A 140,005-nucleotide genomic window follows, 5' to 3' on the forward strand; every position below is an offset into this window, starting at 1 on the left:
CAGTACAATAACTAAGCTCTTATGTCATTTTTCCCAGTGAGTGGTGGAGAGCTTCTCCATCCTTCTGGGAAATAGAAAAAAGCACTAGGGCTGTTAGTATTCACTTGATTAGGACTGTATGGGCCACAGGATGGGTTATCAATGAATAAAAGTATTGCTTAGGTTTGATTGACAGTTCTGACAGTTCCATTTTAAGCCACTAGTGAACCTGAGGGAGAGATTTCAATAATGATAGCAGGATAATTAGGAGCAATATTAGAGTGAAAGTGTCAAGTTAACTCTACAGTAAGCACATGCATTTAGGTTATGTTGAGCCTGCCTGGTGGTTTGTGTGGAACAGGCTGGTTGTTCTTATTCTGCTATGTTCTCCAGCCATTTTTTGCACATTTTGCTTCTCAGTCTGCTTTTGATGCTGCAAAGGACAATGTATTCAGTAGACGGTAAAGTTCTTTTGAGTAAGCCTGAACTGTAGTTTAAACCTTATAAATAAAAGTCATAACCTGAAGGTCTCAAAAGGACATGCAAGAAAGTCTAGGGAAACAGCACAGATATTGGTTGGGTGCGTGCCAAATAAAGAGTACAACGGAGAAATAAAAATTGTTCTTACTTGCATTTTAACTATTCTAGCAATAACGATGTACTTAGAAGATTTAGCGTATAAAGTTAGATGGGCCAGCAAGTAAGCAGAAGGTTACCAGAAATACTGCTGAATAGCGATATTTAAATGCACACATGCCTTGTTATGCAACAGGGTAAGGGACAAGAAATATTTTTTTAAAAGGAGAGTCTCAGACTAAGAAATACAGATTTACTTTGAATTGCTACAAGAAGGGAGGAACTGCATGAACCAGAACCAACAAAATGTTAATTAATCAACAAAGGTAAGAGTCACCACAATTTTTGCTATGAAAAGCTCATTTATGCTTTGTCAGATAACTTCTCTGCTTTACCAGCCAGCTTAGAGCCTGGCATCTCTTAAATCTAGGCATCCAGCTACAGCTTTCTCCTCCCATCTTATCAATGACTGTCCCTTTTCTTACCTAGCAACCACAAGCAACATCTGTGATGTCCGATTCAAAGGAGCTTTGAATCTGTCCCAAGAGCTTTAATCTGTCAGTCTTTTTGAGCAACATTCTCATCACAGGTAACAGCCAAAATATGGCAATTTTATCACTAAACTGCCAATTGCTCAGATGTTCTTGAGTAAGGCAACAACACTCTAAACTGTTATGAATTCTTTAAAGTATTCTTTATGATGTTGAGAAAATTTGTGGAATTGTGAAGTCTGTGGAAACTGTGACTGTTTAGCCAGAGAATCATAAAGCTACATTAGTAAATAGGAAGTGATTTAAAAGATAGTCTCGCCAAAGACAATGTATCACTGTTGATTCAGCTGCTGTTTTCAATGGCAAAGACTGGGATTTTCAAACTCAAGCCTTAAATCAAAGAGAATAAAGTCTTTTAAAAATAGTGACCATGGAAGTTAACATGAACATATCTTGAATATTCCTCATACTGGTTAATTCAGGGTTATTTTGCCAACAATCACAGTCACGATTATTGGAAGAGTTTATTTTATAGGCAGTAAGAAACCCAAACAGCAAATTACAGTTTCATTCAACACTACTCAGAGAATTGAAAAAGTCCGAAATAGGGTATCTGCCCTTTTACTGTGCAGGTGGTTCCCAAGATGAGGTAAGCTCAGAAAGGTAACAGGGCTCACAGCATAAACAGATCACTACAGCTGTCAGGGCGCTGATTGGATATGGTGTCTTCTAACAACCTTAAGATTTCACCTTGGAGTCTTAAAAAAAATATATAATAAATAAAATAAAATAAAAATCAGTGACAATGTTAAAGTAATCCTCTCCAGTCTGCAAAACTGGACACTTGAAACTGGCTGCGATTGCTTAATAACAACACATTTGGCGTAAGGGATAACCACACAACAGTCTTCTGAAATACAGCCCGCACACCGGATCACCTAACACTCATCCTTCCACATCAGGGCACAGATCACAGGAGAACTCTCACATCAGGGTGCTGAATGTTTCTTAAGCTCTGATGCAGCATTGTCCCTCTTCTCCCCAGCTCCAGGAGGCGACATCTGGTGGTGCAGCTTGTGAGCAGATCATAGGTGTAGGTCTATCTACCACAAGGGCCCACAGAGCCTCAGAAGGGCAGTGGCACCAGGCCACTTGTTGGTGAGCTCCAAGAGTTTGGCAATAGCCAAGATGAGGACAGAAGGCAAGTACGTGAGAGGCTGGTTTGTTTCCACTCCTTTCACCTCAATTTGTTGAGGATGGTGCCCCAGCCTAAAGGGTCCAAGTCCTCCAAGGTGGAGGCAAAGACCAAGGCACTGACAGCCAAGAAGGCTCTTGAAAACATCCAGTTTCAAGAAGGTCTGCACATTCCCACTTGCAGGAGGCCTAAGACTCAACCCAGAGGCTGCAAAGGCCACTGCAAAAGCCCTGAGAAGGACTTGGTGTTGGTAGATGAGAAGCTTAACATGAGCCAGCTGGCAATGTGTGCTCACAGCCCAGAAAGCCAACCACATCCTGGGCTGCATCACAAGATGCATAGCCACCAGGTTGAGGGAGGCAATTCTGCCCCTCTACTCTGCTCTGGCAAGACCCCACCTGGGTACTGCATCCAGCTCTGGGGCCCCCAACATAAGAAGGACGTGGACCTGTTGGAGCAAGTCCAGAGGAGGGCCACAAAGACCATCAAAGGGCTGGAGCACCTCTCCTGTGAAGACAGGCTGAGAGAGTTGGGGTTGTTCAGCCTGGAGAAGGCTCTGGGGAGACCTTATAGCAGCCCTCCAGTACCTAAAGGGAGCCTATAGGAAATATAGGGAAGAGACTCTTTATCAGAGAGTGTAGTGATAGGATGAGGGGTAATGGTTTTAAACTGAAAGAGGGGAGATTCAGATTAGATACTAGAAATTCTTTACTGTGAGGGTGGTGAGACATTGGAACAGGTTGCCCAGGGAAGCTGTGGATGCCCCATCCCTGGAGGTGTTCAAGATCAGGCTGGATGGGGCTTTGAGCAACCTGGTCTAGTGGGAGGTGCCCCTGCCCATGGCAGGGGGGTTGGAACCAGGTGATCTTTAAGGTCCCTTCCAACTCTAACCATTCTATGATGAAATCTATGAATGATTTAGTGATCTGCTCAAAACACTTTTTCATGGCATAGAATTCTTCCAAGTACAGTAAGCATCAAATTCCAGATTATTGGATACAACTGTTCAAGGGCTAAGTTGTAAAAAAATAAAAAAAAAAAATCAGGAGTTATGACCATAACATTAGATCTTAATTCCGATACAGAACTTTAAAAGCTATTCCCACTGTGGCACTCACATTCCTCTCCAGAGACTACTAACCTTCTCCCTACTAACCTTTGGAGGCTATGAGGATATCATTGAAGGCCTAGAAATGTGCAGAAGCAGAATTCTCTGGTTTGAAGATTATCTATAGAAAGGAGCTTTTATGAGGCCTTTTGCATAGTTATACACTGGTCATTGATCTTAGCTCCTATAATCCAGACCCAGATTCTTCCCTGTGTACTATAAAATAATGAAACATGAATCATTGCACTAGGCAGAATATTTTTAAGAGGAAGGGAAGTTATGGGATGTTAGCAAACATATTATGCTCTTATTCAAATTAGTCGCCCTTATTAAAAGGCCGTAACATCCTTCAGTTTGGGTGACCTGGAGCTATAAAGCCACCAGTTTAGAGAGAAACGTGTGCCATCACAAGACATGAATTGGTCATGAAAATAATAACTGACTTCTCGAGGGAAATCTGAAAAGCTCGCTCTGTATCCTGCTCTCCTATCAAAAGTTCTTTCCTTTCCTCTTAACACTATCCTGCTAAAAATATATGATTCACAAACCTCACACTATTTATGACAGAAGGAATGTTTTCTCTAATTTGACCTGTATTCTTTTCAGCCTTCTGGGGAAAAAAAAAGAAATCCCCTATTTTGTAATTGTGCCAAAGAGATTGTTCCACATTGTGAAAAATAGTTCATTGAATATTTGAGGAATAGTTAGACTTCCCCTTTTTGGCACCGGCACTGTAGTGGGTGCTAAGGAACAGACAGGCACTCTCAAGGCACTCTCAAGGCACTCCTGGGACGAGATTTTTTCACTGCATTGAACCTAATTTTGAATGGAGGAATTTGACTAGAGGTATGATTCTTAGTGCTTTAGCTCCCACAATTCCCAGAGTTATTTCTCCACTGTTATTACTTACAAGAATGAAAGAAAAAATACATGACTAAGAAACAGGAAAAAATGCATTTCCTGTTTTGTTCCTTTTTAATATATTTCTAGTCCAAAACACTCGGGGTATACATTTCATTCCTGTAGCAACAGCTCTCACAAAGGCATCTATTTCAGTTAGTCCTTACCTTTGTAAAATTGTACCTGCAGTAGCTGCTGGGTGTTTCGGTCCTTGCTCAGCTTTCTGGCTGAGACAATCCTGCTGGCTGTTCAGCTTAATCCAGAGTAAATTGCACAGCTTGAGGCAGGCAGCATGCTTCAGTTATAGCGCAAAACAGAGCAATCCACACTGCATTTTAGTTACCATCATAAAACCAGGTTATCACAGAAGCTACACATGATGAATACTCTCAGGAACAACACACAAAAATCTTCAAAGCTACTTGACAACAAAAACCATGTTTTGACTTTGCATATAGCATAGCTCACTAATATTTTGACTAAAGACTTCTCATTTTTTACTTCGTCTCAACCTTTCAGAATCAGTTTTCTATGCAAGGCAAAAAAAAAATTCATAAGCTGAACATAACAGAGTATTAAGGGAAGGTGAATGAAGCCATCATAACTTCAGCACGGGCCTTCCATCAGGAATTCATTAAAAAAAAAAAAGCAAATTATGCAAATGGTTCTATTTGAGACAAAACCAGTTAGACCTAATTGCCTTCCAGTGCAAAACACAAAAACTTCGCAAAATTACTGTTTGTGAGAAATTAATTTCAGATAGAAAAGGAAGTCAAGTTTACCTACATGTTCTGAAATAAAGGGAGAAACAGAATGAATCTCATATACAGATGTCATCAGCTGTTGAATTATTTATGAGTCAGTAAAAATACCATTTAAGAACTCATCCCTTCTAAACAGGTTAATAAAAAAATTCAGCTTAGTTGCAAGTTCAGCATGCTTCATTGCACTCAAAAAAACGTTTCATGTTTTATATAATAGCTTTATTATCAAATGGCAAGAGACATTTAGTAATGATGTCATGCAGGTATCACAAAAAATTCCAAAAGATAAACATAGTCTAACAGCTCAAAATTCTTTGCAATTAAAAAACAAAGCTACGTCTTCCCAATTTCCCCGTTCGTTTCATGGTAGCCACCATTTTCCTGTCAAAAATGTTATGGCTATCACTTGGATCACAGGAAAATGTAGGCTAGTGCAGTATTCTACAGCACAGTGCTTTTTTGCCTTTTTCACAAGGCCTTTCTCACTCTTCACAACCCTCAGTAGTCCTCATGGGGTAGGAAATGGCCTGAGGCCGTTAGCAGCTGAAGATAAACCCAGAAGGTTAAAGAAACATTAAGGTTTTGCAAAAGGAATGAACCTTATTTTCAACCTTTTTAAGGTCTTAAGGCTTTTAGCCACTGCTATGGGAACAGAGTTTATGGCTGAAACAACAGGTTTTTCAGTACCATAGCCTGATCCCATCTACACAGCGAAATACAACTCAGGGAAAATGTCAAGTGACAGCATGATTCACATTAAATTAAAACATAGCTCAGTTCCTTCTTTAGTGTCAAGGTACTAACAAAATATTGGCTTTATATAGGGATTTTATATAGAAGGGATTTTACAACAGCATCTGTTTATTGACCAGAAATGGAGACAAATTTTGAGAAAAGCCACTAGACAATAAGTAGTAGGTAATTTATTCTGAGAGTTCATCTGCATGAAAAATTAACTATGCAGAAAAGTAGGCTGTAAATCTACAGCAACTTCACACTCAATATCCAGGGGACACTTGCTCACGACAGCTAAATTCACACTCAAGTTTACTATGGAATAAATCCCCTGGGTAGATGACCTCTGAGATTAGAGCTACAGCAATGAAAGTAATCACTGTTCAGTTTTAGATGCCAATAAAGTACACTTTTAAAGTAAATTCTAAATAACAAAACAATTGCTGAAGCTAAATGATCTTACAATAAACTTGCAAACAGAAATGATATGAATTCCTGTATCTACCTATGTAAAAAATACCATTTACTGTGCAGCCCAGATTTAAATAAAGACAAATAGTGTACCAATAATATTTACTATATTTACATGTAATACTGTGGTGAAATGAAGGAGTCAATTAACATACGTATGTTACAAAAAGAACAAAACTCTTTAAAGGTACCAGTACCTTTCAACATTATCACATTTATGGAACTGTTCTCTTCCATCTCAATGATCTATTATTATATGATGAGTTAACATGAGGATACAGACAAATAAACCCTTCAATTGGAGCATACGTTAATGTGTCAACTCCATTTTCAGCAAGACACTTCAGGGGCACCAACTTAAAGCATATGAGCAGCACTGGTTTCAGTAGGGTAAAACTTCAATGCACACCCCAGTTCCTTGCTGATCAGGGCCTCATTTTATGGGATTCCACCGACAATACAACGAACAACAACAGTTATAAGCACACAAAGGGAGGTATCATATACCTTAAGTGAATATATGTCCTTCTGCCTAAAGGTGAATCATAGCTGGTTGCCCATTGCCAGTTACTGACTTGCCAGACATTGGAGTAATTAATTCAATTGTATACACAATGACATAAAAGACTTCTGTTACGTGATGCTTTGAACGCTACTTGGAATCAGCTCTTTAATAAGAACTGCACCAATTTGTGCACCTGATGTTTCTAGTGAATTGCGCTGCAATGGAAAATTTTATACTCTTTACATATTGCTTGAGAAACGGTAGTATTACACTGCTTAAACATTTTTAAATCACTTGAGAACTGAAAGTTTTATATAATCATACAATCATTTTCTTAAATTGGCAGGATAAATCTGTACAAATGAAACACTGGCAAAACAATTAACATTTAAAAAATTAAAATTAGAACTTCAAAATCATCAGCCACCCATGATAAAAATTCTAATCTGCTCTCTCCCTACCTATGTCCTCTCCCAGAATAAAATTATACAGAGGACAAAAGGGAATGATGTGAAACTTTGCCTTTGTTAATCCAGTTAGTAAAGCAGATGTAGGTTCAAGTATTTAAATCCACACAGCACTAATAAATAGAAGTAAACAATCAGGATGAGAATATCATTGTAGTTAAAGTACTGCAAAAAACCTTTGCTTCTGAGTGAGCACCGTTATTATATTACGCTATTATTTTGGAACTCCCAAAGGCAAAAAAATGAGAGAAATATTGTGGATGAGAAATGTACTCAGACCGGATCACATGGAAGCCTACAGAAAATGTTACAAAATTGGGCTGAATAATTAAGTTTTTTCCGCAAGTTTTAGAAAGCATTATCTGTAGTTTATGTCTACATTACAATTTTTGCTCTGCATGTAATCAGAGCAAAATGTTACATTTGTGTTTTCGCTTCCCTCATCCTGAGGGCCACACACCCACCTTCCCCAAGTAAAACACTCATGGTTTGGTTACAAAACTATATGCAGTACACTTCTGAACACAGTTCCTTCAATTTTAGGCCACGTGTTCATTTAAAGACATTCTTATCAACTACAAGCCTCCCTTTTCATTGCTTAAGATCCAATAGAAAAGCAAATATACAAATATCAGAAGTGCTGATCCTGAGATGAAGTATGGGAAATTCCGGTCCAGTTTGATCCTTATTCAAACTTCTGTTTCAGTTTCTTCTGGAAAAGAGCTGGTAGGATGGAGAGGGTTGCTAGAATCATGAGAACAAAAACAGAGTTCCAGGAAACAGCTTCCCCTGCTGTTGTAAGCTGGTACAGCGTTGTTCCTGCCTTAATGGCTACAAAAGACGGTGGTGCCACACCTGGAGCAGGGAATTAGAAGGGTAGGAGGGCAAAGGAAGAAAAAACCCCAGCTTGTTAGGGTAAAAAAACAAAATCAGTCATCCAACTTTTAACACCAAAAATTTCAGACTTTGTTGCCTTGTACTTTTTTTTTTTTTTAAAGAGGGGTTTAAATAAAAAATTCAAAGACAAAAAACCCGTATTAAAAGAACTGGGTTTATGCCACTTTAAATGTTTTTAACACCAACTCAAACACAGAAGACTAAGAAAATAATCTCTACTCTTTAGACTCTGCAGAGAGACAACTTGAAATCTGCAAACGGATTTTTATTAAAGTTCATAAAGGAAAAATATATATTATTCCTAACCAGGTTAAGAATTTATTATGATAAATAAAATGGAGTGGGAAAGAGAGAAACAATCCTTCAGATCCAAGTCACATACATCCTCCCACAATTATGCTGAGCTCAAAATAGGAGCTTACAGAAGTTCACAAAATTACTATAGTCATAGAGTGGAACAAAATGTTACTCAAGTGTTCATATAATGTATGTTTCCTTAAGCAAGTTATTAGCCTGTGCCCATTACCTCTGATCTAGCGTATCAGAATAGTCCTGACTAGTAAAATTTTTCGATGCTATAAACTCCAATACTCTTGAGCAGTCTTTCAACCATCCAGTAGGTGGTGATCTCTGCTGAACAATGCATACAGAGAGAAGCAAATAATATCCCTTCTTCTGGCTACCCCCAAACCGCAGTTCACTAGCCAGAACTCTTACCTAGAAAAGTGCCAATGAAAAATACTTTCAATGGCACATTAATCACAGGAGATGTTATATTGATAAACCAATTGGGAAGAAAAGGTGTTATTCTCAAAAATATTATGTAGTTAATGAGGTGATCTCTGTGTCTTTCAACCTGCCAAAACAAAAACAAGTCAGTAAGTTTCAGTGCCCTGAAAATACAGGATGATTTTACTACTAGAGGTTTCTTAGGGCTTTTCAGTGTATCTTTTCCAGAAATTTACAAGTTGGAAACATAAAAATCAGTTAAACAATGACTGACTCAAGGAAGTCATCAGTGAATCACCTGTTAAATAGTAGTGAAGTTAGTCTGGAAATACCAGTCTGTGGTAGAGCATGGTGATGACGTATCTGAATCAGCCAGCTTAAACAGCACACTAGTAATTGAGCGCAGCAGCAGGCCTAACCCTAACTTTAGCACAGCAACCTCTGCCTGTCTAACTGTAGCCCAACCAACGTGGCCAGTTTGTCATCCTATTCCTAAAGCTTTTGGAGAAACTAGCAATGATATTTGTTCCTCAACCCATTCTGCCCCAACCCATGATCAAACTTAAAACACAGCTGTATTCCTTACTTGAAAACCTACCCAGGTCATGGCTCTGAAGTTCATCAGGTGGCTGCTGCCAACACAGTTGCAAAACCTATCCAGCATTAACATTTACCCAGGAGCAACCGCAATAGCCCCAACTTCATTTACAGTCTTAATTATATTTTCAAGTCTAGCCCAGCTCCTTACAGTAGTACTACATCAAAGCCTCTTTTCTCCTTCCAGCCTGGCTTTAGCACATCAGCCCTTTCAAACAAGAACTGTAACTCCAAACCAAGTTATAAGGATAGCAAAGTATCCTTCACTTCCGGGCTATCCTGGCAGACTTTCACTAAGCCTAAGCCTACACACAGTCATCTGGCCCCAAATAGGTGAAACCAAACTTGGTCTGATTGCGATTCCACCTGAAATCTCACATAGCAACTCACACCAGTCACAATCCTGTTTCTTGCCCCCAACTTTAGCTTTAACTACAAAACTAAAATCAGTAGCCCTGCTATTGTTCAGTAATACCACTGTGGGGCTTTTTTAATCTTCGCAAAGGAAAAATATTTAAACATTGATTAATCCTGTATATAAAATGTCTTAGCCTTCAAAATGCAAGCATGGTATAGTCCAGTGAACCTGGAAACAGTGAGGGATGAGCTGCACATGTAACTACATCATTTTAAATCACATATCCAGTTCTACTAACGGAAACAGTAACCATGGTACTCGAGAAGAGCCTCAAGATGATACTGCAATATTAACATTTACTTGACCCAAGAGTCAAAATACTACTATATTATTTAACAAGGCCAATTGTGCAGGACACAACTCCACGTCTTAACTAGTGAAGAACAAGTTTAAAATATTTTTATGTGATTCAAAAACCTTGAACAGAGTACAGTAGTAAGTTATGCTTCGTACTTAAAAAAAACAAAATCTGTTTGAACGTGTTTCAGAGTATCAGAGCAAGAGACATGAGGTCAAATACTGGTCACTATGATTTTGTATTGCAAAATCTTTAACTTCATCTGACAATTAACACTTGCTGAAACTAATATTACCAGATACTGTAAGAGACAGTTCCTAAGTGCTCCAACCACAATAGCATCTTCAAATTAAAGTTTTGCAATCAGACATACAGCTATGGGTTTTCTTGCCCTATAAAAACCACAAACCCATCTTTCATTAATTCTGATTCTCACAGAGCCATTACTTTAAATTGAAACTGGAAAGGTTTCCTATTGACATTAGCTAAACCAGAGGGGTTATCAGTTGCAAACACCTTCTAGATAAAAACAGCTTCCTCACAGGAAATACCGTAAAACCAGGAATACTCCCCACTGTTTAAAAACACTCAAAGAAAATAACTACACACTGTCAGAAAGGAGTCAGAGTCCTTTCTTTGTAACTAGACAAATGAGCACAAGACCCCCTAGTTTTCCATGCTATTCCAATATACATTTTCTATCATAAGTTTCAGCATCTCTAGAAACTTTACCTGTTCTGACCATTTTACTGCTTTTTCTGTTAAATATCTGTATACGACTGGACGTCCCACTAGGTACGAAAGCATATAGCAGAAAGAAGCTCCAAGTCCTGAGCACTGAAAAAAAAAAGAAAAGGACAAATGAGCAGAAACTCTGATTAATGTTAGCCTTATATCCCTATTAAGTACACCGGCTGGATAGAGCCTGCTTCTATGCGGCCCTCCATTGAGGCTGAAGGGCCCTCCTTCAGCAGTATATACACACTCCCTATGAATGTTGTTGACCCAAGATAGTTCCTTTATTCCCAAGGCATTTAGAGCAATCTTAACATTCAAAGTAGACAATGTTGATTACTTTTCAGTTACTATTGAGTACTTCTGCAGTTTTTATTTTAAGATTTTGAACAGTGAAAGCTTTGCAAATAAGGGGCACAATAGCATTAAAGAGATTCAGACTTGAAAATTCACCAATTTGGTCCTCCGTGCCTACTCAATTACCTCATTCTGAAGCACTAAGGCTCATTATGACTATCTTTTGCACATAACATTTTTAGAAGCTTGTCAATAACACACATCTCATACCTTAAATTAAGCTTCTTGGGTATTTAAGCCATTTAAAACCAGATGCGTTTTGCAGTGTGATAACAAAAACGCAGTAATCATGTTCTGAAATTAGAATCAGGGAGAGGGTAGACAAATTTAAAGTAAACGAAACTCTGGATGGTTCACATCCAGGTGCCTCCATTATTAAAAAACTTGGAGAAACAGTTTGTTTTTTTGGATTATCACCCAACGCTACAGTGAATTTTGTTGGTAACACCATTCTCACAATAGAGCTGAATGAGAACACATTCATACCCCTGTTTCACTCAGACTCTGATAATTTCAAACAGGAAGCTGGTTAGATGCTTGGTTGTATTCCAAATAGATAGAAACATATGCCCTCGCAAACTATTTTCCATACTTACCAGACACACAAGAAATAAGGCCAGTGGAAAGGGATAAAGAAACCCTGACAGGATACTGAGAAATATAGACCCAGGGATAGCAAATGTTTGCAAGCTGGATGCATCTTAGTTAAGGAGAAAAAAACCAAAACCACAACAAACATTTTTAAAAAGCTACCCAATTCTTAATTTTATAAGCAGTCAGGATACATATTACAATTTGAAAAAGTATAAATACAAATATAAATAGCCTCTTTAAGTCAAAATACGTTTGCAGAGTAACACAAGAAGCCCAAGCACAGAGAAAACAAGGAGTAGATTCATCATTGCACATACAACAATAAGTCACTACATAATAAAAGCTGTACTACATTTTTCTCTTTATCTGTGCTACAATTGACACTGGGAATTTATTGTGACATTACAGGAAACACATTGTTACATTGTTGACTAGAAATATGCATATTCCAGATATTTACTCTAAAAAGTTCACAGAACTCCTGTTCGAGCCCATAACTACTATGAGTTTCATAAAAGACTGACAAGCATGAAGTCAACTACTACTTCCTTACAAATAGTGACAAGTGCAATCACTAGTTAACTAGAATACATGATCACTAATTTCAGTCAGAACTTTTCAAAAAGGCAAAAAACCTAAGTTTCTGCAACATAAGCAAACAGGCTGTTGAGCTTAAGGCTTGCTAGGCATACTTGAAACTATGATGTGTTGCCCACTTTGGATACAAATCTTATAAAGCAAAAAAAAAAATTGCACACTATTTTATCTCAATTGCATTGACTGAAATATCAAAAAGCAAAATAATCTTCCTTAATATTAAAGCCCATTACAACCTGTACAGTTTTTTCTAAGCAAGTGTCAAGGTTCTGAACTAACTGTAACATGCTTGTCAACTTATCACAGCCTACTGTGGAGACAGTAAAAGTTGTCATATCAGTTGCTAGAGTAGTTCAATAAACAGCCAATTCTCTTCTACTTCCTATTCATATATAAACATTTTAGTTTTCTTCATAAATCTATTATTTGTGAACTACACTTAAAAAGAACAAGCTAGAGGACAATTAGTAATAGCACATTCAGCACTGATTTTTCTCTGAGTTAACAAAGCCTCCTGCATTAAACTATGAAACAGACTTCTTATACAGCTTTTGAAAGTTATTAACCTTTAGTGAAGTGTTCCAGTTAAGACTGTGTTTAATGATTACTTAATATATTCAGCACTCAGGAAAAAGAAGTTAACACAGAACACAAGTGGCCTTTGTATCTCCCTAGGCAGAAAGTACTTCAGAAATGTAGCGCTCTGTAAAAGGAAATTGAGATTCATTTTTTTAATATGGGCACTGCAGAAATGAAAAAAGGCTCAAAACACTTTCTTTCAAAAATGCTACAAAATACTCTGTAAATTAACCTTATATGGCACTTTTAAAGTTTCAGAGAAGAACAGTGCAATAGTCTCAGCTTTCCTTTAGAACCAACCATAATTTCTAACTGGCAATTCAGTTTGCAATAAAAAAGTTAGCATAACACCAAAATGAGAAGGAGTCTAGTATCAGAGCTAAACATATTGTCCATAACAGACACAGTCAAAGTGAAGCTGCATGCAAATCTCCAGCAGCATTTACTATTATACATGCACGCAGCAATTTCCTTCTACTCAATCCTTTCTTACAGTCCGAAAAGCATACTGAAACACATAAGAAACATTTTTAATTTCAAAGATTTTGTAGTATTTGTGTCTACTTATAAACAAACCTAGGTATGCTAGCATTCTTCACCCATAATCAAGAATTCGTAAGTTTGAACTTGTAACTTCTTTCAGAAAAGCATAACTACATCAAAACTGCCCTTTATATCAGGAAAAGGATACAAAACATATGTGGCAAAATAAGCCACTAACACTTGAACATAAAATGTGTCCTTATATTTGGACAAGACTTTTCCCAAGGCCTTTGCATCATCCATATCTCTAGGAACCTTTATACATTCTCTTTCTTCTCTGGAAAAAAGGGAAAAAAAAAGCAGGAATGGTGGTAAATATAATCAAACAGCACAGTAAAATTACTTACTGAATGTATAAATTATTAGATACACTAACTACTGAACTACAACCTCAGCAAACAAACCACAATTATTGTTGTGATATTGTTCTCAGAAGAACACTTGATATTTACAGGTTTTTTATATTAGAAAAATCTCCATTTTAGATATTTTCAAATAATTTTTTAAATTCATTACAATAATCTGCTTCTTTTTGTTTTCTTACCAAATACTGATCAAAAAGAAATAATTATTCAAATCAAAACTTGGCAACTGAACAGCGGTCAACATTTCAGCCAAAAACAACTGTAACTGCCTCAACACTAGGGTCATAACATTTGAAGTGCAGCAAGAGTGGCAGAGCTTTACCTCACAAACAAACAAAGCTTTAAGAGCAAAATCTCATGTCACACCTTAATCTGGTGCAACCCTGGGCAGCACAGTTGAGTGTCCTCTCCTCCTCTGTATCAGACTTAGTGATTGGACTGTTGCAAACTGAACTTGTTGAGCAAGTTAATCAGACAGAAAATTAACTACTAAAAGAAAAAAAGAAAGTTGTCAGACAAGCAGGCTTCCATCTTGTCAAACTATCTTCCCAATATGAGTACTAAATGCAACAAGAAGGAGAAAAAGAGAACACGAAGCTTAGATACGAAGGAAAAAGGATGTCTCCTTTCAACGACAGCCTCCAGTTATACCAGTGCACAAGGAATTTTAAAATAAGCCTAGCCGTAACCAAGCATGTCTTGGCTTTCAACTGAAGAGGGCTAAGAACATAGTGAGCTACCATTGCTAATGTGACAGGGGGTAACTTTTCAAAACACGGTATCTCAACTGTGCAACAAAACCCTAGGTCAAGTAGCACCCTGTTTACACAGATCCTACTGGTTAGTATTTCAATATTAAGCTTTGTATCCTGACATTCTAGGTTAAAAACTCAAATTCCCTTCTAAAAAAATAAGGTTATGTCTATAAATAACTCACGCCAGTTTAAAAATAATTTAACCCCATGTAGTCTCCTCTAAAATTTGATACTGAATGAAAAGCAAATAAATTAGTCTTTCCTGACATACTTACTCACTAAGTTGTGGGAAATTTTTATATACCAGGAACATAAGGAAAGCAGCTGATAAGAAGATGGACACTAAAATAAGAAGTGATGTACGAGCTGATCCGCCTTCTGCCTGAGCTTTCCCTGAAATTAAACAAAAACAAAGTTTAAAAAAAAACCCAAACCAACAACAACAGAAAGAAAACCCTCACATCTTACAACAGATTTCAAACTTACACTTTAAGAAAATGTTAAGTTAAGCTCTCTGTGGACATAATCTTCCCACTAATGCTTTTTATAACATATAGAACACATTGCTTACATTTCCTGAGAGCTTTTCAAACAAATTTGAAGTTCTTACACTGGCAAACATCCCACAGAAGTCAATTTCTATGATACATAATAATTTAAGCCTCAATTAATAAATAAATTTGTAAAAAGAAAAATAGAGCAAAACTAAGTAAGCCATACATATTTTTTTTCCCTTTTGCTAGAAATCTTCTGCCAGTCTAGTTAACTAGAGATTTAATTTGAAAGTGTAAAAGAAGTAATGGGAGTACAGTAAGTGGCACAACTGCATTTTAGGCCTCTTCTATACTTTAGATTCTTACCAATAGGACCATGTACATGCAATACACTGATTAGCACAAATGTAGCTATAAGTACAAAGAATTTTAAACAAAGAAATAAACAGTAAGAGCTCTCTGCATCCGCACTAGGGTGTGTATGTGTGCATGCATTAAAACACTCTGTCATCAGACACTGCTAGGCCAGCACAACTTTGCAGAGAGCGCCAGTTTTGGTCACCTGAAGAACACAAAAAATACCAAGGCCGTGTTTTTATTCGTAGATGCGGGTGGCATGACTGCAATGCCAACAGGCAACACTGAAGCGGGCTGCCCTGCCGCCTCGCTGTTGTGAAACACAGCGAAAGGATGATGAAACCCACGGACAAAACACAGCCGGCTGGACGAGCTGGCAATTTTTACTCGCTTTAAGGTCAGCGTGATCCCATAGGTGTGCAATGACTCTACTGAGGCCAAAGGCGGCACCCACGTAGCAGTTACAAGCACGAACACCTCACCCGTGGTTATTTTAATAACATCTTCTCCAGAGGGGGGAAAAAAATTATTAAGAAAAAGAAAAAAACCCACAACATTAAGGACGAAACAGAAAAATACAGCGAACTGCGTTTTCTGCCACTTTTTGCACCACAAGCAGTGGAATAACACACACACAGACACACGAATCCGCGCGTTTCCTCATTAACGCGCGTGTGGGGCGGGCTGCTGCCCCATTTTGCGCCCCCAGCCCTGCCGCGGGTAGCGGCTGATAGGCCCCGCGGCGGGATCCCGCCTCACCCCCTCCCACACATCGTCCTCCTCAGGCGGCCGCTCTCCCACCCAACCGCCCGGCAGGCGCAGAGGGCAACGTCCCCGGCCCCCGCGGGCGGTCGGGAGGGCGGCTGACCGTTGGCAGGACGAGGTCGCGCGCTCGTGCCGCCCTCCCCCCTGGCCCGGCACCTTCTAGAAGCTGCCGCTGGTGCCTGGCGCTCTCCGCCGCCCCTTGGCAAGGCCCACGCTCCGCCGCCCTCCGCTGCGCCATTGTTCCGCGCTGTGCGACCAGCGAATCGGACCCCGGGGCAAGGCCTACGCCGGTACCGAAAGCGGCGGAAAGGAGGCGGGACTAGGGCCGCTCCTCCTCACCCCACCGGGTCGCGGCTGCCCGCCCCCGCCGCCTAACAGCGCATGCGTTCTCCCAGCCTGCCTCTTGTATGAGGGGGCATTACGGGCTCGCGCTTCTGCGCCGTGATATACGGCAGCACGCGTCGAGCTTGGCATCCCGAAATGTGAGAGTGCGTCAGTGGTGGGTAAATACGGTAACGCCTCATTTTTGGGAACGTCCCTTCCACACCTCTCGCTGTATGGGTATATACGGTACTAGCCTGTGCGCTTAATAGGGGTAAATACGGTGCGGGTTGCTACCTCAGCGGGGCCTCCTCGGCCCCGGCGGGAAATAAAGGCCGTTGGTGCCTGCGGGGAGCAGGGTAAACTTCGTCTGCGGCCTCTTTTACTTCGGTAACAGCGTGAGGTGCAGCTGTACGGGTGTGAACCGGGGGTGGGAGCCCCTCAGCGGGCAGCCGGGGCTGTTGGGCCGCGCTGGGGGGCCCTGGGGTAGGGCAGCGGAACAGCAGTGAGCTTTGAAGAAAAGGGGAAACCTCATTTGATTTTTACGGTTCGATTTTTCGAGCCGGTTTGTGCCTCTCTTTCGAGAAGAAAGCTTCAGTACGCTGTGTAATGAGCCGGATTGCTCTTTCTGGGAAGAAAGAAAACTCTTAGAGCTTTCACAATATTTTCTTCATGTCTCCCAATGGTCGCAAATTCCTTGGCGTTCAAGCCGAATCTGACCTCGAAGCACCTATTTCCTAATGCAATCTTTTGGCAATAAGACACCCCTTAACCTTTCAACTCTCCCTGCCAGCAAGAAGTATTACAGTTAAGTTTTCTCCAGAGAGAACACTCTGAAACTGTGTAGACAACACACATTGCATAAGCTTTTGGGCGGGCTTGTTGGCTGAGGGAGATAGTGTGTCACCCTCTCTCCCCTTGTCCAGCTCTATCTACTCATAAATCTTTAGTTCTTCAGGGTCTTTTTCCTAGAAAGGAAGGTCTCATGAGAGCGCTGGACACTGTTCTGAGATTTAACTTCAGCCTCATTTATCCAAATACTTTGGCTGCAACTAACTTTATACTATGACTAAACACATATTTTAAAATTCCTTGTACAGGATACAACAGATGATAAGTAATTTTATAGCAGTAGAATTTTACAGCTTGTATTTCCTGAGATCATAGATCTTTATAAAGCAGTGAGGAAGATGCAGTTCAGCACACAACAGACTTAAAAGCTTTTGCTTTATTGCTACGCTGGACAAAAAATACTTGCGTTACAGTGTAAGTGTCTACAGGAAGTTGATGATTCATTTAAGATCTAAATAGTCTAATATGCTATTACACAAGTGCAGTCCCTGCCAAATCCAGTGGTAGGAAATAATCCAAACTATAAATTGTGATCAGATTCCAAATAAAGCTTAAACTCATGAGCAGATTCTACATGAAGCTTTAATTTACTCAGAATTTCTTACCTTTAGTATTGGATTGTTTCAAACTATTTCATTAAATTGTGTAATTCACTATTACAATATTTTTAATTGTATTTTGGAAATGCTAGTGCCCGGAGGAGCCAGTCAGGTCTATGAACTTGTTGTTGTGGGCATTGGTGCCAGATGACAGAATCCTTTGTTTTTTCAAACCCTCTCACTAGAAAATTGTACACACTAGCAAGATGGGAATTGCTGACGCCGTAGCAGATAGCATTTTTTCCCCTATTGTAAATGCACATCATGTTTGTCATCTCTCTTTGATTATCTCATTGCTTCTGGTATTCCAGGAAAAATGATTCAAACACTGGGACTTCTTTCTCATCTGGATAACTTCTGACAAAATATCAAATAGATACTAAACTGAACAATGTTGGAAGTAAAGTTATAAATCAGATTATTATACAGAAAAATGTTTACCAAGTAATCCTGAAACAGAAGACAAAAGGCAGGTACTGAAAAATGTAAATAAAACATGTACCGCAATTCAAAAGTTGTAGAGTAGATTCTAAATTCTGCAAGTGCTATCTCTTATTTTGGTGTAGTGGTCTGTACCGTGAGGCATGAATTGCAGTTTGGCATGTTTGTTGTTCAGTAATCACTCAGAGCCAAGGAGTCAGGCAGAGCCTGCTTCAGTGAATGTCTGACTTCTAATTAACCTGCTTTGTATTTGTGTAGCCCCTCTGTGTTGCCCAAATGCAGGTAACCTGTCAACAAGGTTAGGCTAACATCTGACTCCTGTTAAGTTCTCTAGAGTTCCTACTGTCCCAGACACCACTGTAAGACATACAACAATACAAACTTGCTCCATGTTTCCCCTTCTGTATAGTACAAGCACATGGCCTGCAGATTGTTCCCAGGACGCTGATTCTGCAGTAAGCTCCCTGTGTTGGTATATATCTCATTAAAAATAGAAAAGATAACTTTCATCAACTCAGTGTTTTGGAGCTCCAGCTTTCTGAATTGCTGCCAGAGTGAAATTTAAGGATTCATTAACTAGATCACTTTGAAGTTGAAATATACTGCATAAGTGATATTTGTTAGTCTAGGCTATCCTAGACTGTTTCATGCTGTTCTTGGTTCCCCTCGGGGGTATAATGCTGTTGTGAATGTATTGGCTATTTTACTAAACTTTGAAACTGTCAGGGGTGTTTAATATCTGCTGACAATTTAAATAGTCACCTCCAAAGACGTCCACACCTAACAAATATCAGCGGAACCTTGGCATTCGCTCAGGAAAAAAAAGGGACATGTCTGGGGAATGTTCCTTAGGACTCACTCTGTAAATAAAATAACTCAGAAACTGTATTTAAAACATTAAATTAAATTCATTTACTGGAAAGAAAGCATAGAATGGAAAATGCCACCGTAAGCCACATCCCTTATGTGTTCAGAGGAGAAAGAGTTTTGTTAACTAGAAGTGAGTGATCAAGGAAACTTTCAACACATGGTTGAGATCAGCACTGCCAGAAACAGCTTCACTCCACAGTGTACTGAGAACGATAGCTGTGGGCTGCAAATACATTTACTCTCTTCATGTATAAAGTATCCCCTATACATTATGTATAATTTCATAAACAACATAAAATCTCCTCTGTCTTTGGAGCATCTTTCTAAGTCCCTCCTGATACCGAACACATACTGCACAACACTTTGCTCAAGAGAGAAAGAATGACAGAAGTGCTCTGGTCTCCAGTTGGGAGTTTGCTCAGTGGCTTTACCAGTGGGAACAGCACTCTGTACTTAGAGGCTATAGACTGAATGAGGCAAGTAGCCACAAACTTTATATGAACTGTTTTTTGAAAAATATACCTTAAACTCAGAATATGACTTCTTTCAAATTACATGTGAACCAAAAGGAAAAATGCTTTTTTGATGTGCTGGAAAGAAACAAATATATTGACAATTACTAGGGTGGTAGCTAAGTGGTCAGCGGTATGAAGTCACTTCCTTCTGTGGGTGGTTGGATGGAACGTTTTATATTTATAAAATTGAAAGAGCTGTCTTCCCACAACACAAAAAACTTCTATTTGCTTCTTTTTTAAATCACGTCTAGATTGGACTGATAGAGCACGTGTCACATGGCTGTGTCACAGGGCTGAGTCATTGACACTGCCCATGCTTTGTAGACTGAGTCATGCTAATTGTCAGCGAGAGGAAGGAGGAAGAGAGACTGAGAGTGATCCTACTTCTGAGAGCTTCTAGCTGAAAATTATCCAAAACGGAGCATTAATCAATAAGTAAATCATAGGTATAATTTCTTGAGGAGAAGTGCACATTTAGAACCCTTTTCTCCTGCTTTCCCCTATTATTGTCTTCTTTCTGACCACCACAAAGAAAACTGCATTGTTTTAACATTTGTATTATGTATAAACATGGCAAGAAATTACTCGGTTCCAACTAAGAGTTTAAAGTTTAGAATAAAGGAGCTGATTTTGCTTTAGACAGAACAGGAAGCTACTTTGCTGGCATCTCAAGAGAGGCAGTAGCTTGCAAAAAGATGTTGTAATAACCTGAATGGCAGATGACGCCAGAGCTGACCTCCCTGCCTGTGACCATTCCCAGGAAAGTGATGGAAAGCTCAGCTATAACATTTAGCTGGACAACCTACCAGGTTCAGAGTGCCTGCTATTGCCCGTGCCCCCTTGTGCGTTTTGATGAGCTCATACTTCATATTTTCATTAGTTATGATAAAGAGTTTGAGGACGTAACTAGTGAATAAGCATCTGCTCAGAAGACAAGTTAGGATGGAATGCGCTGATTAAAATGAACAGAAAAATATCATCAAGAAATAAGATAAATAGAAATAAACACATATTCGTAGCTGGACAGCTCTGTTTGTGTGAATGAAGGATTAGAAATATCTTGGAGCCAGAAGGAGAGGTAATGCGAGCTTTTATTTATAAAAGCCAGTGCTCAAGGACAGGAGCTGAAAAATAAATTAAACAGCAAGTGAGAGCAAAACTTGTAAGCATTAAAATGAGTTGACTCTGAACAGAATCATAAATGTTCAGATTAGTTTCTCTCCTGGTATTTTTTTTTATAGAAGGTATGTTTTTAATTCCTTACACAGATTTATGTACAAATGTACAAAATGCAAGTTTTTAATAGTATGTACCTGTTTTCATTACTGCTTAATTAATTAGAAACACAGTGAAATAAATAGCTATGATGTTTCTATCCCAAAAGGTAAAAATAAAAGTCAGATTCTCAGTTCTCATGTAGCTCTTGTTCCTAATTAATAGTTCATAGATCACCTTAAATAGCCAGCTACATTTTTTTTTTCCTATTGAATGTGCCAGTGGTGTACATGAAATGGGGAAAGAAACTTTTCTGGTTAGTCTGCTCATATCCTATATTTCAATGCAAGCAGACAAGAATTAAAGGTTATTTTGTCTTTCTGCAAATTAAGAGTTAAACATACCCTGTAATAAGCTTATGCCATCCCAACTAAGGGTAATGAAAGCTCTGTCAGGTTCCTTAAATGTAATACCAACTTTCAGAGGCCTTACTTCGCAATCTTTTTTTTTTTTTCCCCCAGACTCAGAAAGAACTTTCTCTAGAAAGTCAAAGCTCGTATTAAAAATACCAGGAAAAGAGGGAGTGCAGCGAATCTGAAGTGTCCTCCTGACAGAACTAACTAACTTAGTGTCTGTAACAGGAAGAGGGCTGAACAACTCCACCTCACTCTGTCAATTACCTCATCCCAACTCTTAGTCTAGCTAGCCTACAGCATCTGAGTTCTGGGAACGGGCTCAGACAGAAAATATGTTAAAGAGTTCAGCCAGCGTCAGCTCTTTAAGACAGATAGCAAGGGAAATGCAAGTATTTCCAAAGCAAGAAAATCTTCCTGGCACCTTACACTTGCTTAGTGTCTCCTTCTTCAAAGCTCTTTGCAGGCACCTGTGAAGCAGGGCACAACCCACACATAATGGAGCACAGCGCTGTAGGGAGAGGCCAACACGAGCCATGTCCAGATCGCGGACGGATAAAAGGGAGGCAGCGCAAGAGCAGAGTGAGTATGAGGAGCTGCAAGGAGTGTCCTTGCTTGACTCAAAAACAGATGTGCAAGGGTCAGATCATTGTAACTGTCTATTGACGTTTCCTTTTATTCTAATTTGCCCTGGACTGAGGTCCTAACTCTGTGCCCTAATGCTAAGAAAGAGGCTAGAGAAGAAAACATGTTTATAAAAAAAAAAAGAAAATAATAAGATACAAAGCAGAGAGTGAACACTGTGAAAGATGAAAAATGAGAATTTGTTGAGATCTGAAGAGAAACCAGTTCAGCTTCCTCATTTATTCTACAGCTCTCTTGGAATGCCGTCTTTACACAACATGCCACTTGGTTACCTGAACTGGGTTACCAGCAGAAACGGTATGTCAACAGCCAATTGCCTAATGGCATTGCAGAGTCAAACGGTTAAATTATCAGTAATCATCTTCCACGTCACACTCTGAGTGCAGTTTTAATCATCCTTTGGTGTTAAGCAGTAAATGCATTTGGCTTGGAAAAGGAGGAGCAAATCAGCAGTACAGGCACATAGTTTTGAAAAATAAACCAATAAAGCATAAAATTAACGCTTGTTTCAGCGTTGGGAAGGATTTGCCTGTCTTCTCATTAATTACCTAAATAACAGAATGACCTTAAGCAGCGTGACCCAGATTATGGTAACCAAGACTGGCAAAGAGAAATTATAAAGATGGAGCTTTTCGGAAAGGCTGTGGATCTGACTTCTGACCTCAGCTTCTCTGAAACTCAGGCTCAGAATGTCTCAATGTAGCACTGTGTCATATGACATTGTGTTCCTAGGGTTTTTCATTCCGGGAATACATTTCTCTCTTACCTACATAACTTGGTAAACAATGTTATGTCACACAGGGAGAACACAGTTTTGGTCTGGTGGCAGAAGCAGCCTGTTCTGTGTGACACAAGGCCTTACACACCATACCAGGTAGTGCTAGGAGCGACAGGGGCACTAGTTTACTCATCCTTCTTGCAACCCTCATGAAATCATCAGCTTGAAGTTCTGCTGCTTTTAGTGTCGCTTCTGAATCTATACTCGTCACCGCTGTACCCACAAATCGTAGCGAATCAAAGCCATTCACTGCTCATGCTCTGAGAGGTAGTTGTTTTCATTGCTGAAGAGGATCATTGCAGAGACATTAACCTGGAAAGTAAGCATGTACATGAGTGGGATAAGAAGGGAAGAATATGTAGTTCATCACACACTCATACGAACGCAGAGACTCTTTCTTGTGCTCAGAATGGGCCATTTCTCACAGCACTGGTGCACAACCTACAGTGATCACAAATGGCTGAAACTAGAGGCAGTGCCCCTGCTCAGGAGAGAAAGCAGGTGACCTCAGAGTCTGTCAGAAAGCACCTGCTGGATGGAAATACTGCAGGAGAACGCTGTGGTCAGGTAGCTGAAGGTTCATTTCTGCAGTTTTTCCCAATTTGCACTGGAAACCTGAATGAAGATTTTCGAAATTAAATGCACCTTAATTTTCAGAATTAGTAATTTTCAGATTTAAATAGCCTGACCAGCAGTTCTTTATACTCATCAATGAACTGTTGGCTGGTGGCCGAGAGGCAGAAGACTGCAGGTTGGTTGATCCTTTGCTTTGTTTCCAGGTGTTGCTGAAGGGTCTCTGAAGATCTGAAGAGAGAGGTCAGAGTTTCTACTTTGAAAATTTCTTCTACCTTAGAAGAAGAAGAGAGGAAAACTTGGGGAACTTTGGCAGAGATTTGGAAAAAAAACAGCGTAGTGGTTAGACACACAATTCAGGAAGAAAATGATGGGGAAAGTGTGTTCAGATAATGTGGGAGTGTTAAACAGATTGTAGAAGAAAAGATAAGAAAAAGGGAAAAGTAGGAAAACCTGGTATTACTTTTTCAAAACAAAGAAAAACTTCCAGTGAAGAAGTTTAGAACTTCTAAATATTTTCCATTTTATGTTGTAAGGAGTCCCTGCAACCTTCAGATAAATTCCATTTGAGATTAGGAAGGGAAAAGTTAATAGGATGGGTTTTTTTTTCCTGTTACGATGTGTTTCACAATTCTCTATTTAAGAATGCATGGTCTAATCAGAATATGTGCAAATGTCATGCCAAATTTTCTTGTGTTTTGCTTTTTCTGTGAGATAAAAAATATCTGCAGTGAGAGTGCCCAGTATTTCTCCTGATCTGTCCTCTAAGGTCTTAAGTTCTTCCAGAAACTAACCATTCATTATGAGTGTGCCAATAACCAAGGAACAAACCTTTCACCCTTGCTATATGCAACCACATAGTTAATTTTTAAGAAATATATTCAGGTCATCATTAAACCAGTATTCTGCAATGGAAAATAATTAAAATTCAGAGCAAATCAAAGGGGTCAGAATGTGTTTAATTGAAACATTTTAGAAAAGCTGCCAACATTCTGAGGAATGAATTGCTGTACATGTATTCCTATGGGAAATTATTAAATTAATTGAAAAAACTATAATATGACTGATAGCAATTAGTATCATAATAAATGAGCATCACAGAATCAGTTGTTAATCAGGATTAGAGATTAAATGGGGATGGTCTGATAAGTATAGACAGTTTTCACCTAAGGCAGTTCTGTGAAGGAAAACTCTTCGTTTCAACCTTGAACATTATGCACGTGCTCCTAGACAAGTTTGCTGTGGAGTAGCTTGGCTGAATGCAGAAATCCAGGTCTACAAATATCTGCGATCAGCAAATTCACACACGTTTTCTACTGCGCACATTACTAGTTCCTTTTTGCCTGTGGACAGACTACAGGACCAGCTTTTTGGCCCACTTCCTCCAACAAAATAGGCTAAAGCCAGTGACTGCAGAAAAGACATGTCAGATGTTTGTATAAAACATTATTAGTTAATATGATGTAATAACTTTGGAATAAGCAAGGGTGATACAGAGAAAATAAAAGGAATCCACAGAAAGACTGATAAATGATTTTGTAAGAACTAAAAAAAGTTGGTATGCCATTATTCTGTAGAAATCTTTATTGTAGCTGAACCAGCATGTTTGCATTCTTATGCGGAACTACTTGCTGTACTGGTGATACAATTTCATGCAAATACTTTAATAAACTTTCAGCTTGATTTAGCTGTAGCAATTTGGTTTTTTATCTTGCCAACCCAGCAGAAACATGAATGAAAATTCATTTCACATTCTAAGGTGAGGAATGCTGCTCAGGAAAGGCCAGGAGTAGGACAGAAGAACGCTGGGGAGCAGGAACCAAGGTGTTTGAGGAGCACACAGGGAGGATACTGACACAGTTCTTTGTTACCCTGAGAACAAGATGTTGCCCTGGATGCACCGTTCACGTGCCTTCAAAAGGTGAAATGAGGGGCAAACGTTTTCCACTTTGTTACTTCGCAAAACACATGGAAAAGTTGTGGAGTCCTGTTCAGCCAAAGACATGGGCATTGTCAACATATGTCAACATATGGTTCTTGTGTTTCCACACCCATTCCCTGCCTTGCTGTTGCAGGTACTGGAATTAGCATGCAGCAATCACGAGGTGTGTTTGTCCCACAGGCCAGGCTAACTGAGCTAATTTTAATCTAGCCGTTGGCTACCAAGAGCCTGGAAGCCACAGGAGTATGAATTTTTTGGGCCAGCTCTGTACTAACTCAACTAGCCTCAGTTGAAGATACTGCTAACACCTCTGGGCTGCTGCTCATGCAGAAGCTAAGATAAAGCTATGTCTGCTGTGTTTTTATGTCCCAGGCAGATACCCAGCTGTAGCACATACACACCCCAGCTCACCCACCTATTATTCCACATAAACAGTTAGTGATACGGCAACGGTCATCACGAAAACACATACATATGCTCACAAGTTGAGTATAATGTTGAATAATAACAACTTCATCACTTGTTCTAGTATCTTTATTTTTTTAGCAGTTTACATACAGGTCAGAATGGTTCCTATGTTTACCCTTCCTCAGCATTATAACCCCTTTTGATAAATAAGAAAATACTGCTATTTAAAACAATATAACCCAATAGAAAACATATTCATCCCATTTGGACAGCAATACTGAGTCGTAAAGACTTGCAAGGAATAAACATTATGAGACACATAATGAAAGTGTTTAATCAAGTAACACCGAAAATGCAAGTAAAAGAAGGAAATTAAAAGAATTTGGTCTTACAACAAAAAAATCTATTTTCAATACACTCAAATTCTGATATTTGCCCTTGTTCTATCTAGCAAATGCACATCTCCACGCTTTTCAACCCTAATTTTGTTATTTTTGGCTCTTAACATAAGCAGCTAACTAAGGCTTATGATCTATAGAGCTATTTCTAATAGAAGAGTAATTTGGTGAAGGAGTAATGTAATTTTATGAAGTCCTATTTATTTACAAAATACATATTAAAAGTTGTGCTTCAATTAGCATAGCAGGAATCAAACAGAAAGGGGTAATATGTTTCTTTTAGTACTTGTAAGTAAACTTTCCAGCTTATTTGCTGCTCACAAACTCTGTATCTAATCTTAGTTTTTCTCCCAGTCAGCTGTAAGCGCTTCCCCGCCTGCCTCTGGGTATTTCTTTGATGCCTTTATTATGCTTCCTCTCAGGCAGACAGAGAATTCACCAAGCAACACTCAGTCTCCTTTGTCTGCAGTCAGGCCCAAAGAAACAGATGTGGCCATGTAGCTCGGATTTGTCCCCTGCCCTGTGTGGGGTCTCTGCTTTTAGGACAGTTCTGATTATTTCAGCTATATATTTCATAAAGGAACAGAACTGGTTTTATTTTTCCTGCATAAAAGGCTTCTTTTCTATCTACCTGCTCCCCCTGTATTATGCAGAAATCTGGTAACTGTACTCTCCATTTGCTTTACTTTTCTAAAAGAAAAAATGTTTACGTATCAAATGGGGAAGGGAGTAGAGAGAGTATACCTAATTGCCTGACCTAAATTTTAATCTTGAAATTTTGGCATAGAATGGATTTTTAAGGGTATCTGTTTGGCATTGGCCAACTGTCATCTTGAACTTGCTATTTATGAAAATGAAACAGGAAAGTTTTAAAAGGTTCAATTTAGTCTTTTATTTAAAGATAAACTATTACTCATTTTATTGACTTAGTATACATAATTGTCTCCTTGAGTTTAGAAAGGACAAAGGTAGATCTGAAAAGCTGGAAAAGTAAGAAAAAAGAATATTGTACCATGCCAGCAAAAACAAAGTATGTTTTCTTTTTCATAATAAATATATAATAAATCCCAGATGTGCAGTTAAGACTGTGGTCATCACTAGAGATCAATCATATTTACTGATTTTTCATCCTTGGGTGAATGTTACTACAGTCATTTGATGTCATTCATATTGCATAATAGTCATAATAGACTTCTTTACGAACATACAACATGGAGTTGTTCAGCCTAGAGAAAAGGAGGCTGAGGGGAGACCTTATCGCTCTCTACAGCTGCCTGAAAGGAGGTTGTAGAGAGGCGGGGGACGGTCTCTTCTCCTAAGTCACAGGCGATGGGACAAGAGGAAATGGCCTCAAGTTGCACCAGGGGAGGTTCAGATTGGATATTAGGAAAAATTTTTACACTGAAATGGTTATTAAGTATTGGAATGGGTTGCCTGGGGAAGTGGTTGAGGCACCATCCCTGGAGGTATTTAAAGCGTTGACATAGTGCTTAGTGACATGGTTTAGTGATGGTTTTTATCAGAGTTAGGGTTCATGGTTGGACGCTAGACAATTCTATGGTTCTATGATTCTGTAATCCCTTTTACCTCTACCTCTTTTCTCATAACTTCTTTTCTTGTATCACTTACTTCTTTTCCGCTTCTGATATTCTTTTCCTCTCTGTTCTCTTTTTGCTGCCTCCATATTCTTCTCTCTCATATACATCCTCACTGCTACTGATGACATTCATGCTGCTCACCACCTGCAATACCTTCTGGCAATTTAAGGTGCTTGAAGGAAACAGCTTCTCAACAGACTGGCTTGCGGTGTCACCTCACAGTAGCATTAGGAGCTGATGGCCAAGCATGTGGGCAGCCCTGAGCACACCAGAGGCTCTTCACGACGGCCCCGTCCACCTCTGGCTGCCTCACAGCCTCCTTGGCTGCCGGGACTCTAGACATGCTTCATAGGCAATTCCATCTGCAGTTGAGGAGCCATCCTGGCACACCTTCAAAACCCAGATGTGTTACGGGGGGAACTGCCTGGAATTGTACAGATTGGAACGAGTTAATAACTGAATGCTGTGTTACTAGATTACTACAGTTCTTAATACGTGCATGTAGTTACTTGCAAATGAAAAGCTTTTCCTAAATGCTGAAAATTTATTGAGTGATTTTTTAATATAATAAAATCCTAGTCCTGTTCTACTGTACTCATTGTTATTTAATCAATTTAAATGGAATCAGGATATGATTATAAAGACTAAAATTATTCGAAACAGGACTAACTTGAACCCTTTGTCTTATTAAGTAGAAAGAAATATTATACTTCCATAAATGTACATATAGCTTGCATAAGCCTCACTTGAACACATATTTAACAATAGAGCTAAAGTTACGCTTAAATGTACTTTTTTACTACTAGGAAGTTTCAGAAATTTTCACCTGTTCCCCAGCTTGAACATTCTCACAGCTATTTCTGAACAATTTCAGTTTATTGCCAAGTCTTGGCTGTAAAAACTACATTAGAAAGCTTGTTTTAAAAATAAGCATCCACCTGAACACTAATAAATCATGGATCCATATCCCTTATACTTAGATCTATAAATTTGCTTTCTCAAAATTTAAAGTCCGCATTGCATTTGATCCACAGGTGTCCATTTTAGGAACAATCGTAAAAAATAAGACGTGCTTGGGGTCCTACAAGGAACGGTAGGTAAGGAAAGGACATACTTGTTTTCTTACAAAAATAAAAGAAAACCATGCCCATAATGCACATAAAGAGAAAACACTCTTTGAGAACACAGTGGTAACGGCCATTATTCCAAGGACATGCTGTATGCACTTGCAGAAATTCTGTGATCTCCAGCATGACTTTTCATTTCACAATAGTACAACACATTCTCATCAATGCATTTGTTAACTTCAGTGGTTGTGCAACTGAATTAAAAACATGAAAATAGCATAAACTGTTAGTGCCATCTTAGTGCCGCAAGTACTGGTTACTACCTCCTGCTTTCTCTCCAGGGTGTCACAGATCCACCGTTCTGCAGCTTTGTAAGTTTGGCGTTTTCCCCAAGGGCCATGAATTCAATGTTTTTGCACACAGAATTCACCATTTTCTAGTGTCCAACATTGATTGTCTGTGTCTATGTGCCACTGAGGCTTATTTGAAAATGCCTCTTTCTGGATCATTTTCCCTGCGTGAAGTGAAGTACATTTTTTGCACAGTTTGGCAGGGGGTAGAGTTACAGAGCTGGACAGGACTCCATATTGCGAGAAGGGAAAGCTAAAAGCATAGATGTGTACGCAAACACAAACATACAGGCTGGAAAAAAGGTGCATGAGGTAGGAGGAGACAAAACTGCTGTAGCTACAAGCGCTCTCGCTCCACTGTGTCGCACAGAGCCTGAAGCACGTTCTGGGCTGGGTTAGCTGGACTTCCACATTGTGGAAACAGCCTTCAGGAGCAGATACATCTGACTTGAAAGCAAACAGCAAAACCCAAACCATCGTGCAGTTTATGATCCCATCATCTAGTCCAACATCCTGTATAGTACTAGCAATTCAAGTTTTATGCACGTATTTTTTATTAAAGCCCTAATCTTGTCAGTTTCAATGAAGCACAGCTTGTGTTTTTACTAAAACATATCTTCCAGAGGAGCATCCAGTCTCCGTAACAAGACATCGAGAAACAGAGTGCTGATTACAGCCACTGGGAATTTGTTTCAGTGATTCTGTAGTTTCATCTGTTAGATATTTGATTCTGTTACATCTTTCTTCACTAAAGAGCTGTTCAATACCCAGTAATTTCTTCTTGAGGAGATACTGTCACTCTATTTTCCCAGCTTGCTGCCTAGAGTTAACTAAAAGTTAAAAGCAAGAATTGATGAGGGAGTTCTGCTCCTTTGAAGAGATGTTTATTTAAAAAAAGCAAAAGAATTTTTTCTGAACTCAGAATTACCATGCATCAGAACTCAGAACTTTTTCTTTTTTTTTTTTCCTCACCACTCAAGGTTTGGTTTTTGGTTGGTTTCTTTGTTTTGTTTTGTTTTGATTTTTTTTGTTTTGTTGTTGTTTTGTTTGTTTGTTTGTTTTGTCTTTTTGGTTTGTGTTTCTTTTAAATAAGCCATTGGTCTAAAAGCTCTATCTCCTTGGCATTTACTCAGGACCTTAATATCTCTGGCTGTATTACAGTGATTGTTTCTTTGGTGCTTCATCTCAGCATTTCTACTCCTGCTGTTCCACTTGCACCAGCTAATGACTGTATCTTGTTTTCAGCCTCTGTCCCCTGGGAAATGCAGTTGAATATGGGGTTTAGCATCTGCTCAAGCCTTGCCATCTGGCTGGCGGGGGTGGGGGTAACTTGAGCCTTTTTTTGGTGGGGTGGAGTGACTACTGAGCTCATGCCTACAGAGAGGAGCTTAGTGGCTTCTTTAAATCTATCCTGAACAAATTTTCAGCAAAGTTTACCTGAGGGGTGAAGCCAACTCCCAGCTGGCTAAAGGGGGCTAAAGGGGAGCTGTGCAACCACAGGATGGGCAGGCTGTGGCATCCTGCTCTCCCAGCTAGAGCCAGCCTCAGAGCAGGGACCCGATAAGGAATCTCCCTTACGTTGCCCACTATATTTCTGCTTTATCTCATCATTATACAGTAATATTCAACATACAGTAATTGAGACTCCTCACAACTTTTGTCTTAAACCAAACTTGGACATTTCAAATAGGTCTCACACAGATGAAGAGAATAAACTCTTAATCTCAAATAATTTTTGTGGCTATTTTATACAATCCAGTTTGTAAATACTTAAAAAACACAAATGCTAGAGCTATTCTCTGGCAAAGTAGCGTCTGTCTCTCCAGCACCAGAGGAAGAGTCAAATCACTTCCCCATGCCCCCTTTTCACACCTCTGTTTTCAGCTCGAAGATTGTACTAAGTCTTTTGCCACACCGTCCTGCTGGGAGCTCGTCAGCCTACATGCCCACGGTGTCCCTGAAATCCTTGCTGTCTACAGAAACCTGCCTGCATTTCCGGTTCTTAAATATATAATTTAACATTTGGCTGCACTGAAGTGCATTTCTGTTTGTTGTTCAGGTTACCAGCTTGTCTCATCCGTATAGGATTGTTTTGCTAATCTTATGTCATCCTCACAGTGATCTGCAGCAATTTTTAGTTATTTCAAAACTGTTTACAGGATCAAATAGCAAGCAGTGGTATCAGTAGAAATCCAATAGAAACCAGTCCCTTAAATAAACACTCTTATCACCTTTTTATCAATAACTGTAATTTAGCCAGTTCTTAATCCCTTCAATGTGTGCTCAGGTTCATAGCCTACTATGATATTTTAAAGCAAAAAAGTCTATTTATACTGCACGATTTTCCCAGCCAAACCAGAGAACTCCTCAATCACCTTTGTCTCATGATTTTGTGCCAAATCATGTTGACTGTGATCAATTTAATTTTATAGCTTCATATCTGAATCCCATTTCAGCTTTTTCTCTTAAGACTAATATAAATAGTTATTTGCAAACTTTGCATACTGGCACAACATTTCTGTATGTCCATTTTCCTTCCTATTGCCATCTCTGATTTAGCAGAAGTAGCTCCAGGATAGCTTTGGGTGCTGGTGATTCATCCACTTACTCCATGTCCCAACTCCCTTTGTAGGATTGGTAGGTACTTTCAAATGCAAGTATTTTTTTCCAAATCCTGGGATGATGTTTCGAATGCTGTTGATGAAGGAATACACTGCCTTCACATAGCTGGAGTCAATTTGGCTGCTGTCAAGTATGTTCGGGCACAGAACAGCGGAGAGTAGCATTTCTCAGTTACTACCTTTTTTGGAATACGTAGATGGCATGAAAATTTCTGCAAAATGTTTTAGAAAGATCTGGTGAAAAAACCCAAACTTGACGAGGCTTAAGAAAGATCTTTGATAGCTGTGCTCCCTTTATACGCAATTTTTGGCTTCTAGCTTTTTATTTACTGTAAGAGAATGGTACCCCAGAAATGCATACGTGCTGAGCAGTGCTCTGCAGTCAGCTCCAAGGGAGTATACTACTTTATTGAAGCTGACAAATACCGTCTTTGTTATTGTTCCAACTTTCCAGGGAAAATACACATGATTGCTAAACCCAAGACTGTCTATGAGAGTACAGTTTTTATCTTCGGGAGTAATTGTGACTGATTTGTATCCAATATTTGAGTCCTGCACAATACCACATCTGCCTTTTATGAGATAATTTGAGAAGCTCAGTTCTCCCACAGCAGCCTGAGGTTGTCTACAACTGTTCATACACAACGGAGAACATTATCGGGCAGCTAATCTCTGCAGCATGGATACACTTTTTTCTCTTCTGAGACCAAGGATTTGATGAGGCTTGTCTGGCTAAGGGACACATTTCTCTCCAACATTAACTCTTGTGATTAGAAATTTGATTTAAAAATTAAATTGCTATATTGACTCATCTGTTGCATCTTGCAAGATATTTATGCTTTGGTAGGATATTTTCCCCCTTCTTTCTTTGCTAAACAGTTTTCACCCAAGTCCTTGCCAATTGCTGTACTGTGATGGCCGGGCTTAAAGCCTCTTTTGTCCTGCTAATACTGTTGAAAGAAAGTATCTGACAGAAGCAGGTATATTTATTTAATCCTGACAAAATTTCAGTGTTCAGGATGCCACAGCTCACCAGTCCCTTGTACTGTGATGTACTCGTACTATGCCTGTTTTCTTTGATCTTTACTATTTCATCTCCCTCTTAAACATCAAACTACCTGTGGCAAATGGAATCCAACAACGAATTGTTCAGATTTGTGATAAATTCTTTTTAAACCTTATGGATGTTTCTTCTTGCTGGTGTCCAGTCTACATGAAATGTCCATCTTGACTGAATGTTGCATTTATTAATTTGCGTGAATCATTTACGCATTAATCCTGCCGTGAGGTTAGTTGTTGCTATTACTTCTGGGCAAGCAAAGATGTGAATGGAAACATCCTTATGAATGCAAACATTCAACGAAATACGATGTTTTCTGTTTCAGAGTACTCAGACTCTGGACAGTTGCATGTACATTCTTTTGCATAATTTTATTTTCTCCTTTTCACTTTTGTATACAAACGGTAACAGCTCTGGCAATAAGCTGCTCCAACCACAGCACCTCTGCTAACAACGGTTCACACCCCGTTGTGCTTTTCTTTGCAGCATTTCACATCTGTATATCTGACAAAGAGTATTAGGTATAACCAGCACACCATGAGTCCTTTGTCCTTTGAAGTACTTATTTTTCTTTTTAGGGAAGATATATTCTGTTTCATAAGTTGTTGATCAGCTTAGCATCTACGTTCTCTCTGGTTAGAGGCATTATTGCTTTGGTCCTTCCATACAAAGAACATTGAGATTTGATCTTCTTATCTGTGCTATGACACAAAAGCATGGAAAAGACTTTGTTGTAGCATTTTTTAATGGTATCGAATCTACAGTATTTCATCTTTCTTTATATTTTGGGCAACATCTAGAATTGGAGTGTGACTGCAGATCTGGGCAACTTATAAAACACCCTAAGACATTGTGTCCTTAAATTATGCTGCATTGTCACTTGGGTCTTCTGGGTCCATATGTCTCCTGGGCTTATTTTGAAAGCCAGCCGTCCACTGCCGCTTTGCCATTTAGTTTTACGAGGCATTCATTTTCATACTTGCAATAAAACAAAAAACCCAACAGCTATGTAGTATAAATCAAAAAAAACCACAAAACAAAACACCAACAAACCAGTAGCAAGAGGAACTGAGAAATCCGGTTTTTAGTCCAGCAACAATCATGGAAAAGTTACTCATTTGGAAAATTTATATGCAAAAGCAAGTCTGTTAAGCTGCTTCATATATGAAAGGACACTCTAGATAAACCTAACTAGTGCAGATTTGCCAGCTGAGATGGTACTGATTAGCCGGCCTTAGGCCATTCTCTGGGACGGTGGCCAACTGAGAGAGGATGGCCTTCAAAACCAAGCTGGCTCCACCCAGGCTATGTGATGGGACTGGCCTGTGGCCCACGCTGACTCCACGTGTGGGAAACGTTTGCAAGACCACTGGCACACTAGGATGGTGAAGGGAATCAAGTTTTAATGTGCCATTTCCTGAAACTGTTTGACTACACAAGTAAAGAAATAGTGTCCTTTATCAATTTTCTAAATTGTATCACTTTTAACTTAACATTATTTTCTAAACATATTTGCATTTCTGCTTTTCTAGTTGATATGCAGGTTTTTTGGTAATATGCCTTCATTTCAGAGTTGTTTGCGAAACTTTTTTTCTTGATTGTGTTATCTGACTGTTCAATAAACTGTCACAAATATAACTCAAAATGTCAAGTATATCACTGCATGTCATTCCCCAAATGGAGACATGACAATGAATGGCTCTGTATACTTCAAATTAGATTTTACAAACCACTATGCAACTAACTTATAAATAGCATTGCTTATTTTGTTGTGACTACTCATGTAAGTGAAATTACTTCAGTGCCTAGATGCGTAGGATAAAGCCTGCAGAAGTGACTTATAGAGGACCAACTTGAGCAGCCCAATACTGGTTTTGTGGCTGAGTCAACCCCTCCAGAAATGAGACAGCTCTGCTTGTATTGATTTTCTGACAAATTTCGGATACATCTTCGGTACTTCTTTTTTGGGAAAACTAGCAGAACAAACCGCTGGATTTTCCCAAATGCTTAACAACTGTTTGCACCCTGTGCCCATCATAAAGCAAGCGCCTTTAAAGGAAACCCACGTCTCCACGCATCCCTCCTTCCTCACTAGCCATCCACACCGCTCCAAAAACGGGAAGCGTACGTGGTGAAAGGAGGGACTTCAGATAAAACAACGGATTCCACTTAAATCTTCACGCGGCCGATGAGTTCGGGACAGCGTGTGTGCCGGCCTTCCCCGCCCGCAGAAGGGGACAACTCACCACAGCCCCTCCCTCCCCCCGCCGCTCCTACCGCAAGGCCGAGGTCGCCTTCAGGCCCTCTCCACCGGCCCCCGCCTGCCCCAAACGCAACCCGTCCCCCAAGCCCTCACTCGGCGGAGGGGGAACCGGGCGGCGGACCCTTCTCCGTCCCTCCCCTCAGCGTGCGGGGGCGGCGGCGCGGCCTCCCTACAAGCGCGCCCGCCGCCCGACGCTTCGGTTTGGTGGGGCGGGCGGCGGCCAGGCGCGCGGCGGCGGCGGCGGTTGGGGCCGGCCGTTAGACTACAGGTCCCGTGGCGCCCCGCGGCGCGGAGGCGGGACGCGGGCGGCGGAAGGGGCGCCGCTCCCTGGCGGCGGCGGGGGGCAGCTCTATCCGGGCCTTTGGCGCTCTCCCTTCCTTTCGCGCCGGCGGCCGCTGCGAGGCGGCGGGTCCATGTGCGTACGGCGCGGCGCGGCCCCGGCCCCGGCCCCTGCCCTCCGCCTCCTCCTCTTCCCCCCGCCGCCGCCGCCATGGACCCCAACACCATCATCGAGGCCCTGCGGGGTACCATGGATCCGGCGTTACGGGAAGCCGCCGAGAGGCAGCTTAACGAGGTGAGGGAGACGGCGGGGCCTGGGCCGGGGCCGCGACCGCCGCGATACTGGAAAGCGGAGGTGGGGGGGGGGGACGGGACACCGGGGCGGGCGGCGGGGTCGGGGTAGGCCTGTGTGAGGGGGAAGCGGGGCAAGGGCGGCGGGAAGGGGCCGAGAGCGCGGGGAGACGGGGCTGAGGGAGCGGCGGGAGGCTGGAGCGGGGGGGGGGGGTAGGGGGTGGAACCCCCCCGCCGCTCCCTCAGCCCCGTCTCCCCGCGCCCTCCGCCCCTTCCCGCCGCCCTTGCCCAGCCTGGTGTCACGGCGGCTGCGGGCCAGGCCCGACCGCCCGACTCGCATTGTCCCCGGCACATGGCAGCGGGGCCTCCGGCCGGGGCCAGGCCAGGCCATGCCGTACCGGGCGGGGCTGCTCAAGGAGGGAGGTTTAGCGGCAAAAAGCGGTCGGCGTTGAGGGAGGAGGCCCCCGTTGTCTTTCCTGTCGGTAGCAAATTACCTCCATTGTCTTCCTGCTCAACCGGGGAAAGGATCATCTGTAAGAGGGGTGTTTAAAATCGTCGGTGGCACAGGCCCCCGGTGGCTCAGAGGCTGGAGCCAGTCCTGCCTAGGACTATCTAAGGGTAGCCTTTGGATGTGGAAGGCAGTTAATTTGTCGAAGGGAAAAGGGGTAGCAAGACCCCCATCACTTTATAAGTAGTGCAGCCTATTAGTATAAGAGTGGCCTGGACTGAGTTCAGAAATATATCTGATAGCCTGGCGTTATTTGGTGTTCGTACAAATCCTTTGGATTCCGGGTTCAGCAGCGCTGTTGAGGTAGGTGTGCTTCCTGTGTGTAGTATCCACACGTGTCCAAGAGATGGGGGAAGACAGGGTTCCCAACCCAGATATGTCATCTGCTTAGACTACATTCGTATGTCATATTGGGATATGACAAAACCAGCAGGTCCTAGTTCCACAAATTTCAATTTTGGAAGAAGGTTATATTTTTGTTCCACTTAACTCCCACCTGGCAGGTGAAAACTTTTCTTTATTGATGAGACACAGCCACAGGACTTTTAGATATTTGAAAAAAAGAGGTGTTCTAGTGTTTGACTCAGAGAAAAGATGATAGCTTGATGGAGGAGGTAAAGGAGCTGCGTGGCAGCTCTTGTGGTGCCTTTAGTTGGCCTTTCCCACAAACGTTTTTCTTTGTGGCTCTTAAGCAGACTCTAGGCCTGAGAGAATACATTTAATACAACAGATGTTCAGCAGAGCTTAGATAAAGGTGGGCCAAATGCCCTGCTGGCGGAAGAGAAACTTTCAAAAACTAAAGGTACAGCTGCTCATATTATAGGAAGGTGTAATTAGGCTGAATTCCTGCATGTCTTTTCATAAGTGAATGGTAAATAAATATTAGGTACAATTGAAATAGATAGCTGTAAAACTACTCAATGTTTAATTGAGGTTTGTGTAAAGTAATTGGCTATCTTTTCTATATACTTAAGTAAAAAGTATTTTAGCCTTTCTTATTTAAACCAAAAGTGAAAATAATGTAATTGCCTATAAAGACAGCAATATATATGAAATCTTAAGCTGGCTCCAAAACGCAGCTCTTTTTTTTTTTTTTTTTTTTTTGTGTTCTATGCATGTCAATATATATAGTAACTTGCTTGAAATCTATTTTAGCTATTTTCTGCAGGTGTTGAGCTGCTGAACATGCAGGAAATTACGTTGTCTTACAGTCGGGGTCTTCAGCAAATGGCTAACTCTTGCATAAAGGATCATGCTCACTGGCAACTGCCTTTTATTCACACTTTTGAATCAAAACATGATGATCTGTCCTGTACTATACAAGTATTAAATAGGTATAAAATCGAAATATCTGTTCCCCTTTAAAAATACCAGGCATTATTGAACCAGTGCGTGAGGATTCTTTATTATTGGAAATGTAGCCTCACTGATCTTTCACAGACCTTCTGTGATAAAAATATTTGTTAAACCCTAGATCTGCAGGCGCTCGTACATTTATGTAGTATTAGTCACATGCATGGTCTTGGTGTTTCATAGGTTTATTGAAGTCAGTTATGCATTTGTTGCAGATACTGATCTAAATTTGTTAACTGTTAGGGCAATTGTGTTACCAGTTGATGTTTTATGGGGGTCTCTTTCTCTGTAAAGTTGAAATCATACAGCAGCAAAGCTATTCTTGCATGTGGCCAGGGCCACACAAGTGTTTTTATAATTTTAAGTTTAGTAGTTGTCCTTGGTTGACCTTTTAGTTTACCTTTAATTTGTCTGAAATGCCTCTGTTCAGCTGATGAGAGTGGTTTTCAGTAGAATGGTCTTTTTATCAGAAAAAGGACGTGCCTCAGTAATTGATATTCCTAATTAATGGAAGACTTAAGTATCTAGATCTGTCTTCATCATAATCAACAAAGTTTCCACTGACTGGAGAAGGGACATAATCAACAAAGTTTCCACTGACTGGAGAAGGGAACCGGGATGGATGCATGATTCTTGGTTTGTCCAGGCTTTATTATTTTTCCTTTGACCTTGGCTAAGTCATGAATTGTTCTGTGCTTTATTTCTGCTTTCACTAAGTCTTATCAGGTTATATTGCCTGTATATAAAACGCTGTGAGAACTTTTAGAGTTGAGATACACTAAAAAAAACCCAAAAACCAAAAGTAAAAAAAAAAAAGTATGTCAATCTCTTTGACTTTACTTTCCTCATTGTGAAAATAAATTATAGGGAATGATACCACTAGCTCTTGTGTCCGACAGCTTCTCACATAATTTCCAGCTGATAGTGTAACCCTGAGGTGTTTGCCCATTTCTGTCCCTGTCTTACAGGGAAAAGCTGTGTTTTACAATGTCTTAGAACCAGATTCTTCAAGTAAGCTACTGGAAAGCAGCAAGAAGACGTTGTTGCCTTTTGAAACAGTCTTTGCACTGCGTGTGTAAAGTGTTTCCCAGAAATGGTGATGAAAATAGATATTTTTAACTATGCAGCTATGGGATGACACTCTGAAAATAATACACAGTGTTTCATTTTTTAATATCAACATATTTATAAAGACAAAGTTGCTAGATAATAATTTCCTTGCAGGTTTCTTCTTTGTAATTCTGCGGTATTTATAACTTAACTGTTATGTATGTCTTGTAAGTATCTGAGATTAACTCTAGTGCGTGTGAGCTATTAAGACATCTTTTTAGACTAACAACCCAATTTTTGTGTCTGAGAATGTGGTGGTTTTTTTTTTTTCAAAAAAAAAAAGAGAGCAATCCCCAGTAACTCATGATTTTTTAAAGTCAGAGCTGAACAGAGTTTGTTTAGGAAAATGTTATCCTGTTGTTCTACTGAAAAACTGCCTTTCAGAAGTTATGTTTAAGCTGTTTCGTGTTCAAATATAAGTGACAGGGGAAGGAAAAATGCTTTAGCTTGTTGACTAGTTGCTGTAGCACGCCATCGGTTTAACAGAATACAGTAGGGCTTAGTTCAGTTGTTTTTCATTTGCCTTCTTAATAAATACAAATGTCATAATGATGGAATGATTAAATTAAATGATTGGACTGTAACTACTGGGAGCTTTGGAGTGAAAGGTTGTCAAAGGGGAAGAAGCAAGCTGCTTAGTTTATTACATGGTACCTTTCACACAGGAATTTCCAAATGCTGAAACGCTATGTTTTGGATACTTTGGGGTGGGTATTTATAGTGTTACTCCAATCTTCAGGGTTTTTTTTAACATTTTCTAACATGGTCTTCATGTGTAACACCTACAGCTATATATTGTAGTGTGATGAAAACCAAGAACAGAGCATGAGTTTCCTGGCTGTGATTATCAGATCATGAGCTCTCTTTTAAAGTTGTTAGTATGACATTTTACCGAAAGTATTTGATTATTTTCACTTCCCTTATCTTCTGTCTATGTATTTTGGTGTGTGCTAGATGAGAGATGCTTTGGGAAAGGATGGTTTTAAACTGTATGTATCAAGGCTGGTCCAATACCAGAAATCCCCTTGGGGGCAGTAAGGAACCGAGGGAGCTTTGTCTTCCTTTAGAAGAAGTTAGGTTCTTCATGCACGTTAACCAGTACAAGTTAAAATCCTAGCAGACAGGGCAACTTGCCACTTTCTCATGACTTAGCAAATAGTTACTGTGTGTGCTTAGCTAGCCTTGCTAAGGGCACATTCCTTTTTTTCTCTGTGAACAGAAGAGCAAATAGGCTTCACAACTTGCAGTGTTGTGATGAAATGAGCATCAAGGATGTTTGCAAGATCTGATAAGCATGTATGTATTTTTTGTGGAACTTAAACTGGATTTACATATACATTGTAGCTGCATAAGAGGTGGCAGAACTAGCTTGCAAAAACCTCAGGTCAGAATGACTTCCACACCTGCTGAGTTCTTAAAAAAGAATTGAAAGAGTGCTACAGGGCAGTTTGCTGATTCAGTGTGGCCTTACAGTTCCTGACCATACCTTTCTATAAAAAAACCCAAACTGTTTCATCTCGGTGTAATAGTTGTGTTCACCTAGTCCTGTTATGGTCTAGATCAAAAATTGCATGCACATTATTTCAAAATTGGAACAGCAGATATGCATTGAATTTGGTTTTTTTTCAACTCCTCTAAAAATAAATTGTAGCCCTTGTTTAAATGTGTGCTACTTTGAATAACTATATAAATAACCTGGGGTTCTAGTTCAGCAACATAAAGTAAATATTAGCCTCCCAATTTGCTTTTTTTGGTAATAGTAAAGGAGGTACCTTTAGTAGTGTGTCTGTTATAGTGTGTTAAATTCTCAATGTCTAAGAAGAACACACGGAGGTATTTTTACCTGAGTTGAAGTTTCTTGTTTTTATCATTTAGTAGCATGCAGGTTTTGTGTAAGATATGAATAATTCTAGTATTAAAGATGAGTGTAACTTACTTTAGAGGCTATTATTACTGGGGAAAAAGAGCTTTTCCACATCATGATTAACTGTTGATAGTTCATACGTGATGAACTGGTCTTTTTAATGTTAACTTCATTTATTTTTCAGATTATGTAGTTGACATGACACTTTTATCAAAGGTGTCTTTTAGCACATGGCCAACAAATCAACTCTGCTATGAAAAACTGCAATGAAATATGCAAAAAAGACTGTACGGTCTGAAACAGTGATTGATATTAACAGACAGCGGTGCAACGTTTGTGGTCTGATAGAATACATTCCTCAGCTAGTGAGGCTGCATAGCAAAGACTGCTCTTGGGAAAAGTCCCTGAATTCTTTGGCTCCTGGACAGCAAAGTCATACCAGTGACATGGCATGTTGGAGGATTTGTAAGTGGGAAGGACTTGAGATGAGTTTTGGTTTTGTTTTTTAAAGATACTGAGTTAGCTGTTGGAAAACAGACTTTGTGACAGAAACATTCTTTTTCAGTTATCATTGTTGCTTTCTAAATTAATATATATTTTTAAAGGGTATTTGTAAACAAGGAGCAAGAGAATAAAGGACAAAGTTTTACCAGTGTCAGAACTTTAAAGTCATAGAAATTGTTTCTGTTCTCCACGCAGTTTAGAGTGTATGATAGCAACCATTGTGAAATCCTGATTTTAATTCTTGCATGCTGGAGCCATCGAACTTCTGTGTAGAATGATGCTACTTGCTAGTGGCTTTCACTGAAGTGGCATCAGTGCACTTGATTCTTCTGGAGACTGGGGCGTGCATGGGCCAGCAGAATCCTCTACATTCACATAGTTCCCTGATAAACCTTTAATGAATCTTCTTTTGCAGCTCATCTTTTGTATAGCAAAGTATTCTGGTTAATCGTGTGCACTAAAACCAAAAGCCAGTATTTGTATAGAATATATACCTAAAATAGGTGTGTTTTTTGTTTGGTTGGGTTTTTTTTTTAGCAGTGCTGTCAGTGGAGAGGAACATGATGTCCTCAGAGGCAGCCATCTTTAGAGAATAAAAATACCAAAGATTAAAATAGCTGAAATGGATGTGTGTTCTGTATTTTTATAATGCCAAAGGTACAAAATCAGCACCTATGTTGTGTCTTATTTTAAATTCAGTTCTTTTTTCCAGGTGCCAGTAAAACATGTGATGTTCTTCTTAATAGTAAAGCAAAACAAGGGAGCAGGTGACTATTGTAGTACCTGGGGTTTTATTTGATCGTTCAGTATGCACATGCCTTTGTGTAGCTGTTCTTACTCCTCCCTACATTTCAGTTTCTCTGGAATCACTTTCCCTTTGGTGGCATGGGAAGCAGTTCATTGTAGGGTTTGGAAGTACTTTATATTCCACATAGAATGCATAGAAGTGTTAACGTAGCTCTGTGAATTTAGTTATGAACTGAAAGGATTGAGAGGAGGCTTTGTTTGGAAAGTACAAGGTATTTTACTTATGCTACTTTGTATTAAAAGCACACAAATTATTTCTAGTCTGAATCTCTGCTTTGAGCCACTAAAGGTGATAAAGTAGCTCATCCTTGTGGTTGGTGGGTGTCTGATACTTGAGATGTTAATAAGGATAATATTTGTAAGATTTTAAAAAAACAAGATAATGGTGTAGATGGTTTGGTCCTATTCTTTAAAATATATAGTTCAAAGAATCCAGTGAAAATATATTAATCCCACATACTAAGATAATTGACATTTCTAGGGAGCTTCTGTAGCTTGCTACAGTCCTGATTTTTCCAATGAAGGAAAGATTGTTCTTTGGTATTTTATTAAATTTCAATGTGTGGCAGTTTTGTACACTGCTGTTTATTTCTTTGTTGCTTTTTGCTTTTAAGACATCACTTTTTTTTGTTCAATTTCTTTTGTTATTTTCATTAGTTCCCTGATAGTTCTTAAGCAATTTCCATATTTTTTATTGAAATGTCCCTGTTACAGTTGCTTTACTTAAAAGGGTAGTTGTCAGTAATCATGAAAAAAGGGAAAGTAATCTTTTTAAAATTCTAGGATTAAATGTGTTTCAATTTCCAAACATGAAATGCATTGCAGTTTTTCACTATTGAAAAGGTAACTTAAGTTTATCATAGCCATTGCGGAAAGACATCAGTTTGCACTTTTAAGTCCATTTTATGCAGACTGTAATATGACTTTATTCGTAGGTGAGTTAAGGGTTATTGAAACTGAAAGCTTTCTTCAACAAGTTAATAGTAATACAGTTAAGTACAGGAGTGCTTCCGCTGACATTAATGTTAGGCATAAAATTGAATACTGTGCTGAATTAGGGTCTAATGTCATTTGGTGTGTGTTGCAGGAAAAGCGTGTCTATTATTGTTACTTAAGAAAAGAAGGAACTTAACGGACCTGGAGCTGTAGTAAAAATTAATACCAACAAGTTATTTTTATTTTAAATGTATTTAATCAACTATTGCCTGACAGTTGAAATCACATTTTTCATTTCAAAGTATATTTGCTTCTTCAGGGCTTTAGGATTATCAGAGGGACATGGGTCAGAAAGATGCATGTTCATATTGCACTGTCAGCTACTCCCAATTCATCAAAACGCACTCTACAAATAAACATTTCAGTTGGACCTGATGCAAGTGCAACACTTGCAACAGATGCAAGTGTTGGTCCTGTGGGTTTTCTGTGGCCTGTAGATTTTTAGTGCATGGAATGAGTATGTACAACAATGTTTTAACATTTTGGGGAGATTCTTAAGTCAAGTTCATTTTTCATTTAAAATCAGTTTTAAATAATAGGAGATGAAAAACGAGCTATAGTAATCAGATCTTAGTACAAACGTATGAACAAACGTCATGTCTGAGGCTGTCCATTTTGTTTATACTAGAACATGAAAGAGAGATTTGCTAGGGAAAGCTAAGGTTGGAGAGAAGAACCTAGTGCTGTAGGAGCGAGCTGGGCAGTGTTGCACTCTTACATCAAAAGAGCTTTTGGTTCTACTGAAAGAGTAGAAAATTTCTGATTGTTTCTCTTTATGATGATAATTTGCTCTGCTGCAGTAACTGAGACTAATTTATTTTTTATAAATGGATAGTGTAATTTCAACAGTTTTCAAAGTATTTTATTTGCTTTACGCAGGGAGTAAGAAACTGAGTAAAAAGTAGGTAAGAGGTGTTTTCCTATGAGTTTAACAAGTTCAGTTACGTAGATCTACGCAGTTGTCTTTGATAGAAGTGGTAGAAAGAACATATGAAACAATATTGACATGTAAGTGAAGATAAAGCAGCAATATATCTTGGCAATTTGAATCATGAAGTAATTAGGTTAGAAAGGACCTGTGCGGATTATCTGATCCAGCCCCCTGAAACCAAGTTGTTTCGAAGTTAGATGTAGATCGGGACTTGTCCGATTGAGTTCTGAGTATCTGAAAGTATGAGGTCCCACAGCCTCTGTGGACAAACTGTTCCAGACCTTGGCCGCCCTTGTGAATTTTTTTCCTTTTGTAAAATAGGAATTTCCCTCACTGCAGCTCACATCTATTGACTCTTGACCTTGAGGAAAATTATGCTGTTTTCCAGTTACAAAAAGTAGAGTTAGCTTTAAAAGATTACAATTTGCTTTCCCAGCAAAATTAAATTAATGTTTTGAGTTTTTGATGCTTAGGAAAGGTGTGTAAAGGAGGCTGTAATAATGTTAAGGTTAGTTTCCTTGAACTGAAAATGTAATACAGCATTTAGTGTATCAATGTCTCTTTATTGTAAGAAAAAAAACGTGTTTTGTGTTCTTTGTAAGTGAACTCTTGCAAATCCTTGCAAAATTGTTACTCTGGGGATGTTACTCCATTTAGGTCTCCATCCTGTTGGTTTGCTGTTGTACGGGTATGCTGACAGTTGCTGCAGTAATGCATAAATGGTCACCCGAAGCTGTTTTTTTCAGAAAGATGAGCTAGAGTTGGGCAGGCTTGCTTAAGGCTGGGCTTAGTTTTAAAACACAGTTGCCATCTGTTTCTTAGATTATGACATAATGAATTCATGCCTTGTTAAAAGGTCACTGTAAACTTGCTGCGCTTGGGTTTTTCTGGCTATTTAGATATGATTCTTTCAAGTAAGTATTTGTTCTGAATGAAGAACGTGTTTGGTGACTGTAAAAGGCTGATTCCTGAAGCCTGTTTAATGATTTCAACTCATATTACCTTAAACGGTAGGATTTTTCCAGTCCCATGCCATCTTCAGAATACAGCGAGCATGAAACTTTGGAATGCTTTGGTTGATTAGCTGAGTACTGTGAAACTGTCTGAATTGCTGGTATTCTATTGATTGCATTACATAATTATAAAGATATTGTAAAACCTAATGGGAGTATTCTAAAACTTAACAAACTATGACTAAATAATTATTTTTTTTCCTCTACAGGCTCATAAGTCAGTGAACTTTGTTTCAACTCTGCTTCAGATCACTATGTCCGAGCAACTGGATTTACCAGTGAGACAGGCAGGCAAGTTTTTTATCTTTTTTCATTGTATCTACTTTAATGGTGAGTACATGCAAGTACATATGCAGATACTGTTGAGGAATTCTAATGATTTTAATCTCAAATACTCAAAAGGTGAGAGTCACACGAATTACAGTCATCATGAACTATATCTAGCACCATGCACCGAATAGGGAAAACAGAAAGAAAAGGTGGCTGGGTCTTCAGTGATTGCTACCCTTTATCTCTAGTGAATAATGGTCTTTGAGGAAACAGAATAGTTTATGATGCTAGCACACTTGGTTCAAGGAGGTAATTTAGCCTTGTCCTAGTAATGCTAATGTTTCTAAATGTTTTAAGTGGAAGAAAACAAGTTACGTCTTTTGGAACCCTTTTGATTTGCACAAGCCACCAGTAAAATAGGATATTGAATATTAGCAACTCTTAAAGCTGCTATGATTACTTGATAGAGGTTTCCAATATGATACTTCAGTGGTTTTCCTGACAGTTCAGGAGGTGTGGCCTTGATCACTTATGTTGTTCTTCCACATAGTAGACTATTCTCAGTTGTAGCATAAGCCTGACTTGCATTTTTATCTTATTGCTTGGGGGTACTGTTCAACTGTTGACTCAAACGTTACTGCTTCGCATGTGTATCATGCAAAAAAAGGGGGAGGTTTGAAAGCAACCTCTGGCTATTCACCCTCAGCATAAGCCAATTAGAAACCAAAGCAGTCTGTAGAGAGTGGAGATAACTCATACAACACATAGCTTACATGCAGTGCGTCTTTTGCAAACCAATTAATGGCATGATAAATCCCACTGAGGGTGGATTGAAGTCTTCATCACTTCAGTCTTGTAATAGCTCATGTCTCCTGAGTGTTGCTTACCTTTGCAGACCCTTTCAGAAACCCTTTGGTTTCGGAATCTTCAGAAGGTGCATATGAAATTTGGGAAGAGAAGTTGCTTTATGGATTTGTACATCAAATTAGATTAATAGCAACTTTGTTATTTATTTGTAATTTGAGAATTCCTGTTGCATTTTATAAGTCCTTTTCTTTCCAAGTGCTGTAATCTATGTTCTGCCACATAAGCAGTTTGGATTTGGTTGTCAAATGGTAAATGCAGGCATTTATGCCAGCAGCCTGATTGCTACGAAGTGCTGTGGGCCATAGGGGACGTGTCCCTGCCCATGGCAGGGGGGTTGGAACTCGATGATCTTTAAGGTCCCTTCCAACTCTAACCATTCTATGATACTATGATTAGCTTTGTTTTAATGAAAATACTGAGAAAATAATTATAAAGCATTTTTCAGAAGTGTGTTGCTAAAATATTCCACAACTACTTATCTGTTGTATGGATAAAAGCAGTAAGTTTAGTATTTTCATATGAAAACACATTCTTTACAGAACTAAAAATAAAGACATCAAAATAAATGGGTAAAAGTATATAAACCCGGTAAATTATTAGGTTAATAATTTGCATGATTTATGTACTTTGATTCTTCTACTCAGGTATGGTCAATGAATTAGTCATTTCGGTCAGTTTTGTTCTAAAATAGGTTTCTTTGCAAAATGCGTGGGTTTTTTGTACTTTGAACAGCTATCATCTGATTTGCCACTTCTGTCTCACAGGGGTTATCTACTTGAAAAATATGATAACCCAGTATTGGCCAGATCGTGAAGCTGCACCAGGAGAGATTCCACCTTACTCCATCCCAGAAGAAGATAGGCACTGTATTCGTGAAAATATTGTAGAAGCCATTATTCACTCTCCTGAGCTGATTAGGTATGCAGTTTTAATCTGTTTATGAATTGGCTGTGGTATCTGACTGTTGAGGTTGTTTTGGGGTTTTTTGCATAATTAAGATCACCTGCATTCTAAGCATCATTGTCATATGCTCTGTATCCTGAGCATAGAATTAACGTAGATGGAAAAACAGTTTTCAGCTTGGCAGCATGTAGAAATTTCATGTTCCTCAAATGGAGACTATTAAGCAGAGAGTACAGCACCTAAACCTTCTAAATAAAACTTGAAATAAGTCTAAGTTTGAGCAATATTAGTTATTTCAACATCACAAGAATATTATTAAAATAATAGCAGTAACTTATGTAATCATTGTGCATTTGATTTCTAGAGTACAACTTACTACTTGCATTCACCATATTATCAAGCATGATTATCCTAGTCGCTGGACTGCAGTTGTGGAGAAAATTGGATTTTATCTTCAGTCTGACAACAGTGCTTGTTGGCTTGGAATTCTTCTCTGTCTTTATCAACTTGTCAAAAACTATGAGTAAGTGGTTTTTTTTCTATCAGATAAACCAGCAGTATTAATATATTTGTGCTTATTTTTGTATTCTGTATGTATGTTGTAACCATGTAGAATTGTATGTGGGATTGCGCAAAGGTGACAGAAATCTAATTTTAGAAAATACTCTTGAATGCTTGCTATATTGATGTTGGCTCATATCTTCTCCACTAAGAAATTCCAGAAGAACTGCCTTCATTAAAGGTTTCAGATCAGAAAAAAAAAGGGTGTCTTTAAGCCTTTATTAGGTGGTTGTTTTTTATGGATTGATAGCAGTAAGAAAGTCTGCTCAAAGTCATAATTATTATTTATTTAAACCATTTGTACTCTAGGTATCAGTGAAACACATAAAGTTTTCAAAGTGTGAAATCTTGAATGTTAGGAAGTTCAGAATTAGTTGACTGACTTTGGTACAATCCTTTTGAAAATTTTGGTAGCCTCATCCAACCCATCATAGGAAATCTTTATCGAAGCCCACCATTCTCCTATATGCAAGGTGCTGGGCTAGGATATATACAGGCGAATGTTCTTTGCTCTGTATCTGGTATTATGCTCAGAGCTTTAAAGTTGAGGTTGCACTTTGAGAAGTTATGTGGAGCTTAGCTGCTGCTGCTGGCATGTAGGAAGCTCATTTGAGCTGTATCACAGAAAAGTGCAAGCCTGAAGTCAGGAAATTGTAGTAGTGGAACTGATGGAATCCACAACTCACTCTTTCAAAGCACTGTGATGCATAACTTTTTTGTTTCGGGTACTTGATTTAAAATGTTGCATTGAAAAATTGCGTAAATCCTTTTTTACAGGAATACTATAAGGACCTTTGTAATCCCATGTTGGGAGTTTTTTCTGTGGCTGAAAATTGCAAGTCCTCCTAGGAAAGGAAAATAAACTAATTTCTCACTTGATTTTCAAATTTAACATCTTTAAATATACAGCAAAGATCTGTGAGCTAGAAAACATGAAGTGTTTACTGGTAGTGTATTATGATTATAGCAATCCTTGTTTAGGGAAGAATTTTGATACGAGCACAGTCATTGCATGATTAGCGAAGGTGATAGGTGTGTTCATAATCTTAGTTGATCAAACACTAGCTGAGACCAGCGACTGCTCATACTTGTTTAGCTTTCTGGGTGAAGTCAACAAGGATTGGTTTCACAAATCATGTAGGAATATGCATATTTCATTATGTAACAATATGGATGCAAGCAGGTCTCTAAAATTTGTTAAATTACTTGTGTCAGGTTCTGGGGGACTTTTTTTTTCTTAATGTGGAAGGTAAATATCTTGGGTTTTTCAACATTATTTCTTTTTCTACAAATCCAGCCAGAAAGATCAAATGGCTGCTCTTTGCATAGTCATTTTTTTCTGGTCTTTTTCTATGGTGTCTTTTGTGGAAATTAGAAACTTAATTTTCCTGAGCAACATTTAGTCCTTATATTTAGGTTTCTATTTCAGAAAATACACGGAAACTATATTATTGAATAGGATTTTGGAGCTCAGTGTTCTGTAGTAGTTTTTACAGAACATGCCATCTGGCAGCAGATTGAGTAGACTTTATCTTATATTTCTGCAAATTGGCTGAGCATTGATGTTTAATATTAGTGAAAAGTTTACCAAAAATGTATTTAAAAACCAAACAAAATCCAATTCGCAACCTAAAAATCTCTCACAAGAGTCCAAGAATATTATAGTATTAATTGGTTAATCAAAATATAAAGCTGTACAGTCTTAAAGTGATACTTTACTTTGCTCTTATTGTCATTGCCAGTATGGACAAGATCCTATTCTGCTGTGATAACTCTTGAGTCAATAAGGACTTTCTTCTTTGGAAGTTAAAAGCTGGAGGGAAGATTTCAAAATGCAGTTTCATTTCCCTTCAGGAATTTTGAAATGTTTTGAGGAAGGAAATGGAGCCTTGTTTTCAGCATAGGCAAACAGGTGGACTGTCACCAGCACGGTGAGAGTTGCGGTTGTTCAGGCTGGAGAAGAAAAGGCTCCGGGGAAACCTTACGATGGCCTTCCAGTACCTGAAGGGCGCCTACACGAGAGATGGGGAGGGAGTCTTTATGAGGGAGTGTAGTGATAGGACTGAGGGGTAATGGTTTTAAATTGAAAGAAGGGAGATTTAGATTGGATATTAGAAAGAAATTCTTTACTGTGAGGGTGGTAAGACACTGGAACAGGTTGCCCAGAGAAGTTATGGATGCCCCATCCCTGGAAGTGTTCAAGGCCAGGCTGGATGGGGCTTTGAGCAACCTGGTCTAGTGGATGGGGCTTAGAGCAACCATGGGGGTCCAACCCCCATGGCAGGGGGGTTGGAACTTGATGATCTTTAAGGTCCCTTCCAACTCTAACCATTCTATGATTCTATGGGAAGGTCTGAGGCACTATTTCAAGGGGGGTTGCAATTGAAGCCCGCTCAGAGTCCGCCACATAGCCTTGAAGCCTACATTCTCTGCCAAATTGTTAGATTTGGGCAAATTATATGGTAAGATGTGAGAGATATCATTACTAAACTGTGAGAAACCTCACAGTTTACTTTGTTCAGTGTCTGTGAAGTCATCTAGCCTTCTGGAAATATTTTGATAAATTGTGAACTCTGATAAATGTCTTTCTGTGATTTTACTGGCTAGCCCAGCATCTGCCATTCTTGGCAATAAACGTGTATCTTTTGCTTGCAGTTTTTGTAGGGCTCTGATTGCTTTTCACTGTAGTAATGGTGTGGCTGAACATGATGTAGTATTCAAAGTGAGTAAGTTGGCAGGAGTGCATTACCAGCAGAAAACTAATGTGGATATATAGTGGAGTAATGGACGTTCAGTGGTTTTTTAACTTGCCTTTTAACTGTAATGTTGTCTGGCTGTAGCTTTATTTCAAATTCTGTAACAAGAAATGTCTAGGGATTTTTTTTAATTGTATGTTGTTATGAACTGTAATATAAGCTGCTTGTATCTATATCGTGGAAAGGTGGACTTCTAAAATTCAAAAGCTACCTGAAAGATCTACAAAACTAGTTTGTTCTTATCTGAAGGTACAAGAAACCAGAGGAGCGGAGTCCTTTGATAGCTGCAATGCAACATTTTCTGCCAGTTCTGAAGGATAGTTTCATTCAGCTCTTGAGTGATCCATCTGATCAGTCTGTCCTCATACAGAAACAGATCTTCAAAATATTTTATGCCCTTGTCCAGGTAAAAAATAAACTTTGTATATACTTGATCAGTAATTTAAATTAAAGCATTATGCTTTTCCATAAAATAGTAAATGACAGAAATATTAACAATATTAGATTACATCTGAATCATTTGCCCTACTACTCAACTGTGGTATGAATCACAGGTTTTTGGTATGCTTGTTTGTGCCGTACTTTTACTTTTGCTATTCCTGGTTGGTATTAGATAGAACTTATGCATGCCATCCACTAAGGTAGAAAGTTTGCTAGAATGACAGATTGTAGAGGCCAGTCTACATAGGATTTCCAGTGTAAATGCAGCGGTTTGGCATGAGACTTTTCATATGCTGTTAAAGGCTTCAGAAATTAGTGTAAAATCCGTTTAAGGAGCATTTTAGTATTGCATAAGCAGAATGGAGTAGAGACCTCTAGCACCTTTGAGGATATTGAGAGTACAGATAAGGTTGTGTTAAGTTCTTTAACCTGTTTTTTAGAGTAATTTGCCCATCTAGCTAAGTGCAGACAAAGATTTGAAAGAGCTAAAATTCATACTGTGAAAGTAACATTATTTTCAAATTGCTTTACAGTTAATTTATTTTGCCTTTTTTTTTAATAAGTACACATTACCTTTGGAGTTGATAAATCAGCAAAACCTGACTGAATGGATAGAAATCCTGAAGACTGTTGTCGATAGGGATGTACCAGCTGTAAGTGGCTTTTGGCTTTTTATGTCTTTAAGCTTAAATATTTTTCGTTCATTAGAATGTTAAAAAGTTTAACTTTTTGTTTCTGCATTCTTTTTTCTCAATTGATGTCAAGAAAACAAAGTTTTAAACTAAATAGGGTGTTTTAACGGACTAGACAAATTTTGGAAATAAATAGCTTTTATGGGAGTTCTGTTTTAAAATTACAGCACAACTTATTTTGGCTTCTTGTTTCAAGAATTTGTTGACCATTTATGCAGTATATATGATGGGATTTATTTTTAGATAATGCTTTACTTTATACTTCTATTAAGCTAGAAGTGTAAAGGGCAGGTTAAAACCAAAATGTACTCTGTAGTTCAAAATACATATAACTCCTTCTGAGTAGGTTGTAAATAATCTTTTTTTTTTTTTTTTTCCTCCTAAAGGAAACCCTTCAAGTTGATGAAGATGATAGACCTGAGTTGCCATGGTGGAAATGCAAGAAGTGGGCTTTGCATATCTTAGCTAGACTTTTTGAGAGGTATTTTCTCTTCCATTGTAATTTTTTTAAAAACCAAAAAATATTAAAGTCAGTAATATTGCTGCACTCTTGAATTTGCATATTTGCTTTCAATTCTAGGTATGGAAGCCCTGGTAATGTTTCCAAGGAGTACAATGAGTTTGCTGAAGTGTTCCTGAAGGCATTCGCTGTTGGTGTTCAGCAAGTAAGAAAAACTGAATGCGGGTAATATTAGGATGAGTTTAGGAATGATTTACTATTTTCTGAAAAGTCGTCTTGCTATTCTTCACAATTGTTTGTTTGGGTTTTTCTTAAGCACATTGGTATGGAAAGCACTGACATCAGTGGGTTAAAAGAAAAGAATGATTTAAAAAATTTTGAATTTGCCAGGTGGGATAATCCACTGAAAATAGCCTATGCAGCACTGATAATCTGTAAATAAAGTAACTTGTTTACAATACAAATTACAATAGAGTAATTGTGTAACAGGGCTTCAGATGTGCTTCAAATAAATGCTATCAGTTTTTATCATTCTGGAAGAGATAGATACAATAGGTATTTATTTGTAATATTTTAACTCTGATAATGTAGTTCTTTTTTGACTCAAAGTCAGTAAATACTAAGCTTCCTAGCCTTCTTCAAAAGCCTGATCATGCAGAGGCTACCTTACAAACAGGTAAGTCTGACAGTCACTTTCTACTCCTCTCCCTCTCTGGCGATTGACACTTCTACAGGATTGTAACACACAAAGCATCTTCTGACCATAGCAATTTCTAACCTGGTGTATTAATGTTATGCCAAACTACCCTTGATTTACCTTTATTGGAGTAACTTCAGATAGTCCTACTACACGGCAGCAACTTACAGGTTTTTTGGAATGGACAGAATGGATTGCTGGGGCAGGAATTGCCATCTGCCTTTCTTGTAGTGCATGTGTTTAAAGTCAGTAATTTGAAGATTTTGAACTAGCAAAAAATTCCTGTGAATATTGGGAAATTTTTTTGTTCTGATTCTCAGTGCCTGGCTGTACTGCTGACTTCTGTTCTTTTGAAACAAGTTTATTTATTTAAAAAATACTCGTTTTTCTAAAATTTCCTTGTATCAGCTCATAAATCTGTTTATGTTAAGGTGATTAGATTGTAAATGTAACTAGACTATTAATCTGTAAAATTCTCAGGGAGCGGAATGTCTTCTTCAAAGCCTTTATTTTAATCAGGCTCGGACTATTACACATTACTGCTCTTCCATATGGGTGGTGATAAAGCTGCAACGCATAGTCCGGGGGCATCAAAAGAGACTTTCAGGGCCTTGGGACAGTTGATAAGGGAATCTGGAGCACAGGTTATCTTTTCCTCTCTCCTTCCAGTTGCAGACAGCGACACTGGAAGAATAGACAACCCCAGCCTATTAATACATGGCTCCGTGGCTGGTGTCATCACCACAATTTTGGGTTTTTTGATAACAGGATGGCCTACACAGCACCAGGCGTGTTGGCATTAGATGGGATTCACCTTTCTCAAAGGGGAAAGAGGGTCTTTGCTCACAGGGTTGCAGGTCTCATTGACAGAGCTTTAAACTAGGCAGTGATCTCCATCTGGACATTGAGCCGTTGACCACTACCCTCTAGATGCAACCATCCAACCAATTCCTCATCCACTGAACAGACCACCCATCAAATCCATATCTCTCCAACTCAGAGAGAAGGATGCTGTGGGATGACACGCCAAGGTTAGAGGGACAGGGTGCTAGTGAGGGCCCTCTGCCTATTGCTCTCAGACTGCAGCACACTGGAAGTCCTATGGAGATGAGCCAGAGGTTTTTGAGGTAGTAGCAGGCAACAGGGAAACACCAGTGAAATATGTTAAAGGGGTGATTTGAGACAGCAAGTGTGGTTTCACAAAGGACAAGTCCTGCCTGACCTAGTGGCCTTCTATGATGGAGCGACTATATCAGTGGACAAGGGAAGAGCTATGGATGTCATCTATCTGGACTTCTGTAAGGCCTTTGACATGGTTCCCCTCAACATCCTTCTCTCTGAGTTGGAGAGATATGGATTTGATGGGTGGTCTGTTCAGTGGATGAGGAATTGGTTGGATGGTTGCATCTAGAGGGTAGTGGTCAAAGGCTCAATGTCCAGATGGAGATCACTAATGAGTGGTGTCCCTTAGGGGTCTATATTGGGACCAGTACTGTTCAGTATCTTCATCAGTGGCATAGGCAGTGGGATCAAGTGGACCCTCAGCAAGTTTGGGAATGATACCAAGCTCAGTGGTGTAGTTGACATTCCTGAGGGATGGGATGCCATCCAGAGGGACCTGGACAAGCTTGAGAAGTTGTTCCATGTGAACCTCGGGACCCATGTGAACCTGGGTCAGGGCAACCCCTGGCTGGAAGATGAGGGGATTGAGAACGGCCCTGAGGAGAAGGACTTGGGGGTACTGGAGGATGAAAAGCTGAGCATGAGCCGACAAGGTGCGCTCAGATCTCAGAAAGCCAAGCACATCCTGGGTGGCACCAAAAGAGGCATGGCCAACAGATCGAGGGAGGTGATTCTTCCTCTGTACTCAACTCATGTGAGATCCCACCTGGAGTACTGCATCCACCTTTGGACCCCTCAGCACAGTAAGAACATGTGGGAGACGGTCCAGAGGAGGGCCATGAAGATGATCAGAGGGCTGGAGCACCTCTCCTGTGAAGACAGGCTGAGAGAGTTGGGGTGGTTCAGCCTGGAGAAGAGAAGGCTCTGGGGAGACCTTAAAGCGGCCTTTCAGTACTTAGAGGCAGCTTATGAGAAAGATGGGGACAAGCTTTTTGGCAGGGCCTGTTGTGATAGGACCAAGGGGTAATGGTTTTAAACTAAAAGAGGATAGATTTAGACTAGGTACAGGGGAGAAACTTTTTACAGTGAGAGTGGTGAAACCCTGGAACGCGCTGCCCAGAGAGGTGGTAGATGTCCCATCCCTGGAAACATTCAAGGTTGGGCTGGACGGGGCTCCAAGCAAACTGACCTTGAAGATGTCCCTGCTCATTGCAGGGGGGTTGGACTAGATGACCTTTAAAGGTCCCTTCCACCCCAAATTATTCTATGATTCCATGAATCAGGAGGAGAACGGTTCTTAGTTCAGTTTTCTTAGTTTTCATTCCTAATGAAATTATAAGGAATTACAGGACTTTGAAAGAGGAAAAGTAGGGAAAGCATCTCCTAAATACGTGTTTTTTGAAGGTCATCCAAAGTATTGAAAGGGAAGAGAACATTTGTCACATTGAGTGTTAGGACCTATATCCCAGCATATTCTACTCAGACAAGTGGAATCAGCATCACCTTCTGGGCTGCTTATACCTGTAGATGGCATCAGACAGATAAGTATTACATGTTCCTTAAGACCTTACTAATTGCTTTGCATTTCAAAGATAAAATTAAGTTCTGACAAAAGATTGTATGGACAAAAGAAGTCTTTGAAAAGATAAATTTAAACAGTTCAACAAAATACTTTGTGTTTGTCTTTACTTGTGCTTTGAATCAAGTTTGTTCCTTACTTATATTGCATCTAGGAAACACCAAGAATTCAGGTCTTAAAAGAAAATTGCTAAAAAGCAAGACTTTAAAATGCTTGCAGTTTCTTCCTGTACAATAATGTAACTTGTATAGAAATACAGATTAAGGTGCTGTCCTCTGTGTCTGTGCAGAAGATAAATCTTGGATATACGCTCAGGAAATGGAGTTCTTCAGATAAATGTTATGGAAGATTTTTAAATGGGATGTATTTCTTTACAAGAATTGGAAATCTGTAGCTAAGAATACAAATTCTGATAATATGCTTGACTGCATTCTCTTGACTCTCCAAAGTGTATGCACCCTTTTACTAAAGGAGTAATAGATAAACATATGGTATGGGATTACAGGTTGTTCCTCCCTGGAATTCTTAAACCTTTTCTTAATCTTTTTAATTTCTTTCCTCATTGTATTTGAATCATAGGAGGTAACTGCTTAGACTTGTGAAGAGAGGACTAAACCACTTGTCCTAATTAGTATGGCTGCACAGAGTATTTCTTAGGCCTCAGCGTTGTCCTCATTTCCAAAGACTATTCCCCATTCCTTCACTGACTGTTGATGAATTTGGGCTTTTCTGTGTGCTGTCGTGGTACACTGGAGAATCTCTCCCTCTCTCTCAAAAAACCCCAACCTTCAGATACTTGTGAAATTCAAATACACCAGCAAACTGGACCTTATTGTGTAAGCTTTTCCACAGAGGAAACTGTACTACTATATGTTAAGTTCTAGTGAATGAATAAATGCATCCTCTTTAAACTCAAGTGTAAGGCATCTCCTTTGGAAGAAATGCTTCAGTGCTTGTATAATAAATGTTATCAATGTAATTATTTAAATAATCTCATTTTCCCAAAATGTTTTCTTGGTGATACTACAGATTGATAGATATCTTTCCGGTTCCTTCAGTTTTGGATTTTTTTAAATGTTGGTTTATGTGACGAATTAAATGAAACCCTGGAAATGGGATTTGTCGTTTCTCTCCAGTTGATGCTGCTGCTCTTGAATGTGCAGTGTTGTCACTGACCTGGACTGGGCTACAAGGAAACCCCCTTGCATTACCAATACCAAATTTTCCAGTGAGCTGGAATTTAAGTATTAATAGCAGTCCCATGTCCATTTCATGTCCTTACTCATGGAGAGCCATGGACTTTAACAAATGTAAATCCCTGTGAGTAGTTCTGAATGCCACCTCAGGAGAAGAATTGAGGGCAGGAAGCAAAGCAGAGAGAGGCTAGTTCCTCATTCTTCATACAGAGTCATTGCTGTAAGGCTGCACATCGGCAACAATCAGGAGGCTGCCTAAGCGGAGAGTATTTTACCAATCCAGTGATTAGGCATGAATTTCCACGTCCAAAGAGTAGCAAGGTGGAATAACAAACCTCAGAGGGAAAGGTCCCCTGGGCAATGTTGGTGATGAATTAGCATGTATGTTTTGTCTTATTAAATGATTGTATTTTTAAAAGATGTGCAGCACCTGATACGAGCTGCAAATTGCCTTACAAAATTAACAATGACATTTAGTAGAAGGATTAGTCAGTACTTGTTGGATTTAGAGGGGTTCTTATGTGGGATTGTGAAAGAGGGTAGAATTCTTCAGGTTAAAATGGTCTGTGCTCACTATAAGCTATTGATGAGATCTGATTTTTCTAGGTGTTGCTGAAGGTGTTGTATCAATACAAGGAAAAGCAGTACATGGCTCCTAGAGTTCTGCAGCAAACACTGAATTACATCAATCAAGGAGTGTCACATGCAGTCACCTGGAAGAATCTGAAGCCTCATATTCAAGTAAACCATTTTCAGGGCTTAATACTTAAATGACTCAGTAGTACATTTGTCAGTCTGTTATACAGTGTTTCTAGCCTTGCTAGAATGCAAATTTTGGGGACCTCTGTTATAAATTGCTGGTGGAAAGAGTTTAAGCCTGTTTGATGAAGGTTACTTTGATACATGAGCAAAGCTACCGGATTGCTTTTTCTGCTGTCAGGCTTTCCTGCTTTAATATGCTAAGGATTACAGTGTAACAGAGCAACACAACAAATTTGGGGGTGGTGTTAACTACTGAGTTTTTGGCACTGAATCATCTCCACGTACCATTAGCCAAAGCAAACCTAATAGCTTGCACTGTTACAGCTCTACCCTAAGTTAATAGATCTCTTTTTCTATAAGGTAGCGCATAAAATCCGCCATGCCCAAGTAGTTTTAGAATGTTAGCATTTTATATGAGAAGTGACAGGATGGACAAAATCTAGGAAATACAGGAGAGAATACAGAGATTGATTTAGTAGTGCTAGCCTGTTTTCAACTTTTTTTTTTTTCTTACAGGGAATTATCCAAGATGTTATTTTTCCATTGATGTGCTATACAGATGCTGATGAAGAGCTTTGGCAAGAAGATCCATATGAATATATTCGCATGAAATTTGGTGAGAATTTGAAACCTACTCATCCTAAAATATGAGTTCACACAAAGAAGGAATTTTTGTAGGTTTTTTTTTTGAAAATAGAGATGGCATTGGTCTTTAAAAGGAGGGGGAAAAAAAAAAGATAAAACCAGTTTTTATTATCCAAATAATGTAACTTCAAATAGTTATCTTTTGGATATGCTGGTGGAGATGACAGGTAACATATGACAGTCAACGACACAGGTGTTTCTGCACTTGAAAAAAGTAGCTAATTTTCACAGTTACAAAGTCAAACAGTCCACGAATTGCTAGCAACAATTACATATGTTCAATGTTATTAGAAGTTATGCTTTACAACAGCTAGTATTTCAGGCCCTGGACTTTGTATGATCTTAAGGAATTTCACACGTGGCATAGTTCAGAACAGATTTACTGTAATGGTAAATTAAACATTATGAAGTAAGCCTAGCATCCCAGACTTGCCTAATTTCACCTCCCATGGCTTGTTACTTTGTTGTTTGGATTTACTATAAGTCTGTGCAGTCCTTTCAGGCTGGGGAAGAAAGAAGATACTTCAGACTTCCTGAACAAATTCTTCTTATGTGACTAGAACAAGGAGCCTTGATAGGTTTGGGAGTTTCTTATCCCGCAGGTCAGAGGTAGACCCATAAACAGTGCAAGTGTATTATATGAGGCTCTGGCTCTGATAATCGTATGCAGAGAAATAAGAAACTAAGGATTTTTGACTCAATCAATTGTGCGTTTGCCTGCACAGCAAATAACATGTATGTCAAAAATTGACAGCTGGTCTGCTTCTTCTGTTACAAAAATTTATCTTAAAAATAAGGACACACAACATCAAATTAGAGATGTAGAGGGTGATCATGAAAAAGGTTAAACATATATCAGGAACCTCCAACCATTTGTTGCTGTTATTTGGTCTTGGAATATCTGTAGTAAGAAAGCATGATTAACCACCTGAAAAGAAAGGACAGTTGTCGCTCTCTTGTTTCGTATTGAGTAGTTAGATTACATTAGGATCATGAACATAGCAAAGGAACAAAATTTATAGCTGTTATATGATTACTTTATAGATGTATTTGAAGACTTCATTTCTCCAACAACTGCTGCTCAGACACTATTGTTTACATCATGTAGTAAAAGGAAAGAGGTAAGCTATTCAAGGATTTTACTTAAATATGTTAGCTAGATTTAGCTTATAGTGCCCATTTGCTGAAAGAATTACTATTAAAAGTTTAATTTTCTGTTCTTTGCCATGCACTAAAATTTATCATTCCTGTCATTTATTTTGCACTGGTCTATTTGTGGCTTTTGTATTTACCAATTCCCCTAGGACCTATATATCAAGAATGTTGTGTGTTTGTAACAAAGATCAAAATTATCTAAATTCCAGATGTAGAGAAGATTACTAGAGACTTAAGCATTTCAGAGCACTGAGAAGGGTATACCTGAGACAATTGGTTGAAATAATTTGACTAACCTTACATGTAATTTAGGTCTTGCAGAAGACAATGGGCTTTTGTTATCAGATCCTTACGGAGCCAAATGCTGACCCTCGTAAGAAAGATGGTGCTTTACATATGATCGGTTCTTTGGCTGAAATTCTCCTAAAAGTAAGCATAACAAATCTGGTGGTTCTGTTGGTTCTTTTGTAGTTTTCCTCCTTTCCTTTCTTCCATATGCAGTGTCTTAGAAGAAGTGATAAAGTAGCCCTTTAAGTTTGCAAGTTTTGGAATCACTGCTGGTTTTTAAAGCTGTTGAACTTAATTGTTTTGGTTTTGTTTTCAGCTTAATTACACAAGTTTTATTAGGTCATGTTCAAATTCAGTTGATTGTTTTAAGTTCTTTTTAGTTAACTGCTTCTAGTAAGAATTGCTACACCATTTCCTGCACCACACTTAACTACATTCCTTTTTTTTTTGTGGAAGCAAGGAAAAAAAAATCCATTTGGTGAGAGGCTGTTGATTTAATGAGGTCTTTTCTGTGTATAGAAGAGAGGAAATAAAGTGAAATTAGCAGCCTTGCTCACTTGGGATAGTAGCAAAAAAAGGTGCAGGGCCTTGGTATTTGGACCATGGCTCTAAGAAGTCTCCCTGACCACTTCTGCTTTTCATACCAGCCTAATGTACTGCCAAGCAAAAGGTGTCTCTAGGAGTCAAAAAATGACAGGAAAAAAGTGTCACTATTTTGACTGAAAAATATAAAAGTCCATGTAGGATCCAAGTTTAATAGTATTATGGGATTTCATTGTTGCTTAACAGACTTTAATAAAGGAAGAAGTTAAACGTCAGAGGGTTTTGTGACATTTTTTACTGGGTTAGAAATGCATTTTTACATGAAGTTTTAAACTGATTTCTTTCTACTCATATTCTGACAGAAGAAGATATATAAAGATCAGATGGAATATATGTTGCAGAATCATGTGTTCCCTCTCTTCAGCAGTGAGCTGGGTTACATGAGAGCACGGGTAAGAAAGTACAAGATTTACTGTTAAGATACACTGTCTGTTCTAACTGAAGACTTCAGGAATATTTGTTAAATGTTTCCCTCTAACAGATGCACTCCTTTCTACACCTGTTCTGTAATAAATTGTGTGCTTACTTCAAAGATTAGTATCAGTCTTTATGTGTGACTGTAGATAGCCACTGTGTAGTTTTAAAGTGGCTGCAGAATTGTGTGCATAGTTTTCCATCTGTGTCTGGTGGTATGGTCTATTTGTGTTCTGCATTTAGACTGTACCGCTCACACAAAACCTGTGGCCAAAGATGAACTTGAGATCATAGTACTGGTCTAGTGATGTCTGGAAGACAAGCCTCCCACTGACCAGCCTCCACACTCTCAAACATTTTCATCTATTAAAAACTTTTACAGTACTTTTATGGAACAGTAGTGGCACTTCAGATTTAATAATTTTTGTAGGTTATGGATATGTGAGTAGTTGATAATCTTGTTTGTAGGTTTTGTAACTCTGAATTTGCTCGATGTCTTTTTTTTCAGGCTTGTTGGGTTCTTCATTATTTTTGTGAAGTCAAATTTAAGAGTGACCAGAATCTCCAGACAGCCTTAGAACTCACAAGACGGTGTTTGATAGATGATAGGGAAATGCCTGTAAAAGTGGAAGCTGCAATAGCACTTCAAGTTCTGATCAGTAATCAAGAGAAAGGTAGCCCTTTTTTCATAAAACTACAGCAAGCTTTAATTGAATAGGTATTAATATCGCAGTGTTCAGGGAGACCTGTTCTCTTCTTCCCTGATGTTAATTTACTTCTTGCAATAGTAATTTGTAACCACTTACTGTCATTTTCCAGCTGGAAAATTTTATAATTTTTAATAAAAAACATCAAAATTTCATGGTACGATAAATCCAGTTTTACAGCACCTCATCATCAAATCAGAAATACGGTGGCAATATAAGCATATCTGTCTCAGCATACATTCATTCACGTTCAAATGAATTTTTTTAAAAAGTTGCCTTTATCCTGGCAGGCTTTACATTGCTTAGCATTCCTGAAGCTAGCATAAAAGCAACAAAGCAAACAAATTCTGTAACAAATACTTTGGCTAATTTGACAAAAATGTGCATGTACGCATTCCTGTTCAATTAAAATTTGCATTGATAAGTAATCTTGCAGTCCATAAAGACTAGAGAACTCTGGTTTTCTTACTTCAGTTGTGATCCTCTTGGTACACATTTTTAAAAAAATTTGTTCTGAATGATAGTATTATTATAATATATATATATATACACTATATAATAATATATAGATATTATAATAATATATATTACTACACATTGGTTTTGGCATATTAATGCCAAAGCACTAAATATTAATAAAGTGTATATTGAGTTTCTTATGCTGATCTGTAGTTTTGTAAGAATGATGATTTAAATATTTTCACGTGTTTTACAGCTAAAGAATATATTACTCCATTCATTAGACCTGTAATGCAAGCTTTACTTCATATTATAAGAGAGACTGAAAATGATGATCTTACCAATGTGATTCAGAAGATGATCTGTGAATATAGTGAAGAAGTTACCCCAATTGCTGTAGAAATGACACAGCATTTGGTAAGACTTCCCGTGACTTAGGAAGATGTTTAATATGTGAAAGATTGGTATTTAAAATTCAGATAGTTGTCTGTCAGTCAATAGCTGTCCTTACTCCAGTCTGCTTAAGTACATTGATAAGGTAATTTTCTTGTACATTTAAACTTTTTTCTCAGAAGTTGCTTCATAACTTGAACTAATTGGAAATTTCTAAGAAAGATTGTAGAAATGTTTGAGAGATTTTGATACTTATTTTCTCCTGATAGTGTTTCTGTTTTAAAATGGGAAATTAAAGAGCAGATTTTTTTAAAAAAATTTGGTGTGAAAATGATGTTGTTTTATGTAATGTGAAAATAAAATTGAATCTGCAGGAGAAATTCAGAGCTTGAATGGTCCTATCTAGCAAGTTGTGCTAATGGTTTCAAAAGCAGAGGTCAGCTCAGTGCTTGCCTATTAAAGGTTCTGCCTTGGAGTTAAAACTAAATTGTTTGCATGTCCTCTGTGGGAATGCCTGCAAAGTGGCCTGCTCTAGTGCAGCTACCAATTAAACCTTGCGTCAGAAAAACTTAGTTGTAGAAAATGTGTTCTTTTGCAAGGAAAGCAATGTAATTTATATCTTCTTATTCATGAATGGATAAATGATGACAGCTCGAGTGGCTTAATGTTCAAATTTTATCAATCTTGAAAACAAACTCTGGAATGGAGCAGGCACCTTTTAATAATCATACATTCTTTAAATTGTGTAGAATACCAGATTTGCACAGTTGCTCTTCACCTCCAAGCATGTCCTCATTAAATGACATATTTATGGGTTGTTTTGCTATTACATGCAGGCAATGACATTTAACCAGGTGATCCAGACTGGACCAGATGAAGAGGGTAGTGATGACAAAGCAGTGACAGCCATGGGAATCTTGAATACTATTGATACGCTTCTCAGTGTAGTTGAAGATCACAAGGAAGTAAGTAAAAGTTACTTTAAAGCTAATATGTAGTATCTTAAGACACTGAAAGTCTTTTGTAATTTCAGTGTTCCTGACGTTGCTATCTGAAAAACTGCCCTTTCAGGCAAAAATACCTTAAAACAGAAAACAGTGAAATACTTACCATGCAACAAAGTTTTAACAGTGGATCACGTTTCTGACACATTGTGTGTAGTAATAGAGCATAAATGTTGCCACGGTAGTTCCAGTAAGAATCCAGGTTCTTGTTCAGGTAGATGGAGGAAACTTTGTCTCTGACTGATGGAACTCTGTCAGCTCAGCTGGAAAAACCCATCTGATTTGATGAAGTCATCCCTTCAGAAAAAGATAGTTAGCTTTGAACATTGACTCTGCTGACTTAGTTTGTTCTCTGCAACAGAATCAGAGTCTGTAAATACAGCTGCTGTGGCTGTGCTAAACGATAGCTTTGTTTACCTGCCTAATCTGCACAGTAGAATTCTCCAGTGTGGTGAAAACTTGTGTGATTTAGCTTTGTTCTACTGAATGGACTAACTTCAGTCCAGAGTACAGCTCGTTCAAAAAGTACGTTTTCTGATTAAAATCCTGCCTGACAAAGTCAGCTACTGTTTTTGTTAAATGTTACAGCTTTTTAGTGACTAAACAGTTCGGTAATAAATTATACTCGGAACTCTGAAGACTTTACTAAGGAAGCAACATAAAACAAATTCTGAATGCCCAAGCTCAGAATCCAGTGCTGCCATGCAAAATAAAACAAAGACCAGTTCAGCTCATTTACTCGAGTTGCTCAGCAAGCTTTTCATGTACTTGTTTTTGTCAGCAACTTCATGCTATCTAAATGAAAAGTTTGTGCAAGAATATGCTAAGTCCTGAGGAACTCAGTTGTAAAACATAGATCAGTAAACATTTATATTTAGAGACATCTCACAGAGGATGACCACTGTTCCAAGAGATAAGGTATTTAGCTGGTTAGTTTCAAATCCTGTTCTGTATAGCTAAGACCAGAAACTCAACCCTTATTTGCCCCTATGCAAGGTAAGTCCCCCTAACAGGTTAATGACTGTTTTGTTAGCTGTTCCAGGGACTAATAAATAGTAATTGGGAAGAGCATCTGAATCTGTAGAGCAGCATTTAGACTGATTGTCCACATACCATATGAACATCCTAAGCTAGGTTTGGGAGGTGGTTTGGTATTTAGTTTTGTTTTCTGAAATTTCACTTTTCTGGAAAAGCAAATACTTCCTGCAACTTCCATTGTTTACCCCTTTGATATATACAGACTTACTGTGTTTTGGTGGGACTGAACTGTTCCATAGGGTTATTGTCAGACTTTTCTTTTTAAAGGATACCCTATAATGAGATTCTTTCAATATTCAAAGAATATTCCAAAACTACCTTGTATTAAAAGCTGTCTTACAAAGCCTTAGCTAAGAGTTTACACATTTAATATTATAAAATGTGAGAAATTTTGAATTGTTTTTAGAAGACTATATTGTCTAAATAGAAACTTCTTACGGTACTTTTATTTAAAATGTGTTTAATTTCAACTCCAAAGTATTGAAAACAGTCCTTTTTTTCTTTTTTCAGATTACCCAGCAGCTGGAAGGGATCTGTTTACAAGTTATTGGAACAGTTTTGCAGCAGCATGTATTAGGTATTTGTACTTTTGTTGGCTTATTTTTTTTAGTGTATGTGATTGGCAATGAATTTACCTAGATTCTGTTTGGTTTAGAGTTCTATGAGGAGATCTTTTCCTTGGCTCATAGTCTGACCTGTCAACAAGTTTCTGCACAAATGTGGCAGCTTCTTCCTCTTGTTTTTGAAGTCTTTCAGCAGGATGGCTTTGACTATTTTACTGGTAAGTAATACAAATAAATCAGAAAGCCAAATCTTTTCATACATACAATTTCAACCATACAATAAATAGCATCTTGATTGAAATGTTAGGAGAATACTTACTGAAGTGAGGTTACGCTTGAAGTATTTTATTCTGCTGTTGCCGCAACCAGACTTGTTTTGCCAAGTCATCTATGACTAGATGCACACTTACCTTGACAAACATTAAGCGAGAACTGTAATTAATTTATTAATACATAGGTTTCAGCCTGATTTTAACAGCTCATCTAATAAAATGTGCAGACAATATCTAACTGTGATCATTCTTCTTTTAATACAGACATGATGCCTCTCTTGCATAATTATGTTACTGTTGATACAGATACACTTCTGTCAGACACAAAATATCTTGAAATGATCTACAGTATGTGCAAGAAGGTAAGTAGGTGCCTTTGTGATAACAAAACCTGTGATCTCTGAAGTAATACACTGTTAAACTGGGTACATTTTTCCACAACAGCAGACTGTAAAACTGAAGAATTTTGACATCTGTTCTTATGGCATTATGCTATTTAACATCCTCTGTGATTCCACAAATTATTAAGTTATTACACAGAAATTTAAAGAGGTTGCATCAAGTTTCAGATACATGCTTTTACTAAAAGGGAAAAATAAATTGTACACAAAAAAAGCAGATTAAACAACCCAGGGCTTTGTGCACGTGTGTTGTGTGTAATACGCTTTGTGCACAGGGGCATGCAAAACATGCATATGCATATTGCAAAAGGTAGATTTTTTTTTTTTATCTGAGATCTGTAGGCTCACTGTGGCTAGGATACCACATGCCATATGTATGCTAGAGGTCTTAAATCTATTAGCTAAAACAAGTGGAGTAGGGATGGAAAGCAGAGGGATAGGAATAGGGAGTTATTTTCCCAAGTTCATACCAAGTCAGTGATGAAAGCTGGGAGCAGAATACAGTTATTCTGACTTAAAGAAAAATAGCCTGTTTTAACCTGTTAGTGATTAGTGGTTTATTAGCTGAACACAGTGAATCTTTAACACAGAAGTTGTAGGTATTGCATAGTCTCCCACTGGATATCTCAAACTTGTAAATATAATTTTTACAAAATTCAGTACATGAATGCATAAGAAATTTTTTTTTTGTTTGTGTATGGAAATAAACTTTTGCGAAATGGCAGCTGATGCTTATAGGGTTACTGTTGTAAGCTCTGTGTCCAGAGTTACTGAGTATTTGTACATGTAGCTCAGTTTTACCCACTGTCAGCAACGTTTCAGTCTCTAGTTGTGATACTGAGCCACTGCTGTAGACTTGGCTACTTCCCTGATGGATGTTTACGCTAGCATTGTAACAGAGTGTGTAAATTTGTATCAGCTTTTAAAAGCAAAGCAGTATAGAAAAAATACTTCATGAAGGGATGCCATTAGCAGTAATTGGTGTTTTTTCAGGTCCTTACAGGAGTTGCTGGAGAAGATGCAGAATGTCATGCAGCAAAGTTGTTAGAAGTAATTATTCTTCAGTGTAAAGGGCGTGGCATTGATCAGGTGGGTAACAACTTTGGTTGCTATAACAAATATTTTTACAATATTTTTATTCTCAAATATGAATTGGTTATGTATTAACATGAGTTCCATTGTGAGAAATTTGTGTAGTGTCACCAATAATCCTGCCTTTTACCTCAATGTCACAAGTCCTACTGCTCAGTTAACAGCACTGCAGCAATAGTTATTGCACGCTTTGTCTCCAGAATTTAGGACACTGTAAAACACAATGTAAAGTGTTCCCATGAATCTGGAAGAGCACTGTTTTAGGAGCATCTTGGTTCTAAAAGTTGATTAATTATATTCTAAGTTAATGCTAGTGAGTATTTCATGAACATTATTCAATCTGTCAAGTTAATAGACTTGAAATAAGTAAGAATGAAAATGGAGTTCTTAGAATCCAAATGAATGTCATAGAGGAACCAGGGACATCATTAAGCACACAGGGAAGTTGGAATTTGCGAGATTAATTTGTGTGCTTCCGCAGTGTACATAACAAGCACTGTATAATAGCTGTTTAAATGTTTTTTGTATGCTTTTTAATACTTGTGGATATGGTCCCTGAAAACTTCAATTTATTTGAAAGAAAATCTTCTATAGGGATTTTTTTTTTCAGTGTGGCATCTCTAAAGAGACTACTCCTTTGAATAGCTGTTTTCTTGGAATGTTAGTAATATCTCTTGACTTTGTTGTAGATGTTAAAAAAGACTAAGTTGTTTTTTCTGTACTTCCTAGTGTATGCATTTCCTCTATTTTTCATTTTTAAAGCACAAGATTATACAACCAGGAGTTACATCTACTGTGCATGACGTCACAAAATCTGTGTGCTTGGAATTGATTAAATTTTTTCATGTTTTCACTTCATCTTTTATATGACTTCTGCTTGGAAATTAAAAATTTACTCCCGTTTTATGCCCTCTGTATGTATGTGCCGGACTGGTTTTATGCCATTTCTTAACTTCAGTGTGAAATACAGAACTACAAAATTTGTTTTTTATCACTAAATTTGTAACGGTTCTCACTCTTCAGTGCATACCCTTATTTGTGGAAGCTGCATTAGAGAGATTGACCAGAGAAGTGAAAACAAGTGAACTGCGAACAATGTGCCTCCAGGTTGCCATAGCTGCTTTGTATTACAATCCTCATTTACTATTAAATACATTGGAAAATCTTCGTTTTCCCAATAACGTGGAGCCTGTCACCAGTCACTTCATAACACAGTGGCTTAACGATGTGGACTGTTTCTTGGGGTAAGCGTTTCTAATTTTGAAGATTATTCTCTGTGATACACCTCTATATTACCTGCTTGTAAATCATTACAAAATTTGTAACTTACTTTTCTCTTTTGGTTTTTAGACTTCATGATAGAAAGATGTGTGTGCTTGGCTTGTGTGCTCTCATTGATCTGGAGCAAATACCACAGGTTTTAAATCAAGTTGCAGGCCAGATCCTGCCAGCTTTTATTCTTTTATTTAATGGATTGAAAAGAGCATATGCCTGTCATGCAGAGCATGAAAACGACAGTGATGATGATGATGAAGCTGAAGAAGATGAGGAAACAGGTGTGGAAACAAATATCGCTGTTACTTTGTGGTTTTCATTTTTTCTGATGGAGATGATGAGTTCCTTTGTGGAATTCTTCAGAGTTCCCTAATTCCAAAAATGAAAAGCCGTGGTAGAACACTGGACATCTTTTAATTTTCAAGTACATCTGACTTACTTTCCAGTCCCTCTTAAAAACTAACTTCCTAGGCCGAGTCTCTTCAAAGTCACATCAAGTTAGCTTTTGTGTGTGGATGCTGTCATTACTGAAAGGAATTATTACTGGGGTGTGTTTCCTGTTTGAATGAAGGGTAAGAGTCAGTAGAAGGAGGTTCCAGGAATCCTTCTAATCCATTGTACAGTTTGGACTATATATTACAAACTGTCTCATGAGCTGCTGGTGTTCTAGCTGTGTATTGAAAATGACAGTTCTTGTGATACTTTTTTTTTTTTTTTTTTTTTCCTGGACCAACATAATCTCAACTTGAATCAGCCTTTATAGACTTTCTTCTTCATGCAGTTATTTCACAAACTTTCACATCTTTTGCCATCGTTTTTATGTGAAGTTCAAAATTACCTACAACTTCCCCATACTTCTTTCTTCCAGCTTTCCCTACACTCCACTTAAGCTTTTAGTTCTTGTTCCCTGTTTTTATCTTTCCATCATCAGCCTGGTGTCTTTGGGAGTGATTGTTTGGAACAGTTGAACACTCTCAAAGGAATATCTGTTGGTTTTCACCAATCTACTTAGAGCCCAGTTTCTTTTTGTTGTCTGCTGTTGAATTCTGGACTCTTTAGGCTATTGTCATTATACATTATTCATACTATTACATTTCATATTTCTTAAGCATTCTTTTCAATAGCCCTTTTTGACTGTGCCTTTAAAGTGTTTTCATCAAATGATTTCAAACTTTCCGGAGCACGAATATTGCTTTGCTTAAAGTTTTATCAAGTGCTGTTCCAAAGTATCTATATATATGTTTTTCTGTATACATTTTTGTGACAAAAAAAAAAATTAATTTTCTACTTACACAGTTGGTGTAAGTGAGGAAAGAGTGTGTATGTGTGGGGTAAGACCATGGCACTAGGAGAGGAGTTAAATGAGCTTCCCCCTTTCTGGTCTGCACTATACTGTTACCAGTTCCGTTGCCTGTTTTTTGTACAATCAGCCATCTTCCTAAAGAGTTGTTCTTGCTATTCTTGAGATAAACTTTCTTGTGTGTGATATTTAACTCAGAGGAATTGGGGAGTGATGAAGATGACATTGATGAAGATGGTCAAGAATATCTAGAAATTCTGGCAAAACAGGCAGGTGAAGATGGAGATGATGAAGACTGGGAAGAAGATGATGCTGAAGAAACTGCTTTGGAAGGCTATTCCACAATTATTGATGATGAAGACAACCCTATTGATGAATATCAGATATTTAAAACAATTTTTCAGAGTAAGTAACTTTATTCCCTTTCCTGGCCAATAAGTTATATTTTAACTTAATTTTAGTGTATGCCATTTGTAAAGTAGAACCTGTTGAAAGCTTCCAAACAGGCTTTCCAATATGTGCTCTGAACAAGTTCTTCCTTTGAAAAGGGGAAGCCATCACTAAACTTTCAGAGCAGGGGGAGATGCTTGAATGTATTTTCCGTGAGAGGAAAGAGGTGAGAGGTTTGTGTTAGTGTTTTTGAATTTCTTGAATGTGTAACCCTAAGAGAATATCATTCTGATTAAAATGGCAGTGAGTTAGTAAGCTTTGAGTTACAGAAAAATTTTAATGAACGCTTTCCATTTGCTTATGTTTTCTTTCTGTTGCAGCAATTCAGAATCGTAACCCTGTGTGGTACCAAGCTTTGACACAGGGCCTTAATGAAGAACAAAGAAAACAATTGCAGGACATAGCAACTCTGGCAGATCAGAGGCGGGCAGCACATGGTATTTTTCCACCTTTAATACCGTTAATTGCTGCTTTTGCTGTTTGAATGCTGTTTATGTGCTCAAGAAGCATAATTCAGAAAATGCCTATAATTCAAGCCGAATAATGTCTTCATCAAAACAGGGTTGTTTTATACTTCAGAGATGTTTGAAATCTCTTAAGATTGTCAGGTCACAAAGCCTCAATGCACAAATTTTATGGCGTACCACAGGTGTGAGGAATGATAGAAATGTTTTCATTAAGTGGCCAAGTAAATAAAAGCTTATTTGTCATAATAGCTTGGATTTGAAAACAATTGATTTGCTTATCTGAAGGTGGATGAACTCTAGATATGGTAACAAACATGTTAAGTGGCTGACATTATTTCCTGATACGACCTCGGCCATCTGGAATAGGCTGATTCTAAGAGTTGGAAAATACCAAATTATGGAAGTCATATCCATCTGTAAAGCTACATCATTAAGCCTATTAAATATTGAAGATTGTTATTCTTCAATACAGATAATATAGATTTAAAAATATAGGAAATGGGCAGATCCTCAGTTGTTTAGGTTGTTTTTTTTTGCAAGTTTTCCCAGGTGTTTGAGAGTAAGTCAATATAGATCACTCTGTAAAGCCAAGGCTAAATTTTGAGTGATCAGTCCAGTCTCATACCCTGCATCTTATTGAGCATTTACTACAAGATGCTTCAAAGCAGAAGTTCAGAAATCTTTCAATAAAAAGATTAGTAGTAAGAATGCACATTTTATAAGTAGTTTTTGTCTAATTTACCTCACAAAGCTTGTAAGCGTCCAGAATCATCTGCTTTTAATGGTTATAAAATACTTCTTCAGTGTGACCCCTGTCAAGCACTAGACATCATACTGATGAGATTATGTACTACTTGTGCATTTTATGAAAAAGAATGTTCTTTTTTTTTCTCCTTTTTTTTTCCCAGCTGCTTATTCATAGAGCAAGTTAGGTTCAGGTTGTGAAGTTTAACTTTAGCAACTAGATCCTTACAGGAAATTCTTGCATACTGTCAGTCCATTAGGTTACCTACCACACGTGGGAACTTCCTGTTAGAAAGATTTGGAATATAATTGTCTCATTAATGTAGTTTAGCAGAATTTCCATAAGCTAAGAGATTTGTCTTCTGGGCACTATGGAGCCAGGAGGGAACAAAGTGATGCTCCCCAGGTCATGTTCTCTCCCGTCCTTCATCAGCCATGGCAAGATTTTTCTGGCCTGTTTCCAAAGAAAGAGACAAAATGCAGAACCTCTAGATAACATGAGCTGTCTGTCCTGTATTCCCAGAAAGAGAGCGATTGCAACTATTGAGGTAGGAGAAAGCTCCTGGACTGTAAAAAAGATGCTAGTAAGTGTTATCTTGAGCTGGGAATAACATAAGCCTTCTGCATTATCTAGGTTATAGAAATGTGTATTTCTATCTACCTTTACTACAAAAATGTACAGATAAAAATACACATTTCTATCTGCTCTTCACCAAACTAATTTTCAGTTGTGCGTATGTTAGAGCTTGTAAAAACCAGTCTTACAGTAATCTTTGAAGGACAGAACATGCAGCTATTAAAACCAGACAGTTTAACTATCACTGTTAGTTATAGTGATGGTTATGTGGACCTCAGGTGCGTGAAGATCTTAAGGTTTGGTTGAAAATGAAAAGTGATAAACCTGGTAGTTTTCTCTCAGAATTATGTTACTTGGTCTAGTAACCTAAACTCCAAATTATCTGCTTGGGTATGGCGGGAAATGTGTGTATACTAAAAACCCACTAAAGCACCAGAAACAGACTATTTCTGATGATGTTGTTGAATTGAGATATTAACACTGAAAACGTAGCTAATATCTGTGTATTGCTTTTTTGTACATGTGCTCTGTTATTGATTTGACTGAAAAGTCCATTAATGTTAATCAGAAAGAATTGGGGCGCCTGTTAGCAAGTTCAGAAGTCCAACATTAATTCAATTCAGGTCCTGTTTCTGAAACGTGAATATTACATACTTGTGTCCAAAAGCTAAAGTGTGGACTTCTAAAAATAGAAATTCATTTAAGCATTGCTATAACAATATTAAGACATTAAAATAATAAATAATCAGTCCATCTGTTGTTTGAGGCCTAGCACAATTCCACTTTGTGGGTGCCGATTACCTTCTTGGGTAATCCAAGGTTAAACCTGTATCTCTGAGAGACTCAAAATGGTCAGTGGCAAAATCTTAATCTGTCTTCTCCCTACACATGCACTAAAATATCTTCCTTCCTTTTTTGTGTGTGTTTTGTTTTAGAATCCAAAATGATTGAAAAGCATGGAGGATACAAATTCAATGCTCCGGTTGTGCCAACTTCATTTAATTTTGGAGGCCCTGCCCCAGGAATGAATTGAATTATCACTTTTCCTGCTACTGTGTGATTGTAGTGAAGAGCTTGTGTTCCTCCCAATAGTGGTTCCAGAACTGGTTCATGTTATCTACAACTCACTCTAAACTAATTGATAAATAGATTGGACAAAAGCCCCAGAAGTGGGATCTGTTCATGCAACCTAATACTGGAAAGCAAACCAGAGGTTTTTTGAAGATAGGAAGAATCTGAATGTGAAGCTTCAAATGACACACTTTGGAAATCGGAAATCAAGAGGGGATGTCATGAAGGCAGCTTTTCTTTTTCTGAGGAAAAAAATAAGCATGGGCTGCAGGACTACTTAAAAGGTCTCATTTACAGTACGAGCTAGAAGGCAGACTTAATTTTTACACCTGTGGCGGTATGAGTATTTGCCCACTTTATTTCCCTTTTCTCCCTTCCTACTGGGTGTCTATTCTTTTAATGTAAATAAGATAAGGTAATCAGATAGCCTTACTTAATCTTCGTCATTTCCATTTATCAAGATTGTTCATATGTAGAATATTGGACACTTAATGTAGCACTACATAACTGATAAATCTGTAAATGAATTAGCACTTTCATATTGAAACAAGCCTGCTAGCCTATGTACAAAAATAGCAAAATGTTTGCTGTTTATAAAAATTAAAATAAAAAATAAGGGATGTATTGGGGAAAATAATTTCAAGTTATTAATTTAAAATGAACTAGCAGTTTTGTACCTGGTGACTTTGTGGTGCAGTCACCTCTGGTTGTGACTTGAATTCGGTTATGTAAAAAGGGTTAGTGATACTTCATTGCTGCTAAAAAAAAATAGCAACACCCTCCGTGTCCTTTGTTTTTTCTTAAAGATCTCACTGTACAAGGTGAAATTTGGATACAAACGTGTACTGTAAGCACTGAGGAAAAAGTTACCTTCTCAAAAGTAGGCAAATAAGATGTGAAGTTCTGCTCTTAAAAGTCGATTGAAGTGTGTGGATGGAACACGTATATATGCAATCTATTAAAAACACAACAGTTTAATCTGGCTAATCTGGGCTATGATCTATGAATGCAATTGTTTCCCCTAATACTGCAAAATACTCTTTTTTCCAGCACGTGGTAGTGCAGTTGCACTACTCTTGCATTTCATTGCCCCTCTCTTTGCACTCATGGCAATAGTGCGTGCTGTTGTCTGCCTGATCCAGACAGTGTATTTGAAGTTTTGCCAATCTTTCATTTTTGAAGCCACAGTTTTCTTCCTTCAAAGTTGCTATAGTAACTAGTATTTTAGCTAGAGAGGCAAAATACAGTTCCCTCTGGGACCACTATGAAAACCACTGTATGAAGAAGCCAGCAGGGAGATGCTGTGAATGGGTTGGCTTAAATGCCCCCTTTTTCTTTTCTAAAAGCAAAAATCCATAGGTTTTTGATCTTGCCTTGAGATCATTGGTGTCAGGTCTTTTAAATCAAATGTTTGGGTTTTTTTTTTTTCTTCTGGCTGTTTTTATATAAAAATGTCACCTGCTGTTACAATTGATATTGAACAAGCTACCTTAATTTAATGTAAGCCTCCAAAATTTAAATGCAGGTTAAAAATAAACTGAGTTTATATCTGTAAAAATGAAATGCACATATATATATTATGATACTCAAAATGCAGTCTTCAGAAAATTGGTTTGTGTGGTGTGGTTTTTTGCATCAGCAGAGTAGCAGGAATTCATGGTTTGGGGTTTCCTTGACAAGCTGACCAGCACCATGCTCTGCCTTCCATTTGTTGCACAACTGCTAGCGCTTCTCTGGGCAGGAATAATGGGTTTTTCCAGTCCCTCCTCTCTGCTCTGCCTGTCTTCGGCAAATACAGTTCCCTGCGCACAGAGTGCTAATGTGAGAGACTGAGCCAGGACTATAATGCCACGTTGCCCTAGCCGAATACCAAAGGGATACTTTAAAAGAAAATTGTGGACTTAAAAGGATGGATATTGCACCTGATGTGAAAAAAGCCTAAAAAAATTAAGCCTTGAATCAGAGTATCCATTATAGTAGTGGTATAAGAACCACAGTAGTACTTTTGAACCTTTAGCTGACTGGCCAAGTGCACATAGCAGAACCGTTTTTTTTTGTAAATGCGTAACTCATGAGCACGTACAGGTGTACTCCGGCCTCAAGATAATATCTAGTCAAGGTTTTATTTTTGTAGAAAAATGTGACAGACATAATTACAGCATGCCTCTTCCTGTGCATTCCTTGACTTTGAAAAACGCCCAGTTTGACATAAATCATTTCTGAACATCTGCTTGTTGGGTATCTGCTTATCTTGTTGTGCATCCCAAAATATGTGAGAGAACCTTCTAGGACGGATGAGACACTTCTGTCTCGTGGCAGAAGATACAACAAGCAGCAGTGAGAAGGCTCTAGATACAAAGCAGATGAAAAAATGAGGGGAAAATCACCAATTTAGTACCACTGTCATTTCGGAAACAGCTGTATTTTTCAAGTCACAAGTCAAGGGAAGAATTTTATCTTGGTGTGAGGAATACAGTCTTACTTCAAGGGTGCTTTTATGTGTCGCTAGACTGGTTAGCAAGGAGCATCTTTTTTAAGAATGGATCTAGAACTTTGCTTTCCTTTGCTCCAAGAAATGTATTTATATAAATTGCAAAACAATTTTGCATTGTTGTTGGTGGTGATAGTGCATTTTGTGATGCAATATATCAATTTCAGTGATACACTTATGTCAAATTTAAAATTAATCTTCCTTCTAGAACTTGCACTTATCCATTCCATTTTCACGGATAATGCAACTCTAAAGGAAGAGCTGGGAAATTTAAAGCCTCTGTTTTTTCTATTATGGAAGATCTCCTTGGATTAATAAACATCTAAAGCAAATCCTTATCTTCACTTATTTCAGTGTGGTGTTTTGAATGTAGCTGTATTCTTGCAGTACTTTGGAGTCCTGTTCTAGTTGCATAGCTTTAAGATTTGTGTTTTCTTTGAAATATTTCTTCAAGCAAATGTTAGGCACAACCACAGTTCTCTTAACTGTGTTAAATATAAAAGGCTTATGTCATACACTGTTTACTAAAATGTTGATACATTGGGTAAATTTAATACCCTTTTTTTCCTTAATCACTATCTTAAAAGAATTACTAATAGCTGTCAGCAGAGTACAGCAAAGCTCTGTTCAACCCTATTGTAGCCTAGAATTACTACTGCAAGATTCAAGAAGTCTGCAGTGGATTAGTTATAGAACACCTGACAATAAACATGCAGATGGTTTTAATAGTGCCTAGTAATTGATACCTGATAAGTTTTAAGGGTAGATTTCTTTTCTAAAGGAAATTTCTTCCTCTTGTACTATCAGTTCTTGAAGTAAGAGTAGAAACATCATGAAGCTTTGCACGTTTCTGTCAAGTTCCCTTTCAGTCCTTCCTCATACGTACTTTCTCTTGCTAACCATGTTCACTTCCTGGGCCTGAGTCTGTCCACCTGTAACTCCTCTGAGATGCAGCTCGGAAATGGTAAGCGCTTTGTACTAAAGCAGTCCATACTGTGGTCAGTCATACCTCTGGTGATGCTCTCGGTGTGTGTATTCAACACCAATATGCACAGCTCCATCTTCCTCTGGAGTTTGAACAATGGGACTGATGCTCGCCAATGGCTCTGAGCTACGCAGCCAAGGGGACACTCCTGGGTGGGTGCTGCAGGCTGCCAGGGGGAAGGACATGGGATGAGTGCTAGCTATGGGATTTGATTTAACAGAAAACGCTAGTCCAGACTTTGTATGTTGGTTAAGGCTTTACCAGTCTTCCATGACTTGGGCTAGTAATTTTTATCTTTGGTGTATGATCAGCAGTGGATGAATGCTGCTTCTGAAAATCGATGCACAAGTGGGCATCTGGTTTATTTTTAAAAATTGAATTGGGAAGAGCACTGCAGTTCTGCATTTCTGATCAATTGACTATTCAAGTTTTAACCTGAATGCAGTAGTAAAAAAAACAACCAAAAAGCTTATCAAAATTTGAGCAAAACATGGAAAGTCCGAGGCTCTCTGATACCATTAGGAACTACGAAAGAGTTGAGTTCCACAAGCTTGGTTTTTCTCTTCCCTGTGCTCTGAGGGACCTTCCACATATCCAGAACCAGGAATGTGGAAAAGCTTAACTTGTCTGGTGGTGTGACACTGATTATCAGTTACTCTACAATCAATGTGTAGCATTTTTACCTGAAAGGGAGTGTCATTGGTTTGCATATTTCTGCTTTTTATAACCAGACAAACCCAGATGGTTAATGCTAGAAACAGAAAGCACTTCGGAAAGGGAAATACCAAGGTATAGGAGTTGACAGATGTAACAGTCTATAATATAAAGGAGTTGATAAACCCCAACCAGAATTTTATCTTGGGTATTTCACTGTTACTGTACTTCAAATCAAAACGATGGCTGGAATTTGTATTTTGGGTTAAAGTTTCCAAGAAACAAGAAGGAAAACTTGAAACTAAGAAAGGAAAATTGCTCTGGATTAGGCCTGTTTGGTAATAAGCTATTTTTTGCTGTTTATATGACTGCAGGAATTAGAACTGTTAGTCTGCATTTTCAGGCAAAAAATCTTGAATGCTTTTGTATCTGTCACATTCAGAAAAGTCGAGCCCTACAGAGCCGGACACATTGTCCTGTCAGTGGCGATAGCTCATAGCAATTGCAGAGTTGGGTTTCCTTTAAAAATCATTAACTGAAATAATTTTAAGGGCTTTTAATTGCCTGTGGGGTGGTTGTTGGACTATTACACGTTTCCATACCTAAAAATCACGTAAGGATAAGTATTCTCAGGCATAGCTTTAAGAGTCCTTATCTGCAAGAGCTGGGCTTAAATGGCCGCATCAGATAACACGCCCGGCGTCTGGGGAACGGCAGGGTGCTTGCTCCCCCGAGCAGCCCCTCCGCGCCCCGGCACCCTTCCAGCGGCCTCCCTCCGCCGGCTTCCGTACCGCTAGGGGACGGAGCCCCGCCGCCCTTGAGCCCGCCCGCTTCTGCGGGGACGGCGGCGCCGCAGGCCCAGCAGGCCGCGCCAGGTCCGTCTGTGGGGGGCCACGCCGGCAGGGCCGGAGCCCAGGCGGGTTGCGGCCGAGCCGGGAGTACCTCCCTGCCGGCGCCCAGCGGCACAGCTCCAGGCGCCCGCCGCCTCGGGCCGCGCCGTTCCATCCCCACCGCGGGGCGCCGGCCGCAATGACAGGGGCAGCCGCCTCAGGGCTCCCCTCGGTCCCCGCCGAGGGAACTGCGGTGTGCCAAAGCGCCGCTGCCGCCAGGCTCCCTCCGCAGGGAAGGAAATGGCGCCCGGCTGCCCTGCTCTCCCGCTGACGCACAGGCGCCTCGCTCCCCACGGTACAAAATGGCGGCAGCGGCCACCCCGAACCCAGCATAACCGAGACACCATGAAGCCGCGGGGCGGGGCCCCCGGGCGCCTAGCCAATGGGCATTGGCGCGGGGCCTGGAGGCGGCCAATGGCGAGTGGGGGCGTTGACGCGCGGCGCGGCGCGCCCAATGGGAGCGGCGGTGGCGCGGGGAGCGGGGCCCGCCTGTGCTGCTCGGGGCGGCGCTGAAGCGGGCGGGCGTTGAGGCGGCCGTTTCCTGTCCTGGTGCATGGTGGTCGGACGGAGGAATTGTTGGAAAATTTCTCGGCGAGGTTAGTATATAAATGTGTTTTTACCCAGTGTGCCTTATTCTAACCACCGCCATCTCCGGCTGGGGCCGCCGCCGCGCCGGGCTGCCGGGCCGGGCCGGGCCCTGCCCTCCGCGCCGCCCGCAGGGAGGCGGCGAGGGACAGCGAGCGGGGGCAGCGCTGGCACCGACCGACACGAATAAAGCCGCCGCCGCTCCGCCGCCCGCCTGCTCCGCGCCGCCCGGCCCCTCCTTCCTTTCCCCCCCTCTCCCGCTGGGCCTGGCCGCGCCTGCCCGCCGGCATCCTGCGCCATGGGGCGCACCGGCCACCGGCCCGCGGGGGGCCCCGGCCGCCCCCGTTCCCCCCTCCCCCCCCAGCCCTAACGCCGGCCGCCTTCTGACGGGCCCGGGCGCGGGGGCGCCCGTTAGCCGCTGCGTCACGGGCGGGGGCTGCCGAGGCGGGGGGGGGGGGGGGGCGCGGGGGCGGCGGGTAGCGCGGCGAGGGGGGGATCCCGGCCCCCTCTGCGCCCCTCTCCCGCTCCGGGGCGGCCGCCGCTCGCTGCCGGCGGTCGGCGTGCATAAATTTAGGATTTAATTTTTTTTTTTTTTTTTTTTTTTTTAACGAGGTGTTCCCATTTTGGCGGAGGGCAAACTCGCAAAGCGGCATTAAAACAATCGCCTTCGGAGCTCTCTTGGCCCCATACGCCCTGGTACACGCGTGTTTGGGAAGGAATAATTCGCTATTCTTGTGCGAAGTTGCTCATTTTTAACGTTTGAGTGCTGTAATGCCATGAGCGTGGCTCGGCTCTTGCCGTGCTGACACAGAAGGTTCTTGCACGGAGCTTTTGAAATCATCTTAGTTCATCTCTTTCAACTCGCCAAAATACTACGCAGGATAATTTTAAGCATTTTACAGCCTGCTCTCTCCTTTCCTTTAGTTTTTCTTGTCTAGACCTTTTAGTAGAACAGGATAGCGAGAAGCTGCTCCTCTAGAAAAATTATCTGTAATAACGCAAAGACTTCGTATATATATTTTTAATTTTCTAATAAGGTCTTATTTGTGGTGCTTTTTTGTCAGGAAATGATGTGATTTTCATGCAAGTTAAATTTTCTGTTAAAGCAAGTCTACTGTTGAGCAACTCCAGTTACGTATAAAATCTCTCAAGGATTTGTTTTGAACTATCAAAGAATTACGTTTGTCGTCATATGCAGAGTTATACCAGTACTTTTAAGGACAGTTATTTCTGTTTCCAGTGATACAGAAAATTCAACCTTACAGTCTTTCAAAGAAAACAGTTTTCTCAAGATTCTGCTTCAGGTGTTTTAAATCTGTTGTACCTTAGAGGACTGTATACCAGATATTTCTGCTATTACTAGATACTCTGTTGTAGATTCAAGGTGATGGTACCTGAAAAATCAAATTAACTTGTAGCTTTTTAAGAGAAGTAGTACGGGTGTACTATATTTTAGCTTCTTTGTGTGTTCTTGCCATATAGCTTCAGTACGGTAGAGTACAACCTAACTCTGTTTTCATGGCTTATTTCTTTGTATTCATGCATTAAAGTCTTGAGCTTTGAAGCTATTCATCTGAATCACTGCAGAAAATGAAACTCGGGGAGTACATAGTCAAATAATTTATGATTGTTTAAGTAATAGATTGCATCTTAGATGTAAAAATAAACATTTTAAATAGTTTTGAAAAATGTATTTCAAATTGGTTGCATAGTTTACATAAACTGTTCTCATTGTAATGAAGTAATGTTTCATTTTTAGTATTCTATCTGAGGAAGAGCTATTTTGCCTTATATTAAAGGCTCAAATAAAGCAAATGCTTAAGCAAGTGTAGAAGTTTCTTTACCTAGAAAGTCATATGGGCTTACTCTGTCCTCATGTCTGTGTAGCATTTTGATGCTTAAACTTCAAAATACTCCTGTTGAGATCTGGTAATCCCTATTCTCACAGGAGATGGGCACAGCGATAAGGAAGTGATGAATATCACCCTGGTAATGGGTGCCAAAATGAGAGCGTAAATTTGGGTTTGTCTCTAGAATATCTCAAGTTATGTGCTGTTTCAGCCCAGCAGACTGCTGCTGGCCCACGTTCTGCTATCCAGGAGAAGGGAATCAGTAGGAGTTTGAGCTGTGCACAGGGTCTAAGCATCAGACAGCTGCTGCTGTGCCTGCTCCAGCTGTGCTTCTGAGGCGCCGGCTGCTTTCTCACCTACGGGTCTGCAGAGGGTTCCTCGGCTTTGGTTTGGTGGTGGTCTCTCCCTGGATGCCAGCTTTTCTGGGCATTCCTTGAAACACTCTGTGTGTGTGTGTGTATTCTTGTGGACTTATGTATTGGCCTTAATGAAATGTATGGGTTTTCTTTTAAAATAAAGCTAAAAAGATGACCATTTTGAACTGGGTTGCTTCTCTTATGGTGTAATTGGGTTTCATTTAAGAGTGCGGGATGTTGATCTTTCCTTGCATGCAAGTTTTGGCCTTCAAAGTTTTGGGTTAAAACATGCTCAGCATAGGTGGAGTCTTTAAGAAACACTGTTATTAAATTCTGAGGAGTCTTTAGTTGGCACATGTGAAACTATTTATTTTCCAAAGCGTAGGACTGAGCTGAATTTGGATGAGTTTCCACACACAAAACGAACAGCACATTCCTGATAATCAGGGCATTTTTTCCCATTTCCAGTGTTGTAATGGACAGAATGCAAATATGAGGAAGATCTAAGTTGTCTCAGTGCCTTCATTGCTCTTTTCCTGTCTGCATTTTCGCTTGTAACCTTGTCCTTGATCATCCTCATGATTTCTGCTTCCCATGCTATCTTTTGTAACTCCTGCTGCCTCTGACATATGTATGTACATACCATAGCATCCCAGGTCAACCTTTGTTTGCCTTTCCTTGCCCCTGGCTTTTTTCCTGTATTGTCACATTTCTATAGCTCGACAGCACGCTTTCTGCTCTTTGTGCATTAATAAGTGGGCAGCTTGTTTTTTCATCTTTTCTGTGCTGCAATGAAATTGTCGCACCTGGTAAAGAGAGCATGAATTGGGTAGCCTATTCCTGTGCCTTGTACCACAAAATATCCCATAAGATCGGAGGAAGGTGTCTGCCTAGTTTATGTATCCTTAGGATGAATCATGATCCTAACAGATGGATCCTCTTCTGGAATCTGAGAATTCAGCTCTGAAACGCAAGTTCCTGTAAATAGAGGTGTGCATAGGTGTTGTTCCGAGGATGGAGAGAGGAATCTGAGAGAAGTGCCGGTCCACAGACACCAAATTTCCATGGGAGGAGGTAAAGGAAGCCTTAGAACACATCATGGCACAGTGGAGATCTTGGGGTTCTGTCTGTACCTTAAGTCCGCAACTTGATCTGCTCTTAGTTGGATTTAAGAGACTATGGTTTTGGTACTCTCACTTTGTGCACCATGAATTGCTGATCAGTTACTCAGAAATGGGATTGGACTAAATTAGTGAATGCATCCAGTGATTTAGTCTGCTAAAATTTTCTAGGTTACACTGCTTTTTTAGTTGTATAGCGGGCTTATACTTTGCTCCACCAAGATAACACTTGTTAAATAAATGAAATTCTCTTTGAAGGGAATTTACAGTCCCAGCAAGTTCTGTGATATTCAAAGTTGATACCAAATTTACACATAAACTCCTTAGTGCTTCCTTCAGTCTGTATTTTGTTGTCTGCTGAATGTCTTCCTCTATACGTTTATTGAGGGGAAGATTGTATTATCTGTTCAATGCTCTTCGGCTTCATTTCTGATGACAGACTTTTCTGGAATTGAAAGAGATGGGTCTGTATTTGCAAGTTAGTTGGTGTTGCCCATATCTTAAGTATATTCATACTTAGCTAATGTGGTATTACACAGAGTTTCTTAGAATATATTTAGATGTACTGTTTTTCAATTTACATTTGTAATTTTTTTTTTTTTTTCCATTCAGGGTAAAGGCTGGCAATTGAACAGGCTGTCCATTTTGTTCCTGAAATGCAAGCATAGACTAAAACACTGCTGTTAACTGTCACGGCTAATACTGATACATCTGTAATGTATTTATCAGATTCCTAATGAACTTGTAACTACACAAAACAACCCACTCAAAATTCCCTGTTTTGTTGGCAGTCTCAGTGGATTTGCAGGGGCATAGCCAGGATTAACTGTTTTGGTGATGTAAATTAGACACTTTTGAGATTTCTTGACAAGAGAGTTAGAAGTCTGTTTGGCACAAAAGTAAAGGATTGATAGAAATAGTTGGTCTCAATTTCTAATTTAACTGTTAGGGTTTGGGTTTTCTGTTGTTGGTTTTAGCCAGTATTTTGTGTATAGCCAGTAATACACAAAATAGCCAGTATTTTGTGTATATTTGCTAGTAAAAAAACAAACCCCAAAAGCCAGTAGTTTTACAAACACATAGGTGTGGTGTTGGTAAAATGCTTTAAGTCTGTTTCTGACTTTGTGACTTCCAGGGGAAGAATCCGCTTGGAATGAAATCTAGTGCTTTATCTCACATATGCTGAGAAATTATTTAAAAGGTGGCTTTTTTTCAGCTTTGTTAATCATGTTCTAAGTTTTTCCAGTGTAAGACACAAAATCAGATGACCTACCATATGTCAGCTTTTCTTCTGATCTCAGGCTCAACATTCAATTTCTGAGTGTGCGCATTATTATTATTTATGCTTACTTTTTTTGACTATTAAAAATAATTTATTACCCATCAGTCTGCCATAGAGAAATGGGTGAGTTTTCTAAGAAAAGAAGGTTTGCATGAGCATTGATAATACAAGTTTGGCCAGGAAAGAAGAAATGTGTCTTAGCCTTTGAGCAAGGAAGACTGTGTTCAGAGAAACCTGCTGGCTTCTTTTGGTAGGTGAGTTTACATCATTCCTGTCACAGTATGCCTGCAAGCCATTGCATGCACACTCACAAGTATTCCAAGTGATGCATAGGTGTTTTCGCTCATATTTGAATTTGATATTTTTTACAGATGATATGGCCCTTTCTCATGCTAAATCTAGTCAGCAATGTACTAATTCTAATGTCTCATTAGTGCATTGGTCATTGACCAGGTGCATTAGTATACATTCTTGTACTTTATTAAAGCTTTCAGAATTCCAGTTTCTGTACCTCTGCAAACAGTGCTGTATGGATCTCAATTACTTGTTACCTTTCATGCAGGATTTTTGGAATCAGGTCTCTTGGAAGACTCCCCAATCTGTTTTCAAATCTCTGTTTTAGGAAGCCATGCTGGTCATTGGGGTAGTTACATAGAAGCAGTGCTGCTGTAATAGTGCCACCCAAGGTAAATGCGATCATTGAACTAAGCATTTGCTGCTGAAGTGCTTGTCCCCGAGCTGCAGCATGAGTTTAATTACCTCTCTGTCAGCACTGCTGGCAGTTAATACACTGATGCACTACTCTAACCTCTATTGATTAACCAGTAATTTCTTCTCTAATATGTTCAAGAAACACGTGAAGTTAGCAGTCATATTTGGGGTCAACCTGAGTCTTCACCACATGTGTAGGACTTGGTGGGTGGCTCTCTGATCTGCCTGTTTTTTTTTTAAGTGGCATACATTTGAAAATCATAGCATCCTCAGCACTCCCACAGTGTGAAATTACACACATGCATAATCTTGTATTTACACTGGCTAATCCAATTATTCTTTTCTATAAAATGCAAGCATGGATCTCTGACAACACTTTTAACATTCTGTAGATGGGATTCACAATGTAGACTGTATATATAGTGATGACTTTGGGGGAAAAAGACTGCTGGAACATTAAGTATATGAGGCTAAATGTGGTTCTCACTGCTCACACTAAAGTCATAAGAGTTGTGCTTGGTTGTGGCAGTGATAAATTTGGTCTTGCATTTATGTATTATTTCTGAAGTGATATCAGTCTGTGGCAGTGAATTAATCTTGAACTGCATTATAATCAGTATGTATCTAGTGGAACAGAAAGGTTGAAATACTGCAAAAAGAATAAAAAGGAGCCTTGAATTTGACTGCAAACCTCAGCTTTGGGCAACATGAGTCTCTGCAAGTTAGCTGTCCTGCCATTCGGAGTATATGCATCATGCTTATGCAGTTGGCAGTGCTGTCAGTCTTGATTAGGTTCTTCTCCAGGGCCAGGGTTAGACCCATGGTTCATAATTTTCAGTGCTTCTTGCTGTCTAGAAAACAATTGTGTAATTTGCTATTAAATTGCATATCTTATCCCTCTATCTGAATCCAACTATTGTTACCAGACTCTTTAGCAGAGGTTTTTGTTCTGTATTCCAGCCTTGTTTCTGCTTCATACAGTGGATGATTAATGTAGTGGAAACTGCTACTTAATTATGTTCTGCCTGCCTTTACCAGAGACTGGAAAAAGTAAAGTAAAAAAAGTTAAGATTATAGGAGAAAGCACATTGAAATTTAGAAATGCCTAATATTAAGTAGTTTGTTATGTTTATTCACTAAAAGTCAGCCTGACAGATGATAGCATGAAATCATTGTTTCAGTGCAATGGTAAAATACTGGAAAAGGTAAGGGCTGTTGGTGAAGAAAGAAATCCACGTCTCATCTGTTAAAACATTTGATCAAAGCATCCACAGGATCTAGATTTCATTTCTGACCCTTCTACAGATTTCTGGTGTCATACTGGAAAAGATTATCATACAGGTACATATGGTAACAGAAGTAGGATTTTAGAGAGTCTTACTTAGGCTTTGTTTTTATTTCTGAGCTTCCAGCTGTCAAATGACTTTATGTAATTAGTAAGCTATACACTTGGGTCCTCTAAAAAAAGCTTTGTCTGGACTAGTCAGTTTTTCAGTCTGTCAATCATTTTTTGCACCAAGACCCAGAAGGATGTGATGCATATTAATTACCAGTTGAAGTGTATTTAACCAGAATATTAATTGTATGTACTAGTTTTTTAATTTTTCACAAATACTTGTTGATCAGACTAGTTTTGTGAAATTGCTAATATTTGCAGTCATATCAGTGGTTAAAGACCGTAACGCAGTCAGTACTTAATTCAGAAAAACCTTAATTTTGTTACTGTGCTGACATACTTGAACTGATTTTGGGATCCAACTTTGTCAAATGTGGGAATGCAGTTTCCTAAAATTCCTTAATGAAAGTTTCCGTATTGTGGGGTTATGTTTCACTTGCCATTTTACTTTTCTGGATTGTTTTTTATTTGTTATTTTTATAAGTTTTATAAAATTACTCCAATTTTGTACATTATTTAGAAGTGTATTAAAAACAAGTGATGTTTATTTTAAAATGAAATTAATGGGTATTATTTCAAACTTCTCAGTGCTGCCTGTGCAAGGAGGGTGGACAATCACAAGGTTGCTGAATGTCTGGAGTAGTTTTTTTTTCCTGTCTGTCTGTCTTCCTGTACATTCTAGATTGCATTTTATAACCCTGAGTTTTCTTCCATGACTGCTATTACAAACTTTATTCCGTTTCCTGTTAATCATCGTCTAAGCATCATCTTTTTTTCTCTAAGGAGTTTCTGCTAATGTCACTGCAGGTTTTTTCCTTTGTCCACCCGTACAGTGGTGTAGTCATCCTTTAAATGGGAAATTCCTGCTATTTTGCAGCTGTTATTTGCCACGTTTTATACTACATGGGGTCTCCTCATGCTGTTCTCAGCTGCCACGTTTCCCTAGTGCCCCAAACCCACTTTCTGCTCCATGGCAGCATCCTCTACCAGCTCTTGCTTTTCTTTTCAGCTGCTTAAATCCTACCTGCTGTCTCTTAGTTGTTTAATTCTTGGTTTTCAACGGAGACTTCTGTTTCCAGTTGCTAGAGTGAGTTTACATAAAAGCTTCTCTTTTATCATTGCATCTTTTCTCCAAACTGAGTGACATCATCCAAAAGGTTCTATTTGGGTATTAGTGGAGGAAAAAATAAAGGAGGTGTTCTCTAGATAGGCAATTTGATGAAGTCTTCATGAAAAATCCTATCTTTTTAACCAATTCCCTCCTTTCTCCCCCCGCCATCCCTCTGGTTTCTGAGTGTTGAGAATTTAAAGCATACTTGAGTTTACAGTTTTTACTGGTCAGAGAATTTGGGGGTGGGGGTGTTAATGAAAAATTGCACCTATGTACCCTGCTGGATAGCATATTTTATCTGTCAGTGTTCTACTGGGGGTTTACATGGCTGGTGCAGCTTTTGTCAAAAAGCATAATAAAAGTCAGCAACGTGCATCACTAATTCACTGCTTTTGCTTTGTAACAGTGTGAGACTTACTTCAGCATCAGTTCTTGTGGCTGGCTGTTGCTTCTATCAGACACTGTTTTCAGTTCAGTCTAAATATTTTCTGTCTCAGGCTGATTTTTTTGTGGGAAGTATTTTGACCATCTTAAAGAATGGTAAGATTTTCTCTGCACAGAGAGTATACATAGGAGTATTTCAGTGACTAATCATTTCAGGAATGCAATATGAATTGCTGCCCGTGCTGAAGTCTTCACAAATATCATCGTTAACATGCCTTTGAAAACTGCAACTTGCATATGACCTGCGAAGACTTGCAAGAGTTCACAAAGTCAAGTCTCAAGTTTTCACTTCAGTGAGTACCTCATGACTCAGCCTGTACTTGGTGTCTTTTCTGTAGGACAGCACTTGAGATCATGCAGAATACAGTGCATACTTGTTGAGCAGCTATGCAGGCTACACCCCAGAGTTCATGTATTTTCATAAAAATGGATGTTTTCAGCTGCTTTTTAGCTATTGAGGTGCAATATTTGAAGTGCGTAAAGGAAATCCTTCTCTCTCGGGTTTTTGCTGAGAAAATTCCTAGCAAATAGGAGGTTTAATGAAAAAGCTCAATGATGTAAATGCACAGAAATAAAAGCAATGAGATGGATTAGGGAAAGATGCTGGTGAGATTCGGATTGGAAGAAGGATGAAGACAAATTTGCTGGAAGCTGAGAAGAAAGCAGCATATAACTGATTTGCAGAAAAGCGGGCGTAAGACTGGCTAAAGCTGAGGTAAGGGAAGAGGCTTGAGTTTGATGAGAACAGACTGGTTTAAAAAAAAAACCACAAGACAAATAAAAATATGGTAGGAGACTAGATATGCGGGGTGGATGATACACCAACAGCATGGTGATAATGTTTTAAATGTATGCAATATCAAAATGATTAGATTACCGTAGAACAGGAAGGGACCTCCAGAGGTTACCTGGTCCAGCCCTGGTCAAGGCAGGTCTGATTAGACCAGGTTGCCCAGGGCTATGTCTAGTTGTCTTGAACGCCTACAAGAATGGAGAGTCCATAACCTTTCTTCGCAATCTGTTCCTGTATTTGACCACTGTTACAGAAAGGGAAAAAAAAAAGTAAGTAATGCTGTGGCAGCAATATCTCCGTGATAGCCTGACCCATTTCTGTACAACGTAGTCCAACTTTTTACATTGTCTTCAGGTCTTTCCCCATCCTCTTCCTCAGAGCTCATAGCGCTATCTGGTTAGCCTGTCTTCTCCACTGGAGAGGAAGAAGAGCGGCTGAAAGGGAGCAGTATATCCACTTTCGGTTGAGGGTGGTCCTCCCCGCACAGCAGAGTAACAGAGCAAAATTGCTGCATCACCAGAGTGTGTGAAAGCTGGGGTTTTGCTGTTAGGGAGGGTCCTCCATTACAAGGGGTGTGCTTCTAAGATGGGTCTGAACGTGAACCATCTTGAGACAAAGAGGCAGGAAGGTGACAACGGTGCGACGGACATGTAGAGCAGACCAGCAGTAAGAGACTAGTTGCAGAATGAATTGGTGTGGACATGGGAGTATTTTAGATTATTTTGACAAGAAGGATGTGATTATACTTGGGAAGAGGGATGTGCTGGAAATTTGGTACCATGATAGGACTGGCTGAAGAACAAAACTGGTACTTCAAGGGGAAGGGATGGAGCTGGGGATAAGAAGATAGTGAGAGGACAAAGGATTGGGAAGAGAATATATTGGAAGGAATCATTTTAAAGGAGTCGTAATTGGGAGAAGACAGCAACACAGTGTGTGTGAAGTTACAGCACATTATCATCTAGATCATCTGCAATAGAAGAAAGTAGTGAACGTTCTGCTGTGTGCAGCAGTTCACTGATTACTTTTTTTTTTTCAGTGTGATAACTATTAATCAGCCACACTATAATAACAAACTGTAAAATAATTTAAACAAAACTTTTGCTCCTGTGGTCCTTTAATTTATCTTGCATTAGATGTCTTTTTCTTCCAGAACAGCCATTGACCCTTTAAGCAACTGGTTCTGCTCTGACTCTTTCAGGACTTCGCAGTTGTCTGCATTTAGTCTAGATGGCTTTTCTGCACCGTCTCTTTTTCTGTTGTATTACATCTCTTTTAGAGACCTTATTTTCTAGAAAAGCTTATTTTCTTGAAAATGATGCTGGGAACAAGAATTTCTCATCTTGGGTGTTAAAAAATCTCACACGTCTTTTGAATTAAATTTTGGGTTCTATCTTAACTATATCTTCTTTTTGATGCTCAGAGTTGTTCAATGTTCAAATTCTCTATTACAGGAATATAGATGGGCTCTTAACAGTTAAGCAAACTAAGGTGGTTTAGGCTCCAGGTCCAGCTTCAGGAGTAACTGTGGGCACTTGGTATAACATCCCATTAAAAGTTAGCGGGCCTTGGACTGTAGTGGCACATTTGCTTTGTGTATAGCTCGGGTTAAAGCACTTCAGACGGCGAAAGCAGGAGAGCTGCAGCAGCTGGGTGCGGGTCAGCTTTTTCTCAGCTGAGACTAAGAATCATAGGTAGCTGCCTGCCTCTCTAGGAAATAGAGTCTGGTTCAAAGTCACTTTGATGTATTTGAAAAATATTGCTTGGGTATAATTTTCAACTACTAAATTAGTGTACTGAACTGATTAAATACTGCAGGCATGCTGCACTACCTAAACGGTCTAATTTTACTTTCGTTATTCTTTAGTATGGACATAAGCACGAGTTTCTCATTGGTCTTTGAGATCATTGATGAGTTGCTCATTCAAGGGCAGATTTCTGGATTGTAGAGGTAAATATAGTTATTTAGAAATATAATCATAAGTAAATTAAAAAACCTAGATCATTCCTCTCAGCCTTGAATTACAAAACAGCAGATCAGAGAACCATAGTAAGATTAAAAGATTCGATTGTTTATCTGTAACCTTTTTGTGAGATTACTGAACTGCTTATTGTAAGAAGAACTCTTGACTTCTTGAGGTTGGGCTGGGGGGAAAGTTGCTTTAATGCCTAGGTTGCTGTTCCATGTGAAACTTTTTTCTTTTTTCCTTTCATTCACATTGACGCATGTGTTACATTAACTAAAGGGCTCGCAGAACTTGGTGACTCTTTTTTGGTTGTTCTTTGGTTTTGGTTTTTTTTCATCCTGTGGTGAAAGCCAACATCTGAGTTAGGAAAAAGCAATGTTATGTGTTTCCTTTACAGCTTCTTAATCTGGTAATACTGATAATTAGTAATAGCCTTTCAGATTCAGTAGACTTCTTAATCACCCATATTGAAAAATGTCCTGGGTGAAAAATTAGTATCCAAAGGCACGGCTGTATCTGGTTCAATCAGATACGTGCAGAGTTTTGACTGTCACTCACCAATCACCAACCTGTAGTCTTATATTAATATATTGTATCATGAGATACTTCATGATTTTCAAGGACAGATTTTTTTAAAATAGAAACCTTCCTGGAAGGTTTAGGGAAATAGTTGGATCATTCCATCAGACTTACTAATGAAGTGTGTATTTCCCAGCGAGTGATAGTGGCACTGGAGAGATGTTTAATTTTTATAGTTAAAGCCTTGCTGTTGTCATTGGTGACTGTAGGGAATTGTTAGCTTTATTTTAATTCTGGGGACAAAAAGATATAATTACTTATACCGTCCATTATTATTTATATATTTTTTTGAATAATTTATATTTAACTGAAATCTAAATGTGGTTGATGCACTTCAATTTATTAACTGCAACATGAAGTTCTTAATAGCTTAGTTAACTGTGGTAATAATATTTACCAACTTCAAGTAAGTTTTTTCTTCTGTAGCAGCTGTATAAAAATTGAATTAAGCTTGGGTTGTATTTAACCAGTTCTGGTTCTGTATTTAAATTATCTGTCTATGTTTTGCGAATACTTTCTTTCTAGGTAGACAATGTTATTAGCTCAGATAAATCGAGACTCTCAGGGAATGACTGAATTTTCTGGAGGAGGAATGGAGGCCCAGCACGTGACTCTCTGTCTAACAGAAGCAGTAGCTGTGCAAGGTGAACCTTCAGGTTAAATTATCTCTACATTATTGTGTCTTTTCTGTTTGAAATTCAGATAAAACTCTAAGACTCGTGAATAAGAGCTATTTCCTATTATTATTTGAAATCATTACGCTTTAAGGGGATGTGGTCATTTGTGGAGGTGGTTAAGTTGTGATTTTTAGGGTTTGATGCTGGTAATAGTGCATACGAACTTTTTTCCTCACTAGATGGTGACAACTTAGAAAACATGGAAGGTGTAAGTTTGCAAGCAGTTACCCTTGCTGATGGCTCCACTGCTTACATACAGCACAATTCTAAAGGTAGGTAAATGACTAGGAGTTGATTGGTATTGAAATTGTATGCTCCTTTTTTACCCTGTTTTTAGATTGTAAACACCTGTGCATTGTAATGTGAGGCAAAATCTGTACAATGGTTATGAAGTTCCAATTCCAGCTGGGAATTACAGGTGTTACAGTAATACTTTAAAATAAATATTTAAGTCTGCTACTAATAAGATGCAGGTGTCAAATGCAGAACGTAAGTCAAACAAAAGTGAGATAATCTTTACACTTCAAACTCAAATATCACTATTCTGCCTACTGGATAGGTCATCAGGCCTTTTCCATTTTTTTTTTAATCCTAGAATCTGAAAACCTCTGTATAGCCATACTCTGCTTAGTCTTTACCAAACATGTTTTCTCTGTGATATTTTATTGATATTTTAGTCCAGAAAGTACGAACTGTGTTTTTAAACTGTGATGTGTCATACAGAATGTTTTTAAGAATGCTAATTGTGCATTTCAGATGGTAAATTAATGGATGGCCAAGTGATTCAATTAGAAGATGGTTCTGCTGCTTATGTTCAACATGTACCCATGCCTAAAAGCAGTAAGTGTAATAATACAAGAAATATATTCTAAAATAATATATTACTGATAAATATTAATACTAAGTAATTAACGGTTATTATAGTAGCTTGATTTCTTATTTAAATGGAAAACAGTTGTGAAGAGATCCTAGGTATTTTGTAATTCTACAATGAACACATTGTATTCAGTGTTTAATCTTTCCAACTACTGGATTTTTCAAACTATTGTTGAAGCATTGTAATTCTTTCTTCCAAACAGGGGACAGCTTGCGTCTGGAAGATGGGCAAGCGGTTCAGCTGGAAGATGGCACTACAGCATTTATTCATCACACCTCAAAAGGTAATTTATTTTTTTGTAGTGGGATTTTTTCCATTTAGAGTTCAAGAGAACCTCAGCAGTATAGAATATGGTATAAATGACTATGACATCATTTAGTGTAGACTACTTGTTGCTTTTACTTTGTGACATCTGGAAATTGTTGAAATGAGACTGGTTCGGTTCCTTATTTGGGCCTCATATAACAGTTATAAATAGACCAGTGTATTTCACTTTTTTTTAGGCCAGGATCACATTAAAGTAAGTATTTGTCACGTTAGTAGATAATGTAAGCCTTTATGCAGATTTCAGCAATAACTGCATGTGAAAATGAGAAGAGAAAGCAGGTAAGAATCAACCAATGGATCCCTCTTGAACTAAAGAATGTAGAGATTGACTTAAAATTTTAAGATCATACTATTGGTTTTGCCATTAGGTAGTAGGGTAGAAAATGTGACAGCTGACAGTCAAGAACGCAAACATATTTATTTTAAATGATAACTTAGATTTCTGCAGAAGGTGGTTACACTAGTCTTGGAAATAGTACCGCTTCTCTACAAAATGTGAACAAGTAGATATTTTAAGTCTGTTTAAACTAGTGTGACAAGAATTAAATTCTTCAATCAACAATACTAAGAGGAGAGAATATAATAAAAAATTTCTTCCTTAAAAGTCATCCTATGTTTTATGTGTTTCTTTTGCATATTGACATGATTCTGTTCTTAAAATGATCAGACTTAAGAATCTGAAGTACTCTCATCAGTACATGTGTTATATTATTTATGTTGTATTGTGAGTGGATATGCAATAGAAAGCATATTTGAGTTCCTGGTTTGCTTTGTAAATAAAGCTAGGCCAATATAAAATTGGTTTTGCACGTTTATAAGTGTGCAGAAATAAAGTTATGGGAAGCATTGCCTTGGAAAAAAAAAAAAATCAGTGCTATTCATAGTAATATTTTCAGTGTTTATATTTCTAGTATACGAGTGGTTATATTTCTTATATATTTTGTGTATAGATAGACTTCAGGAGACATTTCCTAAACAGCAGTAGTTTTCCGTGTAACACATAGATGTTGTTATTCCTTTTATTTCCTAACACTTTGTAATATTATTTCACAGACAGTTACGACCAGAGTGCATTACAAGCAGTCCAGCTGGAGGATGGAACTACAGCCTACATTCACCACACGGTGCAAATGCCACAGTCGGATACCATTTTAGCCATTCAGGCTGATGGCACCGTGGCAGGTCTTCACACAGGAGATGCTGCCATTGACCCAGATACCATCAGTGCTTTGGAGCAATATGCAGCCAAGGTATACTGAAAGACATTTTCTCTATCCATAACGTTTTAATGTAGCATCACATTTGTCAGCAAAAGCCAATTGTGATCTAAGAATTTAAATTATAATTAAGAGAGTCTTCAGACTCTTAGAGAGGACACCAGCTTGTTACGACAGTGCTTCACTCTCATGAGGAACTCCAGTGTGTAGTGTTGCATAAAAAGAACAAAAGAAAACACTGAAATGATGTGGAGTCAGACTGATCTGGAAAATTATTTAGACAACGAAACACTAATTTTCTTAAAAATATAACATTGGAAAGGAGCTTCTTGAGGGGACGCTAGTTGGAAAGGACAAAGTTAAATCATTCTTGTTCAGGCGCTATTGCTGGATTTTTTTATATTTTTTTTTCATGTATTGGGAAGAGTAGGGCTCAGTGTACTGGGCAAGGACAATGCATGTTATGAAGTGTAAAATAGACAATTAGACAGTTACTGAGTTTGGAAAAAACTTCTTTGATACATACTTTCAATAGTAAAATGTAGTATGATGCTCAAAATTCATGTTGTCCACTTTAGTGGACTTCTGTACAGCATGATATAATAATGGGCAGTGCAACTTCTACAGCTTTACAGTTTAGCAGTGTCCCAGTTGCTGGATGATTGCCATCAGTGCTTGTATTGCTCTAGAAAAAGACTAGAACTAATTTTAAAAGCTGTCCTCTAGTGTCACTGACAGTTGTCAAATTTTGGGAGAAGGCCAGTTAGGATAATTAAATGGTTTATACACTGTTCTTTCCATTATGCTTCTGTTACAATTGAAGAGATCCTAAGAGAGCCAGTCAGATTGTGTTGTGTTTGGCTATGCCTTAACATTTCATAAAATAAAAGGTAATCCAAGGTTAGCTGAGCTGTAGTGACAAGCTTCTACACATTCCCTAGCTACTGTTTAATTTAGTTTTAAATCAATCATAACTTTGTCCTTCTTAACAAGGAGCTATATTGATCATAATTTATTATAAGTTTGTTTTGAGAAGGTGAAGAAGAAGCAGAAGAAATGCAAATAAATTTGCATTTTTGTCCTATTTACCTCAACACGTGTGTTTTAATTCTGTAATGTGAATTTGTTTTCTGTGGTGTAATTGTGTGTGTCTAGGAATAATTATATTTATTTTCTTTAAGCTTTCATCCCAGGACCTTATTCTGAAAGGTACTGTTAGAACCTCTCAGGGAAAGTCAGTAGAAGTGAGTTTCCAAGTATTGCACCTGATTTACATACAAAAGCAATTAATAGCTTAATTGTCATAACTGTCTTTCTCTTAAAGGAGAAATGTGATTTTGTAATTCTATTTCATGTCTGCATATGCTTCATAGTAAGGCAATGGTATAGGAACATTGAAAAAGGTATAGGAAGGGGCAACAATGATGAGCAAATGTGAAATACATAAGGTAAGTATATGATAGAATTTTATAAAATTCTAAGTGGCGTAGAGAGGAATAGTGACTTCTTGTTGTCTTTACCAGTGTAAGAACTGGTGGTGAGGCACTGGACCAGGTTGCCCACAGAAACTGTGGATGCCCCATCCCTGGAAGTATTCAAGACCAGGCTGGATGGGCCTTTGAGCAACCTGCTCTAGTGGGAGGTGTCGCTGCCCATGGCAGGGGGGTTGGAACTTGATGATCTTTAAGGTCCCTTCCAACCCAAACCATTCTTTGATTCTATGAAAGAGCAGATGAAGTACTCGGGTGACAAGTTCAAGAAAAACAAGGGAAGAATACTTTTTCAAGCAGTACAAGATTATAGCCATGGCACTGCTTGTAGGATGTTGTGGATGCTAATATGTCCCTGGATTCAAAGAGTAATTAGGTAAGTTCATAGAAGAAAAATGTATCTAGGGCTGTTAGGTAGAAACATGTGACTTCTAGTTCAGGAAGCTCCAAAGCCACAAATTGCTTGGAGGTTGGAAGAATATTTCTGGGAATGCATAACTATATGCTTGGTCTGTTCATTTAGTCTTCTGTAGCATCTGCTACTGGTTACTGTTGGAAACAAAATGGTGCACTAGATTGACCTTTAGTTTGACTCAGTATAGGTGTTCTTAGTTGAAGGCAGACAATCTTTCTTTAGAATCTAAGACCGTCTTTTAGGAAGAACTCAAAGATCTTCCTTGGAATCCTTCCAGAATTCTCCTCATGCTGCTAAAAGAGGCTTAAAATTGGGTGTCTTGCTTTTTTTTGTTAATTTTTCAAGTTTTGAAGATAAAACCTTCAAGGGTGAAGAAAATTTTAAAGGCGGATTTCGAGAATGGCGGTTTTCTCTGTTCCCGTGACCTATGTAACAGGCAGAAATAGAAAAGATCCGTAGGCTGCCTGAGATCAGTGTAGAAACTGTAAAAGAGTTCATACAAAGAGATCCAAGAAGACAGCAAAGAAGTTCACTGAAAGTAGTGGAACATGTACAATTTTCATTGTCCCTTGCTTCTCCTTTAGACATAGTACTACTTTTCCACACCTTGCAGAGCACATGCAAAGACTGAACCAGAGTCCTCTTAATTTTGGGCTAAGTCAATGCCACTTTCCTCCCAAAGCAACCAAGAAAAAAGGAGATCGTCACTCTCAGTGAACATAGTCAGAAGATATGTAATGGAATTGTGAAGAGGTTATAACACGTACTTTTCTTCCATAAGCTGTTTTCTTGCAACATCCCAGGTACTGGAAAGTACAGTTCCTGGGATATGTGTATACCTACACACATGCACACACATTCCGTTTGGATCATTTGTTGATCCATTGAAACTTTTAATTTCACGTCAGCAGTTCCTTTCTTGACCAACAACAGGACCTTCCGGCTGAAGTGATTCAAGTCTACTTTCTGTGCAGGTTCTCTCCCCTCCCTTCAAAACTTCTGCAGGAGAAGGTCCCAAAATGGCTGTTGTTTCTTTTTTTTTTTAAAAAAAAAAAAAAACACCTCAGAATTACCTGCTTGCAGACTCTCTTTGCAGCCTCTCTGTAATGTAAGCTTGCCTCTGCTTGGGCACTTTCCTCTTCACTGTTTTAGCTCAAAGTTTCCAAAAGTATATTGCTCACAATTGTCTAATTTAGAAAGACAATACTGTCTGAAAACCAATTATGGGACAAGTTAATCTTCAGTCCCCAAGTGCAATGTTGGTAGCTGATGCTTTGAGCAAGGTAATTTACACAACCATTAATGTTCTCAGGAGCCTGCTATGACCTCCTTAGTGAAAGGGCATAAGCAGACCTGCTGAGGTAGGGTTCCTGCCAAACTATTTTAAAGAATAAAATCACTTAGGCTAGATTTAGGTGCATTGATCTCAGCCTTGAGTGTAATGGATGCAGAGGGTATTGTGAATGCCTGTGTTCAATACAGAAGCAATTAAGGAATAGGAAACTATGTAAAGTATACTTTAAAGTAGTTTTTTCTACAGTGAATAATAAGATACTGTTCTTTGAGTTCATGTTGTGAGAGAGTTTTTGTGGTGGTTTTGTAAACTGTGCAATTATAATTTTTATTTAAATAAAAATTTCAAATTAATGTCTAATACTCTTTCAAATATTCTTATAAGCTTCCTGGAAAGCACCAATACCTTCCTCCTCCTGTACACTGGTTTTAAAAATAAGCCTATGAAACAATACACAAGTCTTTGCTTAGCTCTTGTAATTTGACTATTTCAAATTGAGATGTAACACATTGTCTTAGGTATTTTGGTTCCAAAGGAGTTGTGCTGTTCAAAACAAGTAAATCCTGCTTAACAGGGAGTGAGAGATATACCCTATTATAAAAGAAGTAAGCGTTTTGTTTTGTTTCATTTTCTGTCAGAACTCGGTATTTTTAAAGTTATCAATTTATTTTAATTCTTTTGTCAGTCTGTTAATTTAACATACTTGGTTCTTGTAGTTTTTCCTGCCTTGTTTTAAGACAACTTTGAGATGCTCACTGTACTTATTCTACAATGCAGGTGCTACAAGTGGTGATTCTCATGTAAACTAACATACGACAGAATAACCATGTTTCAAGGGGGAGCTAGAGAGCTATGAAATAATAAGCCCTCAGGATCTGTCTGCAATCCTCTATTTTTCAGATGAATAAAAATAGCCTGTAAATTTTTTTCCCGTTTCAACTTTATTTTTCAGGTGTCTATTGATGGAAACGACAGTGTTAGTGGCACAGGAATGATAGGTGAAAATGAACAAGATAAAAAAATGCAGGTATGTAGCCCAATACAAAATAATTAAGTATATCTTTTTCTTCTGTCTTCTCTGCCCAGAAACATGCATGATAGGTAGTCCTGCGTAGCCATCAACCAGGGTCTGCTGCTACCCTTCAGGAATTTTAGATCTCAAACCTATACAGATAGGTCATATTTCTCACTTTGTACAAGATCCTTTCACAGGATTTTAAAAAGATCTTCTAATACTTACTGGTTGTTTTTTTTCTGTTAAAAGGTAATTAAAATTATGTTGGATTTCTAAGATTTTTCAAGCTGACCCGAGTATCTAATCGGTAAGGGTATAGTATTTCAGTTGCTCTTTTCCAGAGAATGAACTGAGCTTTTATCATCCTTAAAGCAGAAGGAATGCTGACTCAATTATTTTCTTCTCAAGAGAGACAATTGCAGGTATACGTCTGGAACTGTTCTTTCTCTGGTGACTTATTTTGATTCCACTTGACCTCTTAAGAGTCCCTGACTCGTATTGTGGGGTTTGTAAGTAATCAGTAGATAAGTGTTGCTCCTAGTGAACACTTAAGAAGCAGAAAAGTACTTCCATTTCTTTCTCTGTATTGATATTGTTGGCACATAGAAATATAAAAGCTTTTTCAATGTGAAAATATTAACTTAAAAGTTCAAAGAGCAATGGAAAATACAGATGCAGCTTATTAAGTATCAAGCTTTTTTACCTGGGATCCATAAAATTATGTAAGGAGAGTGGTATTTGTCATCATAACATTTTATTAAAGGAAAAGACAAAGCAAAACATATTCTGGGCTTCAAGGAATTATAACCAACAACAAAAATAATAATAAAACCCCAATACCCTCACATGTTCAAATGACAAAATCAAAACCAGAAAAGTCATTGCATTGAGAAAGGTTTGGTTAGAGAAGCCCTGTTTTCTTCTTTTTGTTTAATTTAAGATACAATGAACTAGACAAGGAGGAAATGTATCTTGCAAGGTAAGATACAGTATCTGTGGAAGGAGCAATTAAAGGCTCACCTCTGAGAGTTACCTCAGAATTCTCTATTCTTAATCTTTTTAAAAGCTAGGTCCCACAATATTTAAAGCCGCAGACACTCCATTCTTGCCTGTGTGGCGTGACTGTGAGAGAATAGCTAATACATGCATTATTTATGGTATTGGAATATATTCCTTGAAATGAAATCAAGACCTTCTGAGGTTTTGCACACTTTTAGGTTTGAACAGGGATACCACTCCAACAAAATGCAAAATTCAGGAAAGAGTAAGATAAGACCTTGGCTGGTTTTACCTGGAGAGCCTATTAAGCAAAATGACCTGTAACTGGTATCCAGTTACGTGTTGATTTCAGCCTTAGCCCCAAAACAAAGTATGGCAACATATATGCCATATGGAAATGTGCCAATCTTATGGAGCATTATATGTTCCAAAAAAAAAAAAAAAAAAAAAAATCCGATGTTTCAAAAGCTATTGAGGCTTAGCCTCAAATTCTGACGCCTATAAGGTGACTTCAGTTGGGCAACTGAAGGGTCCAAAGCTATCAATTATCTATGGAAAATCTTAATCGTGATTATATTTTGATGGAAGTAGTTACCTACTTGTAGCTCATTCTGAAATAATCTATTACTTGGGATAAAATAGTCTTATATTTAGATAGTATTAAATAAGTGTATATTTATAAACTTTTTAAGTCCACAGGTAACACAAGAACAGAACAGATGTCATGCTGCTAAATGGTCATTCAAACTTGCATGCAGTTAGGTTTTTCACCAAAGGAAAAAAAGCATAAAACCTCTTTGTGTTTTCTACATGTGAAAACAAAGGACTATGTGTGACCAAATGGATATTACACACTATTTGCTTTCAAACCTGTCATACCCATCTGTTCATATTAAAAGCAGAATCATATGACTGAAGTTTGTATGTATACAATATAAAAATCTTATCTGAGATCTTTGTTACCTTTGTTGTTCTCCTGTCTGAACTCGGGGTGCATTTGCATTTTCTTTTAAATTTATTGGGTTTTTTTATTTTGTCTAAAAGTATTTTGCAGGACACAATTCCTCTCAACAAGATTTGCATTATTATAAATGTACTTTATTTGCTATCCGATTTTGTGCCTCCTAACATCTGAATTTTTTAGTTTCTTTAGAGTGTGTTATCTATAAGGATGAGGAGAAGGCTGAGGTATTTAATGCCTTCTTTGCCTCAGTCTTCAATAGTAAGATCAGTTATTATCTGGGTTCCCAGCCTCTTGCGCAGGAATACAGGGATGGGGAGCGGAATGAAACCCTCATAATCCAAGGGGAAATGGTTAGCGAGCTGCTTCACCACTTAGACACACACAAGTCTATGGGGCCGGATGGGATCCACCCAAGGCTACCAAGGGAGCTGTTGGAAATGCTCATCAAGCCACTTTGAATCATTTATCAGCAGTCCTGGCTAACCAGGGAGGTGAGCCAGGTCCCAGCTGACTGGAGGATAGCAAATGTGATGCCCATCTACAAGAAGGGCCGGAAGGAGGATCTGGGGAACTACAGGCCTGTCAGTCTGACCTCAGTGCTGTGGAAGGTTGTAAAGCAGATCATCTTGAGTGCCATCACTCAGCATATACAGGACAACCAGGCAATCAGGCCTAGTCAGCATGGGTTTATGAAAGGCAGGTCCTGCTTGACTAATGTGATCTTCTATGACAAGGTGACCCGCTTAGTGGATGAGGTAAAGGCTGTGGATGTTGTCAACCTAGACTTTAGTAAAGCCTTCGACACTGTTTCCCATAGCATTCTCCTGGAGAAACTGTTCTGTTTAATATCTTTATCAATGATCTGGATAAGGGGATTGAGTGCACCATCAGAAAGTTTGCAGATGACACCAAGTTGGGCAAGAGTGTTGATCTGCCTGAGGGTAGGAAGGCTGTACAGAGGGATCTGGACAGGCTGGATCAATGGACTGAGGCCAATGGGATGGGGTTCAACAAGGCCAAGTGCTGGGTCCTGCACTTGGGTCACAACAACCCCACGCAATGCTACAGGCTTGGGGAAGAGTGGCTGGAAACCTGCCTGGCAAAAAATGACCTGAGGGTATTGATCAACAGCTGGCTGAATATGAACTGAGTATGCCCAGGTGGCCAAGAAGGCCAACAGCATCCTGGCTTGTATCAGAAATGGTGTGGCCAGCAGCACTAGGGAAGTGGTTTTCCCTTTGTACTTGGCACTGGTGATGCCACACCTCAAATACCATGTTCAGTTTTGGGCCCCTCACTACAGGAGGGACACTGAGGTACTGGAGCATGTCCAAAGAAGGGCAATGAAGCTTGTGAGGGGTCTGGACTTCTGAGGAGCAGCTGAGGGAGCTGGAATTGTTTAGCCTGTAGAAAGGAGGCTGAGGGGAGACCTTATCGCTCTCTACAACTACCTGCAAGGAGACTGTAGCGAGGTGGGGGTCAGTCTCTTCTGCCAAGTAACAATTAATAGGATGAGAGGAAACAGCCTCAAATTGCTCTGGGGGAAGTTTAAGATGGTTGTTAGGAAAAATTTCTTCACCAAAAGGGTTATCAAGCGATGGAATAGGCTGCCCGGTGAAGTGGTTGAGTCACCATCCCTGGAGATATTTAAGACGGATAGATGTGGTGCTTAGTGATGTGGTTTAGTGGTGGACTTTCTTCAGTCTGTATGAATGTTTCTTGCATCTTACTGTATGAAGAAGCCTTTAAAAGGGGTTTAAGTTGCATCGCAAAGCTGTCCTTTATATTCTCCTGTTGTGTGATGCCAGAAAGGAGAGTAGAACCTAGCTCAAATTGCTCCACTTAGTTTGCTCAAAACACATGCATCACTGACAAAGTACAAAATGCTTTCCTTTATTTTCAAAAAGTGCTCATTATAAGTGTATTTAATTATTGTTTGGCCTTTGCATGAACTTATCTTTGAAGGTGGTCTAATTTATGGCTAATCTCCCTTAGCAAAGGATCCAGTGCCTTAGATGTAATCTAAGCTTTTTCTGTCTACTAATTTGGTCATCTTACCACTGGACTTATATTTCAACTTATTTTTTACTTTCTTGTTATTTGGCTAATTAATGCATGCTTTTAAATTTGCTAGCTACAAGTGAATATGTTTTACAGTTTCTCTCTTTCCTTTCATCAGAACGTATGCTTTTCAGTTACTTATTTTTAGTTTATTTATTGAGGACTAAGAAACACATGGCACAGCAAGGGGAAACCTGTCAGCATCAGCTCTGACTTCATGGCAAAAGAAAGTATGTGACTTTTCTGATCCACTGTGGGTTTTTTTTTAATGGTGGTTTGGTTTTGTTTGTTTTTGTTTGTGTTTTTTTTTTCAATTTAAGATTGTCTTGCAAGGACATGGAACAAGAGTGACTGCAAAATCTCAGCAGAGTGGAGAGAAAGCTTTTCGCTGTGATTACGATGGCTGTGGAAAACTGTATACAACAGCTCACCATCTTAAGGTGATGAGATATAAAATGACCGTTGTTAGTTTCCAGGCATGACTCTTCTTGGACAGATTATGTGGTTAAAAGTAACAGAGACCCAATCACAATGATGTTGGTTTGTCAAATGTTTATTGGGTTGATCCTACAGTAATTTTTTTTCCCAGATACTCAGATGATTTTGCATAGTGTTCCGAGACGAGGCTCTCTTTGAAAACTAAACATCTAGCAGACTGTAGTCACTGACTACAAAAATATATTCTTTGTTAATGTAACATAAACCACGTGCGCTGTAACTTGAATGATAAAGAAAAAGTGGTGACTCTAAATGTTACTCATTTGCCTTTCAGATCAGGGTAGACGCAGGTGTGGTATCATGTTAGGCTCCTATATTGCCAGCATGTACGAAATCTCTTGTTGAGATAGTTTCTACTAGCAATGTCACAGAAACTCTGAAATCCAGTGTTCATTTTATCTAATTTATGTGTATGCATGCAAAAATTCCAATTTTTAAAACAAATTACCATCAAAATACAAAGTCTAAACCTTCAAAACAATCCAAGATTCAAGGGGAAAGGCTTGAACATATTTTTTCTTTACAGGTGGCAACTCCTTAATTCTCTCTCTTTTTAAATTAAGTAAAGGAATTACTGAAACAGTAAGGGTGTAGAGCTGTTCACATTCCGGTTTAGGCTGAGGTAATCACTTGTCAATGAGGTAAACTCCTTGCAGTGCTGCCTTGTCGCTGACAAAATGCTCTGGAGTCAGTGACTAATTGACTCTATGGATCTTGTGTTAAAATGGTGTCTTTGCTTTAGAGGTTTCATGCAACAGAAGGGGATCCTTAGAAGCTCTCAGTGGAGTCAAAAATCAGAGTAGGCTCTGAGGCATGTTTGCATACTGTAGTGTAGTTGCATGATGGCAACTCTGCATATATTTACAGAACTGTTTTTTGCAAAACTGACTGAAAAGATCAGTTTAGACCTTGGAAAGAGACATCTTTAGTTTTAGGGAAAATATTTTTATTTTTTTTTTATCACTGATTTAAAAAGAAGACAAGTGTGAATCTTAGGAAGAGAAATAAAATATATTGTCTTTGAGAATGAACTATTTCTTTGTCAAAGTAAACAGATGCAACATTTCATTAAGTCGGTGTATTGGATGTCTTGACAGGTGCATGAAAGGTCACACACTGGAGACAGACCATATCAGTGTGAACATCCTGGATGTGGCAAAGCTTTTGCAACAGGTAATCTTTTGTGGACTAGCTCCTCCTGCTTGTTAGTGTTTGTCTCTGTTTCGAATAAGTTCTTTAACTTATTTTTTAAAATTGCCTTTTTAAAACTGGTAAGTGAAGAACTTGGTTGGGAGAACTGCAAAAATAAAGCCATCATTTCAGCTAGCGTAGCATAGAGAATCATAGAATGGTTAGAGTTGGAAGGGACCTTAAAGATCATCAACTTCCAACCCCCCTGCCGTGGGCAGGGACACCTCCACTAGACCAGGTTGCTCAAAGCCCCATCCAGCCTGGCCTTAAACACTTCCAGAGATGGGGCATCCACAACCTCCCTGGGCAACCTGTTGAGTGCTTCACCACCCTCACAGTAAAGAATTTCTTTCTAATATCTAATCTAAATCTCCCTCTTCCAATTTAAAACCATTACCCCTTGTCCTGTCACTACACTTCCTGACAAAGAGTCCCTCTCCAGCTCTCCTGTAGGCTCCCTTCAGATATTGGTAGGCTGCTATGAGGTCTCCCTGGAGCCTTCTCTTCTCCATATAGAAAGGACAGAGTATTTAACTCTTAGTTACTGAAGGAGGAATGAAGTGAAACACTTGACATCATCCCTAACTCTTCACCTGTCATGCTACAGACAGATTTTTATGTTGAAAAAATAGGCCTTTCTTAACATGAAACTAATAGCATAAGTTAAATAAGCTGATAATAAGCTGAACCTGTTGGTTAGAGGTAAATACTTGATCTTCTGTTCCAAATTTGAAAAGAACTTTGATGGAAGATGCTGTTTTAAGTGTTCTTTATTGAATTTGTATCACAGTGACATTTGTCATTAAGTGAAGTCTATGTTTCATGCAGACTACGCTGTTCATAAATGATGCTTTCCCTGAGATTTAATTTGATCATGCAAAATGCAATTATGAAGAATGAAACAGGGAAGAAAGTGAAAGAGCAAAACTTGTTTCAAATTTATTCTTTTTCTTTGAATGTAAATCAGTATGATGCTTAGAAAAGTTAGGTTCTTTTTTTAAAAAAAGTGTTTTCAAAATAACTTCAACTGATCTAATATATTTAATATTATTTCTTTGACTAGAAACAAGGAAAAGAAATGCTGGTGAGAAAGCTCAAAAGGGAAACAACCATACTTAAGGGACTGCACCTAAGTTTAATTGCATAGTGTTTGTAAAGGGATTTCAGAACGACATAATGAAATATTCTCTTCCATTGCAACAGACTGATGTATGGCTATAAACAGCTGTTTGTCTATTAATACCATATTTTTGATCAGAGACGTACCACTGTAGTTCAGCAATCCTAGCCTTTAATAAAGTTCATGTTAAGTACTGAATGCTCTTGATTTAAATGTTACGAACTCTCTTGGGTTCAATCATAAAATTGAGTTTATTTTAGATGTAAAAAATGAATTAATGCTCAGGTTGGTAGAACGTGCTTTGTGTTTTCAAAAACAACAAAAATAGGAATTTCGTCTGTTTTAGGGAGAACACACTGAAACTAAAGCAGGTGCCATCTTCTTATGGACTATGACTTTATTTTGTAGAAATACATATATCACTTGTGGACACAAGTAAAATTCAGGTTTATTTTCTAAAATGGCTGTGTCAGGTATTCTGTCATGATCTTTTCAGGGAAGTGCAGAAAGGAAAATCTTGGTAAAATGCTCTTTGCAAAATGATTTACAAGAGAGCCTGATGCAAAGCTCTCTTCAGACTGGTAGAGTTTTTGATGAGGATGAGTTCCTAAACGTAATCTTAAGGGGAATGAGAGTCCATGACTACTGTCAGCTGGCATGTATACATGGGATGATGTTAATAATATAGTTTAAAATAATTGGAATAGCTTAGAGCCCGCATAGCCGTAGAGCTTTTACTGCTGACTTCATTAATAATACTGATTTTTGTATAAGCTAGTAGTTAAATGTTAATGTTTGATGTAATTTCTTCATAAAGGAAGGATGAACTGTGTCTAGAGTTCTGCTGCTCTCTATGGTAGAATAAAGAGCTTGTGAAGAGTGAAAGAGCAAATTTTACTCATCAGGGAGCTTCTTGATTGGAATGGCAAGCACAGCTTTTGATGGTGATGGTTTATGAGTATCCTAATTTTGTGTTTCTGCTATTATAACATCCTTTCTGATCTTCAGGATATGGGTTAAAAAGTCATGTCCGAACACACACGGGTGAAAAGCCTTATCGGTGCACAGAAGAAAACTGCACCAAATCATTCAAGACTTCAGGGGACCTGCAGAAACATATCCGAACCCACACAGGTACTATTATCACCCCTCCTTTTTTTTTTTTTTAAATTCACTAAGGTGTGTTTTTTTTTCCTGTTTGATCATGCTGTGACTTTATACTTATGAAATCAGCTTGTGTATATTTTCTTTCTGAAGCCAAATGAGCTCAACATTTCAGCATGGTAAGCATTTGCTGCAAATCTAGCATGTTTTCCTTGGAAAAAGCACTTAAGCATTCACACTGCTATTGCAAATGCACTAACTTTTATAATGCATCACTTACATGTTCACTGAGTCACTTAGTGCCTTTACAGTTTCATTTGCAGCTGTAATGGAGCAAGGAACTTCTCAATAATACAGCTCACCTTTTAGAAAATGGCATCAGTGTTCTTAAGTTGTGCTGCTTCAAGATAACTTGCATGTCAGCTTCACAAAGGTTGATACTTTTGAGCTGCTTCTTATCCTGATTTCCCTTCTCGCAGCAGAAAAATCAACAAAAAAAATCACAGAAAACCAACTGTTACTAAAAATCCCAAATGCATAAAAATTGAAATCTTGCATTTTATCTAAAAAGATTAATTTGAATGCCAAAACACAAATAAATTCTAGACAGCATACACCACACTTTGCAAAACACTATGGGTGCACACATGTGTAAACAAGTTTGCACAATGTCTCCTTTGCTCCTGAGATCTCAAAAAAACCCCAAACTTGCCTGCTAGAACACCAACAAGTTTTTCTACTGAACTTTCTGAATCTTAGACATTAAAAAAGAATAAAAGAAATAGGTTTTTCTCAGGTTGGAAAGAATGGGGGTGGGGGGGAATAAAAGCAGGCAATAAAAATTATAACAATTCAGTATTTCATTGAAATAAGTCTGCTTTCCTGGACTTCTGTATTCAAAGACAGTATGTTGAGATTAGTGCTATCATGATGTTAAATTAGTCATCAGGATGAAGACATAAAAGTGTCATCTGTTTTCAGTTCTAGAAGAGAACTGTTTTGACATTGTTACGTAGTACATCAAGCACAGGCTATGAACTGAAAGACTTCTGCAGTATGGTCAACTTTATTAGCTGTAGACTGTTTACTTCTTTATGACCATAGAAGTCGTATCATAATTTAATCGCTTTAATCTGATTTAGCAGTTGAGATAAAAGACTTGAGCCAGCCCTATGTAACCATTTATCCATATGAACAATATTAATAATACAATCATAGACTCCCAGCAGTCCAGGGACCAGAGTTCAGGGGTGTCTTTTTTTAGATTTACAAGTAGCTGCAGGAAGCCAAAGAATGAGAAGAAAATTGCAACAAGTCCTTTGTGTAGATGGATGGAGTAGTGTATGCTCATACCCTATGCAAGCTGCAACACTGCACCCAGTGGAGGCAAGTCTGCCATGGCTCTGAAACCTTTTCATTCCTTTATCATGTAGAGCAGGGTTAACACTTTATTAATTTTCTGCCTGCTTTAGCTAAAAGTGAATTTTCCTTTCAATGGCAGCGCAGTCTCACTTTCTGTTGCCATCAAATGCTTGCCTCGGATTCCTCCAAGACTTCCCTAAACATACTATTCTAGTATCAGAGAAGCTGGTGTGGATGGCTCCTCAGAGCTGCTGTGGGGCAGAGCTTGAAGGCTTCTGACTTCCTTTGCATTTCTAGTGCTAGAAATCTCAGTCACCTGGAAACAGGTCGCTTTTCTAACAAGTACATTAGAAACTTAAAAGGCTGGCTACCCCAACTGGTCGGATGACATTCTTGTGGGCATTCTGTAAGAGGAATCTGTTTCGGTTTCTAATGCAGGGTCTGTTGTCGGGCGGGGTTGACTGCAACCCTGCTCCTTTCAGGCATGGTTTGAGGTCCTGTGCTGAAGCAAGGATTAGGGGAGCCATGGTAACACAACACTGAGGCGTGTAAACTTAATACACACACTGCCTTGGCAGGAAGCTGAAAAACCTTCCCGAAACAGCTGTCCTAAGGAGTGAATTATAGTTTCCTCAGCCAAGGAGCTAACTACTTTGGAGTTTCATGGTATTAATGTCTTTATCAGGACTTTGTTTTTTATTTCTGTCTCTAAGTACTTAATGTTGTATCTTGTAGTAGTAATCTGCCCTCTCTTGCTCTCAGATTCTTCTCTTTGGTGAGCAGTGGAATGTAAGTGGGTGGAATGTACTTAGCTCTAGGAAGTGTGAAATAACAACAGGACAGCACGTCAGGTGGCTGCTCATACTTCTCCCAAGTTAACCTCCTTCACTCGCCCCCTCTGTGTGCTTTGATAGATCTGGAAGGTCAGGGGTATTTGGGTATTACACAGGGGCTGGACTTAATCTGTTGTTCATGGTGAAATGCTTTGGTGCAGTGATGTAAGTTATTGTGCTTAAATTTGTATTACACAAATAGGTTTATTTTAATGTGTGATTGCTTTGGTTTTGGGGGTTGAAACTTGAGTTTCAGGGATGTTTCTCTTTAAAAAGTTGGTTCTTCTCATGTAAGGTTAAGTGCTTTCTATAATGAGTTTTACTAATCCATTTGTATCTTGGTTATATGCTAAATCATAAAGGTATTTTTTCCATTTTATGAATTACAATTGACAAATGTACAAATGGTAAAACACTTGTTTTGGATAATGTATGTATGAAATTGGGGAGGTGTTAAATACATGTTAAAATATGGACAATGTGGAAGCTAATCCAAGCAACTGAGTCTGTTTTATACATTATAAAGTACTAATTTAAAAGCTTCATAATTTAGCTTACAGATTGTGTTATTTTCCTGAATTTTGTGAGTTTTGTCTAAACAGTAGAACACAGTGGCATGTCCATCATATTTCTGACTGAGGGTATCAAAGACAAATTAGGTAGCTTTAGATTCCTACATTCAGTCCAAGTGTAACATAGGATTTTTGTTCTTTTATAACTTTTGCATGTGTACCTTGTCTTTTTTTTTTTTCAGGGGAAAGGCCCTTTAAGTGTCCATTTGAAGGATGTGGCAGGTCATTCACAACATCCAATATAAGAAAGGTTCACATCAGGACACATACAGGCGAAAGGCCTTATTACTGTACAGAGCCAGGATGTGGAAGAGCTTTTGCCAGTGCAACTAATTATAAGAATCATGTGAGAATACACACAGGTATAGAAGTGATGTTTTGCATTTTGAAGTGGAATCTGCTTGGGAGAGGCTGTGTCATTCTCCTTGTGAACACTGTTTTGGTGCATTGTAATTGGGTATAGTTATGTTCATATGAACTTTATTTTAATTTATATGTACTTTTGTTTGGACCTCATCTCCCCTCACCTGAGGCAAGTTAAACAGTTAAGTTTCCCACCTTGCTGTCAAGGCAGGATAATTTTGCTTTGATTACAAAGTTCTTTAAAATGAATGCAAAACCCTGTCTTCAGTGGACATTGGGCTAAGACCTTAATATGGTTCTGGGGCTTGCCTCCCTTGTGAGCTGTTTCTTAAATAAATAACAGTAAAGCACAAGTCTGAGCTTGACTTTGGCTTGCCACTGTGAGTCACCCTTTCATCCCAGCTGTGTTTTCCTTGCTGCTGCAGCGGTGGTCAAAACCTTCTTTTTATAGACTGGATGTGAGAATATTTATCCAACTTGGTTGTAAGGCTTAGGGAGCAGAATTACTGGCACAAATTCGAAGGTTCTAATATGGAAAAGTCTTGTATGTTTTATAGAAGCACAGACAAGTTTCATAGAGGTACGTTTTGTATCTCAGATTATCTTTTTAATTTATAATGTAATTTGGACATTTGTTTCATTGATTTTTAACTGAAAGGTGTTTTTATATGAAACCATAATTGCTTAAACATACGCTTCCTATAGGTTTCTTCAGAGCCTAAAGATTCAAAAGTAAGTGAAATTGTGCTAGAGTATCAACATACCTGATCATTGAGGAGAAGAGGCTTCCAGTAATAAAAGAAAATTCTCAATATGATGCCAAACTGACATTGTAGCTTTCAGGCTGTATCCTTCTGTCTTCATCAGAAGGATGTTTTAGATGGACTGGTAAGTAGTAAATAGGGCCCAACTTTTACTGGCAGTAGTTCTTAAAAAAAAAAAAAAAAAAAAAAAAAAAAAAAAAGAGTGAGAAGCTGCAATGATAAACTTTGAGCTTGTTGCCTTGAAATTGAAGTATGGTTGGTAATGAAGATGTGTCACTAAATAGCATTTGTTGACAGTTTTTTCTGTGCATCCTGGATAAAGTTCTCTTTATTCCCTTTTGTTTTTCTATACAGGGGAGAAGCCCTATGTCTGTACAGTTCCTGGTTGTGATAAACGTTTTACAGAGTATTCTAGTTTATACAAACATCATGTTGTACATACTCATTCCAAACCATATAACTGTAATCACTGTGGGAAAACATACAAGCAGATTTCTACACTTGCTATGCACAAGCGGACAGCACACAATGACACAGAGCCCATTGAAGAAGAACAAGAGGCTTTTTTTGAGCCACCTCCAGGTTAGAGTTTCAGTCTTTGAACCTCTTCTTGACAAAAAAAAAAAAGTCTGGATAATATTTTGCTGCTTTTTTATAACCAGGGAAATAAAAGCATAGATAAAAATATGAAGTACTTTAATAATATTAAGTTATTTAACTTTTGTGTAGGAACTTTTTACTGTGATAGGCAGCTTGTAAACAGAAACTAAAGAGAGTAATTGACCAGATCATAAACCCCATTTATAGTCTTTTGCAGTCCCAGTAAACCTGCTATAAGCATGAATGTGGGAAGGGACCTGTGAGTCTAAAATGTTTGTTTGCAACCTGCTGGATTTTTCTTAAGGGTTTTTGTAAGAGTATGTATAACACCATAGTTGGTGACAGTCTTTTGTGCAGGAGTAAAGGGGACTGCCTTGAGAAAAGGAAAGATCTGTCTTTGCAGCACCCTGATACTTTGCAGCAAAACGGTGGGTTTGCTTTGGTTAACAGCAGTTTCTGTAAACTGTCCTAGAGGCAAAGATGAAAATAAGCTCATGTGCTGCAGTACTCCTTAGAATATGTTTTTCATGGTATCATGAGTAATGAATCCCATGACTATTAAAGATCAGACTGAGGGAAGTATTGTGATAGGACAAATATCAAATTGTGATTTTTAGATGGGACTGAAGATAGGAAATACATGCACAAACTGTTTTGGTCAGAAAAGTTGTTATACTACATGTATGGGAAAATGCACCGAATGCCTTAAGCAGATTTACTAGTGTCTAATTCTTTCTTTTAAGGGAATGATAACCTCATTTGCTGAGGTTAAACATTTATTAAGATAATGAACTTACTTAAATCGTCACACAAAGGCATTACTTTGTTCTTCTGTATGTTTGTTAATTAATAACTCTTTTAAAAAGCTGCCATTTGTGTTTGCATAGAGTCTCTTGTATGGAGAGCTTAACATTTAATGAATGAATTAGGAAGGTTTGTCACCATTTTAATATTTGCTTATAAACTAAATTTATATTTTCTTGAGTTGTAGTACTTCTGTGTGTTAAAACTCATTGCTAAAAGATCATATGCCATGTTCCCAAAACAACAGACTTTCTGACTTGCTTTTGATATCTTTCCTTCTTTTATTTTTTTGCATCTTTCCACTAAAATGTTTCATTTGGAGTGTTTAAAACCTTCAAACCAGGCTGGCACTTAATTCTTGTAATTTAGAGTATGTAAATTACCCTCTTGCCTTCTTTGTATCAATTAGGTCAAGGTGAAGATGTTCTCAAAGGCTCCCAGATAACCTATGTGACAGGTGTAGAGGGAGAAGATGTAATTTCTGCACAGGTTGCTACAGTTACTCAATCTGGATTAGGTCAACAAGTAGCACTAATATCCCAGGACGGAACCCAACACGTAAGTAACCACAGTGTTAAAGAGCTGACAAAAATATGTTGAGAATTGAGGTAGGTGTTTTCAGATACTCTACGTACTTTCTAAAATCAGTTAGAATTTTTGATCAATACATTAGTGGATTTCTTAAGGAAAGAAGTTTCTTTGGAGGTGGGTCAGAATATGTTTAGGGTTGGGCCTCCTCTGGAATACCTAAATTAAACCACATATTCTGGCATCTGAAGCTGTATTAGTATGAAGCTAGATTTTTTGCTATCCTTGTCACTCTTAAAGTAGGCATGGGCTATTTTAACAATTGTTATATATATGGCCTAGTTTCTGAGGTTTCTCAGAATTGTCTGATTGTTCCATTAATATCTGATGGCCATCTTCTTGTGCACACACTTTTGGGGGGCTAGGGGTGGGAAATCTTTCTAGTCCAGGTGCCTGCTTTACAAGCTATTTGGTAGTGATCAGTTCTTACTATTTCTAATATAAACAAGCGGATAAGGAATGCTTTGATACTACCTCCACTTGAAAATTCCTATGGATATTTTTTTTTTAAGGATTTCATATGAAATTTTATTGGGAGGGGTTTTCAACACAATTATTTTGTTTAGCTGTGGCAATATATCAAAGGCATATGGGAAAATGTTTCTATTTCAGATGGAAAGGTAGCTGAGATGCCAGTAGCATATGAAAGGTATCTTCTAAATTCAAATTGGAAATGAAAAATTAAAGGGAACTGTTGCATTGCCAGCCCTGAACACTGCAGCAGTGCTAAGTAATTGGCATTTTTACCCTCTAAAATGAAGGCCTGCAAAAGCCTTGACATGGAGTTCTTGCATTTATTTAAATTATACTTCAGCTTGACTTCAGTTCTTGGGTGTTTTATTACCTTGTAAATCAGACATCAAGTCACGTAGCTGGTGCCCTAATGCATTTATATATGTGCATTAGTAATTTATATCATTAATTTTTTATGAATTGTTTATTCATGGTTTAAATTCTAAGCCCTCATAGGCCTCTTTAGTATTTCCATTAAGATAAAAGTATGTCAGGTGGTCAGGTCAGGAGTCACGTTGTCCATTGTGTAAGACACATGCATAGATAATTTATCATGCACTTATTTGGGATATGATCTGATTAACATGGAGTTGTAGACACTGGGGGCAAGTATGCATCCTTTTTCTTATTACTGAAAGCAATAATTTTATTTCTGTAAACACGTAAGTGTGTCTGAAAGGTCATGGAATATTAGATCCCAACCAGATGAATTTGATGAGGGCTCTTTCTCCAAGACAGGGACTTGGCCAAAGAGTGACGGTGATTCTCAAGGAATGCATGAGCATACTGGTCAGGATGGGGAATAATGGCTATTAGATCTTTTGGCTTAAAATGGCTTAAAATGAACATGGCTTAAAATATTATTTCCTGCTGTTATGAACAGGTTGCCTTTTTGTTCTGGACTGCTACACATGTCGTTTCACATGAAGAAAGTGAACAACTAGCAGGAGTATTCCTGCTGAACCAACTAGAAGGAATTTGTTTCATAAATGCTGTTACACTTCAAATGCACATAATAGGTTTTTTCCAAACCTTACTTAAAAACATATTATATGTTGCCAGAAGCTAAGGCTCGGGTATGATTTGAGCAGCAATCAACCCTTCTTTTTTTACTTCAGGAATTATTTTGTGTTTCAGGTCAACATATCCCAGGCAGATATGCAGGCCATTGGCAATACTATCACTATGGTAACACAAGATGGCACCACCATCACAGTCCCTGCCCATGACGCCGTCATCTCTTCTGCAGGAACACATTCTGTAGCAATGGTTACTGCGGAAGGCACCGAAGGACAGCAGGTAAGATACTATCCTGTGTACATGTGTAGTGTTCTTTTATAAGACGATATAAAATAGGCACCTAAGCCATCACGGTTCTGTCATTCACAAAGATTTATCTAAATAAAGCAGTTTTCAACACCTGGCCATAGTATTCCCCTTATAAGAGTATGACGTGTTGTACTTCAGTGCTATACACCAACATATAGCAGAATGTTTTAAAAACAATTAGGCACCAAGAAAAAAATCCTGAGGTACTAGTGCAGTAATTCATTTCGGTGTGTGTGAAATAAGACCTAGAAATGTTAAGTGCTTTTCCCAAAGTCACATAGTAAATGAGTGGCAGAGCTAAGAATAGAAACCAGTATGAACTGTAACTTTTCCACTTAGTATTATGCAACTAATTTATTTGGCAGATAGGAAAAATTTGTGTAAATATATATTTGCATTTTTGTTTTTAATATACAAATAAAATAGCTAACTTTTTTCGTAGAAATATATAATTTTTAATCTTTAAGTTAAAATGCATTCCACTGTTCTAAAAATGTGCCATATGAAAATGAAGATGCTTATTAATCACTGTGCTCTGTATGTATAAATAATCACAGGCTTATAGGCACATTTATTGAACTTATGTGCAGTTCTGATTATATTTATATTCTGAGAGCTAATAGATAACTTTGAAAACACAATGATGGCAACCTTTCTTTAAAAGATGTATCTTTTGCACAATGAAATTATGTTCATGAATAACTTTATGCTCGTGAACTTTAACTTTGAAGGTAACCATTGTATGAGGTCAGTAATGGTAACAGACCTGTCATGCAGCTGATTCTCTTCCTTTGGTCTTGAAGGTTGCTATTGTGGCTCAAGACTTAGCAGCATTTCATAGTGCCTCATCAGAAATGGGACATCAGCAACATGGGCACCATCTAGTTACTACAGAAACTAGACCTGTTACATTGTTGGCTACATCCAATGGAACACAAATTGCAGTACAGGTAAGATGTTGATGAATGTTTCTTGAAGTGTTTCTTCTAGACCCAGAAGCTCCTAGTCATGTAATAACATGATTCAAATAAGCTTGGGTCCCCTGAAAAAATTGTCCATAACCATATGATCTCGTATTTTAGATAATATATGGGGTAGGAAGAGGAATAATAACCATTTGATTTTACAAGTCTACTGTAGAACTTCCAACAAAGGGGGAGGTCAGGGGAGGGCCAAACTTCAGGTCAACTGAGTTGTTCATGGAGTCACAGGTTTTCAGTGGAAAAACGCTTTCATTCATCCTTCAGCATTACATATAAAGCCAAACTCTCAAGTGTAAATTGCTACTAACTTATACAGATAAAATTACTGGATTTATATTATTTGAACCTTGAGATGCTAATAATGAAAAAGTGTAAATAGTTACGTAGAAAGATTAATAATCAGAAATCTCTGGAAAGAATAACCTTCTGTTTATGTGTCAAACCAGCACAGTACAAGCAGCCATCTCTGTGAATAGTTTCTCACATTGTCCAAACACCAGAATGAAAGAGTTATTTCTAGGTATGAGAGAGTTTAATTGAAATTGGGCTAACATAAAAGAAGGTGGAAATTAAAGCACAAATTAAGCCTTTGCCTATAAAGTAACCAAAACTAGAACAAGTATTTTTGTGACTAGTTTATTTAGAGGGAAACTTAGCTTAACTAGAAGATTGAATGAATCTTCTAGGGCAAACAATGGTCAGTATGCTACCTTACTCAAACATTAACCTAACTATGTGTATGTTATTTTTGTTACATGTGATGGTAGGTTAACAGAAGCTTTTAGAAATTTTAAAACTGGAAGACTTAGTATTTTAAAAATCCATCTCTTTAGTTGGTGTTGCCGTCCCGTCAAGGGTCAAATAAATGACTGAAGGAGCTTAGGGAAATTGCCACTCCAATGAATTAGTTTAAATTTTGGGTAGCCTAGTAGTATCAGTCCTGCAAAGTGCCTAATACTTTTTTGGTCCACCTCATAGCTGTCTTGATTCTATGCTTAACTGTGTGCATAAATAAGAAGTCCAGTGGAAATCTAATTAAGTGACTTTTGTATTCAAAGTTATTGTGGAAGTGGGACTCAGCACTTTGTGGGTTTGATCCTGTTGTTGTCGTCGTATCACCGCAGACACGCATTTTACTCTAGAGAACATGGAAGAACACAGGAACCATACATCCTGAAACAGTATACAGTTAGGAGGAGGATAATTTTCATGGATGTGATACACCCTGTAAATTTCAAAGGGAGTTGAGTATATGCAACTGTCTTGAGTATGGTTTGCATGATGGGCCTTAGCTCTGACAAATACCAATATAAAAGAAGACCAGTGTGGCTGTGCAGAGAGGAAATGCTCAAAAGATCTTCTAAACAAATCGGTATTAAGTAGCATAAGTTACAATGTGTTCTTGGAAATAGCTTCAAATAGAAAAAAGGAATGCAGAAAATGCACTCACAAATTTCATTTCCAGTGGGTAAAATATACTTTGCATGTGGAAATAACAGCAACTTAAGTCTGGTTCCTTCAAACTGTTCGTATTTGCTGAAACTAATACGACATAAAAACCTTTGAGCGTTTGAGTCTCAGGATTAATGCTGCAGTCTAAGTGTATGTACGCATGCTACTCTCTAAAGAGCTCAGATTGAAAGGAGTTGTGTTAATATCTTCAAGCAGAAATGAGACATTATTTTCCCCTTTGTTACATGGAAAATAGCAAGTCAGATGCTGATTGAAAAGCAAGGAAAATCGAGAAGCTCTTAATTCTGAACTGTTTTTTAAGCTAAGTTGGCAGTAATCAAATCTGCATGTAAGAGAAAGCATATCAGGAAGCAATTGTTTACGTTAAAGGAAAGGAAGGAAGGAAAAAAAAAAGTAACTTGCACTCTCAGCAGTGTGTCATTTGAATGAAAGGAAAATACAGGCACTGTCTGCACATGCATTACCAGTAGTGAAGTTTTTGGTGAGGTATCTTTCTATTAGTTAAATTTAAAATATACAATACAAATAGAAGAAAGAGAATTCAAAATTAAAATATTATTGATTATTCCTGAGCTCTTGATTGTTTCTCTTTTGTACTTTCATACTAATAAATGAATTCATTTGGTTTCTAAATGCTGATAAAGCCGGGAGCCTGATAGCTAGATTGAAGTCCTAAGGAGGTGGTAGCAGAGCTCTTCTTAATTTGAGTGGCTCCAGAACGTGATATCCCGTGACTGTAAAAACAAGTTACAAGCGATATTTAGAACTGTCCCATTAGGTCTGTCCATCTGTCAAATAATCTGGTTTTACTTTTCACACTTTCATCTCTTTTTCCTGAGCCAGTAAGTAATGGCCAGCTTTACATTTTTAGTAGGTTGCAGTTGTCTTCAGTGTTGCCATCACTGGATGTATGTGCATGGTGTACACATTATAAAACTCTGTGGATTCCTTCCCAAAATTCTGTCCCAGTGGCTTTATTGAGGGTTTGTTGATGTTGCTTCTGACAGTGTCAGATATATTGGTGGCCTTGTAATTGCAACTACAAAATAATTTTCTCTCCCATCTACTGTAGAATCGAACAGTTTCATCATGACTGCTTTTTTATACACTCAGGATTCTCTAATAAAAGTAAATTTGTAAATTTTTTCTATGTATTAATGCTATATGGTGTTCCAAAGAGCTGACTTTCTGCAAGACAGTTAAGAAAAACTAAGATGTTTGTTTGCTTTACCAGTGTTAAAATGTAATTCAACAGCCGCCATTACTTTTGAAGGCCTTATCTTAGCTTTGTTATGTTTGCCAAGTTGAAATATCATCTACTTTGTGTGTCATGAAATGTGTTTACCATGCAGCAGCTCTTTGAAGAAAATTTATTTGCTACATACATGGAAAAGCGGTTTAATCTGCTATCAGAAGCTATCTTAATTGTCATGCTGATTTAGATAGTTGCAAGCATATATTACCTAGAAGTGTGACAATATTGATCACACTTATTTATGCTAAAGTATTGATCCATCTCTTTATCTTTGGTTTCATCTTTAATTATTATTTTTTTAAATTTATATCCATATATAATGTTTTGGATTTATTTATGTTTAAATGCATTTGTTTCAGCTTGGAGAACAACAGTCCCTGGAAGAAGCCATTAGAATAGCCTCCAGAATACAACAGGGTGAAACACCAGGGATTGATGATTAACTTCTAAAACTGCTACCAGAACAATAGAGTGAAAGGTGTTTTATTTTCAATCAACAAAGGTCCATGCCAGCAGCAACCCATAAAAACTTTGAAGTTCCCCGCTCATTGATACTGTGTACACATTTTATGCAAGAGCGAAGAACGTTTTGTAAGTTTTGTGTACATAACCCTTGGAATGGACTGACATCATCTACTTCCAACCGTTGTATATTCAGGAATATGGAATTAGGATTATATAGTAAATTTCCTTGTTATCCTTTCATCAGATTTCAGACTGGTCTACAAGCAAGTGAAAAAATTAAATAGAAGTATTGGAATTAATTTTTAATGTCATATAAAAATTATGAAGGCATTACTGAAGATTTCAAATGTTTAAAATACTATTAAAAAATCATCATTTCAGGAATGCTGACAACTAATAAAGATGGCAAAGCCTTTTAAATTGCATTCCATAAACAGAAAAGTCTTGGATTTTGAGCCTACTGTAAATCTTCATATTTTGATTTATTTCTTACAGATTTGAATACTCTTTAGATTACCTACCCCATCTCATTCGTTGTAAATAGAGACTGTTAATGCTGGAAGTGCTAATTATATTATCTTTAAATTGGATTATGTACAAAGGAGAAACTTTGGTTGTTCGATATTAAAGGAAGTAAATCTAATGATTTTGTTTCTTTACATGTTTTACTTAAGATGTTACTCTCAAATTATTATGCAATAAAATATAGCGAGCTTGTACTGTCTAGATAGGATGATGTTGTTGTGTGACGTACTGTTTTACTTTTTAATGAGATTGAAGTTCAAATTATTTATTTACGGCCTTGTATAAATTTTGTCCAAAGTTTATTTATCATAAACTTAATTTTTTGACATACTAATTTTGATCATAATCCACTATGGTGTATTAAGTAATTAGTGTTAATAGTTAGTTTAAACATTCTAAAACACTACAAGAATTATTAAAATAGTAATTAGTCATCCAATTTTGACTAAAAAGTAAGCTACCTGTTTTCAAGAGGAATATTTTCAAATGGTGCATTTGCAGCATAAGTACAAGTACTAATAGTCTGTTTTCAACAGTTCTGAGTGCCTGCTGCTACCATTCAGTACCTAGGATATGCTGATAATCAGTGCTTTTGAAAATCAGGACACAAGTTACTAGGAAAAAGGGATTAATTAATGATGATGTAAGTACAATGCTCCTCTCCACCTATCATTCTGTAAAGGAAAAAAATCCATTGTAGATATAATACATACAGTAAAATGTAACTTTAAACTTTTTTTTTATGAAAAAAGTGTCTTTTGTCTTGTTAGTAAGCTTGTTAATCAAGTTAAATTTTTTTGGCTTCATGGAAGATTCAGTGCTTATTTTAGATGAGTGTCAAGAGCACTTCTGAAACTGAAGCCTCACCTTTTAGCTTCTCAAGGGAAGGATTAAACATCTTCTGGATGAAGTGTTAATCAAGTAATCATTTTATAAGTATTGTGAGGTACACATTTTACATAAAAAACAAAAAAAAAAAAAGGTCCATAACTACATACCTTGAGGTATTTGACCTCAAAAAGGCCAAGTTTGAATAGAACAAAGCTGATTTATTGTGAATTACTTTTATCAGTGTGGGTTGCAGCCTTTTATGTTTTTCATACAGATGGCCAATTGAAAAGTGCAGTGAAAGAATACAGTGCTATTGGATAGAAGTGGATAAAGCAAAGACTCTTCTCTGGATCCATTACAAAGTAAAACTTGGAAACATTGAGGTTGTCTGTAACTTTTGTATAGGACTGAGGCTGGTTGCTCACTTAGGTGCCAGTTTTCCTGAAGTGTTCTAAGTAATTCTTGATATCCTATGGAGATAAATGTACTATGCAAGGATGATTAATTGCCTGTCAACTAGATCAGTTTCTTAGTACTTATCACCTTTTAGAAATTAAAGATGTATCATTTGACATGAACGTTCAAGGTTTTTTTCTTAAATTTCATTGCTAATAGTTTCTGGAAACGGTGGCTGGAATGATGGCTTTGACATAGCAGAGAAATAACTTCAGTTCTTACTACTTCTTTTTTCCCAGGACATTTTCTGACCACCGTACAAATGTGAGTAAACTTTCCTCTTTCATACTAATTGGTTTGCTGCTAGGTATTCAGAACTAGCTCAGTCAGGAAAAGCTGCAGTATTCTTAAAATTATTTCTTTTACTGGTATTTTACCAGTTATTCTTGCAAAATTCCCAAGTCAAAGGTTGTGCTTCCATGTTGTGCTAGCTACCCCTATAAAGAAAAACATAGATACTCAATAAATAAGCCAGGCTGACTTAGACTGCTAAGTGTTTAAAGAGAAGCTGAGGTGATTATTTGTGGCTTAGCTGTGAGGCCTGTATTCATAATAGACTTGTTTTCAGAGTGGAGAGACCTGTGTGATTTTCTGCCCTGATTCCATTCAGACCGGAGTGGAAGGAGCTGTTTCAATAAGCTGATGCTGCATGCTGGTGTCGGAAGGACCTGTAGTGCACATTAGGCAGGATGAAAGCAGGTTAGATAGGCATATTAGTGAAAAGGATTTCAGGAGGAGGAAATTAGGAATATGACGAAAAGGATTGGGCGTTTGGCACACGGGAAGGAAATAATTTGTAGAGAGGAATCCTATAAAGTAAAGCAATTCAGTAGATACTTCCTCTTACAAATTTGCTCCCACATTTCCAGCATTCCCATTCACAATTTTTCTTTCAGATTTGAATTCCAACTCCTCCCTTAAAGGAATAAAAACAAAATCCTTTTAGGCTTTGCAGTCAACTTTTCCCTTTTAAATGTTTCTACGGTTTTTCCACCACTGTGGGCTTTGCTTTCCTTTACTGTAGTTCAGTGTCTCAATTATTTTCGGTGCTCCAGGCTGATGACCTATTGTGCCAGACACACTACGCATAACAATAGGACAGTTTTTACCCTGAAGACCTAATGCCAAAGCACACATGAATAGGCTGATGCTGGAAGAGTGTGTTTTTATAAGAGTAAATCCTGAAGCCTGACAACAAAGTTGTAAACAGCCATAATCCCTGATGGTATAATTAATCTCAGCAAACGATCAGCTGACCGATACCAGAGATATTCAGGCACAGTGTGGGAGAAAAGGCATGTGGTGTCTGCTTAGCACACAAGAGAAGGACAGAGCTGATAGCCCGGATAAACAAAACGTCTGAGCTTGGAAGGCAGCTCTTCCTAAACTTTACTCTAGTTCCTAACCCTCATAACCCCGCAAATGCTGCCAAGAGTAACTTGTTTGGATGTTCTGGTTTCTGTGATGATCATGCTGTACTAAAATACAGAAAAATCACTCTGCATGCTGTGTACTTCTTAGAGTGCGGAGTCAGGGAGCCTTCCTCAGGGACTTTAGCCACCAGGTGGTGTGGAACAAGGATGTTATCAAGAGTGTTTCTGAATCTGGCAGTTTCAGCAGTCCAGCTGCTGAGGTTAGTCAGATTGCACGTTAGGTTGACCGTAGCTTCTACTTGCCAAGATGCAGAAGTGCCCTGTAACAAACCTGTTCCAGTCACTCTTAGTTTGTCATCAAATGAAAACAATCAAATGTTCTGTAAAATTTTCTGTGTAATTTTCAAACACGGCACAGATGGTATTTCACTAATAGTGCGGTGGGAAGCAAACTTTTTCTTCAGGAGAATGTTAAGAGACTGGAAATGAAGGGTAACTTGTATCCTATTCAGCTACTACTTTACAGTTGTTTGGAACTTTAAAAATATATTTCTTCAGCTTGCATCAGTTTTGTCTTGAAAAAGATAGAAATTAACGCATGCATTGGCTTTACAGATACATAAATTCAAACTCCAGATGGTTGTTGATAATAAGGTACTTTATTTTTTCAGTGAAGCAGTATATATTTGATCCCCCAGAAGTTATTTTTTTCTATTTGTTTTGATAAAAACCTGCAAAGCTTGGGCCCCTATGACAAGAGACCAAAAAATCAAGAGCCAATCTCAGTTCTTGTGTCATAAACTACATTCCAAATAAGGCATAAACCCAAATGTTTTTCCTTGTTGCATTATGTGTATTTTAAAATGTAGCTTAGGTGTTGCCAGCAGTTTGACATTCCTTTGATGCTGTTTTTCATTCCGCTAGCAAAGTTCGCTTGGCCAAAGGAAAATCTAGCAATCTAATTAGACCATCACCATCAGCAGTTAGTGGTTGACACCTAACCCTATCAGGAATGTGATAACCAGATCTTTTCAACTGAGGGTTATATTCAGAGCAGACTTTAATTATCCCAATAAACATACAAGATTACATCATCAAGGAAGCATTTTGTGCTATACAGTCTGTGTATTTATCTCTAATGAAAATGTGACCCCCTTAAATCTCATCCATCTCAGGGTCTGAAGCAGTAAGCGATTTTATTTGCATTATTTTTGTTCTGTTTAGATTATTTGCTCAAAGGAGCAAATTGCATTTTGCTCAAAGGAATGGCAAAACATTTACACTTTCAAGGTACAAGTGATTGTGCAGAATTTTTTCTATAATAAAAGTGTCTTATGTTACTGGTAGAATCCCAGCATTTACTTATTTTTCTGGGGAGTTTTAGACTCTCCATGATATTACTGCTTGATTCTGTAGTATTTGCCTGATGGGCTTCTGAGCAGCTATCTTACTGAGGCAAGACAAGGAACAGAGGCTGACTTCCTCATGTCTGGCAGGTCTGCTGCCGTAACAGAAGCTGCCACATGGCTGTAGAAAGCTCCTGGAGAAATTACAATGTTCCAAAGCTACATCTCCAGGGGGCATTTTGCTTTGTGTAGAGCTAATTCATTTGAATATAGGCTGTAGTGACTGAAAAATCAGAAAGTACAAAAAGTTTGTGGGACGGACAGGATTAGCTGCTTTTTGTTTTTAAATTGATATATTCAAGACAGTAAGAGACAGATTTTTTTAATGTATGTAGGTTCCTGAGGATGGTGTTAGTGGGAAGAAGGTAGCTGTGCTTCTTGAAATTCTTAGCAGGCTTTTATCTTTTTATCTGCATCTCTAAAAAAGGCTTGCAAAATGTCTTACTTAAATGAATAGTAGTGAATTTGAAAAAAGGCTGAGTACCTCTTTTATGGTTTTGCATGTTCCCTGATGGAGAAAAAGGAGGAAGGTCAATGATACTGGTAAACTAGTAGTGACTATTTAATTTCTGTGCATTCAACATTTTGAGGTTTTTAATTGCAGATACAAAATCTTCTGATCATTTTAATTTGACTTCAGCACAGGAGTGGGACATTCTAATTGTACCTGTTTTCAGTCATGGCAATCATTCTTTCAGGATGTTTTGGAGGAAATTTCTCATCTGAATACAACTCTTGGGAACAGTTTCTTTTGCCATTTTCTTTGTAAGCAGAGATTTCACGTGTTAAGAGGCAGGGATACGGGCAAAATGGAGTCACTGAAAACTGTTAAAAGTGTGCTATCATAGAGAAATATTTAGTTGTATATGTCTGCTTGGTAAAATGTGATTTTCTAATGTATCTTGTACATTATAACTTCTTTCTGAGTATCCTCAGATCTTCCCTTAAATTCCCAGACTTTGGGCCCAGAAGCTGCTCTTTACTTTGGGAGGCATCCTTCATGCTGTCACATTCCCCGTTCTATTCTCCACCTTGTTCTCTTGCTCTTACTATTTACACTTCCTGGGTGAATACATCTTTGAGAAATGCTCTATCTGCATGCAGACTGTAGGCTAAAAAGAGTAAAAGGACTGGGAGCATCAACTACAGACATGTCTTTGGACACAAAGTCCGCCTTTGATGGAGAACCCATTCAACTCTGGACCTTGGAAGGAAGAAAAAGAGGTTGCCAGCTAACAGCAGCTGCTAGCAGCACAACCTCAGATAAAATAATTTTTAAACTGTTCACCTTTAAGCTGCCAGTGGCCTGGAGACATCTCCCGGTTGGCATACCACCACTGAGACCTGTTAGCCCTGTATATGCCAAGTCTTGCGTGAACACTGGAACACCGTTGCTGGCACCAGTGACAAGCACGCTGGTCCCCAGGTACCTGCTGGAACCCAAGAGAAAAGCTGGGAATAGCAAAGATCTGTCCCTGCTCTTGGTTCTCCAGCAATAACCTTGGCACAGGTGGCTGTAGTGGTTCTGTTTTTCATGTAAGCAACTTGACCTTCATCCTCTTCTGCTTTTTCACTCCATTTACTTTTCTTATGCTAAGTTGAACTCATCATAGTTTCACGACTGTGCTGGCTGATGTAACATGGGTTTTATCCATTTTTTTGCAAAACTCTTCCAATTTGGTTTTGAGGGACTGCAGATTAACTTGTAAGTGCAGGAAAACCTGACAAGATGGCAGTGTACCCACTTCTGTGGCAGTTTCCTCTGACAGCCAGACAAATTGGTCATTGTTCCATTTCTTTCCCATTCATCATTATTTGGGTTTCCCCTGCAACCCACCAAAGAGGGAACAACGGTCTCCCTTGAGCTTGAAAACTCCTAGTTAAAAGCAGCTATTTGTCAGTGAGCGTGTGCTCCCCCAGATAAGTATTGCTGGTAGTGAAATCTTCAGTGCACCAGACTGATATACTTTTTTTTAATTTAAAGGCAAGTATTAAAAAAAAAAACAGAAGCCAATTTTGCAAACTTACCCTGAGAACACTAAAACCGCTCAAATTTGTAGGAGTATCAGTCAGGTGCTATCTGGACATTAGGTTATGTGCTGTTACATCTATTTGGAGGATCAGGGCTTCAGTTTGCAAGATCTACATGGGTTCAAAGGTGCAATTTAATCAACTTCAGAGAATTTGGAATGAATTTGGCTTGTAAAGGATGGCGCAGTGGAAGCCTGCAGAGCTCTTCCTTGTTCACCTCTCTCCCTCCTGTGATGATGCCCATTGCTAATGTGCTCTTTGACTAAGAGAATTGGCTCTCCGGTGCTTTTTAGTTAGGCTGTTTATAGATCTCTTAATGCTGTTGATAGTGGTTGTCGCGGTGGGCAGGATGGCACAGCTGCCAGCAGTCTGGGGGAAAATCATCTTCTCTTCCACACAACCGTTTATGGTCCTGTCAAGCTACAGCAAAAGAACTACTGATGCAAATTCACAACAGCACATATGTAGAACCTATGGATGCAATCCTTATATAGCAACTATGCATTTTGTTATAGTTACATATTTATTCAGTACTTCCCTTTCTTATTTGCTCTCAGTTTGGAAATAAACTTTCTTTTAAAACAGTCGTGTTATTTCCTTCTCTATTCCTTTTTTCCTTTCCTCTCTTATCTTTGTCTTTTCTTCAGAAATACTTTCTTCTCTGTGCAAACTCTGAATTTTTCCATTTGATTTTGTCCTACTTAAACTGTTCCGGTGATTAGCAGTTCATTAGTTAAAGTCTATCCAACAGACCTTCTGAATTTCAGTTTTGCCAATTACCCTCACTAAATACCTGTGTCTGTAGACTCCAGAAAGCAACGCAGCACCAGTTATATTTAGGTTGAGTTTGGGAAGGAAACTGCTGCGTTGACATTTCAGGGGGAGGGATTTATTGAAAGCTTAAATTCTTTAATTTTTAAAGAAATGGAAACTTCATATATGAGTGAAGCAAGCCACAGGTAGTAGCTAGGATGTTTTGAGTCACTTATTAGGGATTGCTTTGTATCTACCTCTGTGGACTATTAATTGGAAAAGAGATGGAGGTTGTATTTTTTTAATAGCCTTCTCTTACATCATCTGTTCTAAAACTCAAATGATTCAGTTAGCGTTTGCTATACAGTGCACTTCAGTTTGTTAAATGAGTATTTTTTATTGGGATATTACTGTGTTTGTAAATTATTGCAGCATGTGTCTACAGCACTTGGCTTGATGTAGTCTTACCTCTGTAAATGCTGCCCAATCCCATTTTCATAGGTTATGTTGGCTACTTTCAGTTTTCTGAAACCAGTTTTCAGGAGGTTTCCATAATCTCAAAAAGTGGGTTCTCGTGGCTCGCCACTGCTTGTCCTGAAAACAAATGTGTCTTAAACTTTCAGGTCATTGAAAGCGTGAGAAATAAGCAGGGATGTGATATTTAAGTGGAAACACGACCGACACGTCTCGAGCAAAACCATTTCCCTGTGCAGGCACGGGGAGTGTGTGTGAGTACAGAATTATATTGACGGCTGGTGCGCTTAGCTAAATTAATTTAAATCGCTCTAATGTTGGTAGAGTGCTGGCGGCACAAGCCATCGCCTGGTTCAGTCCCTGCAGGGTATGGCTGTTGGGGGTAGTTGTGCTGCCCTGCACGGCACCTCTCTGCAAAGACACGGGTACTTTCCGCAGAAGAGATGGAAAGGGGAGGAATCGCTGGCAGAAGCGGAGTATAGGACACTAGCATCCCCATGGTGTTTCTTACGTCCCAAAAGCACGTGGGCTTGGAGAACAGCAGTTGTGTGAAAACGGGAGAAAAAAGGTATCCCTGTATTTTTGGGTTTGGGCCTCAATAGAAAATCTGTCTAAAAGTAATCACCAGTTGCAAAAATGTCCGTTTTAGCAGGCAGCAGCAAAGGGCCATCGAGCCTTGCTGTTGACCACAGCCCGCCCTTCATCATCGCGACCATCTGCACCCCAGCGGCAGGAGCTGCAACCATGTCCACAGTAGCTTCTGAGGCTTCTACCCGTGGACATCAGGGACCAGCAACAAGAGACTGGCAAACAGTGGGAACATGGTTAAGTACAAACTTCCATTTTCTATTGACTGGACCGTAGGTGTTTTGGTTCATTATCTTTTAAGCTTTCAGACCCACGGCCAGACCTCTCTGTAGAGGCTCCTGCAGCAAGAAAAAACTGGTTTTTTGTTTTTTTTTTTTCAGGGCCTTTGTTAACCAAGGGGCTCATTTTAAGGTTGTTTGGTACAGGAGAGGGATTGGCGGTTTATTTGTTGGGTTACGTTTAATCAAGGTGGTATGAGATGGAAAATGAAGCCCAGAGGGAAAACTGTGGCATCTGTAAGGAGAGGGCACGGGCTGTGCATCACGGTCAAGTGTCTTGTGGGAGTTAACAGCGCGGGGGGCGGTACGTGCGGCTCCTCTGCTTCTGACTGCATTTTAAATCACATGAACAGTTATTTGGAACGCGTTTCTTCTTTTTGTTTTGCGAAAAAAGGCAGTCTTTAACCGGCCTGAAAGGGGTTGTTATTGTTTTCGGGCACACGACACGCAGGTTTTTTGCCCGCTCTTCTCGCAGCCAACCAGGAGCGAAACACTCTGGCCCCGAGGCGGGGAGTCCGCCGGGATGGGCGGCTCGCGCTCCCCGGGCGGGACCGGCCCCGCTCCAGGGCCAAGATGGCGCCCGGCCCGCGCCTCACCGGCGGACACGTCCGTGCGCCCGCCCCCGCCCCGCCCCCCGCTCCGCTCGCGGCGTTCGCGCCAAAGCGCCCCGTGACGCGGCCGTGCGTAGGCCCGCCCCCGCCCTCCGTGTTTTCAAACCCAGGGGGCGGGCGTGATTGGCTGGCGTGCGTGCCACGTGATTAACGGTCGCGGGAAAGCCGCGGAGTCCGAACAGCGCGAGGCGAACCGTGCCCGGGGGCAGCGCCGTGCGGAGCTACCGCCGCCTCCGCCGCACCCAGGGGCGCAGCGGGGCAGCGCAGCGACAGCGGGCGCGGCTGGGCTCGGCCGTCAGTAGGGCTCGTAGCGAGCCGCCATGAGCTTTCTGAGCTTGCAGCAGGCGGCGCCGCCGCGGCGGGTCTCGGCACGGCGGGCGGCCGCTCCGATCCGGCAGAAGCTGCTGTTCCTGAGCGGCCACAGCGACTGCGAGGAGGAGGAGGAGGACGAGGAGGAGGAAGGCGGCAGCAGCGGCAACAGCACCGGCGGGGACTCGGCTTTCCAGGAGGCGGACTCGCCGCTCTCGGCGGCTCGCACCCCTGCGCGGGGCGACCCGCCCCTGCTGGAGGAGGAGGAGGAGGAAATGGAGCCAGCGGCGGCACCGCTGCCGGACGAGGGGGACTCGTGGGAGGAGGAGGGGTTCGGCTCCTCTCCGGTGAAGTCGCCCGGAGCCTATTTCATGGCCGGCTCGCCCTCGCCGCCGCCCCCCAACAAGGGCCGCCGCTACTGCGGGCGCTCCCCGCCGCACCCGGCGGCTAGCGGCTACCGGGTGCGGAGCGAGGAGCCCAGCTCGCCGCTGCCCGACTACCCCGGCACCCCGCCGCACAAAACCTTCCGTAAGCTGCGCCTCTTCGACACGCCGCACACCCCCAAGGTGAGCGACCCTAACCGGGGTGAGGGCGGAGGGGGGAAGTGCTGGGCCGGGCAGGGCGCGGCGGCCGGCCCGCCCCCGGCGGGCTGGGGGGGCCGCGGGAGGCGGCGCGCCCGGCGGTTGAAGCGTGGGGGTTGCCGCCGCCCGCTCGCAACGGCAAATTGGCGTGTGCCCCCGGGACCTGCCCACAGCCCGTCCGTTACGGTTATGTAACCCGCGGCCCGGCCGGCCGCTCGCGCGCCGGTGGGCCGGGCGGAGCGGGTGCGGCGTTAAAGGGCGGGGGGGCGGTGCCTCTCGACGCGGCTCCCTCTGCCCGGCCGCGGGGCCTCTCGGTTCGCCCCGCGTCCAGGCTGCCAACGGGGAGGCGAAAGGAGCGCTGCACGCCCTCCAATGGTGCATTTTGTCCCGTTGGGCGGCTACGGGCATGGGACAATCTCCTCAGAGATACATATAAAAATATACCTATGAAAAGTATTATATGTACAAATATATTTATAAATAAACATATAAGTACCCTGCTTTCTCCATATTTTGTGGAAAGTAATTAAAAAGTAAAAGTAGAATATTGAAATAAAATATTATAATGTCGCGTGAGCATTTGTACCTTTATAACCAGAAAGTTTAAGCTTGAATTGGAATTTGCTCCTTGGTGCCTGTCAGTAAATCATTCCGTCTGGTCTGAGTACTGCTGTTGTCGCACCAGCGCAAGTGCGGTGTCTGCACTGACTTCTGCAGCAGATGTGAAAGGCTGTTTGAGTAGCCGATGCTGTTAAACAGATAAGATTTGAAAGCTTAAAGGGATAGGTAGCTCTTAAGTCTGTCAATAACAGACTTCTGGAAAGCATTTTAACTTTTGAACTCGACCCTCATGTAAAACACCATATAGTGAATTTAAATCTAGTGATAATAGGCTTGTTTTCTTCATTACTTTTCATATAGCCCTTTAGAAGTAATCCAGGGATAAACCCCGGGGATAATCTCCCAGGGGTCTGTAGGCTATAGATTGAAAACAACTGGTTTAAGATACGAGGAAGGCAACCTCGTTAATTGGTGTTCTACAGCTTCTGCCTCAAATGAGGTTTCACTGGTAGAAATCAGTAGTATATGTTTGGAAATAGTAAAATTGGTGATGATTTTGTGCCGAGTCAGGAGCGGGCACTTCAGAAATGCAAGAGTCATGTGGATTGTGACACTAAAACCAAGCTCTTAACACTGCGGTTCAGTGGCAATCTTAAATTAGGTGCCCGAGTTCCATATGGGTTATCTTAAGAGAGGTTAGCCTTGAAATCTGGAAGAATCAGTTAGTTAAGGCATCCAATGGAAGTACTGAAATGTGTGTTGAGACACACAGTGACTTAAAGGTCTTCACCTAGTCCAGATTTGAGGAATGCAGTTGAAGTTCCCACGTATCAGCCTTCTTCCCTATGGTGACTTAGGCTTTGGGTATGTCAGTTCTTCGTTTTGTAAGGTGTTGCTAGGATAGGGCAATACTCCTGCTTGTGATCCAGTACGTCAGTGGTTGGCATCCTCACCAGATGTTGGAGACTCAGATGCAAACTTCGCTACCTAACTGGGAGAAGTTTCATCATGTGCCTGGAAAATGCCTGGTCTGACAAATTGCCACCCAAAAGATCTGTTTTGGATACTGAACTGACAGCGCAACAGTGCTGTCAATTCTTGAGCAATTCTTTGTAGGCTCATGAAGAGGCATCTGTGCTTCAGTGTTAAATCTTTTATTATCTTTTTTTAGCTTGCCACCTTAATTTCTAAGTCACCAAAGATCATTTCCTGTGTCTGATCTAGCTTTCTTACCTTGTATGTGCAAATCATGGTGATACAGCACAGAATGGTCCATGACTTTCATCTGTGTTCGTTTGAGGAACAAAGAATTGTCCAAGATGTTTAGGTGATGACATGATTAAAGAGAGAAAATCACTGCTCTCATAATCTTTCCTGTCTTCTAAAAATTATTTTAATATTCAGTGTTTCTTTTAACACTTTGCGTGCAGTATAAAGCCTAGTAGTTTCTTTAGAATTTTTTTTGATGGAAATGCAGGTGTTTAAACAACTCATGCTAACTTTGATTGGACAATATTGTAACGATGGCTTTCAAACGTGACCTGTTTGAATCAATGTTGAGGCTACAAATGTTTTTGGTTTTTTTTCCCCTTTTTTCTTTCTTTTTTTTTTTTTTTTTTAAATAAATACAGAGTTTGCTTTCTAAAGCACAAGGAATAGGCTCCAGCTCAGTCAAACTTCGAGGGGGCTCTCTATTTATGAATGTTGGGAAATCAGAGAAGCAAGAAGAAGATATTAGACAAACACCTCATGTGAACATTAATCCTTTCACTCCTGATTCCATGTTCCTTCACAACTCTGAAGGAAAATGTCGTAGGAGGAAGAGAACGCACCGGAATGAGTGAGTTACTTGTGTCTTCCTTTGTTAAGCTTACCCTTAGAACTACTTTTAGCTGCAAAAATTTTGTTACAAATTGATTCTTTGAAAGTGTTTTTCCTTGCAAATGTGTTAATAATGCATAATATAGGTTTTAAAGTATCTGCTTTGAGATGCGTGGTATTATGAAATAACCATTTAGCGCTAGGTCTTTTAATCAGTATACAGAGAGGATAGACTAGGCTGTGTCCTACAGTCTTTTTTTACCTGACTGAATGAGCTGTGAAACACAGTCTTTTCTTGAGGAGGGAAAAACGCAGTAAATACTAGAACGAAATAGGAAGAAAGAAATGACGGAGATATCAGTATGGTGCTTTTATTTTATGAGTTTGTGCTTACAAGTGTAATATTCAATTAGTTAAACTAAACTTGGGTAGAACGGGCGAATCGGATCTCAGAAAAATCAACAGCTGCTAGACTTCAGTTTTAAGTTTACTTAAGCCATATTACGTCTGCAAAAGTAACTGGTGTGAATTTCAGCTCTTGTGGAGAGGACATGGAAGCAAGTGATGGAGAGCCTGAAGATGAAACTATCAGACCTGCGAAGGTAATTAATCTTTAGATCTTGATACTGAGTTTGGCGATTTGTGTATCTGCAGATCTAAGAATTTTCCTTCCTAATCTTTGCAGAGGATAACAATAACAGAAAGTAATATGAAGTCACGGTATGCGACTGAATTTCATGAGTTGGAGAAGATTGGATCTGGTGAATTTGGTTCTGTGTTTAAATGTGTGAAGAGGCTTGATGGCTGTATTTACGCAATAAAGCGATCCAAGAAACCTTTAGCTGGCTCAGTGGATGAGTGAGTATTTACCAAGAGGTTAACAGTGACCTCTTTGTGCTTTTTTCTCACGTGTCTCTTTGTATCAGTGTCTAGAGAAGGCATTTAAGAGAAAAGTATAAATATACATGAATTAAATGTAGAACAGATACAATTTTGAACTTTTTTCTTTCTCTGAATACTGTGCAATACTAGGGAGGAAAGGCTACTTCACCTTTCTCCCAGCAGATGTTTGTCCCAAAATTCTGTGTGGAAACAGATTGTTTTCATCTGGAAAGTAAGAATAATACTTGCGTTAATAGCAGGAGGGACTATATGAATAAATTGTGCAGTGATGATACTTTGAGATATGAAAGGAAAGCAGTATTCCAAACTAGGTTCTCATCCTTGTCAACTTGAGTGACATGCAGATTAAGTAATTTTTGGGGGTATTTTTTGGCATTTGTGTATGAGGCTGCTATTTGTGACCTTTTTCCCCCACTGTTTTAATAGTTATAATATAAAACTCCACAAGTTTGACTTGATCAAAATTGCATACCGGCATACCGGACTTACATACTTTCCAACCAGCAGCAAGCTTTGAGAAGCATTGCTGAAGTTTTAGGAAGAAACTAGATGATCATAAGCCAGGAGTATGACTGAACTCAATATGCCTAACTAAGTGTAATGGAAGTGACAGCTGCCTCAAGAATTATCTGCAACAAAACGGGGTTTTTTTATGTTCTTTTATACTTAGTCTTTTAATGCAATGTAAAAATTATTTTAGCTGTTTGGATATAACTACAAATCCACCTTAAGGTGCCATAGAACTGAATATGAAGATTTTAATTAGAAACCTGAGCTGGCAGAGGGGCATGATATTATAATAAGAGTTTCTGTCAAGCTGAAATTGGACTAATTTTACCTCATAATATTCTTGTGTGCTGTTACTTTTTGTGGCTGTTTACAGGCAAAATGCTTTAAGAGAGGTTTATGCACATGCAGTTCTGGGACAGCATTCTCATGTAGTAAGATACTACTCTGCGTGGGCAGAAGATGATCATATGCTTATACAGAATGAATATTGCAATGGTAAGTAAAGTTTATCGCTTGTTCTGAACTTGCTTTCAAAAAATCTAATTTTTGAAGATATACAGGTATCTCTGCAAATCCCTAGGACTAGTTAGGAATTGATTGCCCTACACATAGCTCGTACCATCATTGTCTCAAATGTCTGATGTTCTTTTCTGTTGCAAAAGTTATATTAGATACATGAAGCAAAAGCTGTACCAAATTGCAGACAAAGTCTTAAGTCTTCAAGAATATTGGAAGTACAGTGAGGCATTTGTGAGCAGCAAAATGGTTTTTTCTTCTGTACAATAGTACAAGCTGGAATAGAGACAATTGCCAGAAAGTTTCCAGGGAGGTGGACCTGATTTCCGAAACCTTTTGCTGTAGCTGATACCCTGCCGGACATTTGGAAAAGGGAGAGTGGTCTTTTCCATTGTGTTGGTATCCTGTTAATTTGCATGGCAACTGCAGGAGAAAAATAATTTTGTTATATTCCATGGCTATAAAGAGGGGATACCACACTAGATTTTACACTCAAGTTCTTGGGGATATATTCACTGTTAATTTTGGAAGCCAGTTGTATTTACTTTTGGAAGCAAGTTGTCATTACTTTGTGAACTGTTTGGTGTAAAGTAATTAGTTGTTTTCTTTAATGTTGTTTTAGGTGGCAGTTTAGCAGATGCCATAAGTGAAAATTACAGGAATATGCGTTATTTTACTGAACCAGAACTGAAGGACCTCTTACTTCAGGTGGCTCGAGGCTTAAAGTACATTCATTCAATGTCACTGGTACACATGGATATCAAACCTAGTAAGTTTGTAAACCGCTTTACTCTGTATTGACAACATCCTCAGTTAATTTAATCTGCTGTAGAAAAATAAGCAGTTGGCCACACCTTACTAACTGTAAATTCTTCACTGAAGTTCTAAATAGCATTACAAAGATGTCAGTTATAAAATTGGCTAGCAAACTTAAACTGTTGAGTTTATCTTGGGTCCTTTTTGTGTAATTGACTCTTATTTGCATAAGACTTGGCTCCCATCCCAGCAGAGGGGCCAGAGCAAGTAAGTTATAGTTTCTCACTCTAGGAACTGGGTATGTGTACAACTAAAACGTCTGTGTGGCTAAACCAAACTGTAGTGAAACTAGATGAAGTAGAAATTGGACAGAAGCTGGAATTTTTTTAACAATTCTGCTCTTTTTCAGGCAATATTTTCATATCTAGGACATCAGTCCCAACTACAACTTCAGAAGAAGGTGACGATGATGACTGGTCATCTGATAGAGTCATATTTAAAATAGGTGAGAAGCAGCACGCTTGTGCTCAAAAGAATTGCATTGTCTATTTGTCTTCTGAAAAAGACAAAGAACCTTTATTTTCTTTTTGCAGGTGACCTTGGTCATGTAACTCGAGTATCTAGTCCACAAGTAGAGGAAGGTGATAGCCGTTTTCTTGCAAATGAAGTCCTACAAGAGGTAAATTCTGTGGAAAATAGTGATGTTAGGTCTGCGTGATGTTTTCTTTAGAGTAGTGAGTTGCTGTCTGCCACCTCCTTGCTGGAGGAAAAACTGCATAAATGGTATCCCCTTGAATGCTGGTAGTACTTAAAAGGGGAATGTAATATTGTGGGTGTGTTCTGTGCTGAATAGTTTAGCTGTCCGTTAGATTTCTTCTTACGTTGGGTGGTATGTGTAGTAAATTTATTTTTCTTTATTTTTCAAGAACTACACTCATTTGCCAAAAGCGGATATTTTTGCTCTCGCTCTGACTGTTGTCTGTGCTGCTGGGGCTGAACCACTTCCAACTAATGGGGACCAATGGCATGAAATTCGACAAGGAAAACTACCTAGACTACCACAAGTGCTTTCTCAAGAATTGCTAGACTTACTGAAAGTAAGAACTCTTGTACTAGTGGCTCACTGATTAATGTAAGTTACTGTATTACTGGCCTTAACTAGAATGCCTTATTTTCTTTTTTCCAAGGTTATGATTAATCCTGACCCAGAGAAAAGGCCTTCAGCTGTGGCACTAGTCAAGCATTCAGTGCTGCTCTCTGCTGCAAAAAAGAGCGCAGAGCAGCTCCGGATAGAACTGAATGCTGAAAAATTCAAAAACTCACTCTTGCAGAAGTAAGTAGTTCCTTGGGGTCCTTAAATATAACTTAATTTGTAATGGGTTTTCATATGATAGTAGAGTAATGATAAAACAAGACCATCCTTGTTTCTGCATGAGGTCCACAAATCTGTATGCACGTACATCCCTGAGAGTACAAAGTGGGTCATGTAACTTTAAAAGGAACTTACTCTGTAGAAGGAACTTCTTGAACACTCTAAGGGAATCTCAACTACACTATTAGTATTCAAGATGTACAAAACATTACAGTTTAAAGAAAATATTTCAAGCATAATGCATACTTCCGTGACATGTATAATCTAACTTACATCTATATTATTTGAGCCTGTGTTTTCCTAGGTCATCTGTACATTGAAACACATTGTAAAACATGACTTAAATGAGCTCTTTTGAATTTAAATGAAGTGGCACATCAGGAATGGTTTTGGACTAATTTGACTTGTACACAACAGGGTTATTAGGTTACTAGAGAATCATTTGTATCATGAGGTCATCTTGTCCTACGCCTTGGTCAGACACTCAGCTCTGAATTAAAGCTTTGAAGAAGAGATTCCCTTTAGGAAAGTCTGATTTCTGCTTAAGTTTCAGTGAAAGTGTTAGCAAGTTCAGAAGCAAACATCTGAATCTTTCACTGCAGTTAACTTTGCACGTTATGCATAATACACAGGATTTTATAAGGGAATATATATACTGGTTACTTTCTGACTGACTCATTTTGAATGATGTTAGCTGTGCGTTCGGATTATCTCTATCGCTATCTGCTTATCTTGCCATTGCTACAGTCTGAATGTAGCCAGACTTGCCATTTTAGATGGTTATCTTTATAATCTTCTTACGAATTATACTGACTGCAGAGGGAGTAATTTGTCAGTTTGCGCGGGTTATTCAGGGACAGATACGCTAAGGTAACTTGCTTGTATAAAGACAACATGTTTTTGTATCATGTGAAAGGGAAAGTTGGCAAAGCAAATATTTTGTGAAGACTACTTCTGGCCTGGCAACAAGTAGGGTACATCCTTATAAAATAAGTGTAAATTCAAAAAGGTTTTAAAAAGAACACTTATCCGCAGTAATAAATTTTAATCTTGTGTGGGATAGTGTTCTATAAAATAATTCAGGTAGGTATTTTCGGGTTATTTCAGTTTTTTAACACTCCTGATTTAAGATACCATTTAAGATACCACTTGTGTATGTAAGTTATCATCAGTGAAAGGAATCCTTCTAAGGAAACTTGGCTTTTCTACTGTGTGGTCTTCTTCAGAGGAAGGAAGAAGTCTAATCTTGACTTGTAGGGAAGAATGGAAGTATATTGTAAAACTTAATTTTCTGGTAATGGTATGGTGGGTGAGTGTGCACATGCGTGTGTATTTGTGACTGACGTTCAATCTTTAGGTAAGATGACTAAAAATTTACTGCATTCTCTTGCAGTGAACTGACACTGATAATGTGGGGAGGATTAGATGGGGCATGGGTGTTAATGAATAATGCTTTGGATTACAAGTAAGAATGGGAGTAGCTTCTTAAAATAAAAAATGTAACTTAAAACTAAATACACCTACACAAATATGCAGCAAGTCTGTAAAATTTGATCTCACTTTGGAGTCCAGATGTGAAGCGAGACTACAAATACCTAGTTCTCAGGGTAGAGAAAAATTTTTAAGTGATAGTTTGGGATAGGAGAAGAGTCGGGGGGGAATTCTTACACTTAGGCCATATGTTGGCATTTAAGGAAAGGAGAAAAGGAGTGTTTTGGGAAACCGTTGGTAAAGATAACTTTGCTTTTTAGTCAGATTATTTCACAGTTTTATCCTGAGTTTGATTTAACTTCGTCCTCAAACTGAGTATTGGTAATTCTCTGAAGCAGAATGGTTGCATGGGGACAATGGCCTGTGCTACCTTCAGTGACTCAGCCTTGCAGTTTTGGGCTCAAACTTTTATGTTAGGCAAAAAAGATTGAGGTGGTAATAAGCTTTTGATGTGGGCATGCAAAAGGAAAAGGATGCTTCATGAGTTGTCTTTTGCCAGTTGCATTTATCTATGTTCATCTAAGTGTGTGTCCGTTTGAATGTTCACAGAAGTTCAGTTGTGTCTGAATGCTTCATTTGGGCAAACCTCAGTAACTAGTTCTTTAGTGATTTACCATACGGCACATACTAGAAAGTAAATAGCATCCTACCATGTTCTGGTATTTGAAGTGTTGAGCTGCTTATAAAAGGCTGGATTTCAAAATCTGACTGAGTTGTGTGAATTTCTCATTTCCTTCCCTTGTTCAAAAGAAAAAACATCTAGACAAGTAAGGGACATCCCACTTCTATCCTCTGGGTTGTAAACAGGTGGATGCGAACGATAATGGTCTTAATATGACCTAAATTGATGGCAAGTCTTAAGTTTTGAGCTGCTGTAATTAATTTGAAATGCTCTTGCTGTGATACGCCTGTAGTTCTTACTGGTACCGTTGCACAAGTGTGACTCTCTCAATGTCTTGCAGGGAGCTGAAGAAAGCACAGATGGCAAAGGCCGCAGCTGAGGAGCGAGCACTGTTCACTGACAGAATGACAACTAGATCTACGACACAAAATAGACCATCTCGACTCATTGGAAAGAAAATGAACCGCTCAGTTAGTCTTACTATATACTAACTATGAAGTCTAAAAGAACTACTGAGGATGGCTGTAGCATCTCTGAGAGATTGAAGCCTAAGGAATTGAAGGAAGCATTCAATTCCTGGTTTCTTGTCCTGTCTTTTATCAGTGTCAGTAGTTTTACAGGAATTGCTTCTGGGTTTCTACTTGTACAATATGGCCATTAGCTGTATTAACCATTTGAGTTAATGGACTCAGTTACTATCTTGTCTATAGAGGATCCTGGATGTTAATCCATAAGCCTTTCAGTTACACTGTTAGATGTTACATCGTCCCAGGGTTAACCACTATAGTGGTGTGCTGCTTTGTAGTGTTATGGCATTGTAATAAGAAGTAATATCCCTAACGAACTTTAAGCGGGAGCGAGGAGGCCTTGCTTTGATAGTTACTGATTTTTTTTTTTTTTAATTTTTTTTTTTTTTTTTGGAGCAGAGGGGAATACATTTTGAAAGACAGGCTTTAAGGCCACCTACACTCAATGTACCTGATGTCAGGTAGACTTTTATTGTGAATTTTATTTGTATATTCAACTGGGAGCACTTTGTAGGCATTGCATAAACCACAGCTTAGAAAACTGTGGAATTAAGTGCCATGTGGAACTGCTGCTATTTTTAGTTTGTTGTCCTCGCTGTAAAACTGTAGCATTAAAACAATCATTATTGTGTTAATAGGCTTCTTGTTAAAACAATTACGTGAAACAAATCTAAGCTGCATTTTAGTGAAGGCAGCATTTTTCTCTCAAAGCTAGTGCATTGTGAAATAATGCACCAATTTAATATTTGGACTCTGTATTAGTGTAGTGCAATTGTTAATGTCTTGGCTATTGATGTTTTGTAATTCTAATAAGGTTCTCTAAATGTTGATATTCTCTTCAGTTGTTCATTCTTGAGACTGTTGTATATTTTTTTATGTTGGAGTACTTGTAAATAATTTTTAGTGTAACTGTTCAGGTTGTTTCTTGTTGTTTATGTACATAAGTTTGATTGTGCTTATAGTATAGTATACTGAAACTGCAGTCTGAGATGCCAACAGTCAAAGCTTAACTATTTGGTTTTAAATTCCACAACAAACAGAATGTGACCGCCAGAACCTCTACTGGTGTTGGACCTAGGCTGACCAATGTTGCTAAAAACCAGAACTGTTTTAATTACTGGCTTGTCTCTTCATTAATTTTAGTTTAAACAATGTTTCCCAATTGTGCTCTATTTGTTCTTACTAGTGTTGAAGTTGAAAATTAAAGTTAAAAACTTTGTTTAATATTGTCTAAAACTTATTTAACTCTATAGTTGTGGAAATAAAATACTGAGTTAGGAATATACTATGGCAAGACCCGATTACCTGCTGCTGCATAATGCTTGTGATTCCCTCTCATGAGAGTTGGACTGATAGAACATACGCGCTGATAGTTAGGTTAGGAGAGTAGCACCACAGTCTCTGTGCATTAGTATCTTTAGCAGTCTGTCTCTACAGCTTTAGAAATGGTACTGCACGTTGGAAAGATGAAGCCCCTGGAAGATTTGAAGTGGAACCCATGACTGTGAAGATGGGGGACTAGATGAAACTATGTGAAGAAAGACCTGGATCTGAGGTAAGGAGGAAAACACATGAATTGCTGAGAACGGGAAGAGAACTGCTAATTTAAAAGTTGGGAAGAAAGCAGTGGGAGGAATTGGAATAGTCTGTGGAAGACAATAACAGAATGTTCTGCGGCATGGATGCAAAATATGCATATGTATTCTACCTCGTGCAAAGAAGAGAGATACAGTAAAATTAATAAAGGCTTAATAGATAAGTCTACTAGGGAAGCTTTTACACTGCTAAGTATTTTTATTTATAAGAGGTCTCAGTGCTGTTCATTTATGACAGTGAAATTGAGAGGCTTGTTTTAGGTAACTAATTCTCTGAGCATACAGTTCTCATCAGTAAAAATTGATAGACTGGAATACCTTTAAGTTTTTACTTTGTATGAGTTTCTGAGACACCTTAAAATACCTCATCTATTGCTCATCTACACTAAATGAGACCTCTCGTAAAGCAGATTTCTAAACAGTGATAAATATCAATTGATGGGGAATCAACAAACTTAACAAGACTTTCTTCTATCATGTAAATAAACTGATCTACCTATGATAATTATCCCCTTTTGCATCACTAATTTTCAGAGGCTTGTAACATCATTACAGGTATTGCTGCATGCACAGGCAGTACAGTGTAGAGGTGTACTCTTTGCTGGGTAAAAAACTGGCTGGATGGCCAGGCCCAAAGAGTGGTGGTGAATGGAGTGGGCAGCTGGTCACAAGTGGTGTTCCCCAGGGCTCGATATTTGGGCCAGTTCTCTTTAATATCTTTATCAATGATCTGGATGAGAGATTTGCGTCCACCCTTGGTAAGTTTGTAGATGACAGAAGTTTGGCAGGAGTGTTGATCTGCTTCAGGGTAGGAGTGCTCTACAAAGGGATTGGGACAAGCTGGATCGATGGGCTGAGACCAGTGGTATGAGGTTCAACAAGGCCAAGTGCTGGGTCTTACACTCGAGTCACAGCAACCCCATGCAGCTCACTGCCTGGTGGAAAAGGACCTGGGGGTGTTGGTGGACAACTGGCTGAATATGAGCCAGCAGCATGCCCAGGTGGCCAAGAACACCAACAGCATCCTGGCTTGTATGAGAAATAGTGTGGCCAGCGGGACTAGAGAAGTGATTGTCCCCCAGTACTTGGCATTGATGAGACCACACCTCAAATGCTGTGTTCAGTTCTGGGCCCCTCACTACAGGAGGGACATTGAGGTGCTGGAGTGTTTCCAGAGAAGGGCAACGAAGCTGGTGAAGGATCTTTAGCACAAGTCTTCTGAGGAGCGGCTGAGGGAGCTGGGATTGTTTAGTCTGGAGAAAAGGAGGCTGAGGGGAGACCTTATGGCTCTCTAGAACTACCTGAAAGGAGGTTGTAGCGAGGTGGGGGTCAGTCTCTTCTCCCAAGTAACAAGCGATAGGATGAGAGAAAACAGCCTCAAATTGCACCAGGGGAGCTTTAGGATGGGTATTAGGAAAAATTTCTTCACTAAAAGGGTTGTTAAACATTGGAACGGCATGCCCAGGGAAGTGGTTGAGTCACCATCCCTGGAAGTATTTAAAAGACCTGTAGATGCGGTGCTTAGTGACATGGCACTACCTATCTAGTCTTGCTGCATCTCGTGCCCAAGGAGTGGGTGCTGTGGTGTTCTAAAGCTCTTACAGAATTAGTTTCCTGTAAAGACATGACACCACTTAACGCTGACAAATGCTGCTTTCTAAAAGAATGTCCTGAAATTGTTTCATCTAAATGATTTAATTTGTGGATTAATTGTCTTCTAATGTGAATTCCAGGTATCAAGGAATGTATGCTATATTTTAGAAAATATTTTGAGTCACATATGGTATTCCAATAGTATATGAAGTTCTATTTATGACATTACTGTCAAAATAAAATTAATTTGCTTAGACAGTAATTTTTCCAGAAAACAATACTGTGATAGTCATGCATACTACTGGTTGATTATAGCCATGAAGGCCAACAGATGGATGAGGAGTGTGTCTGTAAAGAAAAGTTAGCACCTTCCAGTTGGAAACTGTAGCATAACTAGAAATTGTTCTACTTTCATAGGTTGCATATCAAATGCCCAGCAATTTTTGACCTGAATTACTAAGGTCATCTTAGTCTCCTTTTTTGTGTCATTTATGTTAAGCTATTGATAAACAGCATTTGTCTAGGGTTTGTTTTGCAGTTTCCAAGTGTCATAGATTCATAGAATAGTTTGGGTTGGAAGGGACCTTTAAAGGTCATCTAGTCCAACCCCCCTGCAATGAGCGGGGACCTCTTCAACCAGATCAGGTTGCTCAGAGCCCTGTCCAACCTGACCTTGTCCTATCAGCTCACTGATTTCCTGCTTCCCCTGCCCTGGATACAAGCTGTTGATTACCACAGACCCAGTAACATGTTTTATTCTGGTTGGGATGGATCTGAATTAGTAAAATGTAGAACCTGAAAAGCAATTATTGACTACTTGGCTTTTTTATGAAGTTATAGACAAGCTTTACCTCCACCTAGAAATGCAGGTAGGCACTACCTGTATATTTGAAAATAGGATTTCAATTTCATAGATTGCATTACTTTAACATTTAAAAGTTTCATGAATAAAAGTGTACTTACTCAACCTATTCTTCTTGTTGAACTGGGGCGGGGGGGGCGGCGGGGGAGAATGTGCCATGCATTGTTTGACACGGAACCAAAAGCTGATGTCTTCACCTTATCTTTAATGTG

The 140,005-nt window shown here is 38.9% G+C and overlaps 4 protein-coding genes and 1 non-coding gene across 7 annotated transcripts; 4 read left to right on the forward strand and 1 right to left on the reverse strand.

The window, feature by feature from the left end:
* Positions 1 to 5,221: 5,221 nt before the first annotated feature.
* TMEM41B (transmembrane protein 41B) lies at positions 5,222 to 16,608 on the reverse strand. The gene is made up of 7 exons (XM_074149704.1): positions 16,428 to 16,608; positions 14,931 to 15,048; positions 13,684 to 13,812; positions 11,819 to 11,912; positions 10,863 to 10,967; positions 8,806 to 8,944; positions 5,222 to 8,046 (listed from the first exon to the last, which is right to left on the reverse strand). The coding sequence occupies exons 1-7, from the start codon at positions 16,507 to 16,509 to the stop codon at positions 7,877 to 7,879; spliced, it is 837 nt and encodes a 278-aa protein (XP_074005805.1). The 5' UTR covers positions 16,510 to 16,608; the 3' UTR covers positions 5,222 to 7,876.
* Positions 16,609 to 35,538: 18,930 nt separating this feature from the next.
* Positions 35,539 to 74,908, forward strand: IPO7 (importin 7). The gene is made up of 25 exons (XM_074149813.1): positions 35,539 to 35,774; positions 45,066 to 45,147; positions 46,758 to 46,911; positions 47,261 to 47,419; positions 50,463 to 50,619; positions 51,218 to 51,307; positions 51,733 to 51,827; positions 51,927 to 52,011; positions 57,007 to 57,141; positions 57,679 to 57,778; positions 58,852 to 58,928; positions 59,275 to 59,391; positions 60,156 to 60,245; positions 60,776 to 60,941; positions 61,690 to 61,850; positions 62,663 to 62,791; positions 64,379 to 64,445; positions 64,524 to 64,649; positions 64,968 to 65,065; positions 66,098 to 66,193; positions 67,220 to 67,440; positions 67,547 to 67,752; positions 68,970 to 69,176; positions 69,542 to 69,658; positions 71,945 to 74,908. The coding sequence occupies exons 1-25, from the start codon at positions 35,691 to 35,693 to the stop codon at positions 72,040 to 72,042; spliced, it is 3,117 nt and encodes a 1,038-aa protein (XP_074005914.1). The 5' UTR covers positions 35,539 to 35,690; the 3' UTR covers positions 72,043 to 74,908.
* LOC141466256 (small nucleolar RNA SNORA23) lies at positions 60,445 to 60,626 on the forward strand. The gene has a single exon (XR_012463293.1). It is a non-coding gene; the product is annotated as a small nucleolar RNA SNORA23 (small nucleolar RNA).
* A 2,694-nt stretch (positions 74,909 to 77,602) lies between the features above and the next one.
* ZNF143 (zinc finger protein 143) lies at positions 77,603 to 117,934 on the forward strand. 3 transcript variants are annotated; one of them, XM_074148543.1, is made up of 16 exons: positions 77,603 to 77,696; positions 89,821 to 89,939; positions 90,152 to 90,244; positions 90,729 to 90,812; positions 91,052 to 91,132; positions 92,230 to 92,426; positions 96,545 to 96,619; positions 100,952 to 101,071; positions 102,227 to 102,302; positions 104,449 to 104,574; positions 107,494 to 107,673; positions 108,793 to 109,020; positions 110,252 to 110,400; positions 112,081 to 112,242; positions 113,076 to 113,222; positions 116,343 to 117,934. In XM_074148543.1, exons 2-16 carry the CDS (start codon positions 89,828 to 89,830, stop codon positions 116,424 to 116,426), a joined length of 1,914 nt encoding a protein of 637 aa, XP_074004644.1. In that variant the 5' UTR covers positions 77,603 to 77,696; positions 89,821 to 89,827; the 3' UTR covers positions 116,427 to 117,934. The 3 variants fall into 3 exon arrangements, with proteins under 3 accessions (XP_074004644.1, XP_074004642.1, XP_074004645.1); XM_074148541.1 differs by lacking the exon at positions 77,603 to 77,696 and having other exon boundaries at positions 89,828 to 89,939; positions 90,729 to 90,811; positions 91,048 to 91,132; XM_074148544.1 differs by lacking the exons at positions 77,603 to 77,696; positions 90,152 to 90,244 and having other exon boundaries at positions 89,828 to 89,939; positions 90,729 to 90,811; positions 91,048 to 91,132.
* Positions 117,935 to 126,094: 8,160 nt separating this feature from the next.
* WEE1 (WEE1 G2 checkpoint kinase) lies at positions 126,095 to 136,982 on the forward strand. The gene is made up of 11 exons (XM_074149334.1): positions 126,095 to 126,649; positions 128,857 to 129,065; positions 129,582 to 129,648; positions 129,732 to 129,904; positions 130,833 to 130,954; positions 131,598 to 131,744; positions 132,141 to 132,236; positions 132,325 to 132,410; positions 132,658 to 132,828; positions 132,919 to 133,064; positions 135,557 to 136,982. The coding sequence occupies exons 1-11, from the start codon at positions 126,095 to 126,097 to the stop codon at positions 135,705 to 135,707; spliced, it is 1,923 nt and encodes a 640-aa protein (XP_074005435.1). The 3' UTR covers positions 135,708 to 136,982.
* The last annotated feature ends 3,023 nt before the right edge of the window (positions 136,983 to 140,005 follow it).

This window comes from Numenius arquata, chromosome 6, assembly GCF_964106895.1.
Source record: "Numenius arquata chromosome 6, bNumArq3.hap1.1, whole genome shotgun sequence".
Lineage (NCBI taxonomy): Eukaryota > Metazoa > Chordata > Aves > Charadriiformes > Scolopacidae > Numenius > Numenius arquata.

Excerpts from the sequence above, each read along its gene's own strand:
- TMEM41B (XM_074149704.1), bottom strand. The coding sequence starts at position 16,509 with ATGGCGCAGCGGAGGGCGGCGGAGCGTGGGCCTTGCCAAGGGGCGGCG. Across the intron at positions 15,049-16,427 it reads CCAGCGGCAGCTTCTAGAAG|GGAAAGCTCAGGCAGAAGGC; the intron begins GTGCCGGGCCAG and ends GTTTAATTTCAG. Across the intron at positions 8,945-10,862 it reads CAGTAAAATGGTCAGAACAG|GTTGAAAGACACAGAGATCA; the intron begins GTAAAGTTTCTA and ends TTGTTTTGGCAG.
- IPO7 (XM_074149813.1), top strand. The coding sequence starts at position 35,691 with ATGGACCCCAACACCATCATCGAGGCCCTGCGGGGTACCATGGATCCG. Across the intron at positions 57,779-58,851 it reads ATATATTCGCATGAAATTTG|ATGTATTTGAAGACTTCATT; the intron begins GTGAGAATTTGA and ends ATTACTTTATAG. Across the intron at positions 62,792-64,378 it reads TAGTTGAAGATCACAAGGAA|ATTACCCAGCAGCTGGAAGG; the intron begins GTAAGTAAAAGT and ends TTCTTTTTTCAG.
- ZNF143 (XM_074148541.1), top strand. The coding sequence starts at position 89,828 with ATGTTATTAGCTCAGATAAATCGAGACTCTCAGGGAATGACTGAATTT. Across the intron at positions 96,620-100,951 it reads AACAAGATAAAAAAATGCAG|ATTGTCTTGCAAGGACATGG; the intron begins GTATGTAGCCCA and ends TTTCAATTTAAG. Across the intron at positions 110,401-112,080 it reads CCCAGGACGGAACCCAACAC|GTCAACATATCCCAGGCAGA; the intron begins GTAAGTAACCAC and ends TTTGTGTTTCAG.
- WEE1 (XM_074149334.1), top strand. The coding sequence starts at position 126,095 with ATGAGCTTTCTGAGCTTGCAGCAGGCGGCGCCGCCGCGGCGGGTCTCG. Across the intron at positions 132,237-132,324 it reads TAGAGTCATATTTAAAATAG|GTGACCTTGGTCATGTAACT; the intron begins GTGAGAAGCAGC and ends TTCTTTTTGCAG. Across the intron at positions 132,829-132,918 it reads AATTGCTAGACTTACTGAAA|GTTATGATTAATCCTGACCC; the intron begins GTAAGAACTCTT and ends CTTTTTTCCAAG.